The 144,179-nt window shown below is 45.9% G+C and overlaps 1 protein-coding gene and 1 long non-coding RNA gene across 2 annotated transcripts; both read right to left on the reverse strand.

The window, feature by feature from the left end:
* Positions 1–16,269: 16,269 nt before the first annotated feature.
* LOC144824907 (uncharacterized) lies at positions 16,270–17,782 on the reverse strand. The gene is made up of 4 exons (XR_013609171.1): positions 17,662–17,782; positions 17,303–17,385; positions 17,093–17,191; positions 16,270–16,391 (listed from the first exon to the last, which is right to left on the reverse strand). It is a non-coding gene; the product is annotated as an uncharacterized LOC144824907 (long non-coding RNA).
* Positions 17,783–38,579: 20,797 nt separating this feature from the next.
* On the reverse strand, positions 38,580–113,876 carry LOC144824225 (interleukin-18-like). Its single transcript, XM_078683373.1, has 4 exons — positions 113,849–113,876; positions 93,809–93,949; positions 92,273–92,406; positions 38,580–39,002 (listed from the first exon to the last, which is right to left on the reverse strand). Exons 1-4 carry the CDS (start codon positions 113,874–113,876, stop codon positions 38,784–38,786), a joined length of 522 nt encoding a protein of 173 aa, XP_078539499.1. The 3' UTR covers positions 38,580–38,783.
* Positions 113,877–144,179: the final 30,303 nt, after the last annotated feature.

A 144,179-nucleotide genomic window follows, 5' to 3' on the forward strand; every position in this document is an offset into this window, starting at 1 on the left:
GCTAAAAAGAAAGGCAGCAGTCAGTGTAGCAGCCACGGTGACTGTATGTACCCCACTCCAGTGTCAGATAAAAAGAAAGACTTTAGACTTAAGCATAAGTATGGCATTACTTTAAGTTGCTGTTACTGAAGCGCAAAGTAAGGAGAAGCAAGAACCAGCACTTGAAAATATTGATAAGCAGGGAGAAGCTCCTTTGAAAGTGGAACAGATGTGTGAGTAAAGTCGGACAGAGCCTTCGGGTTAAGAGAAAATGGACTGCGGATGGGGGGGAGCTTGCCTACGCACAAGATGGCCCTGACTTGATCGCGGTCCGGTAGCCATCTCAATGGGATTCTCGGGGGGAGCAGAGCGGCAAGCGGTCTCCTCCCGGGGATTTTCGCCCGATTGGTTCGGGCCAAAGGCGCAGATTGGGCGGCGGGGCGGCAGCGCATGGCGGGTGGTGACGTAGGCTGAAGGGTGAGCGCGAACACCATTTCAGAGCGGCGTTTAGAGAGGAGGCGAGGAAATTTCTGTGAGGCCCACCCACCCATCCCCCCCCAAAAAATATAATAACTAAAACATTTAAGTTAAAAAGGAATGCCACGATAAGACAGGCAAACTTTGTTAATCCATGATTTTGAGGCGGAAGAGGGGGAGGTCAATGTCTAGAGCGGACATTGATCGTCCTTCATGAGAGAGGGTGGGGGGAAGGATCAGGATGGGGAGAAAGAAAAGGAAAAAGAAAGAAAGTTGAAATCTTTTGAAATATGGGGTGATTTAATAAAATGAAATTCATTGAAGGTTTTGGGAAAAACAGTTACAAAGAAATATATTTGAAAAGAAATTATATGGTTTTGGTATAACGTTCAAATTTGTACGGTTTCGGAAAGACTAAGAAACATGTGATATAAGTTATGGATTCTACAGACTGTTTGGATAGTAGTGTTCCCGAAGGAAACGTCCGCACTAATCTTTAAAGTACATGTGTATATATTCAAATAGTACACGAAAAATATCCCAAAAACATTCAAAGCAATGAGTATCTTTTGGGTGCAAAGAAATTCAAGGCACCTACTACCCAAAGGTGCTATAGGCAGACATAGGATGTGCATGCCAATGAAACTTTGTAAGAGAAATTCTAATTACAGCACTCCAAACAAATGTATATATGACAGTTATAGGCGCTGGTGTCTGGCCCGTCAGCACCAAAAACAGTTTAAGACTGACTCTGAACAATAAACAAGTATCAAAGAACACGGATCACAGTGGATGAGAAGGGGTCCAAGTTTCTCAAAACACATTCAATTGAAGTCCGAGTCAATTATCTTCAATATATTCTTTATTCAAATTTCATAAAAAGTTCTCCCAGCACGTAAATAGCCAACACGTGTTTCGTCTCACACTGAGACTTCATCAAGGCATGGAAAATGTCAGAATGTCATATTGATGTGTTAGAGTTAAGAGGCACACTGCAGACATCAAGAGCCCGCTTTGTTTTACCCTTGAGTTACATCTTTGAATAAGGATTGATGTTGCTGTTCCTCGAAATTTCCTAAAAACAAGTATTTGTGTTACCACGCACTGCAGCTACAAGTTTCGCTGTTTTAACTAGATGGTGCTCCATCACTTGATGTCTGCAGTGTGCCTCTTAACTCTAACACATCAATATGACATTCTGACATTTTCCATGCCTTGATGAAGTCTCAGTGTGAGACGAAACACGTGTTGGCTATTTACGTGCTGGGAGAACTTTTTATGAAATTTGAATAAAGAATATATTGAAGATAATTGACTCGGACTTCAATTGAATGTGTTTTGAGAAACTTGGACCCCTTCTCATCCACTGTGATCCGTGTTCTTTGATACTTGTTTATTGTTCAGAGTCAGCCTTAAACTGTTTTTGGTGCTGACGGGCCAGACACCAGAGCCTATAACTGTCATATATACATTTGTTTGGAGTGCTGTAATTAGAATTTCTCTTACAAAATATAAGTTATGGATATTTGAATATATTTGCCTGATCTTATAAATAAAAGTGGCCTTATCTGCTACAGTGGTGTTGTTCTTCTCTTTGGTATGAATCATTTTGGGCGACAATCCTCATGGAATCCTGCAACCAGATCCAAATATATAAACCCCGGGGCCTGCGCTGTGAATGGGAGACAAAGATCTATTGAACGCTACCTTCCGTTATGCCGCCTGCCATCTGGAGGAGCTCTGAGGCGAGGGCGGGGTGGGCGGCCTGCTGATCCTAGGCACCACGACCTTCGCCATGGCTGGCAGGGCGGAGCGACTACTGGCGGTCCCCCGAGGCTGCAGGCGATCTGCTGCATTGCTGCTGGGGGAGACGTCCCCATATTAATTGCCTTTACCTGCCTGGGCCTCCGAAGGACATAAGCATGGATCTCCTGGCGTCGCCAGCAGATCTGTGAGGGACCGCCGTATGTGCCTCTCCTTCTCACTGGAAGCCGGGCGGCACTGACCGGACTCGCTCACTTTCCAGGTGAGCTTGAAGGTTGTAGGGTGCTCGTTGCTGCAAGGACATAACCGAGGGGGCCTGCAATTGCCACCACGCCTTCAGATGCTGCGGAGGCGCAACAGGGATTGGTACCTGTCTCCCTTTCCAGTTATGACGCAGCTTGGCCTCCGGCCTAGGTGTATTGCTGCGGAGACTTGCGAACTGCCGGGGGTGCTGTGCCGCTATCACGGGGGTTGGCCACTGGCCTGGAGTGCTCAAAGAGCGTGCTGATTGTGCCTGCTGCTCCCAGCGCCATTGATGGAGCTGGGCTGATTGCGCATAGCTGGCTGCAGCCTGATTGTACTCTAGAGCCCTGGATTGACTGGCACAACCGAGGAGTGGTGGGGTGGCACTGCACTCTCACATATACGCAGAGACAAATGCTCTATGGACTCCCGAAGGGTCATTCGTCTGATCCTATAACAGGATTGAGCACCTGGGCCAGGTCAAGTGCCTTTCTCAGGCCCGCTAAGTTCAGGTCCGCTTGGCCCAGCGGTATTCAGGGCTTACATTGGTTTGACTTGCCTGAGCTCCTTCGTGGTGGGGATAAATGGCAACCTTGAGAAATTGGTCCTTGTACATTTGACTATATTGACAGGGGGTCCCAACTTGCGCCCTTTGATCTCATACTAGAGGTCCTCCATGTGACACTCCTGGGACTGCTAATAGCAACTACATAACTTGTACAGCTCCAATTTTTGTGCTTCAGCTACATTGTGCAATGGGGGGGACCTGTACCAGCTGGGCGTTGGTAGATACGTGTTCTTTGGCATTGCGGGCACAGTACTGTACATCATTAGGTCCCCCCACCCCCTTGACGATCATGGGCAAGGCGGATAAGATCCAAACTAAGCTCCAGTTTGAGCAGCGCAAGTCCAGGAATAGAGAAATAGAGGAGGCATCATCACCGGACACCCAGGCCAATGAGACAGAGTAATCCCCTGCAGACATACGACACATCCTGTCTGTGATGCAGAAAAGTCTACCCACTATCGACGGTAAAATTGACTCTTTGGCTTATCGTATGGACCGTATGTCGGAGCAGCTTGATAAGCATGCAGAGCGCCTCAACATGGCGGAACGCCGCGTGACGGAGTTGGATGAGTCCCACATGGAGACCGATGCGGCACAGAAGAAGTTGGAGAAGATTGTCGTTGCCATACAAGACAGAGCCGAGGACCTGAGAGCGAGGTCCCGAAGGAGCAATATCCTCATTATAGGTCGACCGGAATCTACCTCTATTCGAAACATGGAATTTTTTGTAGAGAAATTGATGGGATGCCTTCTCCTCATTGGTATTGGCTTCTGTGCAGTTCATCGATCTCTGGGCCCTAGGCCGCCTCCGGGCCCCCCTTGCCCAATCATTGCAAAACTACTGAATTACAGAGACAGAGATGCTGCGCTGGGGAGGGCCAGGGAGAAGGGAGACCTGCAGTTTGAGGGCTCCATCATTTCTTTGTTCCTGGACTTTAACCAGAAAATGCAGGAACCAGGTGCCAGTTTGCCCGCTTGAAGCACAAACTCCGTGATTACAACCTGGAATATGCTATGTTATATCCAGCTAGGCCAAGGGTGAACCTGAGTGGTAAATCGAGAATTTTCCTGAATCCTAAATCCCTGCAGGCTACCCTCAAAGACTATGTTAAACCTGACAAAAGAAAGGGCGGGCCGATGTGCCTTCTAGGGCTGCTGGCGTGGTATGGACCAACAGAATTGAAGCATTGTGGCTGACGTAACTTCTAGAATAGGAGGTGTGGGGACGCCCTAGCTTACTGGCTGCCACTTGGATGGAAACTGTCTATGTTGCCTGGGAGTGTATTGAAACACTCCACTCTTCTCATCAAGTACTGCTTTTGATAGTTGCTGATTACCCCATTGAAATTCTATGACTGATAAGTATTCCATTGTCTTATGTATAAATCATTGTTGGTTGCACATAGATGATGTCGGGGAGGAGAGGTTCGGGTCTGATCCAAATTTCCATAGTGTACTTTACTTTCTGGGTGCTCATTTTTTTCCAGCTTTTAATATCTTTCCAACCTAGAGCATCTGGGCGACGCTAAGGCAATATCTGCCCCAGCGTGTTACTCACTTCATGGCATCTAGCCAGGTTGGTTCTTATTCTATGTTCTATGTGCAGGAGGGAGGGGGGTGTTTTTTTTCTGACTATGTTGTGTTGGGGTTTGCATGGGGTGGGTGGTGGTGGGGAACTTCTATGTGAGTGGTTTCATTGTATTGTTTGTTATGGTCACAGTATACGCAGGATGCACCTTTATCCTAGCAGGAGCTCCCAGGTGTAGGATGGAGCCCTGGATATTCACCTGGACTGTAATGGGAGAGGTATCACTTAGGATGTAAACTCTTATTTAGATCCTGGGGATAGGCTACGGCTACTGACCTGGAACGTTAGGGGTCTCAACCACTTTAGGAAAACCAGGAAAGTAATAGCATATCTCACTTGGCATAATGTTGATGTAGCTCTTTTGCAAGAGCCGCATCTACCCGCAGACAGCCAGATGCTAACTCGTGGACGCTTGCACGGACTATATCATGCCGCAGGTTTTTCCACTCACCCCGGGGGGTGACCACCTGGGTAAATCCTAGAGCTGGTATTTCATAGGAGGCTGTAGAGACAGACAAAGATGGCAGGTATGCCATCTCCCAGTGTAAGAGGAAGGGCATGGAATTTATTATTGTTAATGTTTACGGTCCAAATTATGATTGCCTGCAGTTTTACCAAGAGCTCCTAGGACCCTTGCGCCATTTTGCATCCATACCTCAGGTGTGGGGCGGTGATTTTAATTGTGTTCTTGATCCTGGGCTGGATCATTCAGGGGGCTTTGCCAGGTTTCTGTCAATAGCTGCCAGGACTATAGGGGATGCTGTTACAGATTTGGGCATGGTAGATGTCTGGCGCTCAAGACCCCCCCCGGGCGGGAGGTTTCACATATTATTCAGCTCCACACAACCTGCACACCAGGATCGATTATTGGTACACATCTGGATCCTTGAATGCAGTGATCTGTGGCTATGAGATACATCCACGCTCGTACTCAGATCACTCACCTATACAGCTTGATTTTGAGAGTTCACTGAAAAGACCTGCCCCTTTCACTTGGAGATTCCCGCCTGATGCACTCCTTGGCAACGTATTTAAATCCAAATTGGCAGAGGATATAGAAACCTTCTTTGCCATAAATATTGGCTCCAAAACCCAGTTTGCTACGGTATGGGAGACTTTTAAGGTCTACAGTAAAGCGATAGCCATGGCCAAGGGGTTTTACGTTCAAGTAGAGGGCAATTAGAATCGATTTAAAAACAATTGGCTGCTTTGGAGCATGAGGCTATGGAGGGTGGGAGTGATCGGGTTATGGAGGAGCCTAAAAAACTCTGGAGTAATATCATGATATCGTCGACAGAGATATCAAATTCTTAGGGAAATATTTAATAGCTAAAATGTATGGGGAGGGGGAGCGCCTGGGTGCTACATTAGCAGCTATGTTGAGAAAAAGACGGGAAGCAGCTAGCGTTGTGGAACTCCGTACCCCAGAGGGTGAGATACTATGAGATACTGACTCCATTGCGGACAGATTTAGTAATTATTATTCGGTTCTGTATCGCACTATGGTGGCAGGTGAGGAAGCTCCAATACTGGGTTACTTGGAACACATCAAGCTTCCATGGGTAGATGATGCACACAGAGAGTATCGTTTGAGGCCTTTGGAGCCATGGGAGGTGCATGATGCTTTGAAATCCATGCGCTCTGGGAGCTCCCCGGAACAGGACGGCTTAACCGTCGCCTTCTATAAGGAGTTCAGAGAGCTCATGGTACCTCACCTGATCACACTGTTTGAGGAGATGGGAGAGAGTAGTGTGATGCCTCCATCTTTGCGTTAGGCCCTGATAGTTACTCCCCTAAAGGCGGGCAAGTCTCATGATGTATGCTCTTCATATAGGCCGTTATAGTTATTGAATGTTGACACTGAAATATTTGCCAATATTTTGGCACATCGCCTGGCACCACTGTTACCATCACTGGTGAGCTCAGAGCAAGCATGGTTCGTCCCTGGTTGCACCCTTACGCACAATTTGCATACAGTATTTGGCGCCATTCAGACACAAAACTGGATATAAAGACGGCTGCAATATTTTTAGATGCTGAAAAAGGCTTTTGACTCTGTGGTGTGGAACTTCATGTTGATAGTTCTGAGACGAATGGGAATAGGTTTTGTACAATTCCCCCACGGCTAGAGTCAGGGTGGGGAATCTCATGACAGCTCCTCTTAAAATTTACAGGGGTACTCGGCAAGGATGCTCGCTGTCACCCCTTCTCTATGCTATAGTAGCTTAACCACTGGCCTGTGTTCTTAGGGAGTATAACAGCCATAGAGGAATTCACTTCCCTGGATACAACATAATAATCTCCACTTATGCTGATGACACACTGTTGTATGTTAGAGACCCTGAGGTTAATCTGTCTCCATTACTAAGGTAAGTGGTACGATATGGCGAATTTCCGGGCCTCAAAATGAATTGGACTAAATCTATTGTTTTCCCCCTCACCACGGCCATGGAGCCGATAGATAGTGTTCAGGGAGAATTATGGCAGGTAAATTGCCAAGCTAGAGGATGATGTCAACAGATGAGTGCGGCTGCCATTGTCCCTCTAGGCTGTATCTCGTTTATGAAGATGGTAGTCCTACCTAGATTTCTGTTTCTGTTTTTAAATATACCAATGGTTCTTTTTACCCACTTTTTTAAATGCATTAAGGCCTTATTGGTTAGATTGGCTTGGGCTGGTAATCAACCCCGATTCAAATGGGATATCCTGACATTATCTTACTCCATGGGCGGACTTGGGCACCGGATTTTGAACTCTACTACTGAGTAGCGCAATGTTCTCATGCGTTTCACTGGTTACACAAACTATCCTCTCACCTGCACGTATATATAGAAAGGGTTGCGGCTGCGCCCACCCCCTGGCTGATCTATTATCCATCGTCCAGGCGTACGGGCCTCATGGACTCCATAAACACCACTTCTAATGCATGGTAGAATTTAATGAAAAGACAAGCTGCCTTAATACTGTACTCTCCACTCACACCATTGGAGTGGTGTCAATGGCTGTCGGTGATTGTATAACCGAAAGGCAGACGCGCCCTGGTGTCCCTAGACATTTTCAAAACAGGAGACTTATTCAAAAATGGAATGGGATAAAGTTGGGAGGACATAATCCTGGGAAAGCAGGATATAACCCCTCTCACGATGTTCCATTTCTATAGGGTCAGACATGCGCTCCGCGATATGCTCGGAGAGGAGTTGATGGAGCCTCCAGAAGTGCCTCCCTTCTCCCTGATGTTGCGGGAGGAGTCCCCCTGTAAAATAGTCCCCAAAATGTATAGCATGGGGCAGGATTACCGGAAGAACTTTCTCACTAAAGCCAGGTTGCAATGGCAGACCGATTTAGAGGTTCCACTGGATGATGACAAATGGCACTATTGCTGCAAATCTCAAAAAGTGTCCCCCTGATTTGGGGAACATCCCCTGGTCATTGCAAAGTCCCCTACAGGGGTTGTAAAGTTTTCAAAATAATGTTAACACAAATCATGCTTCGTAAACATTCAATAGTGATTTATTTAATCTTTTTATATCAGAGTTGTGATTCACTCTTGATTCCAAATATTCAAATTCAAATTCATGTTATTGACACATCCAAAGTATTTTGGCTAAACAGTAGCCTTCATCAGGAAACATGATTTGAAAATAAATTTGTGCTTTCAATGCACGAGAACAATAATCATCAGCGTTAAAAAAGCTGTGTTCACAATACATTATATTGTAGTGGTGAGTAACAATATCCGTCTCCTAATGTGAATAAATGATACGTCATGGTCACCGAATCTAAAAAGTCAGTGACATTGCCTATGGTTCAATGATCAATGATGGTCCCGCAACGGGCACTATGAAGGCAAAAAGTGAAATACGGGGATGTTTAAGTGACACATCTTGGAGCATGTTCAGCGAGTCTGAAGGACCCGCCTACCTGTCCGTGGCGCTCGAAATTAAAACAGAGTGAGGGCATCGGTGAAAATAAATCCCAGTGAGGGCATTGGTGATTTGTGACTCTATATAACGCGGGTGTCAAAAACGAACATGCGTGAGAGTGCTCAAAGACACCTTGTCACAGGATGTAAAATGTTTAAATTAGACAGCGTGTAGCGCCCAAAAGTGTAATAAAAGCAACAGTGAAGTGTGCACAAGTCCTGTGCCTCGTACTTCAAAAATATCTGTGCGCCGCCACTTACTTGGGGTGTGTGCTAACAGGTCCTTCCCGATTCCTCAGAACTAGATGAAGCCACCAACATAGTCGATGGACTATATTCCGGTGGTGAGTATAAATGTGGGGGTCATCTTTAAGTGTAGGTAAACACGGTCAAAGGACTGAAATAAACAAAAGCTCAAAAGTGGGCAAAGAAATAGGACTAACTCGAAAATGCCTGTTGAAATGATAAATTCAACAGTGAATGCATCAACGTGCCCTGTAAACAAATACATAAACATGATTAATTACGTCACATTGCTTAATGAAAAATGACAAAAGATGCTATCTCATTAAATACAGTTATCCCAGGGAGATAATACAGGGGCTAAGTAGTCAAAACAGTATGCATGGACAGGGTTTATAAATAACAACTAAGTTCAACACTATCGTTCATCCCCGTAGGTTTCAGGATTTCCAGTCTATATATCCAATGGTTCTCTCTTTTCAGCAACTATTTGTTATTGTCCGTTCCTTCTCGTTTGTGGACAATTTCCAATATTGTGAATCTCAGTTGACTGATATTATGAGATGCTTCCAAAAATGACTTGCCACCATAGATTTTATCATTTTATTCCATATATTAGATTTATGCTCATTCAACCTGGTTTCATTTTCCGTTCAGTCTTCCCCACGTAACCTTGTCCGCAGGGGCATTTTAAAAGGTAAACCACATTCATAGTGTCGCAGACACTCTGAGCTTAATCTTGTAACCTTTACTTGGATGGATAATCGTAGTACCTTTTATAATGTTATTGTAATTGCTGCAATTGTAACATGGCATCGTTCCCCGGTATGTTTCCTCCGTTTTGGAATCTTTAGGCTTGAGTATCTCTCCTAAATTGTTTGCTCTTTGATAAGCAAAGATGGGTTCCTCCTTAAAAATGTTGTTAAATTCTTGTTCCTGTGCCAATATAGACCAGTGTCTTTTGATAATATGTTTGAAAACTTTACGTTTCGTTGAGTATTTGGAAACAATTACTACTCAAGTGTTCTCTTTTTTAGGAGTTCTTTCCAATAGGTCATGTCTCGTTTTTTGTACACATCTCCGTTTGGCCAGGTCTAATATATCCTGAGGGCACCCTCTTTCCTGAAATCTTTTTTCCATTTCAGCAATAAGATGGTTAGCCTTTTCTGGTGAAGATACAATCCTTTTTACCCAGAGCATTTGTGAATATGGTAAATGTTTCTTTAGGTTCTCCTGGTGAAAACTGTGGTAGTGAAGGAGGTTATTACGATCCGTAGGTTTACGGTATATATCTGTATCGAAACCTGTGTCATTTCTCGTGACCTCTACATCCAAAAAGGTGATCTTAGTAGAGTGAATTTCAGATGTGAATTGGATTTCTTCGTCCTTTTTATTCAACTCTTCGATGGCTTCCAGTAGGGTTGATTAAGTTCCCCTCCATATGATGAACACATCATCTATATATCTTAAGATGAGTTTGATGTTTGTTTTCCATGGTTCTTGTGACAGTATGTGTTCTTCCTCAAATCTTTCCATGTAGAGATTTACGTAAGCTGGTGCTTCCGAATTTCCCATGGAAGTTCCCGATTGTTGCAAAAAGTACTGTTCTTTCCATTTGAAGTAACTATGGAATAGGGTAAAACATAGGAGTTCCATTAAGAAAACTTTCATTTTTGTGTCTAGTTGTGTTTGTAATAGTGCATATTCTATTGCTTCAATCCCATCTTTGTGGGGTATGGAGGTATAAAGTGATTTAACATCCATAGTACAAAGGAAGATAGGTTCATCTGGTGTTAATTTGATATCCTCCAATTTGTTTATGAAGTTGTTAGTGTCCTTAATGTATGTTCTCATCCTCATCACGCTAGGTTGCAGATATTTATCTAATAGTTGACCAATAGGTTGGTGAATGCTTCCCCTTGTAGATACTATTGGCCGAAAAGGTGGTTTCAATAAGTCTTTATGAATCTTCGGGAGCATGTAAATCGTGGGGCTCTTAGGGTGAGTTGTTGTCAAGAATGTTTTGGTTCTATCGTTGATAATCCCTTTATCATATGCATCATTCACAAGCATTGTTAATTGTTTAGCAAACTGTTCAGTGGGATTCATGTCTAGCGGTTGGTAGACCGCTTCTTCTGATAAATGAAGTTCAAACCTCATGTTCATAATGTGTGGTGTTAAGGATCACTATAGTGCCCCCTTAATCAGAATTTTGGCATATAATCATAGGGTTCTTAGCAATTCAATGTAGAATACCTTTTTCTTTTTCTGTAAGGTTTTGCCGTCTCGTTCTTTTAGAGTAGTTCAATTTCGATAACTCAATCTTTATGAGGTTTTCATAGATGTCGAGTGTCTTGTGACTGGTTGGTGCCATGTACGTACTATGGGGTGTAAAGCCACATAGTTGATCTTCCATGGTAGATCCTGTTTCTGTTAATACATTATCAAAAAAATTGCTGAGACAAAGTTTCCTCATAAATTTGAATAAACTTATGTCTAGTTCCAATTGATCAGTATCCGTTGTTGGTACATATGTCATCCCTTTTCAACCTCCATCCTGTTCAATGTTTCATCAGAAATGTTTATCACCAGATTGTGGGAACTCAGTTCTTCTTGGTCTTGTCCTTTTTTAGACCTGATGTTGTGCTCCTCGTGTTGGGTTTTTCTTTTTCTTTTTCTCTGACCCCTCCTGAGTCTACCTTTTCTGATTGTCCTGACTCTAAAAAAAAGGCTCTGTTGTGTCCTGCTGTTGGGTATGACCTTGGGGTTGGCCTGAGGTTTGTGGCTGTTCTGATGATGTTGAATGTCTCTGTGTTTTGGGTTTATAATATTCTCTGGGCCGATTTGATGTATCATTGCCTGATGATAATGTCTCAGTTTGTTGACTATCTGGTCTATTCTGTCGGCGGTGGGCATACACCTCTGCCCAGGTGTAAACCTCCCAGAGTTTGTAATCTACTGTGTCACGGGGTAGTTTTCTGATTTTTCTATCATTAACTTCTTGTGAGTGTCTTGTGAGTTGTGAGTGGATGTCTTCCAATACCTTTGACCAATCTTCTGAAGACATAAAGTTGGTTAATTCATTGGTTACTGCGACAATCTCTTTAGACAGTTCTTCTAGGATGTTTGATAATTCTTCGATGATTAAAAGAATTAGGTCTAGTGAACATTTGTTAAGGATCGCATACCACTTATTTTTGAACTTTTGAGAATTCTTGCAAAGTGATGGTTTAAGTGCAATTCTTACACCCCTTGGGATATGTTGTGCACGATGATATTTCTCTAGTGTGCTTGCGTGCAGTCTCTGGTTAATCTCCCTTTTAGATAAATATAGTAGTGGCCTTATGTTTTGCTCTATGATTCTATGTGAAGTTGGTTCCGAAGCGTCCTGGTGAATTAAAGCATACATTCTTGATGCTTCCTCACTTGAAAAAGCGAATGTATCCGCTCTTTGATCAGTGCTGTTTGTGATGTCTTCCTATCGCATTTTGTTTTAGTGGTGCCAAGTGTATTTGTTCACTTATTGTTCACGGATAAGAAGTATACTATAAATGTTAATATAAAATCACACTCCAATTGTTATAGATTCGTAGTTGTTGCGTGCTCCTGGGTGTGCACTCCATTGTGCACGTTAATTAAATTTCAAATAGCGTGCCCATGGCTTGGGGAACATCCCCTGGTCACTGCAAAGTCCTCTACAGGGGTTGTAAAGTTTTCAAAATAATGTTAACACGAATCGTCCTTCGTAAACATTCAATAATGATTTATTTAATATTTTTATATCAGAGTTGTGATTCACTCTTGATTCCAAATGTTCAAATTCAAATGAATGTTATTGACACATCCAATGCATTTCGGCTAAACAGTAGCCTTCATCAGGGAACATGAATCTGAAAATAAATGTATGCTTTCAATGCACGAGGACAATAATCATCAGCGGTAAAAAAGCTGTGTTCACAACACATTATATTGTAGTGGTGAGTAACAATATCTGTCTCTTAATGTGACTAAATGATACGTCATGGTCACCGAATATAAATAGCCAGTGACATTGCCTTGAGATTTAATTGACATGCACAATGGAGTGCACACCCAGGAGCATGCAACAACTACGAATCTATAACAATTGGAGTGCGAGTGTATATTGACATTTATACTATTGCTGCAAAGCCACATGAGTCTCACTGAATGGACGACATTGTCTCATTCACTTTAAATTCCTCAACAGGGTATACTATACTCCCTCCGAATTATACAGATACGGCCTTCGAGATACTGCGAGATACAAGAGATTTGGTGCGGAACAAGCAGGATTCATGCATCTGGCTTGGTTGTGCCCCAATATCGCTAAATACTGGGTCCCAATAATTTTAAAAGTTGAGTGCTATTATAGAGGAGCCTCTGTCACCCGACCCATTATTAGCTGTTCTTGGCTACTCCGAACAGGTTTGGAAGAGATACGCAGATTGATGGATATAGGAATGCTGATAGCTAAGCACCGAGTTGCCATGCGCTGGGCCTGTGGGCCACCCCCTACTGTAGCACAATGGTCTAGAGATATGCTTTACTGTAACACGCAATCTGAATCATACAGTGAGCTGACCCCAAGCAGAGTGGAGTGGAGTGGAACTTCATGTCGATAGTTCTGAGAGGAATGGGAATAGGTTTTGTACAATTCCCCCACGGCTAGAGTCAGGGTGGGGAATCTCATTACAGCTCCTCTTTGAATTTACAGGGGTACTCGGCAAGGATGCCCGCTGTCACCCCTTCTCTATGCTATAGTAGCTTAACCACTGGCCTGTGTTCTTAGGGAGTATAACAGCCATAGAGGAAATCACGTCCCTGGATACAACATAATAATCCCCACTTATGCTGATGACACACTGTTGTATGTTAGAGACCCTGAGGTTAATCTGTCTCCATTACTAAGGGAAGTGGTACGATATGGCGAATTTCCGGGCCTCAAAATTAATTGGACTAAATCTATTGTTTTCCCCCTCACCACGGCCATGGAGCCGATAGATAGTGTTCAGGGAGAATTATGTCAGGTAAATTGCCAAGCTAGAGGATGATGTCAACAGATGAGTGCGGCTGCCATTGTCTCTCTAGGCTGTATCTCGTTAATGAAGATGGTAGTCCTACCTAGATTTCTGTTTCTGTTTTTAAATATACCAATGGTTCTTTCTACCCACTTTTTTAAATGCATTAAGGACTTATTGGTTAGATTACTTGGGCTGGTAATCAACCCCGATTCAAATGGGATATCCTGACATTACCTTACTCCATGAGCGGACTTGGGCACCTGATTTGGAACTCTACTACTGAGTAGCGCAATGTTCTCATGTGTTTCACTGGTTACACAAACTATCTTCTCACCTGCACGTATATATAGAAAGGGTTGTGGCTGCGCCCACCCCCTGGCTGCTCTAATGTCCATTGTACCGGCGTACGGGCCTCATGGACTCCATAAACACCACTTCTCATGCATGGTAGAATTTAATGAAAAGAGAAGCTGCCTCAATACTGTACTCTCCACTCACACCAGTGGAGTGGTGTCAATGGCTGTCGGTGATTGTATAACCGAATGTCAGACGCGCCCTGGTGTCCGTAGACATCTTCAAAATAGGAGACTTATTCGAAGATGGAATGGGATAAAGTTGGGAGGACATAATCCTGGGAAAGCAGGATTTAACCCCTCTCACGATGTTCCATATGTATAGGGTCAGACATGTGCTCCGCGATTTGCTCGGAGAGGAGTTGATGGAGCCTCCAGAAGTGCCTCCCTTCTCCCTGATGTTGCGGGAGGAGTCCCCCTGTAAAATAGTCCCCAAAATGTATAGTATGGCGCAGGATTACCGGAAGAACTTTCTCACTAAAGCCAGGTTGCAATGGCAGACCGCTTTAGAGGTTCCACTGGATGATAACAAATGGCACTATTGCTGCGAATCTCAAAAAGTGTCCCCCTGATTTGGGGAACATCCCCTGGTCATTGCAAAGTCCCCTACAAGGGTTGTAAAGTTTTCAAAATAATGTTAACACGCATCGTCCTTCGTAAACATTCAATAATGATTTATTTAATATTTTTATATCAGAGTTGTAATTCCCTCTTGATTCCAAATTTTCAAATTCAAATGAATGTTATTGACACATCCAATGCATTTCGGCTAAACAGTAGCCTTCATCAGGGAACATGAATCTGAAAATAAATGTATGCTTTCAATGCACCAGGACAATAATCATCAGCGGTAAAAAAAGCTGTGTTCACAATACATTATATTGTAGTGGTGAGTAACAATATCTGTCTCTTAATGTGAATAAATGATACGTCATGGTCACCGAATAGAAAGAGCCAGTGACATTGCCTTGAGATTTAATTGACGTGCACAATGGAATGCACACCCAGGAGCACGCAACAACTACGAATCTATAACAATTGGAGTGCGAGTGTATATTAACATTTATACTATTGCTGCAAAGCCACATGAGTCTCACTGAATGGACGACATTGTCTCATTCACTTTAAATTCCTTAACAGGGTATACTATACTCCCTCCGAATTATACAGATACGGCCTTCGAGATACTGCGAGATGCAAGAGATGTGGTGCGGAACAAGCAGGATTCATGCATCTGGCTTGGTTGTGCCCCAATATCGCTAAATACTGGGTCCCAATATTTTAAAAGTTGAGTGCTATTATAGAGGAGCCTCTGTCACCCGACCCATTATTAGCTCTTCTTGGCTACTACAAACAGGTTTGGAAAGGGATATGCAGATTGATGGATATAGGAATGCTGATAGCTAAGCACGGAGTTGCCATGCGCTGCGCCTGTGGGCCACCCCCTACTGTAGCACAATGGTCTAGAGATATGCTTTACTGTAACATGCAATCTGAATCATACAGTGAGCTGCTCCTTTCCCCGTAGCCACCCTACATACTTTTGGAGCCTGTATCAGGGCTACCTGGCCATTCATGGATAAACACTTGTTGAAATGCTATTTCCTTCTGACTGCAGGAGGAGCACTGCACAGGATATCTGGGTATTGCAGGCGTTAGACCTCAACTCTTGCACTGGGCCCTATCTAGGTCTGGAATACATGTTGACTTGAGAGTGCTGTTCCCGAGCTGTTCCCATTAGACAGCCGGGTGTTGGGAAGTCATGATAGCCTAGAACTGGGTGTATAACTATTCTGTAGTATATCAGGGACCCCCTGGTAAGGATAAAAATCCTGGGTCTGGGAAATAGTTCAGTACAAAGGTATATACCCAGGCCTAAAATTATAAAAACAACCAAGGCTATTCGACAAACAAAATATATATAAGTGAACACACAAAATAACGAACTTTGCTGATATTTAAGAATTTAATTCCATTGATAAAACAATCAATCAAGTACATATAGACATACAAAACTAATCTATTAGATACACATGATACAATAAAAAATGTTATCTTTTTTCTTGATCAATTTCTTAAAAACGACATTGGTTCTGATAAAAGTGCAGGATTATAGATATGATCATCCCAGATATTATTGGGAGGGCTGTTTATCAACGCGTTTCGACACGTAATTGTGTCTTCATCAGGAAAATATTATACAGCCAGATATCTAGAGAAAACAAAACATATTTTAGATTCTCAGAACATTCAAAACTGTGTGTTGAGAGGCAAAGCAAAATATAATTACATAGCCTGGTCGAAAGATAAAAGTTATATCATAATGCTGAAGTTTAGATTTTTCGCATCTTGACAATAGTTCAAGGAAAAACAATCTATATAGAACTTTATCCATAGTATCCGGTTTTGCAATATATGAGTCTTTCAGATATATTTGATATAGTTGATAAATACATTCAATTGCGTCTTATCATTATTTTATTTAGAAGCATCCTTATGTGAGAGAAGAAGAAAGAAAGGAGAAGAAGAAAAAAGGAGTTATAGAGTTTACAGGATCATGATTGCTCCAATTTATTGTGAAAGTAAAGTAGTTTCTACCTATTATCTTTTTTGGTGGAGTCGGAATGGTTTCATACGGAGACAATACGAGCAGCTATTTTTAACAAGGCATATTCATTTCAATGGGCATTTATCATTGTTTTAATATGTTAAATTATTATTTCTTTCTATTTTCTCCTATTTTCATGTTCTGATCATTTAATTTGAATAATCGAGTTGCGGTTTAAGTATACATATGCATCGATGTAGTCTCAATGTTAGCACTTCGAGCTTATGTAACCGGTTATATTCTACATTTACTGTGAAGGACCAGTTTGTTTCTCATCGTCTAACTATGAGTTTAAGACATCTTACCTAGAGTATCTTTTTCTGCTTTTTGAAAAGTTCAAAACGATGAAAGCGGAGAGTGAGGCACCTTTCTTTCCTTTTGCATTCAATCTTGGTATGTGAAACCTATAGAAAGAAACGGGTTCCTAGCTTTAAATTAATCATTAATGAGAAAGCCTTAATTTGCATAAACTCGTTCTCTGATCTCGCTCTGTATTTTGCATAGTAGCGTGTTACCTGTGGCTGGCGGTTTCACTGCATACATCCCACTCTTCGTTTCAGACGATTAAAACATGATATGTTCTTTAAAAACAAATATTCTGAAACAGAAGTGGAGATACAGGCTTAACTGAGTAACCTTTCTTTTATAATTAGAATCTTTGCTTTTTCTTCGAACGTGCTCTCTAATTTTTTAAGCCACTTCAGGTTAAAATTTCCGTCCTTTTAAAAAACATCTATTTGTTACTAGCTCTGTTGAAAAACGCTAGCTAGAGAGATCGAATAACATGCAGATTCTTTATATACAACTCAAAATGTCCCCAAAGCATGATACATTACTCCTGAGGGTCGTTCATATATAGGCGGCGTATTTTTACCTTATTGGATTATACTATCAGTGCCATATTTCCTTGGCTTCCCAAGCTTTTAGCGAACTGAATGCGCCAGCACGAGACGTCGCGTGTAGATTAAAATCGTCTCTCTAGATAACAATAATCCTGAAAAGACATAATCATTGTGATATTATTATTACGACATAGTGTTATTGTTCTTCTGGTCATTTTGTGAACAAAGCAAATTTGTACCTATGTCACTACGTGGGATAAAAAAATCCTGTTTGTTCGGCTCCACGGGCAAGTAAGAGAATGAAAAAGTATTTCCTTGCTCTATGGCCCCCAAGTTCTTCTTAGCTTCCTAATTGCAAAGCGTGTTCTTTTTAAAATGGAGGTTCCAAACTGCAAGACAAAAGAGTGCAGTCAGGCTGTTAACTGGTTTCCCTAGGGTCGATATTATTTAGCGCTAGAAAGGAAATGAACATTTAAGTTCTCCTATTTTCAAAGTCTTACCAGTAAGGTTAACGACAGACTCGTACTTCACGGCGCCTCGGCTGGTGCAGGAGAAATGAAGGGTTTGTAATTTGCTTTCTCATTGGTATTTATACCAAACAGCTTCAGTGTCATATCAGTAGACACACGCCCACATTTAAAGCAAAAGTGTTCACGGGCTGGATATGTTGTGGTCATGTTTTTCTTAACTTTATTTTGACTATAATTTGAAAGCTTATACGTTCATGTTAGTCATTATGGGCCAGATGTAGGTCGGTCGGTAACGGCCGAAAATCGGTATTTTCGGCCGTTACCGACCGGAAAATCAGAATTGGTATGTAGGGCCCAGAATTTTACAGATTTGGTAAATTTACCGATCGGTAAATTTACCGAATCTGTAAAATACCGAATCGGTATTTATACCTATTCGGTATTTTTGATATGTAGGTGGGACTCTTCTGAGTCCCACAACCCTTACCGATTCTGTATTTTACCATCAAATATATTTGATGGTAAAATACCGATTCAGGTGTGCATGCACATGTGTGCATGCACACCTGTGCCATATGACAGGCAGACCTGCCCTTAGGGCAGGTATGCCTCCCACATGGCCCCCGAATCTTTTTTGGGGGTGCTAGAGGGTGTCAAAGTGACACCCCCTGCACCCTTGTCAAAATCTGTATTTACCGATTCGGTAAATACCGACCGGTAATGCCCCATTAATTCCTATGGGCTTCAAAGCCCATAGGAATGAATGGGCCATTACCGGTCGGTATTTACCGAATCGGTAAATACAGATATTTACCGATTCGGTAGAAGGAACATCTGGATGTTCCTACATCTCAACCCCTTAGATTTACCGATTTTTAATTACCGAATCGGTATGATTCGGTAATTAAAAATCGGTAAATCTATTTTACCTACATCGGGCCCTAAATCCTTAAGAAGGTTCTAAAAGTATTCCAAATGGTAGATTATGGTAAACTCTACCTATAGTGAGCGATAATGCTTATTTTCTTTTTAGTGTACATTGAAGTACCTATGTCTTCGTAACTCTGTGTCTTTTATCATTCTCTACATAATTGCATTCTCCCAAGGTAACTCATGGTTAAGGCCATGATTGAATGTTCCAAGGGTAAAAATCCAATATACCTCTTTCTTTTTTCTTATTTTATCTCCACCCTTACTGTTGGGTATGTGGACTTTTCCAGAATCCGCCATTTTAATTCGTCATGCGAATGTTTGTACTCCGAGAAGTGGCTTACTAGGGGTGCTGTCAGTTTTCTGGTTTTTATTGCTGACCTGTGCTCTGTCAGTCTTGTCTTTACTGCTCGTGACGTCTCACCCACATAACCAAGATGGCAAGGGCATGTGATTAAATATATGACATTTTGGGTGTTGCATGTCCATAACTCTTTTGCTTGAATGTTGATATTATTAAACATTAAGTTTTCTCCCGTGATAATGCTGTTACATGACTTGCATGAGCCGCAGCGAGAGGTCCCCTTTGCTGTGCCATTATCTGTAATTAACCTCTGTATAAAAGGAGGGTTGTCTGTTCTTTGGATATGTCTAGAGTGTACGATTTGGTCCTTAAGATTTTTATTCCGCTTGTGGGCAAACAGAGGTTTAGCTATTTTCTGTTGATTGTCGTTCAGATTCAATAGGTGCCAATTGGAGTTTATTATTTGTCTGACTCTAGAGTCCAGGGTGGAATGTTTTGTGACACAGACCAACGTCGAGTTTGTTTTTTGTTTTTGTGAATGTAAGAGTGCATCTCGATCATAAAATCTGGCCCTCTTATAGGCCTCTCTAACTAAACGGCGAGGGTAACCTCTCTGGACAAATTTTTCCTTCATGCTTTCAGACTGATTGTCATAATCTCTAAGGTTAGTACAATTACGTCTTACCCTTAGAAATTGTGAAAAGGGGATACTATCTTTCTGACATCTGGGGTGATAGCTCTTAAAATGTAATAGTGTGTTCCTCGCTGTGGGTTTTGTATATAGATCTACTTCCAGTAGTCCTTCGTTGTTTTTTATATAGATATCCAGAAACTCTACCCTTGATGTACTGGTATGGGCAGTGAATCGGAGATTCTCATCTGCCAGATTCAGCCAAAGGAGGAATTCTCTTAGAGTCTGTTCCCCATCGGTCCATACAAAAAAGATGTCATCTATGTATCGGTACCAATGGGAAATAGACTCAAAGAAAGGGGCCACTTCGTTGAAGATGAATTGATCCTCAAATGCAGTCATATAGATGTTTGCTATTGAGGGGGCCATAGAAGCCCCCATACTGACTCCCTTAGTTTGCAGGAACAAATTTTCTCCAAATTCGAAGAAGTTTTCATGTAAAACAAGTGTTAAACAATCCTTAATGAAAGTTTTGGAACAGGGTATTTGATGTTTGTCGATAAACCACATTGTTGTTTCAATTGCTCCTGTTTGGGGAATGTTGCTATATAGCGACTCAATATCTAGGGTCACTAAGATATCTCTTTGTTCATTGAAGGGCAGTGTTTCTACTTTAGTAATGATCGCAGCCGTATCTTTTATATATGATGGAGACAAAGAAATGTAGGGACGAAGAATATTATCCAAATACTTAGAAACTGCTTCAAGGGGTGTCCCTATCGTATAACTATTCACCTGATCGGTAAAATGCTCCCCTGAATGTACATTGTGTTATGTTACGCTAGCTGATCCATTCGCATGTACACTGTGACTGTTTTTTTATTTTTCTATTTAGTTCCTTTTTTGTCTGGTTTGTATTGTCTTTTTCTCTGCAAAATCAATAAATAAAAAGAAGAAAACGGTCCGCGGATGGAGCCAACAACCAAAGTGGAGGCAGAGCCAGAGGGGAGAGAGAACTGAAGGGCAGGGGCAAGGCTGTGAAAGGCCGGGGAATGAAGTTGGCAATGTCAGGCCTAAGGGAGATATAACATTTCCAAGGGAGGCAGGGAAGATGGCCAAGGATAGAAGACAGTAGGACAGGATGGAAAATTTTGTTTCACCGGCTCAAAGTTTATAATCACCCTGAACAGCAGGAAATAATTTAAAATTAAAAAAATAGGACAAATGGCACATATAAAGTCGAAAATAAAAAATATAAGGTATTCAGAGGTCGAACAATGGTATATTTGAGGCACACACAAGCACAGGAAATGCAGATGACAGTTGCATAAGTGGTAACAGATACCCCACAGGTGAAGAATAAGAGCCAATTGATAGAAGTGATAGGGAACAGCTTATAGACAATGCAAGTAAATGAAGGACAGTACAATGAGTATGGGTGAAAGACACAGAACTAGATAGTATAGTAAAGCAGAGGGCTGCAGCAGTTTATGGGGTGACTGGTAGTAGTATAACTTCTGGTTGGAGCAGCCTGGGGGTTTCAGATCAGGCCTCGATTTGGGAGGAACCAGAAAAATCCCATTGATGCCAACAGAGCAGCAAGCGGCTCTATGGCTTTAGCACACATACCAAAGGACAGAGAACAAGCAAAAAGGGGCATATTTGATGTGGATGAGAAACAAAGACGATCTACCAAACTGCAAAAAGGTAGGTAATTTTGGTGGTCTGTTTGAGAAAGGCAAGATAAAGTAAATGCGATTGCAAAATGTACAATCGGGTGGGAGATGGGATTTTCGTAAGAGATTGTGGTGTGGGGACACACAAGAAGGATACAAATAAGACCGAACAGCACCATATAGAAGGGGAAAAATGAATATGTGATAAAGAAATGCAAAGTGAGAAAACTGAAAATTCAGACAAAAAAGATGACACAAGTGAGGATAAAGACAAAGACGAATCTATACGTTAAAGGTTACCATATATGGGCATTGCAATGCCTTTAAGGTTACATTTATCAGAACAAACAAATAATACAAATTGGAATCATGAGTTTGTAGATGTATTCACATTGCTCCCTAGGGATATTCAGGCAAAAGAATGGTCAAAAGAGGAGGAATGGAAATTGGCTAGAAGACTGAGGGCACCTACGGACATAGAAAACTGGACATCCCTTTTTTAATTTATCCAAATATTTATTTCTAAAAACATACTGACAGAGCAATTTAAATGATGAAATACCTGGATATTATAAGTAAGGGTCAAATGCATTTTGGGGGATAGGCTTGGTTGAGGTATGATAAGAGGTTCAGAGAATGGTCAGTTTAAATAAAGACAAGCCATGGGGTGATGTAGATTCTGAGCGACGGCTGGAGTGGATGTCTTCCACACAGCATCCAGCAAAACAATGTACAGCCATTTGTTTGCCAGTGACTTACCAGTCCTTTCAGTGTTGTCCCATCCAATACTGCAAGGAGCAGCCAACAACTACAGCAGCAGTATGTTGGTGTTTCAGTAAGGGATTTTGCCCAAGACAGTTCTGTCATTATGAAAAATAATGCTCGAAATGTGGGGAAGACATCCTCTCACTCAATGTTTCTCAGCAGCTAAATATAGGACACAAGGGAGAATTAAAAAAGGAAGAGGACAACACCTACAGCTTACACAGAAAAGCTCATACCTAAATTAAAATTGAAGTTTTCACAAAATGCCTGCAGTTCTATCCAAATAAAGAGGCACGTATAACATTTTTGGGGGGATTTGAGCAAAGTTTTTATTTGGTGCAACAAGGACCTAGATTACAATGGTAGACAGACAACTTGAAATCAGCGAAGGAGTTGCAAGATATAGTGCAAAACAAATTGAACAAAGACTACAGGCAGTAAGGATTGCAGGCCCCTTTATGCATTGGTCATTCAACAATTTAATAATTTCTCCTTTCGGTGTCATTTCCAAGAAAAATGCAGAAGAATATAGATTAATACATCAGTTGTCGTGGCCAGAGAGGCAGTGCATTAATGATTTAATTTCCCAAACAGATCCTAGTGTCACTTATTCATCTGTAGAGGATGCCATGAAATTGGTAGGGGCTGGTGGAGTTGTGACAGAGTTGGCAAAAAGTGACATACAATCAGCATTCAGGCTTCTACCAGTAAGTTCAGCTGATTTTGCTTTGTGGGGCATGCATTTTCAGGGAACTATATATGTGAATAAAGTTTTACTAATGGGATGCTCTATATCCTGTGCTTTATTTGAAACATTTAGCACCTTTTTGCAATGGCTCTCCACATAAAAGAGCTACCGCAAATTTGGATGCCATAATTGGGATGATTTCATGTTTGTGCGGGCAAAAGATACAGGGCAATGTTTAGAGGCATTAAGATATTTCCAAAGTGTAGCAGAAGAAGTGTGAGTTCCATTAGCCCCTGAAAAGACGAGGGTCCTGGCACTAGGCTTACGTTTCTAGGCACAGAAATAGATACTATTCATGTGGAAAGACATCCTGCAAGTCAAATACAAGAAATAAAACATTTTTACAGATGGTTATTGGAGAAAGAAAACTGGTATTGAAAAAAGTACAAAAATGATTGGGCTATCTAATCATTGCATGCAGAGAAGTGAGAGCTGGAAGGACGTTTTTGCAGACGATTGGTTATGGCAATGTCTGGAGCAACACTATCACATTACAGGTTACAGATTTCAGCATCAGTGAGGGCAGACCTATGTATTTGGTTAACCTTTTTGGAACGATTTATTAAAGTATCGCTGTTTTTTTATGGACGAAGACACTATTTGGAAGGTACAGATCTATTCGTATGCTGCAGGTGCAGAGGGTTTTGGCGTTTTTGGGGAGGATAGGTGGTGTGTTGAGAGTTGGCCACAACATTGGTTACAGCTGGGATGCAGTATAACCTTTTTAGAGCTCTTCCCTTTGGTTGTGGCATTGTATGTCTGGGGGAGAAACTGATAAATAGGATAGTTGTTCAACTTTGATTACATAGCAGTAATAGAGCTGGTGAATAAACAGAAAGTTAGATATTTGAGCATTCTGAGACTGTTACGGGCACTTATAATAATGTGTTTGCAGCCTAATATTTTCTTTACAACAAGATGTGCCAGGAGTGAGGAATAATATAGCAGGTGCTCTCGTTTTCAGTAGCAGACGTTTCGCCGTTTAGTCCCAGGTGTAGAAAGCAACGAGACAGAACTGCTGCAGAGTATTTGGGTATGAGAATAGTGGAGTTAGTAGAGAAATCTATAGCACCATCAACAGAAGTAGTTATCAGCAAACGTGGCACTAATGTTTAATTCACGTGAAACAGGGAACTGGAGAAATATGAAACTGTTGAAAACGAAAAACCAACTCTAAAGTTTGTGATGTTTTGATCAATAAAGGTTTGTCACACACCACTATGTCAGGAAAATTGGCAGGGATATGAGTTTATGGAAAACTACGGTGGGGATGTGACTCGGTAAAGGGTTACTTGGTGAGAAACTTTTTGAATCAATTGAGTAAAGAGCAAGGCAGAAGAGCATCTCTACAGGAGCCTGTAACAATCGTTTCATTGGAAATGTTGCTACAGTTAACATTTTGGTGTTATAATGAATTTGAAGTGCTTGTGTTCAGGTTATGTATGTTATGGATGTTATTGGGGCATTTAGATCTTTAGAACTTTTAGGCTTGAAGGGTCATAGTGGTATAAAGAGTAGCAAAATATGTTTAGAAAAGAATACATTAAGAATTTGATTGAGAGCATCAAAGACTGATCAAGCAGGTAGAGGAAAATTAGTCCGGCTGAACAAGAGTGGAGTATTAGATATATGTCGAGTGGAGGAATGGACAGGTTTTTCAAACAGATTTAGTCTGCTGAATAAGGAGATATTTGCCATAGGAATAGAGTACAAATTAGGATATCCAATTTATTGGGCGTATTAATAATGGCAGTGAAACAACTGGGCAAGCCACTTGAAAAATATGGAAAAAACTAATTTTGCATTGGGACAGCAACTGAAGCGGCAAGATTGGTGCAGGTCATGGCCAGACACAAAAAGGATGGGAAGATGGAAGTCAAAATGCTGCGAAAGATACGGGAGGAAATAAAAGTTTCTTCTCCTATATGCTGGCATATTTCTCTAACTTCAGCTTATTTTACTTTAGGTTGTGTGCAAGGTTCACATTTACTTAAGATGCTTAAATTTTTTTGTCAGTCAGCCAGTATCTTTATTTCGGTCAACTAGGACCATCAAAGTACATCATTACAAGCATCACAAACAACGGAAGAAAATTAAATAGCAAATGATCATTGATTGTGGGACATTCAATTGTAAGATGGGCAGCAACGTTTGCAGGCCAAAAGATATATCGTCGATCACTTGGACTTTCAAGTAGCAGATATGAGGTAGTATCAAAGGGTAAAAGCGGAATGTGTTGGAGCAATTTGCTTCCAGTGCTATCGGAACTTTTTTCTAGCAGAGCAAGACTGGATATGTTAGTGATCCTTTAAGGGGAAAATTATTCAGTGCAATAGTTTGGCCTAAACTTGATTAAACAAATGAGAGAGTACTGACCAGTAATAAAAAGCAAATGGGTTGGTATGTGCATAGTATGGAACAAATACATTCCCAGGATGCAATGGAGAGGGGCAAAAAAATCCTGCAGTCATAAATAAAGCCAGACGAAAGTTAAAAAGGGCCATTCAAGTTTTTTGTTTGAGTGTCAGAATTGAAGTCTTGTCTCATAAAAACATACAAGAAATGGATGATCACCTTATTAGGTCAGATGTAGTACACTTATCAAAATTTGGGCAAGCCTACTATATGCTTGAATTGAGTAAAATGTTTGAGCATTTGTGGAAAGAGAAATTGTGGTGTATGGAACAATCCCACTAAGTTGCTGCAGAGCAAAGTGGGCAGGATAGGGCAGGAAAACACCGTAGGGTTTTCCTGGGTTGTGGTATTTTTGGGAGGTGAAGTCTCTGAAGAGGGCATATCCATCCCTTGGGGGGGAAGGGGTAGCACAGGGGAGGTGAAGAGTAACACCTGGGGCTTTAAACCACACTAGGTAACTTCACTTGGGGATGCTTGCTGGGGTGTGATTGAGAAATCAGGGAATGCAAGGAAAAGGCAGTGAGTGGAGGAAGAAAGGAAAGAGGTGGAAGAGCATGGCGTTTTTTTCGTGACGCAATGTCATCGAGTTTGGAGTCTTAGCGGTGAGGGGGAATGATAGAAATTTAATGTATTAGTGAGACTGGGGTTTTTAACAATGCGTTATGTAAATTTATTTAATTGATGCTACAAATCTATCTTAATACCGTGACTTTTTTTGCTAGCTAACAGCATTGCAGTGTGGTGTCAATGCGCAATATGGGGACCAAGGGGGAGCAAGGCGACAGCCAGTCTCCCCCTGGGGGACTTTGCGCAAGTGGCACTGGCCAATTAACATTATAGGTGGAGGGAGGGGGCAGAGTTAAGGTAACTATTATATGAGTTAGGTTTAAGGCAGGAATGCACTTAGAGTACTAGCACCAAGGCAGTAGGCAGGGAAATGACAGACTCAGAAGAAAGTTTTGAAATATAAGCTCAATCTATTACAATTTTGATATTTGGAAAATAGAATACATTTCACCACAGTAACGCAAATTGTAGTTTTTCTATCCTATGTGATATTTTTGGGGGGTGGAGAGTCTGGAGAGGGCATATCTATTCATCGGGGGAGGGGAGAGCACAAGGGAGGGGAAGTGTGTAACGTCTGTAGCTTTGAACCCCACTAGGCTAGTTTTCTTGGGGATGCTGGCTGGGGTGTGATTGAGAGAGATTGGGGAAAAGTCGGTGAATGAAGTAAAAAAGGAAAGAGGTGGAAGGGCATGGGTTTTTTTCTTGTTCAAGCAATGTTCATCAAGTTGGGAATTTGTGGGGTGGCGGGAATGATAGAAATGTAAAGCTGGGATTTTTTACAATGTATTTTTAATGAATTGATGCTACAAACCTGTAGTGTGGTGTCATTGTGCAATGTCCTGTTGTCAAGGGCTTTCCACCCTCAAACACACTTCCCTCTTCAACATCCATTTGCTCCGATCATGGACAGGCTGAGACAAGAAACATGCTGGGGCACTAGCATTTGATTGACCCTCATTTAGGGACTGGGTAATAAAAAACACCAAGTGGTCCACATTTGTAATTAGAGCAACTCTTGATTTTAATACGTGCTGTTTGGGTGTTTTTTGAGGGATGGGGCGCAGCAGACATTTATGACTGCCGTGGCTAATGTCAGTGGTACAATTTGAGAAATTCAGCAGTGAAAGTGACAATGACCCTTCCCTCTCAAAAAGATAAAAACATTGGCAAAAACTTGCTCTTCTACCATAAAGTGCAAATTGTCTATCCACATTGCCTGCAGTGAGATAAGAGCATCAACATCCTGCACACCTATGCTTGCTGCTGCCACCTATTCTTGATTTATAGATGTTTACAACCTGTTTATACCACCCAAACACTGCCACAAAACCAGCCCAAGATACTACAAACCCATCCCGCATACACCCACAAAAGCATCCCACACACAGCCATAAACCTGCCCCTATGCTGACCTGTCAGACTGTCCCATCTGGCACTACCAGATTACCCGGTACGACAGTCCAACACAGGCTCTCATGCAAAGTTTAGGCACCTGCACTTGGTCCTATTTGCATGTTTGAGCCTTGACAGCACAAGCATGCCCCCCTCATTAAATTGTAGGGGACAAAAAAGAACCTCCACTGGGCAAATGTGATGTTAGCGGCTTCACTGCAAAGACACACTGTGCAGGTGCCCCCTATTGCACCCAGGCTGCCACCCAGTGGAGAGAGAGGCCATTACAGTTGACTCAATGACTGTGGGATTGCAAACCTGTGTTGATAGTTACCACTTGTGACCACTCCATCTTGGCCTTGGTCATTCCCCATCCTTTTCTGATGCTTTTGTGCTGTTTGAAAAGTAAGGCAGATTTACTAGGCATGTGGGAAACTTCCAAAATTACAAATAGAAGCAGGGCATTTCCAAATTCTGAAGGGAATTTTAAAATCTGTATTTTTTTATGGCAACAGTCTTTTGAAAAACTAAGAACGGGTGAACTGAGGTAAAAGAGAAACTCCCTACAAGAAGATTCAAAGGTAACATGTTTAAAACAGGAAGTTAGGGAAAAATGGTGAATTAAAATTTAAGTATATGTAGAATTTGTACAGTGAGAGAACAGGTGTCCTTTTCTGGTGAAAGGACCTAAAACAACATTCTTTGGTAGTGTTAGTATATGTAAAAGGAATAATCAGTATAGAGATTCCTCCTTCATGAAAGGAGGCCCAGCAGATATATAAACATTAATACCACTAACATTGCCCCCTCTTGGCATGTGTAGGCTTCCTATTGATGTTTTCCTCAAGGGGAATCTACCATCTCACAACTATCACAGATAACTAATTTCCTATAACGTTGCTTTACACTGCAGATTAAGTTTCACTGTATGGTCAAATCTTCACCGCAAGCCACTTATGGGCATAATTAGGGTGATTATTAACACCTTAGTCGTATACAAGGCTTTTGCCAACTGTCTTCCCTTCCCTGCACTCTGTTACTAACCTTAAATGGGACTCTGCACTCTCAGGGTCACAAAAGAGGCAGTCTCTGTCCCTCAATATCATTCTCATATTTGCGAGTAGGAGCCGCCTGCCAGCATCTCACTAGTCAAGCACTGTTTCATGATGGTATTCATAAAGATGTCTCCTACGCACCATTCTCCAAAGCCATGTCCAGGAGCAACAAGGTTTTGCTCTCTTCAAAGAAAAGTTCTTACTTGTAGGACTTTAACTTGGTGCCTTTAGTCAGTGAAGCCCCCTGTGATGGAACAGACAGATCGAATATTTCAATTAGACTTTCTTAAACACCTTTTCAGGTAGTGAAATGGTTGGAAAACCAGGGGCTCCTTGTTGGTTCAATTGGCAGCCAGTTTTCCGGCCAATTGGAAACAAAGAAGCACTGCTTACCTGCCTGATGCTTCACTCTGATTTTGTTCTCCTCCTGGCCCTTTTTTGAAACTAGAATTCCTCAAAAAGTACTAGATGGATATATGCCATGCCACAAAAAGCAAGTTTTCTGAGTAAAGTTTTACATTCATGCCATGTGTTTCGTAAATCCATTCAGCAGTTTTTTTCTGTAGTGGTAAGCAACTTTCGCTCTAGAAGCTAAAATAGAAACCGGTCTTTTCTGATACCCTCCCCCTTTAACCTTTTTTTACACTGCAAGGAACTGCACACAAATTGGCATGCCAGAACTTGACTGCCTATGCTTTGTACCGCAAATGTTGGGCCAGAGTTATACACAAATAAAAATGCCTTTCCATTGAAAAGTTGTCCTGAACCCTAACTACAAAGTGGTGACCATTTCAGGGGCGGCTGGTTACATTTGAGAGTGGTGGGCGTAAAATTACTGTCCTAATGCACCACAGCCGGAACAACCTATGAAGGGTTCGGGGGGGTTGCCCCCGAGAAAAAAATTAGAAAAAAGAGTTGACAAATGGTGCATTTTCAAGCAAATTTGAGAAAGCTGGGAGGTAAATAAAGCAATTGTGAAAGTGCAGTTATTACATTAATAAAGAGATGTCATATAACATAGGTAGCTGCTTATTCAGTATATTTGTCTTCGCTCTCCCTGTGCCCTTACATATCACTCATCAGTATCTTTGCTCCCCCTGTGCCCCCACATATCACTCCTGTGTGTCTTTCCTGTGTCCGTGTCCTTACATATCTCTCATCTGTGCCTTTACCTCTCCATGTGCCCTTACATATCCCTACTGTGTGTTTTTGCTCTCCCCGTGTCATTACATATCACTCCTCTGTTTGTTTTCCTCTTCTTGTGCCCTTGCATGTCACTCCTGTCTGTCTCCGCTCTCCCAGACCTCTTATATATCACTCCTCGGTGTCTTTGCTCTCCCTGTGCTCTTACATATCACTCTTCGGTGTCTTTGCTCTCCCTTTGCCCTTACACATCACACCTCTATGTCTTTGCCTCTCCACGTTCCCTTACAGATCACTCCTCTGTGCATTTTCTTTTCCCCGTGCCCATCCCTCCCAAGCCCCTTTGCCTTTATCCACCACTTCTTGATCCTTTGCTCTCCGTGCCTCTTCTGCATCAGTTGCTGTGTCTTTCCTTCTCCTATCTGTTTCACTTTTGCCTTTCACTTTACCTTGTATCCATCGCTCTGTCCCTTGCTCTACTTGGGACCTTATAATAATCTGTTCGTCTCCGTCCTCTCCCTGTACACTCATGCACCTCTCCAGAAAACTAAAATAAAACCATCATACTAAGGGGCTGCTAACCGTATCTACCTGCCAAAAATGCACCCATATCCCACAGCACTCTATCTTCAACCACCTCCTTCATCGCACTCTACGTCCTGCACTACGACGCGTCCTCAGGCCCCTCCAATCTGTCAAAAACGACAAAAAAAACCTCCCCCACACAAGATCCCAACAATACACCACTCTTTCCCAACTGTGCAGCATGCTACCCGCTATGTGTAGAAAACATGCGTCAGCTTCCAAGAGAGACTTCTCTGAGTGAGGGACGTGCAATACTTTTGCCAAGGGGTAATTTTAGGGTTCTGAGTGGGTATGGCTTTTAGGGTGCCAGGGGTAATTTTAGGGTTCAGGGTAGTAATGGGTTTTGGTGTGCCAGGGGGTAATTTTAGGGTTCAGGACCGGTATGGGTTTTGGGGGCCAGGAGGGTAATCTAGGGGTTCAGGGTGGGTGTGGGTTTTAGGGTGCCAGGGGTAATTTTAGGCTTCAGGGTGGGTATGGGTTTTGGGGAGCCAGGGGTAATTTTAGGGTACAGGGTGGGTATGGGTTTGGGGTGCCTGGGGTAATATTAGGGTTCTGCGTGGGTATGGGTTTTGGGGTGCCAGGGTTAATTTTAGGGTTCAGCGGGTAATTTTGGGGGTCAGCGCGGGTATGAGTTTTGAGGTTCCAGAGGTAATTTTAAGGTTCAGGGTGGGTATGGGTTTTGGGGGGCAAGGGTGTAATTTTAGGGATCAGTGCGGGTATGGGGTTTGGGGTTCTAGGGGGATGATTTCAGGATTCAGGGTGGTAATGGGTTTTGGGGTGTGAGGAGGTAATTTTAGGGTTCGGGTGGGTATGGGTTTTGGGGTGCCAGGGGTGTCATTTGGGGGTTCAGGGTGGTAATGGATTTTGGGGGGCAAGGGTGTAATTTTAGGGATCAGTGTATGTGTTTTGGGGTTCCAGGGTGGGTTATCTTAGGGATCGGGATGGGTTTTGGGGTGCCAGGGGTAATTTTAGGGTTCAGGGTGGGTATGGGTTTTGTGGTGCCAGGGAGGCAATTTTAGAGTTTGGGGTGGTAATGGGTTTTAGGGTGTCGGGGGTAATTTTAGGGTTCAGTGTGGGTATGGGTTTTGGGTTAATTTTAGGGGTTGCGATGTCACTGTTCTAGTCCCCGCTCATATGTTCTATCCTCCAACATTCGGCACCTGTCCCTTAAGCAGCGGCGTCGGTTGGCGTCGCTGCAGGATGCCGAGAACAGCAACAGGCTCTCTCCGCGGCCCAGGCTGAGCCGCAACAAATTACATCAAAAGAGTCGCTTATAGTGGACTATAATTGTGCGATGCATAGCAAGATTCCCCGCTGTACCCTGCAATAAAATTAATGGCGAAGACTTACCTGTCGTGTGGCTCTCTCCTCAGCAGGCGACTCTTTTGATGTAAAATATATATATATATATATATATATATATATATATATATATATATATATATATACTTAACAAAAAAAATAAGCCATTTACAGGTAAATATAAACCTATATATATTTATATGTATGTGTGTGTGTATAGATAGATGTTTGTGTGTGTCTATATATAAATATATATATATAGCATTTATACTTACCTGTAAAATTGTTATATTTTAAAACGACACCTTAACTCATGCTCACATTGACTTCTATCCCAACATATACTGCCTGCTAAAATAATTTGTCACTTTGCCAGTGATAACCACATCCCCAGAAAGGTGCTTCAGTTGTCTTCGCAGACTGAAAACCTATCTTCGGTCAACAATGGGGTAAGAACGACTCTCTGGACTTGCAATGATAAACATTTCACGAGCACATTGTCCTCCTATAGAGGCAATTGTTGACGAACTGGCGAAAAAGGGCTGTCGCCTTGAAATGGCAATGTGAAAATTGGTTATATTGTGTTCCTAAAGTGCTTTGTAGTAAAATATATTAAATTGGCCTTTTCATTCAGTACATTCTGTTCCTTTTTCATAAGACTATAGCATATAAATGCATCAAATTAACAGAAATGTGTGCGCTAATTGCTGTCCAGTTTCAAATGCAGAATTCACCACGTTTTCTCCGCTTGACCTGAGCATTAATCGATCCTGATTATCTGCCATTTTAGCCCCGCCCCATTGATTAACATTAGCCACGCCCCTTCATTTGCCATGTTAGCCCCCCCCGAAATTCAGACCTAGTTGCGCCCCTGGACGAGCCACACATCTCCCCTTGCTGTGATTTACCCGCTACGACAAATGCTCGTGACCCGGGATACAACAAATGGCCGGCGGTGCTCTTGGTATCTGTCAGTAAGCCTAGAACCTGTGTGCCAGTAGCTGGACTGAGCAAGAACAATTGTCACTGTTAAAATAAAATTTACACCAGGGAGTCTAAAATCGGAGCAGTAAATTTCATACATAAATGGTATTATTGTTGGTATTAATCTTTTACATCACACATAACAACAAATATTATTGTATCTCGGTGCTTTATCGTTGAACTTGATATACACAGTGGTCTAAAACGATGACGGCAGAGCCAGGGAACCAACGTTCAGCCTTCGCTTCCCCGGGTGACAAGAACTGTGTGATCTTGGACATGCCACTTCGTTTTGTGCCCTTTCTTCAAATTTCCTCCTCACCTGAAAGACTCGACCTTTAATTAGTAATAGCTTCGCCAGTGCTTTAATAACTTTATTAAAGCACAGGTTGTGACTAGAATTGTAAATGAGCAACAGTTGAAAGATCAGGCACTTGAGGGAAGGGCCTGGGACATGGTATCCCCTTTTCCCTAGGATTGGCATCTCCGACTGTAAACAAGACAGCGCTTGGAGGACTATGGCCACACTGTAGGCGCTCTAAATACGGCATGAACTCACAGAGAGTTCAAAACATCATCTATAGCAACTCAGCCAATTGTGTGGAATTACGCAAAACAAGGGTGGGCAAAAATCAGATGCACGAAATAACTCGTCACCCAACCCCCTCTGAAATGTGCTTTGCTTCTTTGCCTTGCTCCACCTCCCTCCCTTCCTGCACCTGCGCCTGCGAGTCAAATTACATATCTCTCATATCTCCTCCCTTGACTCATGCTCCCATAAGCCGAGGCACCAGCGTGTTTCCCAGACCTCTTGGTGACACTTCCTGGCTGTCGCCTTGAATTACACTGCGGAAGCCCCTGGTGATGCCTTCCAATGAGAGCAGCCAATGGCTACAGATGTCAGAGGAAGTTCATACAGCGTGTACGCGTTTTCTATGTTTGGTGAAATGCGGAGCTGCCTTCTTCCCGAAGCCGGCATCACCTGTTAGGGAAGTTGGCCGCAAGAACCGTAACTCGCTCCTTTCCGGTCTGTCCTTAGTGAAGCGTTCTTTGTGTTGTGTTTGTAAGGAACCTGCAGCATCCCTGGATCAGTGAGACAGGCGCCTTTTCAGTCACTTAGAGCCTGCGCCAATCAGGTCCCACCCAACCAACCCTTCAGAGGGGCCTCGTTCCACCCCTCTGTCAACCTCCCACCAGTGTCACCCACCGGGGAGTTTGTCGCTTTCTTCGCTTTCTTCTAAAACACATGGCTTGAGAAACACGCGCTACGTGAGAGGAACAGACGCGCAGTTAGTAAAAAACACATGCAGCGCCGCATTTCAACATTGCCTTATCTTTCAGGGGGGCTGAAGAGCATCATGGTGGGCGAGGAAAGAGGGGTTGAATTGCTTCATGCTCAGTCAAGAAGAGAAAAAGTCTGTTTAAGGTTGCACATACCTTGACACCAGACAACAACACAGAGGACAGAGATGAGAGCAGTTACTGCGGAGGGGCCTCTGGTGCAAGCCAAGCCCCCCATGAGTGTTAACTTAGTGAGACACACAGGTTCGACGTATGAGCAGTGGCGGCTCGCATGCATCGCAATACTGGGGGGGTTGTCGCGCGGGGGTGGGGGCCGGGGAATTAAATATAAAACAGAAAACTTACCTCACAGCTGGTCCTGCGCCTCCTCTGCTCCCCTTGGCGCCTTCACGAATGGCACTGGAGTGGACTGGCAACCCCTCTCAGCCAATCCTAGCGCTGCCAGCAGCGCCAGCATTGGCTTAGGGCACGGTTACAACTCGCCCGCCTGCCCATTAGGAGACCGAGGTTTGAGCCTTTGCTCAACCCTCGCTCTTCTAATGGGCATGCGCCAGCCAGAGCAGACACTAGTGCACATGACCGGGCACGGTGGAAAAATTTGCCGACCTTCCCCACTCATGCGCACTTGTGCTGCTGCCTGTTGCCCCTGGTCTGACAATGATGTCAGTCAACATGACGCCGGACAGCCCACACCCTTCAGACTCTGAAGGGGGTGGGCGGTCCGACGTCATGCTGACTGACATGATTGTCAGTTCTCCCTCTGCGTCTTTGAACTTAAGTAAACTGATTCAGTTTACTTAAGTTCAGGGACGCCGAGGGAGCTGCGGGCGGGGGGGGCAACGCCCCAACGGACGCACCGCGCCTATTCTGTGGAATATACACAGGAAGGTCACCACTTTAAAGTTTTGTTCAGGATTAAATCCAAACATGGAATAAATGTAGGGAAACTTTTTACAAATTCACAATTGTAGAAGAATTCCTGAACTTTAGAAGAATTCCTGAATTTTAGAATTTGAGTGTTGTGTAAAACATGCGTATTTTAAAACTACAAGAAGGAAGAGAATCAAGGCTATGGTTTGATAAAAGCCCGGGTAGGTTGCAGAGGTGGGTGGCTGCATTGCCTGCAGGGCCGGACTGGGAACAGCAACTAGCCCTGGCAGATTGCAGCTCGACACGCCTTAGCAGTGGGGGGGTTTGCTAGCAAGAAGCACCATTCAAGGATTCGTTACAGGGGGCAGATATTGGAGCACTGCTGCGAAACCGGCCCCAGTGACAAAACTGGCCCCCTGTTCACCGGGGGAAATGCCTGGTGCCTGCTATGGCCAGTCCAGCCCTGATTGTATGACTACAGACCAGCATAACCCAGCCTCGATGCATGGGCAAAGGCCTTGCGCCTTCAATGGAATGGGTACATGGCTGATGAATGCCGTACATAATTGAAAAACTGAAATTTACTGAAACAACACAGTTAAAGATTAGTTAGGGGTCAACAGGCATAAACCACAGAAACCTATGTGATTCTCCAGCTATGGTATGCAATGCACAACTCGACCTATACCTCATGACCACCCTCAGGTTTTTCAGTTTATAGCCATTTTTTTTAAACACGCCTTTGGCAAAGAGGTGCTTTGAGCATGGCGGGGGACACGAGTTATGGTGTGTGTTGTACTAAACAATGTGCCTTTTACAATTACTGATCACCTGAATATGCTAATCAGTAATATAATGCTACCACCAATATATTGCTAAATAATTATAATGCAAACTGTGTTACTGACATTGTGTCCAGTGTTTAAAATTAGAGGTGGACTTGTTGAACTCCATTTGCTTTTGGTACCTGTTGCTTGTTTTGTGTCCTTGTGGCCAGAGATAACAAAAGGCATGCCAGGCACAGCAAAGGGTTGCTTAGGGGTTCCAGCTGCTAGTCCTAGTTATCCCCAATTGACATTGATGGACATCGGCATTTCATTATCAATGCCCAGATACAATGCACACAATGTGGAAAGACAGGGTCACCTTTGTACCCACAATTATTGCTGCATCCAACACTTGTCTCCAGAACACAAGGCAGTCTACTGTGTACAGTAACAATGTCACTGTGCAGAGAGGACTGATTGTATTACCTGAAAAGAGTTGCCTGAACTGTAGGAGTCTCCTTCATACAGTGGCAATATCCCTCTTTAGTGGGATTATAGTGCAGAGTGAATCAGTCTCCTGAACCTGATGGAATCTCACAGATATGTTACCAATGCCCTTATAGTACAGAGTACTCGCGTCTTCCTGAACCACATGCAGTTTCCAAGATACATTATTAATTTACACCTTCACTCAAGTTAAGGAGAAGCAGGAAGTCCTGGTCTTCTCGAGCCCGAGGAAATCTCTCTAATATGTATACAATCTCTGTGTGCATTTGGGTCTACAGAACAAACGTCCCTGTCCCTGAGGGAGACTTGTGAATGAATACCTTTCAATCTGCTCTGTCATCCAGACCACAACACCGCATGGCAGTCCATTTTCAAGCCAGTGAGTCAGGGCAGATAATACTACTATACAGGTGTGCTATGAAGTTTAACATCAAAAGGAGTCTGAGCATGACTTTGGAATCCCTCTGTTACACCACATACTGTATACGTGGATATTTCTATCTGGGCCTCACTTGGGCTGGGGCATAGAGAACAGTAATTTCATCAAATCTCCACGAGTGGTATTTGTATTCACTGTAATGTCCCCAGACACAAGTCCGTTTCATCTTGCCAGGAACACAGCTTGACAATAAATCAACACGTATCGTCTGCACCCCTGAACTGAGTTGCACATATGGCTACGCAATGCACCTCAGTCCTGATATGCACACCTACCATAGTGCCAACCATGCTCAGCTATCCTGATCTGATTTGTGTTTGAGTCCCCAAAGGGAACACCTACACTCAAATATGCCAATGCCCCATAACACACATTTGAAGAACCCCGTTGGTCTCTGGTAATCAAATGCACACAGCACTGCCAATGCCCCTCAAGCACTTAGGAGCACACCCACACACAACTAAACTAGTGTACCTCAAATCTTTGTGATGGTGTCAAGGATTAGTACTGACATAAATAAGGCTTGTGATTGTGACAGGGATGGCGAATGTGGCAGAAAGAGTGTAATATGAACAGGACGATTACAGGGCTTTACAGTGTGACAGAGACTGGGAAAAAGGTATGAATGGGAGTATTTATGGGATGGGGCATTAGGCAAGTATTGAAAATGTGATGTGGATTGATACCTTGACAGAGAATGGGAATGTAACCGACATGGGAATTTGACAGCTACTGTTAAAGAGATGTGAATAGGGAGAGAGTACCGTCACTATCCTCTGCCCCATTTTTTATTCCTGCACTTGAAGAATGTCACTTCGATCTGGTCAATAAGCAGCCCCGGACACTGCAGGTAAGAGCGATAGGGCTGGCGGGAGGGGGCTTTCGAGAGAGGACCACAAGGGAAAATTAAATAAATAATTAATTTTCCCTCATGGTCGTCTCTCGAAATCCCCCCCAGCTGGCACCACCGCCCCACTGCTCTTACCTACAGGGCCGCGGCTGTCAATAAGAGGTTGCCCTCATTTTACCTCATTAAAATGCTACAAATTATGCAATGTAAAAGATTAGTTTTAGTGGGAAGATCTTATATACTATGAACTAAATATATTTTCTCTAATTCGCTTTTCCCTTCCTGGTTTGCCTCTCCTATTAGGCTACATTTCTCCTCCACTACCATTTTCCTTCTATATACCACAATACCAGTACTGGTCACTCGTCTGCACACTGCCCTTGCCTTTCCCATCACCCTCCTTTTTTTCTGTCGTTCTAAGCTCCCCATTCTCTGTCATTCTGACTTGATGTTCATGTGTCCTATTAGCACCATAGTCCCTTCGAGTCCCATCATTATCTGCTGGTACCCATTAAGAACATCACTGGGAACACAACGCTGGCTGCTCACACTGCAATAGAGATTTCAAGGGTTTCAAATCCCCTCCCACCAAGATGAATGCCCATAAACCGACTCCAAAGCAGGCCTCTTTGCCCTAATGTTTGGTCACAAGACTTCATCCCATTGACACAAAAGAGGACTTGCAATAGTGGGTCCACCATGCCATAACTAGAAGCACAATCAGGCGGCAGGGGATAGCAGAGAATTGGCACCTCAGTAGGAATCATGCTCAAGAAGGTACAAGTCCATTGTAGATTGGGTCCCACACATGCTGTGGTCAGTCAACAGGGTCAATGGATTAGAAAAAAGAGTGCGCAAGGACCGATCCGCATTCAGAAATGGAGATGCCAAATGGAATCATGGTGATTGACCACCATCACCCAAGAGACAGCTTCCTGCTGTAGTATTCTATATAAATGTACCTTATATAACCTAACAGAAGCTTACCAAGCTCCAGTCAATGCATTGAGGAGCATTTGTCCGAATCTCAACCCAGAAACCAGTGAGCATCCAATATTTAGCTTCCGTAAGTTCAAGTGAAAGAGTGTAATAATAATAATTCAAATACAAGGTCACCATCAACTCTACTATAAGGCAAAAATTAATGGGCATCTTTCAAAAACTGTCATTATTCACACATGCTTTACCATAGTCCTCTCACCAAACATGGGCCGATTGAAGGGTTCATGTCCATATTGAGTAGGACATATCTAGTAGTTGGGACAGTAAGTACTTGACAGTGAGAAACCTATCAAAAACAAGTCTGCCAATCAATGGCAAAGGATTTTGCTTAATCAAGGAGGACTACAGAGTGAAATGTTTTTTGCCACTTTACACCCTGCAGTCCACTCTGTAATTCTGCACCAGTCCAGGATAAATTGTTAAGACAATCCATTGAGCTTCGGCATCTCTTCATGGACATTCCACCACCTTTAACTTGCAAGCTTCATCCACTTCATCAGCGGCTTCCTTGAGGTACAGCCTGTTGCTGCCACGTTCACAAGCGAGATAGCACCCATTAAATAGCGACGACCTGAACCTGAAAATATCACACTTGCCCACAGCGAAGACTTGTTGGTAGAATATTATATCACTGGTGTTGCCAGGGATGGATTTCAGAGGCTCCCCTTCCTTAAGAGATATAAAAGAAATGTAGAAAATAAATTAATTTATTTAACTTAATATATCACATAATTTTTCAATCAGAGTGAATGTATTATTATAGCCTTATAGGGCACTTCTGAGGGCTATACTCGTTGTTAAAGATCCTGACCCCGAGTTATAGGCCCAAATCGTAATATAAATGTATGCAATACATTATATATACATACATATATATATATATATATATATATATATATATATATATATATATACAATTATATTAATACTATATTATATTATATGTATTTATATATTAGAATGTAATTATATTTTAAATTATAAGCCCAGATCCACTCCGTTGTCTTTAATGGAGCTCTCAACATTCCAATGATCTAATTTACCTTAACATTTGGGATGAATGAAAATTTGCCTATAATCCTGACTGCTGAACACATTTAAGTTTGAAAGGCCAACATGTGGGTTCTTGGTAGCAATAAATATCAAGTTTATTTCAAACATTTGCTAAACATTGAGTTGACACATTAAAACAAATATTTGTTTATTTTGACTCTGAATCTTCTAAACTGTTAGCTCGTAATAGAACAAAATAATATATAGAACAAAGAAAGAAACATCACATGCCCTGAAAATCAAACAAAATCATTACAAATAATGGGTAAAGGAAATAACCACTATTTTAGGGAGTATTTTAAAATTTAAAAAATATTACTGAAGGAGCATAACTCAGAGATTTGTTTGCAATTCTATGCACAACTATGGGCAGATAGGTACAGAATGTCCCTTGTGGCTGATAATCACAAATGGTCCATGAAGTAACTGTTGGAAAGGCGACCCCGGGGGAGACAGAAGGTGTCTGACTGTCCGCCCGAGACCCACCTCTCTGTATGGACTAGGCCGAGCGCCGTAGGGAGGCCTCCTTGGCGAGGCTCCTCTCCTACAATCGTAACAGCAGAGTAATCACACTACTTACAGATAGACACTACACAGGAAGGAGGTTCACAAGAATCTTTATATAAGTACTCGAAGCAAGTTCTTGGCAGGATAGCGGCAAGGATCGAGGGATCCGTAATGTCTTGATCTCGGGGGAAAGGGGGTAGCGGGACAGTCTTGGCACCCACTGGTGCGTGGATAGTTCAAGGGTTCAGGCCGCGACAGCGTCAGCAGGGCCTCGGAGATAGTTCAGCGGGGTCAGGCCGCGACAGCGTCAGCAGGGCCTCGAGGATAGTTCAGCTTGGTCAGGCCGCGACAGCGTCAGCAGGGCCTCGAAGGTGGTTTAACTTGGACAGGCCGCGACAGCGTCAGCAGGGCCTCGAAGGTAGTTCAGCTCGGTCAGGCCGCGACAGCGTCAGCAGGGCCTCGAAGGTGGTTTAGCTTGGACAGGCCGCGACAGCGTCAGCAGGGCCTCGAAGGTAGTTCCAGGTGCAAGAGTTCGGATCAGGATCAGCCGCGACGAGGTCAGCAGGGCTTCCACTCCAGATACAACTGCCGTCTTGATCCGGGGCTGGCACAGATATAGGACTGGAGGGCTTTGATGTCCGGACCCTCGCGCCTGGGGGTCAGAGGGGCCGGGATGAAGGTGTCCAGACACCCAGCAGGGGGGCGGAGCCAGCGCCCAGGGAGCCGGGAGAGCGATCGATACCAGGCGTCCGGGGGTGGGGGAAGGCCCCTCGAGACTCTCCTCCTCCGGGGTCTGGTTGAGTGGCCACTTTACCACCTGGGAGGATCCTGGTGCCTCAATGTCTGGGCTTCGCTGGGGCCTGGCCCGGGATGGCTGCGGCCACGTGTTCGGGGCGTGAGGGTCCCAAGATGGAGTCGGGCCGGAAAGGGTGGCCGGGTCAGGGTGCCAGGCTGGCAGCGTTGGCGAGCAGGTTCCGCCGGGGTCACCGGGAGGGGGAGAGCTGTAGGTGGCCGGGGAGGCTGCTCGTGCCGATGGTTCGTGAATGTGCGGGTCAGGGGGGTCGATAGTAGGTAAATGGAGGGCCGATGTCGTCCCGGGCCCGCCATGCGGACGGGGTCGGACCACGCCACGAGGCCGTGTCCAACACACGTCCCCTCCAGCTGAAGGCGGGGAGAAAGTCACCCATCGTCCTGGGGGCTCTCTTCGTCGAGGCGGAAAAACCGGGACAGGCCGTCAGCGTTGGCGTGGTCACTGCCAGGGCGATGCTCCACCGTGAAATCCATGTCTTGGAGGGAGATGGACCATCGCAGCAGTTTGGGATTTTCGCCACGCATGTGCATCAGCCACCTTAGGGGCCGGTGGTCAGTCTGCACCCGGAAGTGGGTGCCGAAGAGGTAGGGCCTGAGTTTCTTGAGGGCCCACACGACAGCGAAGGCTTCTCTCTCGATGGTGCTCCATCGCTGCTCTCGGGCCAGCAGCCGCCGGCTGATGAAGGCCACAGGATGGTCAGTTCCCGCGGAGTCCATTTGCGATAGGACCGCCCCGATGCCGTGTTCCGAGGCATCGGTCTGGACCACAAACTCTCGGCTGTAGTCGGGGGCCTGGAGCACAGGGGCGGTACACATGGCTGCTTTCAAGGTCTCGAAGGCCACCTGACACGCGGGTGTCCACTGCACTTTTTGGGGCCGGTTCTTCGAGGTCAGTTCCGTGAGGGGGCCCACAATGCTCCCATAGTTCTTGACAAAACGCCGATAGTACCCCGTGAGCCCCAGGAAGGCTCGGACGGCGGTTTGGTTGACCGGGGGTTCCCAGGCTAGGATGGCGTCGATCTTGGGTTGGAGGGGAGCCACTTGGCCGCTCCCCACCTGGTGTCCCAGATAGGTCACGGACCCTTGGCCTATCTGGCACTTGCTGGCCTTCACAGTTAGCCCGGCCCGGCGGAGGGCGGTCAGGACCTCCCAAAGGTGTTTCAGGTGCTCAGCCCAGTGGAGGCTGTAGACCGCAATGTCGTCTAGGTAGGCGGCACTGAACTCTTCTAGCCCCGCCAGTACTTTATTTACTAGTCTCTGGAAGGTGGCCGGGGCGTTTTTCATGCCGAAGGGCATCACCTTGAACTGGAAGTGGCCGTCGGGTATGGAGAAGGCTGAGCGCTCCTGGGCGCTAGGGGTGAGGCCGATCTGCCAATACCCGGCGGTGAGGTCGAAGGTACTGAGGTACTTGGCGGCCCCCAGGCGGTCGATCAGTTCATCGGCCCGGGGGATGGGATGTGCATCGGTTCTCGTAACAGCATTCAGCCCCCGGTAGTCGACGCAAAACCGGAGTTCTGGCGGGGCGCCAGGTGCGGCGGCCTTGGGGACCAGGACCACTGGGCTGGCCCAGGGACTGTCGGAGGGTTCGACTACCCCCAGGGCCAGCATCTTGGTGACTTCCGTCTGGATGCAGGCCCGAACTCGGTCGGGGACCCGGTAGGCCCGGTGTCGTACTGGCTGACTGTCCCCGGTGTCGACATCGTGGACACACCATTGGGTAACCCCGGGGGTGAGGGAGAACAGATCTGTGAATTGTCCCAACAGTTCCTGACAGTCTCGGCGCTGTGCGGGGGTCAGGTCGGGGGAGAGAGAGATCCCTTCGACGGAGCCGTCCTTCTCAGTGCACTTTAGGAGGTCAGGCAAGGGCTCGGAGTCGTCTTCGGTCCCATCGTCGGTAGCGAGTAGCAGGCTCAGTTCTGTGCGGGCAAAATGAGGTTTGAGCCGGTTGGCGTGCAGAACCCGGACGGGGTTCCGGGGAGACTCCATATCCACGAGGTTAGTGACGGGGCTCTTGCGCTCGATCACCTTGAAGGGCCCCGACCATTTGTCCTGGAGGGCACAGGGTGCGACCGGGGACATGACCCAGACCCGCTTGCCCGGCTCGAACTCGATGGAGGAGGAGTGCTGGTCGTACCAGCGTTTCATGTCCTCCTGACTGGCCTCCAGGTTGGCCTCTGCAAGGGCCCGGAACTTCCGAGTCTGGTTTCGGAGGGTCAGGAGGTATCGGTAGACATCCGGGGGTGCGTCTTTGACAGTAGTTTCCCAGCCCTCTTTGACCAGGCTGAGCGGACCTCGGACAGGGTGTCCGTACAAGAGTTCAAAGGGGCTGAACCCCAGGGATTTCTGTGGTACCTCCCGATAGGCAAACAGGAGGCAGGGCAGCAGGACGTCCCATCTGCGTCGTAGTGGCTCCTCTAGGCCCTGTATCATTCCCTTGAGTGTCCGGTTGAACCGCTCCACAAGTCCATTCCCTTGGGGATGATACGGGGTGGTGAACTTGTATGTGACCCCGCACTGTTGCCACAGGGACGCATATATTTAGATATAAAGTTCGTGCCCCGATCGCTCACGACTTCCCGGGGGAATCCTACTCGGGAGAAGATCCCCATCAAGGCTCGCCCCACCACGGGAGCGGTGATGGTTCTGAGGGGGATGGCCTCAGGATAGCGGGTGGCGTGGTCCACCAGGACAAGTATGAAGCGATGCCCTTGCGAGGTTTGAGGGTCCAGGGGCCCCACAATGTCTATTCCCACTCGCTCGAAGGGGGTGGTCACTACTGGAAAAGGTTGGAGCGGGGCCTTCACCTTCCCCCCGCTCTTTCCGCTGGCTTGGCATGTCGGGCAGGTGCGGCAGTGGTTATGTACATCAGTGCGCATTTTGGGCCAGTAGAAATGGGTCACCAGGCGGCTGTAAGTTTTGTCCTGCCCCAGGTGCCCTGCGAGGGGCACATCGTGCGCCAGGTTCAAAAGGAAGTCTCTGAATCGCAGGGGAACCACTAGCACTCGGCTGGCCCCCAGCTCGGCAATTTTCTGTTCACTATATAGGAGGTCGTGGTCCCAGTAGACCCAGTGGGACCCTGGCGTGTCCCCGGTAGCTTGGGCAGCGGCTTGTTGGCGGGTCCCCTCGAGGGAAGGGCAGGTCTTCTGTTCCTGCCGAAATTGTTCTCGGGTGGGACCACCCTCTTGGCGCCATTGGGCGAGTTCGGGGATGTCGCTGAGCTCGGGGTGGTTTCCGGGCTCCGAGGGCCTGGTCTCGGAGTCGCATTCTTCATGGATGGCCGAGGGTGGTGGCTCGGGCCACTCTGGCTCTTCGGTCGGGGCGGCCTCGGTCGCTGCCGGGGCTCGGGCCGCCATAGATCGTGTCGTCGCACAGACCCACTCTGGTAGTCCCATCATTCCTAGGTGCTCTCTCCGCTCGACTTGGGCCCAGGGAGAGCTCTCGAGGTCGTTCCCAAGGAGGCAGTCCACAGGGGCGTCGTCCCGGACGGTCACCTTGAGGGTGCCCGACACTCCCCCCATTCGAAGGGAATTCGGGCCACCTGGCATAGAGTCTCGGAGTTGTCGGCGGCCCTCACGGGGCAGCGTACGTTCGGGATGATCTGTTCGGGGGTCACCAAGTGGCAGCGGACGGCGGTCACACTGGCTCCCGTGTCTCGGAGGGCTTCGGTCCGCCGTCCATTGATGTGGACCCACTGACGGTATTTTCGAGTGTTGCTCGGTAGCGGGGCCTGGGGGACCATGTCTCTATTGCCCAGGCAGGCTAGGGCCATGGCGGCCGGTTCATACTCGATTTGTTCTTCCTCGTAGACCTCTACGTCTTCTTCTCCCTCTCCTCCCAGAGCTGCAGCAGCGAACTGGCGGGTCGGAGGCCCAGTGGTGCCGGGATGCTGGTTCAAGGGGCAGAGGGGGTCACTGGCATAGTGGCCGGTCCGCTGGCATCTGTGGCAAGTAACGTTCGGGTGGGGCCCCGGCCGTGCTGGGGGGTCCCTCTTCAGGGACGGCGAAGTGTTACTCGGGGGGAACCCGGGAGGGGGGCCCCGGCCCGGGGCTGGCGGGAAGCTTCGGCTCTGGTTCTGTCCTCCTCCGCCCCCCCGCTGGCGGGGGTGCCCCCGGCCGCCCTGACCGGGTTCTCCTATCGGTGTTCGGGGGACCCGGGTGCTCACCCATCGATCTGCCTCGACTGCGAGTTTCTGGGGCTCTGTTAGCTTGCTGTCGAGTAGATGCTGTCGGAGCTCGACAAAGCAGTTGTTGGAGAGGTGTTCCCAAACGATGAGGTTGAACAGCTGCTCGTAGGTGGACACTTTGCTGCCCTTTATCCATCCTTCCAGGGCCCTGCTATAAAAGTTCACGTACTCGACCCACGTGGTACCGGGGATTTTCTTGCAGTCTCTGAATCTCTGCCGGTACATCTCGGGGGTGAGGCCATACCGGACCAGCAGGGCGTCCTTCATGTGGTCATAGGAGGACATTACGTCGTCGGCCAGTTCTAGCAGGGTGTCTCTTCCTTCGCTGACGAATCTCCCCCATAAGCCGGCACCCCAGTCTGATCGCGGAATGCGGTGCGCGGTCATGGCAACTTCGTACGCCTTGAACCATTGCTGGATATCGTCATTCTTGTAGTACTCCTTTACGATATCCTTCGGGATGTGGACCTTTGGGTCGGCAGGCGGTGAGGGGTTCCGGGCTACCGTGGCGCCAGTTCCTTCGAGGTTGGCTTTGAGTTCGAGTTCTTTGAGGCCACGCTCGTGCTCGTATGCGAGTTTTTTTTCTTCCAATTCTCTTTGCCGCCGCCTCTCTTCCAGATCTCCCTCTAATCGCCGTTGTTCAAGGGCCATTTTTTTTCCTGCTAATTGGAGTTCTCCGTCCAGCCGGAGTCGGGCGAGCTCTAGTTCATGGAGCCGACTCCTCTCTCGCTCCCGGGCATCTTCGTGGGAGAGGCCCGGGTCCCTGTTGGCGGTTCTTTCTTCTATGGGGGCTATGGCGGTACTCACGGGTACTTCCCGGACAATGTCATCGTTCGTTTGGGGTGGGGTCTCTCTGGTCTCCACCCAGGTTTGCAGTGCTTCTTTGAAATCGTCTTTTGTACTTAGTCCAGTGGTAGCGATGCCCAAGTCTTTGCAAAATTGTTTAAGTTCTTTATGGGTATACTCCTCTAACAGGTCTTTCTGGAATTCTGCGGTCGTTCCGGCCTCCTTAGTAGTCATCGTGGCTGTGGATCTCTGTCAGTAGTGACGTGTTACTCGCTGTACGATTTGCGTGGGCTCGGATCCCGTCGCTTGCCACCAATGTTGGAAAGGCGACCCCGGGGGAGACAGAAGGTGTCTGACTGTCCGCCCCGAGACCCACCTCTCTGTATGGACTAGGCCGAGCGCCGTAGGGAGGCCTCCTTGGCGAGGCTCCTCTCCTACAATCGTAACAGCAGAGTAATCACACTACTTACAGATAGACACTACACAGGAAGGAGGTTCACAAGAATCTTTATATAAGTACTCGAAGCAAGTTCTTGGCAGGATAGCGGCAAGGATCGAGGGATCCGTAATGTCTTGATCTCGGGGGAAAAGGGGTAGCGGGACAGTCTTGGCACCCACTGGTGCGTGGATAGTTCAAGGGTTCAGGCCGCGACAGCGTCAGCAGGGCCTCGGAGATAGTTCAGCGGGGTCAGGCCGCGACAGCGTCAGCAGGGCCTCGAGGATAGTTCAGCTTGGTCAGGCCGCGACAGCGTCAGCAGGGCCTCGAAGGTGGTTTAACTTGGACAGGCCGCGACAGCGTCAGCAGGGCCTCGAAGGTAGTTCAGCTCGGTCAGGCCGCGACAGCGTCAGCAGGGCCTCGAAGGTGGTTTAGCTTGGACAGGCCGCGACAGCGTCAGCAGGGCCTCGAAGGTAGTTCCAGGTGCAAGAGTTCGGATCAGGATCAGCCGCGACGAGGTCAGCAGGGCTTCCACTCCAGATACAACTGCCGTCTTGATCCGGGGCTGGCCCAGATATAGGACTGGAGGGCTTTGATGTCCGGACCCTCGCGCCTGGGGGTCAGAGGGGCCGGGATGAAGGTGTCCAGACACCCAGCAGGGGGGCGGAGCCAGCACCCAGGGAGCCGGGAGAGCGATCGATACCAGGCGTCCGGGGGTGGGGGAAGGCCCCTCGAGACTCTCCTCCTCCGGGGTCTGGTCGAGTGGCCACTTTACCACCTGGGAGGATCCTGGTGCCTCAATGTCTGGGCTTCGCTGGGGCCTGGCCCGGGATGGCTGCGGCCACGTGTTCGGGGCGTGAGGGTCCCAAGATGGAGTCGGGCCGGAAAGGGTGGCCGGGTCAGGGTGCCAGGCTGGCAGCGTTGGCGAGCAGGTTCCGCCGGGGTCCCCGGGAGGGGGAGAGCTGTAGGTGGCCGGGGAGGCTGCTCGTGCCGATGGTTCGTAAATGTGCGGGTCAGGGGGGTCGATAGTAGGTAAATGGAGGGCCGATGTCGTCCCGGGCCCGCCATGCGGACGGGGTCGGACCACGCCACGAGGCCGTGTCCAACAGTAACACAAAAGCTATATATATTTTTTGTTTTGCTGTTATTAAAGTAGTCAATATTTGCATATTGATAAACAAAATTGAGTCTGAAAATGATTGCTGAACATGTCGTAATACATGTGTGAGGGAAGAGTACATGTATGACTATAATTTTGTAATAACATTTAATTGAAACCTAAATATAACTATGTGATTTGTTTGCACAGTGGATTGACTACTAACAGGTCAGAGTGAAATGTTTGTTTTGCAGTGATTGTTAAATTAATTGACTGTATCTATGACATGAACAATGGCATATGCTGGGTTCCAACTGAGTTGGCACGGTGGGCAAAAAATGCTGGACTGGGATACGGCCCTGAGCGATCGCCAGTGGCTGAGATTAATTCAAGCATTCCATTCATTACTTTGTTTTTCGATCCCCTAGATATGACGGGTATGCCCAGAAATGTGTTGCATGCTCACTGTGCTACTGGATTCAAGCTATACTTGACTGATTAGCCCATAAGAAGACAAACCCAGTTCTGGTTTGCTTGTGTTCTGGTTCAGGCAGGGACTAGCCGGGCAGTTTGGGCTGGACTGCTCCCATTGGAGGAGGGTTAAGGATAATTTGCATATGGCTGGGGCCAAACTGAGGTGGCATGGAGGCCAAACAACAATGGATTGTGATGGTGCTCTATGTAATTGTCAGTGGCTGTGATTAGTTCAAGCATTCCATCCATCACTTTGTTTTTGGATGTCCTAAGTGTGACCGGTATGTCCAGAGGTGGGTCCCGTGCTCACTGTGCCAATGGAATCAAGTTATACCTGGTTGATCAACCATGATAAGGATGAAACCGGTCCTAAGATGCTTGTGTTCCAGTTCAGGGAGGACCTGGCCTGGCAGTTCAGGCTGGACTAGTCCGATTGCAGCAGGGTCAAGGCTGATTTGCAGATGGCTGTGTCGAAGCTGAAGCGGCACGGTGGGTGAAAAATGATGCGCCCCGAGCAATTGCCAATAGCTGAGATTAATTTAAGGATTCCATCCATCACTTTGTTTTTTGATGCCCTAATGTGATTGATAAACCCAGATCTGGGTCCTGTGCTCACTGTGCCACTAGAATCAAGCTATACTTGGTTGATGGGCCCAAAATATGGGCGAAACCGGTCCTGGGTTGTGAATGTTCTGGTTTGGGGAGGATGTCGCCTGGTTGTTCGAGCTGGATTGTTACTAGTGAGCAGGGTCAAGGCTGAATTACATATGGCTGGGTCCAAATTGATGCAGCATGGTGGCAAAAAACTATGGATTGGGATGCGGCTCCAATCGTTCAGCTTTTGCTGAGATTCATTCAAGCATTCCATTCATCACATAGTTTTTTGATGCCCTAAGTGCGATGGACTTGTTCAGACTTGAGGCCTGTGCTCTCTGTGCCACTGAAATCAAACTATGCCTGGCTAATGAGCCCATAAGTTGGACGAAATTGATCCTGGATTGCCTGTGGCCTGGTTCATTGTGGAGCTGGCCTGGCAGTTTGACCTGGACTGATCCCATTAGAGCAGGGTCAAGGGTGATTTCCATATCGCTAGGTCCTTAGGTGTCATGATGGGGTGATCGATTGGGATGCAGCCTGGGTGATCGCCAGTGGCTTAGGTTAATTTAAGCAATCCATCACTTTTTTTTTTATGCCCTATATGTGACCGGTAAGCCCAGACATGGGCCCTGTGCTCACTGTGCCATTGGAATCAAGCTATACCTTGCTGATGAGCTTATAGTAAAGGCAAAACCAGTCCTCGGTTGCTTGTACTCCAGTTCAGGGTGGACCTAGTCTGGCAGTTTGGTCTGGACTGTGCCCATTGGAGCAGCGGCAAGGCTGATCTGCATATGGCTGGGTCCTAACTGAAATGGCCTGGTAGGTGAAAAATGATGTATAGGGATATGGCCCGAGCTATCACCAGTGGCTGAGGTGAATACAAGCATTCCATCCATCACTTTGTTTCGATGCTTTAAGTGTGATGGGTATACCCAGACGGGGGGGGGTTGAGGGACTACATTGGGGGCTTTCAGTGACCCGCTGGGCTCACTGTGCCATTGGCATCAAGATGTACCTTGCTCCTGATCCCATAATGGGTGTGAAACCAGTCCTGCATTGTTTGTGCTCCAGTTCAGGGAAACCCTGGCATGGGAGTTTGGGCGGGTCTTTTCTGATTGGATTAGGGTCAAGGCTGATTTGCATATGGCTGGTCCAAACTGAGTTAGCATGGTGGACGAAAAATGATGGATTGGAATGCAGCCGTGAGTGATTGCCAGTGGCTGAGATTGAATCAAGCATGCCATCCATTACTTTGTTTTTCATGCTTTATGACATGAGATCCCCGGGTGTAACGCAAACCCCTGTAGTGCAGGGGTGCCCCAACACTTCAGGAGGCTTGCAAAGGTTAAGGGGCTTCCCTTCAGCATACAGCGAATGAATATCTGTGAGATATGAGAGACCGAGTGGGCCTTCTTCTCATTATGCAAGAGACCCCATAATTTTGCGTTATATCACTGATGCAACCTAAGATATTGCAGTCATATTTTGTAAAAATGTGTTAGAGATCACTTTTCAAATAAAATCATCGAAGAAATTAGCATAAATTAAAAACGAATGTTTAAAACGTAGTAATTCTTAATGGCTGCACATATAATAAGTAATGCTTTCACATGGTAATTTGGAACAATACCCATGGCATCTAGATGAAATGGAATTGCTCCGTTGACACCCAGCAAGGCATTTATAGAAACTCCAAGCATTATCACGACACTGCAAAAACGCGCGCTAAACCTACTGGTCACGGGCTGGGGTCGAGGAGATGAAGAAGGAAGAGCGAGGGTGCACAGACCATTTCAATATTTTATAGAAATAAACACACTGACCCCTAATGACTCTCCTTCAATTTACTGTCTTGGTTCTCCACTACCTCCTTCCCCTCGCTGTATCTCCAGTGTAAATTAAAGACTGTCACCGACACACTGAATTGCAAAGCAACTCCGTAGCCAAATTGTATTATCGATGCAGTTAATTTGGAATTTGTTTTATGCTTTAACCCTTCTGCTTTCCAGACATGTCTGCGTGGTTTGACATTCTTACTGCACCGTAAGCATAATTCCGTGCAGCTCCTACTGCAGGAGAAGATGGACTCGAAGCTGACTTGCCTGAACAAAAAAACAGATGTGTAACATTGAACAAAACACAGAAAACCCTCTTCTTGTGCCTCAGTTTAGAAATAGGTGCAATATTCATATGCTAAAACCAACTGAACTGTGAGCTGAATCATAGCCAAGCCTATTACATCATGGCATCTGTAAAGCGGTCTCACGCTCACCTGAAGCTTTGCACGTCACATTATTTTACATACAGCAAATCACGTTTGATAAACTGCCTCTCTAAAACTCTGCTCCTTCCTCATTATAGCTTGACTGGTGTTGTATCAAATAAGTAAACCAAAGTTTATGATTTAAAAAAAATATTTTTTTAAGTTTTGATTGACAATACAGTATGATCAAATAATAGACCACAGATGTGTAGGTAGTTCCCATCTTTTGTATGCCCCAACAAAGTGTATTATTGTTTGGTAAGTTATTTATTTTCTTATGCCAGATCAAAATGATTTTGCCACTCACAAGGGAAGACTGCCAGTGTTATATGGTGGTGCTGATGTAATGGTTGCTGTAAGAGCCGGGCCCTAGGCCCCCATGCAATATAAACAACCACCCTGAACACAGTGGTTTACTATCAAGAACAGGCCCTGGTTACGTACGCATGGCCCCTTTTATTAACAGAGTCACATTACCTGTGACACTTGCAATGGATGGGTGTGGGGTGAGTGTGGAAATCAGCCCTCTAGGAGTGGCTGTTAGAAGCACATTTCTTGTAAACACTAGAACGTGACCAGCCTGTCACTTCATCCCTTGCAACCTTTATTAAAAATGAGACAAGTCCAACCTGTAGGAGAGAACAAAATGACAAAACAAAACTCCACTGAGTCCATTCAGGTTGCTGGCAGGACAGGATAAGTGGACAGGCACAGCTGGGAGCACCAGGTATCACATCATGCCTCCGTCGGTGTAACCAGGATACTCTAGGCACAAATGGCAGAGTAGATAAAGTTTGGGTTTCTCTCTCACCACTCCAAATTGTCACAGTCTACCTGGGCACTGTGGGTCCTGTCCCACCTGGTCTCACTGCATGGAAATCTATTTACAATGCTCACTGTGAGGGTGCATGTTGTAGCATCGCGCTACAAATAATCACAGACACAGCTTGTGGTTTGACTGGAGCTTTATTCCTTACATCCAGTGTCAACCCTGTCCCTACTCTAACTGCCCTCATCCTGTCCTGACTCCTCCTCTTCCCCTCAACCCGACTAGCTCCGCCCCCCCAACTACTAGACTGTCAATTCCATTACATCTCCCCTTTTCTTAATAAAACAAACAAACAGTGCTTCAATCCATCTCTTCAATGAGTCTCTTTGGTGGCTGGATATCACGACGTGGCCGCAAAGACATGGTCCCAGTGGACACACTCGGCAAGGGCCCATTCTGCTCACCTCTGCCTTCTGTATCACCATGGTCAGGTTCTTCAAGTGCAAGAGTGCCAGTCGGGCTCATCAAAGGTCCTTTCATGTCTCGAGGACACCTCTTGAAGTGGGAGACGTTCCTGGTGATTCGACGTTGGTCAGATTCCGCAGTTAGCATGGTGCCCTTCTGTTGGGTAACCAGCAGTGGCTCATCACGGAATCGGCAATCAGTCTTCCTCTGTTGATCCTGTTTGACGAGGACATGGTCTCCTTCATGCAAGGATGGGGACCTCGCTCTCCTTTTGGCATCGGCATATGATTTCATTCTGTCCTTGTTATGTTTGTCAGTCACAGCCATCTCTTGGTGATTGTGAATTGGCGACACCGCTTGCAAGGCCCCTTCCCATGTCGGGATGCGATTTCTCATTGGTCGCCCTAGCATGAGGGTCGCTGGGCATTGTCCGGTGGTTGAGTGGGGAGTTGTCCTGTAAGCTCTGAGGACTTCATTCAGGGCGGCCTGCAGCTCCCTCTTCTCAGCCGTGGCTTGCTAAAATGTCTTTTTGATCGTAGCCATAAATCTTTCAATGGTGCCATTTGCTTGTGGCCAGAGTGGTGTAACTTTTCAGTGCTTGAAGTCCATGTGTTTTGCGAATGCACTAAATTCGTGTCCATTGAATGGGGGCCCATTGTCCGTCTTAACCTCTTTGGGGACACCCCATGTTGCAAATACCTCATCTAGCACCTTAAGAGTGCAGGAGGCACTTGTAGACGATATTATTTGTGCGATGGGAAATCTTGAATATTCGTCGATTATGGCAACCACATATTTTCCAGACTGCAGCGGTCCGTAGAAGTCCATGGCAATTTCTTGCCACACTCCGCTGGGCAGGGTGGTCATTTGTAGTGGTGCCGGTGGATTGCTTTTGTTGGTCAAATGGCAGAGATGGCAATCCTTCAGGGTAGACTCTACCATCTGGTCAAGAAAAGGAAACCAGACGCGTTCCCGTAGAGCTCGCTTCATAGATACTACTCCTCTGTGACCTTCATGGGCCAAATTGACAACTCCCTGCCGTAGTTGACTAGGGATGACAAGTCGTTGACCTCGCAGGATGACTCCATCGGTGGTGACCGACAATTCATCGCAGACGTGCCGGAATGCTTGTATCTCTTTCCGGACTGTGGGGTCTGTGTCTTCTTCATCTTGTGGGTTATGTCTCCACCGATTAGTTTGAATCCGGCGGAGTACCATCTGCAGGACGGTGTCATGGGCGGTGACCTCCCGAATGACGTTCATGGGAATGGCAGGTGGCAGTGCTTGGTCAGCCACAAAGTGGATATACTCCTCAGCAATCAATGGTTTGGATTCTGATGATGGCTGAGGGTGGCGGGACATGTAGTCAGCCGGGTTCTCCGCCTTCCCCGGTTTATGAACAATGGTGAAAGTGTACTCCTGAAGTCTGAGACCCCATCTCTCAATTCTCGGAGTCATCTTGGATTTCGGGTTGCCGTAGATGGTGACCAGCGCCTGATGATCAGTGATCAAGGTAAAGTGCTTGCCATATACAAAAACATGAAAGTGTTCACATGCCCAGACCACCGCAAGACTTTCCTTCTCTGGCTGCGAGTACTTCTTCTCGGGATCAGACAGGCTGCGACTGGCATAGGCAACGATCCGCCTCTGGTCAGAGTCATTATCGTATTGAGCCAAGATGGCCCCCAATCCAACGGGGCTGGCGTCAACGGTGATCTCGGTCTTCCGTTGAGGGTTAAAGTATGAGAGGCTGTCGGCCGACTCTACAGCACGCTTGATGTCTTTGAACGCTCGTTCGCACTCAGGGGTCCAGTCGAACGGTTGACCAAGTTTGGTGAGGATCCGAAGGGGGCGACTGATGGTTGCATAGTCACGGATGTAGCGGGCACAGTAGCTGGCCATCCCCAAGAAAGATCTCAAGTCGTTGACGTCCTGCGGGCTCTTGGTATTGTTCAGGGTCGCAATCTTGTCCGGATCAGGCTTCATGCCCTCATCTGAGAAAATATGGCCAAAGAATTTTAAAGTGGCTTGGTGAAACTCACATTTCTCCTTGTTCAGTGTCAGATTCGCATCCAACAGGGCATGACAAACACGATCAAGAGCGATGTCGTGCTCACGAATATCAGACCCATAGACCAGGATGTCATCGCTGTAGTTCAAGGTGTTGGGGATGTGTTGAATGATTTGCCGGATCGCCTCCTGAAAGATTTCTGCGGCGGATGAGACACCAAAGCTCAGCCTTTTGTACCTAAAAAGTCCTAGGTGGGTTGCAAACGTGGTGATGTAGCGAGATTTGGTGTCTAATTCTAGCTGGTGATAGCCTTTGTTTAAATCCAGCTTCGAGAATACCCTTGCGCCAGTCAGTGCAGCGATCATGTCGCTCAGATGCGGTCCAGGGTGCCGCTCCCTTTCAATCGCAGTGTTGGGTAGGCGCATGTCAACGCACAGTCTCACCTTGTTGGGAGTCCCTTTCTTAGGTACGATGACCACCGGCGACACCCAAGGGGTCGGGCCATCCGTGCGCTCTATGATGTCCGCAGATAGGAGTTCTTGAAATTCGTCCTCGACGGCACTTTGAAGATGAAATGGAACACGTCGTGGGTGCTGCGCAACGGGTTTGATCTGTTCGTTAATGTGCAGATGGATTTGACACCCTTTCAGCTTACCCAGGCATTGAAATAGCTTGGGAAACTTGCTGACACAGTTCTGGTTGTCATTGACTTTGAATAAGATTTCCACCAGACGAAGACGCTCTGCGGTGGGGAGGCTGAGTAGGCAGTCGGCTTCAGGTCCTTTGATGACATGTATGACCGCTGGTATGGTGATGTTGTCATGGGTGAGTGTCGTGTGGAATTTGCCCAGACAAGGGAGTGGTTTTTTGGACATCCACGTGAAGACACGGACTGGTGCAAAAGTCAATGGGGGCTTCGGGATCATTTTCTCGTGTTCTGTAACTGGAATGTAGTTCAGCGAAGCTCCGCTGTCCATTACAAATTTGGTGTCATGATTCCCCACTTTAATGTCTAGGCGTGGATACCTTTTGAGTTGATCAGGATCTGCAATCATGTTCAAGTATTCCACGGTGTAAGCCGAGTCCCTGGATGATGATGATCTCGAGTCCCGAGACGGGGATCTGCGCTCCCATCGTGACCTGCGTGATTCTCGGCTGGAATGTGATGAGCCTGGGGACCGCATGGACTCTCCTTGAACAGCTCGTATGTGATGTTTTCTTGTGTCTGAGCGGGACGATCTCGTTGTTTCCCTTCGCCTTTCCTTGTGATAGTCCCCGCACATTGCTTCGAAGTGGTTCGATCGCCCACATTTCCTGCATCGCTGACCCATGGCTGGACAGGTGTCTACATGAGGATAGTCATATCCACATCGGTAACATCGTTTAGTCCTTTCTGGCTTTCGGTCCCTTCGCCCTGGTTCTCTCCTCCTGTACTCCGGGCGTCGTTGGCGAGATGACGGTCTTGGTCTCCATTGCTTCTCTTGCGAGTACTTTCGTCTGCTACTGGGTTGTTCTTGAACGCGGTGTGCTTGCTCATGACTTACACTGTGTCCTGTTTCAATGGTGGCGGCGTGTTCTTCCGCTTGGTCATATACACAAGTCATTTCTTCAATCTCCTCTAATTCATGGGGTTTTCTCAGCAGCCACCTCCTGAGTGTTTCTGAGTGACAGCCGGTTATGATTTGCGATTTGATGGCAGCGTCAGGCGAGAAGGTTTCAAACTCACAGTGTCTCGACAGCCGTCGTAACCGGGTGATGAATGCACTCATCGCTTCCTCTTTTCCTTGACGCGCTTGATGAAATGCATGGCGTTCATAGTCCACATTTCTTTTATGAAGAAACTTCTTGTTTAATGCCTCACGTACTTTGTCATAGGTTCCAGCATCTGCAGGCGGAAGGTCCTTGATTATTTTGCTTATTTCTCGGCCTGCTACGTTGCGGAGGGCAATTAACTTTTCTTTGTCTGCCGTCACTTTGGATCCCTCAATATAATCTTCGAAGTCTTCTAGCCATTCTTGCCACTTAGGGCCCATGCTCCCTCCCGTGGTCACTGTCAGGGGTTCTGGAGCTCGCAGGTGTGATCCTCCCGCGACGAGGGGCTTAGCTTCATTCCGCTGTGGTGAAGCGTTGGGGGTTACCATTGTGTCGCTGTTTCCCTCTCACTCTTTCCTTTGCCTGTGCTTGTTTTATCACCACACTGCTTGCGTTTGTCAATGTTCGTTCTTGTAGTTCACTCACGTTTGTTATTGTCAATGCTTGTTTGCTTCTTCTCGCCAATGCTTGTTTAGTTGCTCTTGTCAGTGCTTGTTTACTTATTCTCGCCAATGCTTGTTCATTTGCTCTTGTCAATGCTTGTTTACTTCTTCTCGCCAATGCTTGTTTATTTGCTCTTGTCAATGCTTGTTTATTCTTACTCGCCAATGCTTGTTGGTATTGCTGTATGCCTGACTTCAAAATGGCCGCTCTACAATGACCAAGGGGTCTGTCTTGAAAGTTGCCTGACTCCAAGATGGCCGCCGTCACTACATGCACACGAGGCTTTCTCTCATGGCTCACTCGGTCCCAGTTCACTCTGGACTCACCGGCAGGCGACTTCAGGAGGCAGCACACATCAGGATTCACTTCTCCCCAGCCACTGCTACCACCAGGTGAGGTTGGGGTGGGCTCCCGCCTTACTCTGCAGGTTCCCGCGATTCTTTGGCGACAGCATGCCAAGACTCACGCATCGGGCATGAGGTTTTTCTGACGTCGACGGGCACTCGAGCCCCGACTTCAACGCGCTCGGCGGCGCTTGCCAGCGGACCTTCGGGGACAACGTCCTCCACGCTGGGGGCACTTCTCCTTCGCTCTTGGGTGCGAGGCAGGGTCGGAGTGGGCTCCCGACTTCTGCGCTTCCAGCACTCACCCAAGCACACGCTTCCGGTGATAGGCGTCAATCCCAAGCCCCGCCCCCTTCGTACATTATGCTTATGAGTTAGCGGAATGTGTCTAACTAATTACTTGCATTTACGCATTTACGTTTATGTTCTAATCATGCAGTTATTCACTTATGCGTGTGATATCGTTTGCAGTGTTCTTAGCTTAGCATGTGTGCCACCATTTTGAATTATTTCTCTCTGCGTGCAAACTGTACTTGCTCATTCCCCCTCCCGTAGGAATAAGAATAATTCCTCGTGTCAGCATATATGCATTTCTTGGTTTACTGTAGCTGAAGCTCCTGCTAGCGAAACTCCTTATCAGGCCGTTCTCATGCGCTGGGGATGTAGCGGCCTGGCTCTGTGTCCTTGGGAGATGATAACAAGTGTTGCTATTGCAGGTGCAGATGCCTCCTGTATGAGGCCATTGTCCACACTCCTGGTGGACCAGTACTTTTCCATTATGGGCGTGTTTACTCTGCCTTCTCGTAATATAATGTATCACCATGATGATGTGAGTCAGTCCTTCTCGGCACACTCTTAGGGGTGAGGTCGATATAGGGCCCTCTCATATGGGAGTTTGTGGCCTAATAAACTTGCTTTGTTTATTCTTCTCCACTGTCCGGCTGACTTATTTTGGGTAACTGTAGGTGAGTGAGGTAAGTCACTCGGGTGGTATTTTAGCCACGCTTATCAGATGGCGCCCGAACAGGGACTCCGCGATTAGGACCTTTCTCACCCGTAAGTGGGTAGCAGAAGGCCGGAGACCCCCTGGTCGGCACGGTGGGCCTGGGTACCCACTTTGATGCCGAGCTTGGTTCTCGCAGCGCTGCCCCACCCTGCTGATCGGAGGAGGTCTCGGTCCAAGATCCTACGCCGGAGTCCGGAAGGCGGAACCTTGGAGCTGACCGTGTTGGTCCAGGCAGCCGGAAGTGGAGAACGATAGAGGTCGGTACCGCGCACGGAAGGTAAGTGGTCCGACCGGGGATTGAGGGGCCGGAGTGCTCCGTGAGACCGGTGTGTCTCTGGTGATTGGAGGAGCCGGTGTGCTTCTGGGGCTAGTGTGCTCCGGGAAACTCAGGGTGCAGATAGCGCTCTGACAGACTTGATGGAGATTGGGGAACGTTGGTTTGTGAAAATCCGACTGGATAGTACTGCGGGTTGGTGAGCGGCTTGCTACGTGAGGATTTTGGGCTCGCCCGAACACCTAATGTGGTGGTTTGTGGGAGAGTGCCGGGTCCCGCGCGGTGTGGTGCCTGCCGATTTGTAGTGCTGCCCGGGAAACGGATTGGTTTCCCAGTCTCGGAACAGCGGGTGCGTGCTGTTCAGTCTGCGGTAGGGTCCAGGTTTCCCAGGACTTGGTCGACGGGCCTTGTCCCATTTTGGTAACACGTGTTTTGGTGCGGATTCTATTTGATCGATATATGCATATTGAAACTGTGAATTTTTTTTGTGCTGTTGTGTGTTTGTAAGAGAACAAAATGCTGTGCTTTAGTAAATTGCGATGTTTCGGGTGTTGCGATGAGGTTTCAGATGTGAGATTGGCTAAGAGCCAACCTGCCCCGCAGGAAGGCTCTCCGAATTTCGACATGTACGTCAAGCATGGCTTGCCTCCTATTTTGTTTTCCTCTTTGTGGCATAAGTATACAATGGATAATGTGGATTTGCAGTGGCCTTTGCTGGGCTCTTTTGACGCAGCAAAATTAGACGATTTACAAGACAAATTGTTTGCTAGGCGCAGCCGTCAGAGTATGTTTGATTCTTTGCGAATGTGGCAGAAGGAGGCACGAGAACGGCAGATAAGGGAGGAGAAGGTAGCTCAGAAAAGATCGGCACAGACTATGGCGCAGAAGGCGAGGGAACACACTAAGAAAGAGAATGAGCTGCGGATTGAGCGCGCAGATAGGCGTTTTAGGTTATTGGAAAATAAGTGCTATGTGGTAAAGGAAGAGGATATAGACGAGATGGAAGATATTTTGAGCGCCCGACCCCCTCCCCCATATGCTCCACAGCCGCTGTACCCCGTGCTCGGAGATTCCGCCCCACAGGCGGTGGTTTCAATTCCCCAAGTCAGTGCCCCTCCCTTGTCCGGTACACCTGCTTCCTCTGCAGGGGGACCTACTTCCCCTTCTACCACGGCACCCTTGCTCCCTTTCTCGGCGGCGAGCCCTGCGTCTGCTGCGCTATCCCCGGTGTTCTCTGCTGGCCCCGCTATCCCCACTGTTTCTGCCAGCGCCACCCCTCAGAGCGCGTTGCGAACACCTGCTAGAGGAGCGGAGGGCGGACTACTTACTCAGGTACGAAAGTTACTCACACGTGCTACTGTACCCCTAGACGAGAAGACCATGGTAGCTAATCAAGCTTGTCAATGGGCCAGGAATAATATTTATTCACTAGAGGATATTTGGTCTACTATGAAGGATTATGAGCCTTTGATGCAACAGCATGCTTTGTGGCACATGTCAACGACCCTAATAGCGCTATGGGAGCAGGGATATGGTGGTGTGGCGCCAGCGATTCTTCGCGATATTAAGACTCATGCTTACAGGGCTAATACTGGAGCAGCGGAAGTGCTCCGTAGTTTGAGGTATTTGTTGGAGTACAGGAATCAGCTAACAGCAACAGGTGAGACCCACTTCCCGGGGATACATCCAATGCGTGAAGTACACCCCATATTTCACCCCGAGGTACCTGAAATAGTAGACCAGACAACTCAGGTAGTGACTAGACCACGTGTAGATGCTCATTTCCAAGAACAATGGGTGTATACGCCCTGGAAAAGGAGCGAGGTATTAGCTCTGAAGGCGCAGTTATCCGACTCAAGAAAAAATCCAACGGCTTATTATAAAGAATTAACAGAGGCAGCCTCCTCAACAGTAATGACGTTAGCAGATATTGAACTGTTTTTCAGATTATTGGTCCCCGTGGATGTGTGGAGACAGGTGAAGGGTTCGGAACATAGAGAGGAGTTAGGCGGAACTTGGGAAGAATTTACAGATTGGGATAAGGAACGAAAGCCAGGTGAAAAGCCGAAGCCTGAGATACTAGCATTACCCGGGCGTATAATTAAATATATGCATTCACTCATTCCTCCTAAGAAGGTAGATTGGGATAAGTTAACGGCTTGCAAACAGAAAAAGGATGAGGCAGTTTCAGATTTCTTCACTCGTTTTGAAGAAACATTTATGGATTTTAGCGGACAAGATATCTCTCAAGATGGAGGGCTCCGTCTTTTTGTCAACAGATTCGTTACGAATCTGCTGCCAGAAATATCGGCCCGACTGCAAGCGTCTGAGAGTACATGGACAACATCTACCCCCTCAGGAATTTTGAGCATGGCCCAGTATTATGAACATAGAGAGAATGAGAATAAGGAAAGGCAAGAAAAGAAAGCGAAAGATTTGAAGACAAAGGTTTTGTTGCAGCAAGTAGCGAAGGGCAGAGGACGGGGAGCCCCGCCCGTGTCAGGTGGTCGAGGAAGTAGCTTCGGAAGGGGAGAGAGAAGAGAGCGTTTGGGACCCAACCAGTGCGCTAACTGCAAACAGGAAGGGCACTGGTGGAAAGATTGTCCACTACTACGGTCCCAGGCTGGACCTGGTAGAGGACGAGGTCGGGGAGATGCGAATAGAGACACTAGACCGTCCGAGGAGGGCAGGAGACCGGGAGGAAATTATTTTGACGGAGGAAAGGATAGACAGCATTCTCAGAGGGAGGACGATGACGGCAGGGATAGACAGTTCTACAACGATACGTACGCCATGGATGATTTCACAGGATTTTCCTATAACTAGGACAGCGTAGGGCAGAGTGAGGGACCTGTTTCTGTGGATGTTGATCAACGTGGGCCTTATGTAACGGCAGACTTGTCGGGATCCCATCAGAAATTTTTATTGGATACAGGTGCTACGAAAAGTTCTGTAGCACGTTCTCAGGTTCCAGGGGCGGCTCTGTCTGGCAAGACTAATGTTTCAGTGGGGTTCTCTGGTACCCCGGTGGTTAGCCCCATCTCTAAGCCCTTGACACTTACGATTGGCCCCTTTACTGTTGACTCCTCCTTTCTCTTGACTTCGAATTGTGGTGAGAATTTATTGGGTTTGGATTTGTTAAAAAGGTTGCATGCTACGATTTACTGTTCCCCGGATGGTGTGTACCTTACGATGGGTCCTTCTGTCGCGCGTGCGCAGCAATGTTTTTCGAAGGATGAGCCCCTCCCAGTTGAGTTCAGGGATGTCCCCCCGAGTCTGTGGGCCAGTAGCGATACCGATGTGGGAAAAATGGACATTGCACCGGTGTCCATAAATGTTAAGGTGGGAGCGAAGCTGCCTCGCATACCTCAATAGAAGATCTCTAGAGATGGAGAGAGGGCTCTGTTGCAGATTATACAGGATTTGATTGGATCGGGGGTAGTCGAGGAAACGGACTCGAATATCTGTAATAGTCCGATACTTCCGATACTTAAAAGATCCTCAGGTGACGCTGGTGAGAATACACCTGATGTCTATCGTTTTGTGATTGATTTACGCCATGTTAACAAGGTTGTTGAGCCCCAGTACCCAGTGGTTTCTGACATGAGTCGCGCTTCGGCGCGATCGGCTTCCTTTCTTTCGAGCGGTTCAGCGCTCGTTCCTGCGGCCCCTCTTGGCTCCCTCACGGTCTCTCGAGGGGCAGGGTCACCTGCTGCTGGCCTCTTCTCCTCAGGCGGCAGCTCGGCTTCACTCGGCAGCGTTCTCCTCGACGCTGCCTGGGACAGGGTGTTCTCGTGGGGTTCTGTGAGCAGTGGGCTTAGTTATCCCACCCTCGTCGCCAGTTGTAGCATCGCGCTACAAATAATCACAGACACAGCTTGTGGTTTGACTGGAGCTTTATTCCTTACATCCAGTGTCAACCCTGTCCCTACTCTAACTGCCCTCATCCTGTCCTGACTCCTCCTCTTCCCCTCAACCCGACTAGCTCCGCCCCCCCCAACTACTAGACTGTCAACTCCATTACACATGTGGAGCAATAGTCTAGTCCTTTGCTGATACATCTTCAAAGGTGCCCTAGATCCATTGATAGCAAGCCTCCAAAGACTGATGACATCTGGGAGACTGTTGACGATTTCTTCCTAAGATGCCGCAGTGCTTCCATCTGCCCGATGGTGGAGCAACTTCCGACTTCCCTCTCTTATTAGGATTCCCCTCTCTTACCAGGATTCCCCTCTCACAGGAGTACCCTGAGGTCCTCTTCGCCGGGCTTTCATGGGACTGTGTGGACTGCGCAGTGTCTCTCCGATGCTATACTACAGGCCCAAGGAGAAATTGCCACCAGACCCACCTTCAAGTCTCTCGCTCCGCCTCAAGGGTAGTGCCGTTACAACGCGGTTTTTTTCAACGCAAGTCGTTACCACGACTTGCGTTGGAGGGGGTGCGGACGTAGGAATTTTTTAATTTACTATTCCAACACCAGCCTACGTACAGTAGGGAAGGTGTTGGATAGTAAATTAAAAAATTCCTTGTCCTGCAGCGCCCTCCAGCGCAAGTCCTGGTAACGACTTGCGTTGAAAAGACCGCGTTGTAACGGCACGGCAGTGTAACAGCCGCGTCGTAAAGGCTGTTCACCTCCTGACTCTGGTGCTCCGGCATCAGTTGGATAGTCTTTGGGGTAGCCAGACTCAGGCCAAGACCTTTATGCTTCCTGGTACTTGCTGAGGAGCTGTTGCAGACGCATCTCTCATGTCGAGATTCCTCTCTCACTGGTAATCCCTGAGGCCCTTGCCCCTGGATTGCAACAGGCCGGTGTGGATTGCTCAGATCCTCTTTTAGGCCCCACGACCGAGGTAACTCAGGATGTCCGAACAGGACCACAACCAAGTCTCACGTGCAACCCCAAGGTTTAAATGATCCAGTATGCTCTCTTCAGAATGCTTCCGGTTCACTTGATTTAACCAAAGATTTCTGGGTGGTCAGCCATTCCCAGTGCCAAAGTTGCCTCATTGACATCCGAGTGTTTCACTGGGGACAGGGCTCCACTCTAGATGTCTAGTGCTTCTTAGGGATGTATGCAATAACACTCAGTTCTCATTCTGTACTTTGTGGAGTGCCAGGTGTCTACTACACACCATTTTCTTCTTCTCCTTTTTCTTCACACTCTAGTGCTGTGGCCTCATGCCACACTTTTCTTCTCCTCTTCCATCTTCTTTTCTTCCCTTCTTCTCCTCTTCCTCCAGAACAAGCCTCTCCATGTGATGTGCACTTCACTTGGACCTTCCTGGTCACGTCCTAACCGCAGGGACTTATTCTCTTCTTCTTTCTTCCCTGACCAGGCCTCTTGCTGTGAACTTCCCTGGTCGCGTCCTGTCCTCTCTGTAGGACTAGACTCTTTCCTTGGACTTCTCACAGGTTTCCAGTTCAGTTTTTAACGTCTTTATTTCGAATTATTCTTCATAAAAGACATACATATGTACAAAAAATACATAAAATACAATTAGTTTAACAAAGTCATAAACATTTATAAACAGACTAAACAAAAGAATAACGAGAAATAGTTAAAAATCTCAATTAAACATACGTGTAAAGACGTCAAGGGGAAATTTAAAACATTAGAATATATATTTATATGAGAAAAAGCAGATCATTAATACTGGTCAGACCATAATGTAATGGGCTAACATACTATTTAGGTTATTCTGGTCGAGGAGCTACGTACTGACTTAACCCTTATTAACCAGGCCCACCCAAGGAATTTGGCCATTCCGATGGATAGCCATTCAGCAGTATTAGTTCTCAAAATATACAATGCTTCACTACTCACTCGGGTGTTTAGTCTAGTACATATAGGTTTTAGCCATTTGTATTGTGGTTCACGGTAAGCAGTACATACAAATAGAAAATGACCTAATGTTTCTTTACAATCGGTACAACAGGGACAAAGGGATGACTCTGACTTCTGCCAGCCACTAGTAAAAGCCCTTAGTGGCAGTGTACTTACACGGAACTGGTGGTATAGTTTCCTATCTAATGTTTTAAGGATAACATCCCAATAGGTCTCTGTGTGGGGGACTGCTTTGTGGAGCAAGAACTGGCCTGTCAAATTCGGTTTCACCGAAAGAGCAACGTGTTCTTCTTTTACCGTGGACCAAAAGAGAAGTTTAAATTCTTTCTTTGTGGGAAAGGTATGAGATCCCGGCTCAGACCAAAGCAAGGGAAGACCCATTTCAATCAGAGTGTTCCTAATTAGCTTAAACCATGGTATATCACCTGCCCCCTGTTGCATTCTCACATCTTGTAGTTCTTTAGCAAACATGGCAAGTTCCGGGGTGGACCATATGCGTCTCCATAACGCCACCATCCTATAGAGGGCTTGATGTTTGATGGAGTAAAAGCCCATATCCATCAAGAGTGGAAGAACTGGTGTTGAGGGAGGGAGACTGACTAGATTTCGAAAGAATTTATTCTGAATCCTGTCTAGGACAGCCAAGTCCACACAACCCCAAATATCAGCCCCGTATAATACGGCTGAGCTAATTTTAGCACTATAAATTTTGAGAGCGGGCAATACTCTTTTGGTCAAAGAACACCGCTGCTCTTTCACTAGGCAACCGGACAGACGAGCGAATTTCAAACTAAGCGCCGCGATTTGCTCTTTCCATCTTAACCTATAGTCTATTGTGACACCAAGATATGTCATGACTTCAACCTGCTCCAGACTAGACCGATTCATTAAAACACAGCCCCTCAGTGGTTTATTTTTTGTCAGGACCATGAACTTAGTTTTATTGATGTTAATTTCTAGGTCGTTCTCATTACAGAAGTCTACGAATTTGTTTATAGCTACCTGTAAGCCCTTCTGTGTTTTGGCCAGTATAAGAGTATCATCTGCGAATATTAAAAGGGGAAATTTAGTCCCACCCAGTGAAGGAGCATCAGTGGGGGTATCTGAGAGGAACTTCACCACTTGGTTAATGAAGAGTATGAATAGGGTGGGGGCCAGGACACAGCCCTGTCTCACTCCACGGGTCACGTGGAAGGAATCTGTGACCTGGCCCTGACGACCCCATCTGACTCTAGCAAAATTCCCCTCGTGCATCCTAATGGTAAGTTCTAGGAGTGCGGTTGGAACGCCCATCCTCCTCAGAGCTGCCCACATCTTCCCTCTGGGGACCAAATCGAACGCCGATTTGAGATCCACAAATGCAGCGAATATCGTGCCACCTCTCAGGAACACAGTTTTCCAATAGATCATGACGAATCTTAGTGTCTGGTCAATTGTGCTTATATATGCCCTAAAACCCGCCTGCAGTGGAGACAGAATATCAGCTTCTGTCATCCATGAGTGGATTTTCCCTAGCAACATTCTGGCTATTACCTTTTGAATGGCATCAATAAGACTGATGGGTCGGTAATTTCCCACATCAGTTCTGTCCCCTTTTTTGTACACGGGCAAAATCTCGGCCCCTTTCCATGAGTTGGGGATCCTGGTCCCTCTGGCTATCGCATTTGCTAAAATTGTTATATACGGGACCCAGTGCGCTTGGTCATACTTAAAAAGGTCCGCAGGGATACAGTCCATACCTGGGGCTTTACCATTCTGCACTTGTTTAAGAGCGGAGATAGCTTCCGTTTCAGTAAAGACAACGTGATCAAGTGAGGACACCGCAGTCTGTACACTGGCATCTTCCCTAATAATATGGGAGATCCGTTCCGTGTCACTGAACTGCGGCTCATAGTGCTTGACCCATTGCTCGGCTGGGACATAGTTAACCGGGACCTGCAAATCACCTGACCCTCCCCATTTTACAACCTCCCAGAATTTTTGTTGGTTAGATGAGGTGCTTGCCTGATATAAGTCTAACCAACGCTGTTCATCCCATTTAGTTTTTGCCTCTGTTAATACTTTCCTGTAATTAACCCTTGCTAACCTTCTTTCCACAGTTGATTTGGATTTAATAGCAGTTAGCAGGGAACTATGGGCAATGCGACAAGTTTTATCATACCATTTGGTCCTAGTTAGTGCTTGGCCATTTTTCCTTCCTTTTGCGGGTTCAATAAAAAAAGATTTAATTTTATTAAAAAGAGACTCATGAATCGTCCCAATTTGATCGAATGAGATTCCTTCATCAAATATGGGTACCATCATGTTTGTAACAGCTAAGACCTCAGTAGCAACCTTGTTAATAATGGTGGGGTTATCTAAGAACCTAGCCCATCTTACCCTTCTGCAATCATTCGTAAGGCCAGCATCTGCTGTAACGATATTGGTTGCAGAATTCAAAAGAAAACCCTCGTGCATTAAGAGTTTTATTACCAGAGGATTATGATCACTTTCTGGTCTTGTGACTACTTCCATGTCCTCCAATATTTTCCAATACTCTAATCTTATCAGAAAGTAGTCAATGCGGCTCGAGTGCTGGGAATTGTCAAATGTGGCCTTTCCCATCGAATCTGATTTGGTTCTACCGTTCGCTGCACGCAAATCCCATTCAAGGCAAAGACCTAACCATTTCATAACAGCCTCAGTGACTTTTTTAACTGGAGGGATAGATAAGTGGGGAATATTCCATATCTGATCAATTTCCCCATAACCCCCATTGTCAAGGTTGGGAAACGGTTCAAAAGAACAATTAAAATCTCCTGCCACCATAACACATTTGTCTCTGCTAATGTTGTTCAGTAAAGAATCTAATTCATCTGCCGCTCTCGCGGGCTTCCCACCTGGTTGCCCTCTTGCATAAATATTAATCAGGAAAAAGTCCTGATTATTTTTGCCAGATAGTTTCAGGGCTAGAATGTCATTACTTAAGGTGGGAAGGTCTGTTATTGTGAAAGCTAAGGATTGTCTTATCCAAATAACCAGACCCCCCGAAGGACGTCCTTTCGGACCTTTACAGGCTGGTTTGTAGTGATTAAGATAGCCAACCCGATAGATAGCGTTAGTTGACCAGGTTTCCTGTAAAATAATTACATCATGCAAATCCATAAAGGAACCCCAATCATCCTCTGACATTTTCCCCTTTAATCCCGCTATATTCCACGACAAGACTGTGAGGGTGTGAGTTAATTTCTCTTCCATATTGACAGTTAAATTCACAGTCGCTTCAGGGATCAAAGATCTAGGTGTACAATTTAAATGTGTTTCCCCTACTATCACCCCGTGAGTTGTTTCATTAGACCGTGAAACTGTCCCTTCCCTAGGGGCTCTCAAGTTGTTTGGGGAGTAGTTCACTACTGCTCCAGGCAGCCCAGTGGCTAAGGGTTCTTTGTCAAGTCAATCCACACCTTCCAGGCCGGATAGCGGGGCAAACCGGTTCGCAAGGTGGGGATAAAACATTGGGTAGATCGGGGTATCAAAATGAAATCTTCCTCTAGTCCTGTCCCTTCTAGAATGAAGAAGCGGGGTTTGGGGTCTATGTGCATATAAAGTTGGATAGAAGTAATGCAACAATAGCGTTTGCACGTCCCCAACTCTTCCGAATCTTGGTTCCCTACTAATAAGTTCAGCCACCCATGGCTCTCTAAAGCTAATTACCACGCAATCCCCCTCAAGATCTTTCTTACCAAACCCTACCCAGTCCACCCTCCTTACATTAAGGATTTCAGGATTTAGATTAGGAGGGAGCGGGCGATTTTTGTTAAGCCAAAATATAACCTTATTATAAAGATCCTTGTGTGTTTCCCTCTTACCATCGCTAAGGGGAGCCACGCCAGTTAAAATAATGGTGTAAGGCGCTGACTCCGGAGGGAGGTTCACACATTGTTTCTTTGGGATAGGTTTGGTATTGGGCTGGTAACTAAGATCATGGCCCTTAGTGGAGATGGGGTTTTTCTGTGCCTGGGGATTTTTTATGGGCTTAAGCCTTGAGGAACTCTCCGTGATAGTTGCTTTCTTGGGAACATTTATAGTTCTTTGCTGCGGGATCTTTGAAATAGGGGGTCCCGCTTTAGAGTTATTATCCCCTGCCTTGTTAACCAAGGTAGTAGGCTTCGGAATGGTTGGGACAGAGGGGGTCAGTCTTTTGGGTGCTAAGCTGGCAAGGATTCTATTGGAGGTCGCTATATTGTCTTTCACCAGCTTATCTAAGGAATCCATTTTAGTATTTAATAATCTTGTCCTTTCGAATAGCGGTAAAAGTAAAGATTTGATTAGCAACTCTATCTTAGCCAAGAATATTCCTTCTGAAGTGCTGATTGTGACGTTCTGTTCCTCTAATTGAACATCCGCATTAGTGTTAAGTAGCTGTGAGGGGGATAAAATAGAGTTTCCCAGACCCTCGGTTTGTTCCTCTGTGTCCGGTGAGGCTATCCTTTTGCGTTTCCCAGGATTATGAGTAGGTGTGTGTTGTGAATGGGAAAGGGAATCCATTTGCTCAGTGCTAATATTGAGATTTGGCGAGACTGAAAGACCAGATTTCTCGCTAGACTGATCTAGATGAATAATCCCACCATTTGGCAAGTTGTCGTGCACAAAATTATATGCACTTTCTTGATTTGACCCCATTAACTCCGCAGTGTAAATCTCGGGAGCAGTTGCCAGCACTGACTCCGCATTAACATCATGGCTATCTGTGGTCAACAAGGAGAGTGGGACAGGGGAGACAGCCTCATTAATTTTGCCAAGGGAAGAACGCTTGCCTGTAATAATGTCTAGCAGCGAAAGGCGTTTTTCAACTAAGGCGATCTCCTTCTCCAGTATAGCAGTTGAACGTTTAAAAAATTGATCAATAGTCCCAGTAAAAGTACCATTGGAGGTGGAGACCTGAACTTGCCTCTCTTTGCCTGACCTTAATGTCATTTTTAAAAGTACAAGAAACGGGATTGTCACCAACCTCAATGTTCAATCAACAAATGTGCAAAATTTGTTATTCCAAACATAAGAACTCAACCGTAACTTTGGTCTTTGGTTTGTTAACAGACTTAAAAGTAACAAATAATTAGTCCCAAGTAAAAAAGCTTACAAGTAGGAAGAAAACGTTAGAAAGGTGGCGCAGCCCGGCCTCCTGCGGCCCCGGACGGCCACAGACGGTCCCGCCCTTGTCCCGGGCTTCTCCCGGGACGCTCCCGCACGCTCCCGCTAGCGGGTACTGGCCTCCCCTTATGTAAAAAGACCGTTGGTTTGCAGGTGGGGCGTGGTGGGCAGGGAGAGCGGCCAGGTGTTGGTGGGCGGGCGCGGTGTGCAGAGGCTTCTGGTCCTAGAAGTCCTGCTCCGCGCGCTCGCAGCCCTGGTCCGGTCCACGCCTTCTCAGTCCTGCTCCCTGGTGACACTGGAGCGCAGCGGGACCCGCGGAGCGGGTTCCGCAAGTTGTGTGATGAAGATAGGGGTCTAGAAATGCCCTTAGACCTCGGCAGCAAACAGTCTTCGGAAATAAGCGTCCCCAGGTTTCCTCTTTGTGGACCTCTCACAGGTCTCCTCTTGTGGACCTCTCACAAGTAACCTTTTCGTGGACCTCTCACAAGTCACTTCTTCACTTGAGGAGACACTGCTTATGTCTCAAGAGTATGCAGTCGTAGCGTTCGTTCCTGCCTCCAGTCAAGCAGGTATCTTGGGGCCTGTCACACCCTGTGACAACATTGGTCCTCTTTCTTGTACGGCTCTCCCGTGCTGCTGCCCTAACTATCCAATCACTTTCTTTCTCCTCTTGGGCACTCTCCACTGGCGCCTTGCACACCCATGCTTCAAACTTGAGTTAGAGCGTGTTCACCACTAGAGCCTGTCTCTTTTTACTGGGGAATTTCCCTGCCAATGTGTGGCCTCTGCACTCTAGCCACATTGCAGTCTCTGGGGACAAATACCCATCTCTGGCTGCATTTTACAGTAGTTACCACTCTCCTCTGCTGCCTTTGGTATCTCTCCCTTTTGCTGTCACCTTGCTCTTGGCAGATTGTCTGGTGTGGGCTTCATGAGCATTTACCACTATTGGGGTGCCCAGTCTGCCCAGTCTGCCCACTCTCCCTCTGCAGCCAACCATGGTCATGCTGCCCTCTTAGTAGCCTCTTGTCTTGGCACTCGCTGCCAGTAGACCCTGCCATCACTGCCATAGCAGCCTTCTTAGTGCTGCAGGTGCTTTTCTCTCCCCACAGGTGTCCTTAACTGCTGCAGTGACCACCCATGGCCACTGGGTATCACTGCAGCCCTCCTCATAGGCCCTGGCAGCCCTTCTCCTCGATGCTCCCATCAGCACTCACTCCCTGAGAGAGGATGTATGCCTTCAAACAAAGCAGGGTGACAGGGTCCCTGCGGGGTGGTCACGTACCCAAGGCAGCTTTTGCCATTCACCTCACTGTTTTTTTTCTTCTACACTCTTATCGCCGAGTAAGGCACTCCAGTCACTTCAGGGACAGGCTGCCACAGCACGGATACTGCGGGGCCTCTTTGCTATCCGTGCACAATAGCTTCAAACAGCCTCTAGGTAACGCTGCCACCACTTCTTCCATGCTGTCTGTTCCTTTCCCACACATCTCATCTGTCCCTGGCTGGTGCGCCACTCTGACCTTCACAGGGTAAAAGTACTTCCAACGCTGGATTAGGGATTCCTTAATGCTGTGAGAGGCCTCGCCCACATGGGCGAGGCCTCTCACAGCGCCTCTCTCCAGAGTAAGTGCTTTCCTTTATTAACAATGGCTGCCGAATCTGCCTCACAGATACGGGGCCGGAGTGACCTGATTTATTTCCCACTCTCTTGCAGCTGGGATGCAGACAGAATTCGTTCTCTCCCCCGCGGCAGCTGCTCCCTCTCCTGGTAAGTGCACGCATTCCTTGGCCATTCCATACTTTGAGGGGGTATGGGGCACATATTCTTGTCACGCCACCCCGGCTCTTACTTTCTGGACGTCCACACTCTTCTCATTGGGGCCTTTCGCTTTACTGTTGCTGTCCTTCTGTCTACTCACATGGTCACTCCAGGAATGAGGGAGGCCTCTCGCCTCTTGCAGGAGGGTTGGCAGCACGGTACACGGGACAAGTCAATGCCGTCTCCTCGTCGTGCTTCAACATCCTACGCATGCTACGTAAGATCTTCCGGTGGATCCCCACCGAGACCAGGAAGACGGTCACCCAGGCCCTCGTCACCAGCCGACTGGACTACAGCAACACCCTCTACGCCGGAACCACCGCTAAACTACAGAAGAGACTCCAACGGATCCAGAATGCATCAGCAAGACTCATCCTCGACATCCCCCGACACAGCCACATCTCCGGACACCTGAGAGACCTGCACTGGCTCCCGGTCAACAAAAGAATCACCTTCCGGTTCCTCACCCACGCACACAAAGCCCTGCACAACCAAGGCCCAAGATACCTCAACAGCAGCCTCAACTTCTACACTCCCACACGCCAGCTTCGATCGACCAGCCACGCCCTCGCCGCCGTCCCCCGCATCCGAAGAGCCACCACAGGAGGAAGGTCCTTCTCCTACCTGGCCACCAAGACTTGGAACTCCCTCCCGACCCATCTCCGCCTGACCCAAGACCACCTCGCATTCAGGAAGCAGCTCAAGACTTGGCTGTTCGAGCAGTAGCGGACCCCCCCACTCCTCAAGCGCCTTGAGACCCTCCGGGTGAGTAGTGCGCTATACAAATGCAATGATTGATTGATTGATTGTACATGCTGCACCACTTCCCCATGTCATCCATTTCAATAAGTTCACCCTGTAGGGCTGCCTAACATTGCAGCTGATGGGGCTTCAGAATGTAGGAAGCTACAAGAGACAACACTGGACAACACCAGAGGCTTCTCTGTGTAGCCTTCTTCTTGCTTTGCACTGCCTCAGTTTCCATCTTGCTGGCAGCATGCACAGCTTTATGTGCAGGCTACACACCCCTCCCCATGACAAACTGAGACTGGCGACAGCTCACACATGGGGATTGATCCGCTCATCGCCAATGTAAGGGTCGGTCCTTAGGCCCCCATGCAATATAAATGACCACACAGACGCAGTGGTTCACCATCCAGAAATGGCCCAGGGCAGGTGCGTCCGGCACCTTTTATTAGAAAGGGTCACATGGCCTGTGACACTGTGATGGATGGGTGTGAAATGAGTGTAGAAACCAGCCCTGTAGAAGTGACTGGTGGAAGCACAATACTTATAAACACTAGAACGTGACCAGCCGGCCACAACAGTTGCTATTCCAGTGGGGTTATTGGAAATTTCAAATAGGTGCTCAATTGGTAGTGACTGGAGAGAGCAAGAGTGGAAAGATACATTCAATTAGATTTAAAGAAGAGAGGTAATTGAACTATTTTAAGTGGTTCTTGATTAGAAACAAGGATGCTTGTGTCAAACCTACTTTTCATGGAGGAGGTTTGAACAAAAAACATGGTCAAACAGTGGTCATTCAGGATGGGGCCTGGCCTAACCATGATGGAGTAGGACGTACCACGAGTGAGCTTCCCAGCTGCCTTGGGACATCCTGTATCATCCTGCCATCTGGATCTAGCTGCCGGGCCACAGGATGAGGGGAGGTCAAGGGACAACATTGGTGGCTTTCAATGACCCCCTGGGCTGGTGCTGCTGCTAGGACAGGCATGCAAAGTTGGTAGTCCTTCAACGTGAGCTTCAGGTATTTTATGTTCTCACTGCTGGGTTAGGCTACTGATAGAGGCAATCTGCAGCTCGGGCAGAGGGAGGTGGGGCATGAGGACAGGGGTTACTCCGAATGGCCAGTGCATTTGCTACTAAGGGCTGCTTGAAACTACTGACATGGAATGTGAGGAGCCTTCATTCCCCTAGTAAAAGATACAACATACAATCCTTTATTAAGAGATAGGGTGTGCACTTTGCACTGTTAGAGGAAACTGTCGTGGTTGGCAGCAGCATAGAGGTTAAAGATATCGCTTTGGTAAATGTGTATGCACTTAATGTGGATCAGATGGAGTGTCCATATGGCTTGGCCCTCAGCTTACTGATCTATCACACTACCATAGAGAGTGACTTTAATTGTGTTATGGATGAGAGGCTTGATTAGCCACACCCCTCCCTGAGTTGTCAAAAAGCAGGAGCGCCAAGGCACCCGCTGCCTGAATAGCATGGTTTGGATTGATTAATACATGGAGGGAGCTTAACCCTTCTCCTGGGGACCATGACCTACATGTGCGTTTAGATTTAGGTTTTTGTGCTGCTCCCTGCCCCACACAAGGGTGGCTGGCAATGAGTACGTGGCTAAGTCATTTCCTGATTATAAGCCACTTGTGCTCACACTCGCAGGGTCCAGCCTCCCCCATGGCTATACCCACCTGGAAACCCAATGTTGCTGGAGGACATAGTGTTTAGATCAGACCTGGTGGATGTCATTAATACCTACTTCACTGAAAATGTGGCCACAGCCTCAACCCCACTTGTCGAGCCAGCTGATGCGTGAATATTAGTGTGTTTGTTTGGACTTTGGTCTGACCTGTTATCTCAACAGCATTAAGGGACACATATATTGGTCCTCAGATTTCTGGATTGGTGGCCATCTGTAGGCCGGGCTGTATGGTCTTTTTTCTTGCCCCGACGTGTTCCTTCTTTCATTGGTCCTGAAGAGACCTAAAGTTTAAGGCCCAGACGCGTCGACATCCTCCTTAAGAAGACTCTCGAAGTGTAACATCTGTGTATTGAGTACTATGTACACATTATCAACATCAAAAACTAGAAGTAACCAGATTTCTTGTATTTAAGCAGGCACATGAGACTATCTGTTATTGTGGTTGTGCGTAAAATCTATAGCACAGCCTATATTTTACACTCATTGAAAGAAAAGGAGTTTTTTATGTCAACTTAAAGTGACCTTTTATGATTTGTTGTATTGTCTTTGTCTATTGTTTGATTTGAATGTTTTAATATGTAACACCATACAGCAGCATATTTTTATATGGAAGAGTCAATAAATACAATTTGATATGTTAAAATAAAAAAATTTATGAAATATGTATTTCAATGAGTGATTAATTGAGGTAATCATTTCGATGGAATAGCAGTGCATATATCTATTCCCGCATTTCAGTTTGTGTTGTATTTTTGCCTTTGTTAGCCCTTGGGATGCAGGGTGATTAGGGCTGACCCCAATCTATTTTTCGTAGGGTATTATAAACAAGGCACACATCTTGGTATATTGACAAAAACAAATAAACAACACCTGTGCAGCATACTGTGACATGCTGTATTCTTTGAGGTAGAATGATGAGACTTCAGGAATATTCAAGTATGTTAGTGCAGCGATCTTCACTAGACTATCCCGTGATGATATGGAGGGCCTTGGCTTAGAGATTGTAGTACAGAAAGGATGCAGCTGTTAAGAAGCTGGCCAGGGGGAAGGTGCCCAGATCTGATGGGTGGCCCATTGAGTTTTAAGTAACCTTTTTGAATGTGCTAGCACCCGAATTTGCAACATTGTTTAATGAAGCTCCCTGACTAGTCAGTCTACACCTCACTATGAGAGAGACGATTATTGTCTCCCTTTCAGAAAAAGACACAGGTCCAGCATTGGCCTTCTCTTATAGGCCCCTGTCGATGCGCAATGTTGATTACAAATATTGAGCAAGATCCTTGCAAATGTGCTCTTAACCAAGATAAGTGGTCTGATTCATCTGGACTAGACTGAATTTATTCCTAAGCGCAGCACAATGCCTAAAATTCAGAGGTTACTTCAAGTGTTGTATCAAGAGCTTCCACACTACCCTATGTATGACGCTGGTGGTCAACATTAATATTGAAAAATATATTGGCTTTCTTCAGTGGGTGTCGCTTTACATGTTAATGAGGGAAATGGGCCTGGGCTATAGATTCCTCAAACGGACTAAATTACTCTTTCTGCCCACTGGCCCAAATTCGGACTGGGGCCTCATATTGAATGTTTGTGCCATTGAGAGGGGCCCAAGGCAGGGGTACCAGCCTTTTCCCAGTCCTATTTTCCATTGCAATGAAACCACTTGCTTGTACTAGTCAGCAACACAGGGGATGACACATTAAATGTCTCACTGTATTCAAATCATATGCTCCTGTACAGTAGTATGACGGAACCACCCATGATTTTACCACGCATGCCTTTACAACGAAGGCAATACAACAAATGCATCGTCACCACGCTTTTGTTTACCACGCAAGTTGTTACAACGACTTGCCTTAGGAAAGCGCTAGACTTTCGAATAGTATAATTTACAATTCCAACACCAGTCTGTGCAATAGTAGGGAATGTGTTGGACTTAAAATCCAACACCAGTCTAACAACGTGTGCCCTAAAGCAAGTCGTTGAAATGACTTGCGTGGTAAAAAAACACATGTGGCAATGACATGTTCATTGTAGTGTTGTGTTGTAAAGGCATTGCGTGGTTCTGGCTGCGTGGTAAAGGCTGTTTCCCCTCTGTACATGTGGGGGGAGGGGGGGAGAAAGAGGGAGAAATGTATACCCTGGACGCCTTTGGGAGATTGTTCACTTTAAATGTGCATTGGATCACATTTAGCGGATATCTAGTGAATGTGCCCCTTGTAGGTGATAGACCCCAAGAACTGGGAGATAGGTTGCAATGGGAACCTACCTATCACCTTCAAATACTTGTAATATCAGATATAGCGCACTGAACAACTCCTCTTGAAGTGTAACATATGAACCGCGCTGACTTCCCTCAGGCATGACATTGGGTTCTGGACGACCCTTCGCCTATTGGTTATGGGCTGTGTAGCGGTCTTTAAAATTGGTATGCTCTTCAGGCTGGTATATGTCTTCTATGTACTGCTTAGTCAAATACCCATAAATAATTACAAAAAGGGGGTGGTGATGGACAGAGTATCTGAGTTAATCAGAACACTCCTACCCAGTCAACAGATCAAGTCTTGATCCATCACCGTTTTTTAGCTCACTGCACCATCCCAGTTCAGAACCTGGCTATATGCAAATTAGTCTGTCCCTGGCCCAGTGCATCATGGGAACAGGGCAGACCAAACTACCAAGCCAATTCTTCACTGGAAAGGAAACAAGCTTCCGGGGACCGGTTTCTGGCATTACAGCCGTCTTCGGCCCGGCTTGCTTGAATCCTGATGGTGCAATGAGCAAGGGACTCATGTCTGAGCATACCCTTCCACACTCATGGTGGCCAAAAATAATTACAAAAAGGGGGTGGTGATGGACAGAGTATCTGAGTTAATCAGAACACTCCTACCCAGTCAACAGATCAAGGCTTGATCCATCACCGTTTTTTAGCTCACTGCACCATCCCAGTTCAGAACCTGGCTATATGCAAATTAGTCTGTCCCTGGCCCAGTGCATCATGGGAACAGGGCAGACCAAACTACCAAGCCAATTCTTCACTGGAAAGGAAACAAGCTTCCGGGGACCGGTTTCTGGCATTACAGCCGTCTTCGGCCCGGCTTGCTTGAATCCTGATGGTGCAATGAGCAAGGGACTCATGTCTGAGCATACCCTTCCACACTCATGGTGGCCAAAAATAATTACAAAAAGGGGGTGGTGATGGACAGAGTATCTGAGTTAATCAGAACACTCCTACCCAGTCAACAGATCAAGGCTTGATCCATCACCGTTTTTTAGCTCACTGCACCATCCCAGTTCAGAACCTGGCTATATGCAAATTAGTCTGTCCCTGGCCCAGTGCATCATGGGAACAGGGCAGACCAAACTACCAAGCCAATTCTTCACTGGAAAGGAAACAAGCTTCCGGGGACCGGTTTCTGGCATTACAGCCGTCTTCGGCCCGGCTTGCTTGAATCCTGATGGTGCAATGAGCAAGGGACTCATGTCTGAGCATACACTTCCACACTCATGGTGGCCAAAAATAATTACAAAAAGGGGGTGGTGATGGACAGAGTATCTGAGTTAATCAGAACACTCCTACCCAGTCAACAGATCAAGGCTTGATCCATCACCGTTTTTTAGCTCACTGCACCATCCCAGTTCAGAACCTGGCTATATGCAAATTAGTCTGTCCCTGGCCCAGTGCATCATGGGAACAGGGCAGACCAAACTACCAAGCCAATTCTTCACTGGAAAGGAAACAAGCTTCCGGGGACCGGTTTCTGGCATTACAGCCGTCTTCGGCCCGGCTTGCTTGAATCCTGATGGTGCAATGAGCAAGGGACTCATGTCTGAGCATACCCTTCCACACTCATGGTGGCCAAAAATAATTACAAAAAGGGGGTGGTGATGGACAGAGTATCTGAGTTAATCAGAACACTCCTACCCAGTCAACAGATCAAGGCTTGATCCATCACCGTTTTTTAGCTCACTGCACCATCCCAGTTCAGAACCTGGCTATATGCAAATTAGTCTGTCCCTGGCCCAGTGCATCATGGGAACAGGGCAGACCAAACTACCAAGCCAATTCTTCACTGGAAAGGAAACAAGCTTCCGGGGACCGGTTTCTGGCATTACAGCCGTCTTCGGCCCGGCTTGCTTGAATCCTGATGGTGCAATGAGCAAGGGACTCATGTCTGAGCATACCCTTCCACACTCATGGTGGCCAAAAATAATTACAAAAAGGGGGTGGTGATGGACAGAGTATCTGAGTTAATCAGAACACTCCTACCCAGTCAACAGATCAAGGCTTGATCCATCACCGTTTTTTAGCTCACTGCACCATCCCAGTTCAGAACCTGGCTATATGCAAATTAGTCTGTCCCTGGCCCAGTGCATCATGGGAACAGGGCAGACCAAACTACCAAGCCAATTCTTCACTGGAAAGGAAACAAGCTTCCGGGGACCGGTTTCTGGCATTACAGCCGTCTTCGGCCCGGCTTGCTTGAATCCTGATGGTGCAATGAGCAAGGGACTCATGTCTGAGCATACCCTTCCACACTCATGGTGGCCAAAAATAATTACAAAAAGGGGGTGGTGATGGACAGAGTATCTGAGTTAATCAGAACACTCCTACCCAGTCAACAGATCAAGGCTTGATCCATCACCGTTTTTTAGCTCACTGCACCATCCCAGTTCAGAACCTGGCTATATGCAAATTAGTCTGTCCCTGGCCCAGTGCATCATGGGAACAGGGCAGACCAAACTACCAAGCCAATTCTTCACTGGAAAGGAAACAAGCTTCCGGGGACCGGTTTCTGGCATTACAGCCGTCTTCGGCCCGGCTTGCTTGAATCCTGATGGTGCAATGAGCCAGGGACTCATGTCTGAGCATACCCTTCCACACTCATGGTGGCCAAAAATAATTACAAAAAGGGGGTGGTGATGGACAGAGTATCTGAGTTAATCAGAACACTCCTACCCAGTCAACAGATCAAGGCTTGATCCATCACCGTTTTTTAGCTCACTGCACCATCCCAGTTCAGAACCTGGCTATATGCAAATTAGTCTGTCCCTGGCCCAGTGCATCATGGGAACAGGGCAGACCAAACTACCAAGCCAATTCTTCACTGGAAAGGAAACAAGCTTCCGGGGACCGGTTTCTGGCATTACAGCCGTCTTCGGCCCGGCTTGCTTGAATCCTGATGGTGCAATGAGCCAGGGACTCATGTCTGAGCATACCCTTCCACACTCATGGTGGCCAAAAATAATTACAAAAAGGGGGTGGTGATGGACAGAGTATCTGAGTTAATCAGAACACTCCTACCCAGTCAACAGATCAAGGCTTGATCCATCACCGTTTTTTAGCTCACTGCACCATCCCAGTTCAGAACCTGGCTATATGCAAATTAGTCTGTCCCTGGCCCAGTGCATCATGGGAACAGGGCAGACCAAACTACCAAGCCAATTCTTCACTGGAAAGGAAACAAGCTTCCGGGGACCGGTTTCTGGCATTACAGCCGTCTTCGGCCCGGCTTGCTTGAATCCTGATGGTGCAATGAGCAAGGGACTCATGTCTGAGCATACCCTTCCACACTCATGGTGGCCAAAAATAATTACAAAAAGGGGGTGGTGATGGACAGAGTATCTGAGTTAATCAGAACACTCCTACCCAGTCAACAGATCAAGGCTTGATCCATCACCGTTTTTTAGCTCACTGCACCATCCCAGTTCAGAACCTGGCTATATGCAAATTAGTCTGTCCCTGGCCCAGTGCATCATGGGAACAGGGCAGACCAAACTACCAAGCCAATTCTTCACTGGAAAGGAAACAAGCTTCCGGGGACCGGTTTCTGGCATTACAGCCGTCTTCGGCCCGGCTTGCTTGAATCCTGATGGTGCAATGAGCAAGGGACTCATGTCTGAGCATACCCTTCCACACTCATGGTGGCCAAAAATAATTACAAAAAGGGGGTGGTGATGGACAGAGTATCTGAGTTAATCAGAACACTCCTACCCAGTCAACAGATCAAGGCTTGATCCATCACCGTTTTTTAGCTCACTGCACCATCCCAGTTCAGAACCTGGCTATATGCAAATTAGTCTGTCCCTGGCCCAGTGCATCATGGGAACAGGGCAGACCAAACTACCAAGCCAATTCTTCACTGGAAAGGAAACAAGCTTCCGGGGACCGGTTTCTGGCATTACAGCCGTCTTCGGCCCGGCTTGCTTGAATCCTGATGGTGCAATGAGCAAGGGACTCATGTCTGAGCATACCCTTCCACACTCATGGTGGCCAAAAATAATTACAAAAAGGGGGTGGTGATGGACAGAGTATCTGAGTTAATCAGAACACTCCTACCCAGTCAACAGATCAAGGCTTGATCCATCACCGTTTTTTAGCTCACTGCACCATCCCAGTTCAGAACCTGGCTATATGCAAATTAGTCTGTCCCTGGCCCAGTGCATCATGGGAACAGGGCAGACCAAACTACCAAGCCAATTCTTCACTGGAAAGGAAACAAGCTTCCGGGGACCGGTTTCTGGCATTACAGCCGTCTTCGGCCCGGCTTGCTTGAATCCTGATGGTGCAATGAGCAAGGGACTCATGTCTGAGCATACCCTTCCACACTCATGGTGGCCAAAAATAATTACAAAAAGGGGGTGGTGATGGACAGAGTATCTGAGTTAATCAGAACACTCCTACCCAGTCAACAGATCAAGGCTTGATCCATCACCGTTTTTTAGCTCACTGCACCATCCCAGTTCAGAACCTGGCTATATGCAAATTAGTCTGTCCCTGGCCCAGTGCATCATGGGAACAGGGCAGACCAAACTACCAAGCCAATTCTTCACTGGAAAGGAAACAAGCTTCCGGGGACCGGTTTCTGGCATTACAGCCGTCTTCGGCCCGGCTTGCTTGAATCCTGATGGTGCAGTGAGCAAGGGACTCACATCTGAGCATCCCTTGCTCATTGCACCATCAGGATTCAAGCAAGCCGGGCCGAAGACGCCTGAAATGGCAGAAACCGGTCCCCGGAAGCTTGTTTCCTTCCCAGTGTAAGAATTGGCTTTTGTAGTCTGGTCTGCACTGTTCCCATGATGCACTGGGCCAGGGACAGACTAATTTGCATACAGCCAGGTTCTGAAACTGGGATGGTGCAATGAGCTAAAAAACGGTGTTGGATCTAGCCCTGATCTCTTGACTGGGTGAGAGTACTCTGCTTAATTCAGAGACTCTGTCCATCACCACCCCTTGTTGTAAATTATTTTGTCCACCCTAAGCGTGGAAGGGTATACTCAGATGTGAGTCCCTTGCTCATTGCACCATCAGGATTCAAGCAAGCCGGGCCGAAGACGCCTGAAATGGCAGAAACCGGTCCCCGGAAGCTTGTTTCCTTCCCAGTGTAAGAATTGGCTTTTGTAGTCTGGTCTGCACTGTTCCCATGATGCACTGGGCCAGGGACAGACTAATTTGCATACAGCCAGGTTCTGAAACTGGGATGGTGCAATGAGCTAAAAAACGGTGTTGGATCTAGCCCTGATCTCTTGACTGGGTGAGAGTACTCTGCTTAATTCAGAGACTCTGTCCATCACCACCCCTTGTTGTAAATTATTTTGTCCACCCTAAGCGTGGAAGGGTATACTCAGATGTGAGTCCCTTGCTCATTGCACCATCAGGATTCAAGCAAGCCGGGCCGAAGACGCCTGAAATGGCAGAAACCGGTCCCCGGAAGCTTGTTTCCTTCCCAGTGTAAGAATTGGCTTTTGTAGTCTGGTCTGCACTGTTCCCATGATGCACTGGGCCAGGGACAGACTAATTTGCATACAGCCAGGTTCTGAAACTGGGATGGTGCAATGAGCTAAAAAACGGTGTTGGATCTAGCCCTGATCTCTTGACTGGGTGAGAGTACTCTGCTTAATTCAGAGACTCTGTCCATCACCACCCCTTGTTGTAAATTATTTTGTCCACCCTAAGCGTGGAAGGGTATACTCAGATGTGAGTCCCTTGCTCATTGCACCATCAGGATTCAAGCAAGCCGGGCCGAAGACGCCTGAAATGGCAGAAACCGGTCCCCGGAAGCTTGTTTCCTTCCCAGTGTAAGAATTGGCTTTTGTAGTCTGGTCTGCACTGTTCCCATGATGCACTGGGCCAGGGACAGACTAATTTGCATACAGCCAGGTTCTGAAACTGGGATGGTGCAATGAGCTAAAAAACGGTGTTGGATCTAGCCCTGATCTCTTGACTGGGTGAGAGTACTCTGCTTAATTCAGAGACTCTGTCCATCACCACCCCTTGTTGTAAATTATTTTGTCCACCCTAAGCGTGGAAGGGTATACTCAGATGTGAGTCCCTTGCTCATTGCACCATCAGGATTCAAGCAAGCCGGGCCGAAGACGCCTGAAATGGCAGAAACCGGTCCCCGGAAGCTTGTTTCCTTCCCAGTGTAAGAATTGGCTTTTGTAGTCTGGTCTGCACTGTTCCCATGATGCACTGGGCCAGGGACAGACTAATTTGCATACAGCCAGGTTCTGAAACTGGGATGGTGCAATGAGCTAAAAAACGGTGTTGGATCTAGCCCTGATCTCTTGACTGGGTGAGAGTACTCTGCTTAATTCAGAGACTCTGTCCATCACCACCCCTTGTTGTAAATTATTTTGTCCACCCTAAGCGTGGAAGGGTATACTCAGATGTGAGTCCCTTGCTCATTGCACCATCAGGATTCAAGCAAGCCGGGCCGAAGACGCCTGAAATGGCAGAAACCGGTCCCCGGAAGCTTGTTTCCTTCCCAGTGTAAGAATTGGCTTTTGTAGTCTGGTCTGCACTGTTCCCATGATGCACTGGGCCAGGGACAGACTAATTTGCATACAGCCAGGTTCTGAAACTGGGATGGTGCAATGAGCTAAAAAACGGTGTTGGATCTAGCCCTGATCTCTTGACTGGGTGAGAGTACTCTGCTTAATTCAGAGACTCTGTCCATCACCACCCCTTGTTGTAAATTATTTTGTCCACCCTAAGCGTGGAAGGGTATACTCAGATGTGAGTCCCTTGCTCATTGCACCATCAGGATTCAAGCAAGCCGGGCCGAAGACGCCTGAAATGGCAGAAACCGGTCCCCGGAAGCTTGTTTCCTTCCCAGTGTAAGAATTGGCTTTTGTAGTCTGGTCTGCACTGTTCCCATGATGCACTGGGCCAGGGACAGACTAATTTGCATACAGCCAGGTTCTGAAACTGGGATGGTGCAATGAGCTAAAAAACGGTGTTGGATCTAGCCCTGATCTCTTGACTGGGTGAGAGTACTCTGCTTAATTCAGAGACTCTGTCCATCACCACCCCTTGTTGTAAATTATTTTGTCCACCCTAAGCGTGGAAGGGTATACTCAGATGTGAGTCCCTTGCTCATTGCACCATCAGGATTCAAGCAAGCCGGGCCGAAGACGCCTGAAATGGCAGAAACCGGTCCCCGGAAGCTTGTTTCCTTCCCAGTGTAAGAATTGGCTTTTGTAGTCTGGTCTGCACTGTTCCCATGATGCACTGGGCCAGGGACAGACTAATTTGCATACAGCCAGGTTCTGAAACTGGGATGGTGCAATGAGCTAAAAAACGGTGTTGGATCTAGCCCTGATCTCTTGACTGGGTGAGAGTACTCTGCTTAATTCAGAGACTCTGTCCATCACCACCCCTTGTTGTAAATTATTTTGTCCACCCTAAGCGTGGAAGGGTATACTCAGATGTGAGTCCCTTGCTCATTGCACCATCAGGATTCAAGCAAGCCGGGCCGAAGACGCCTGAAATGGCAGAAACCGGTCCCCGGAAGCTTGTTTCCTTCCCAGTGTAAGAATTGGCTTTTGTAGTCTGGTCTGCACCGTTCCCATGATGCACTGGGCCAGGGACAGACTAATTTGCATACAGCCAGGTTCTGAAACTGGGATGGTGCAATGAGCTAAAAAACGGTGTTGGATCTAGCCCTGATCTCTTGACTGGGTGAGAGTACTCTGCTTAATTCAGAGACTCTGTCCATCACCACCCCTTGTTGTAAATTATTTTGTCCACCCTAAGCGTGGAAGGGTATACTCAGATGTGAGTCCCTTGCTCATTGCACCATCAGGATTCAAGCAAGCCGGGCCGAAGACGCCTGAAATGGCAGAAACCGGTCCCCGGAAGCTTGTTTCCTTCCCAGTGTAAGAATTGGCTTTTGTAGTCTGGTCTGCACTGTTCCCATGATGCACTGGGCCAGGGACAGACTAATTTGCATACAGCCAGGTTCTGAAACTGGGATGGTGCAATGAGCTAAAAAACGGTGTTGGATCTAGCCCTGATCTCTTGACTGGGTGAGAGTACTCTGCTTAATTCAGAGACTCTGTCCATCACCACCCCTTGTTGTAAATTATTTTGTCCACCCTAAGCGTGGAAGGGTATACTCAGATGTGAGTCCCTTGCTCATTGCACCATCAGGATTCAAGCAAGCCGGGCCGAAGACGCCTGAAATGGCAGAAACCGGTCCCCGGAAGCTTGTTTCCTTCCCAGTGTAAGAATTGGCTTTTGTAGTCTGGTCTGCACTGTTCCCATGATGCACTGGGCCAGGGACAGACTAATTTGCATACAGCCAGGTTCTGAAACTGGGATGGTGCAATGAGCTAAAAAACGGTGTTGGATCTAGCCCTGATCTCTTGACTGGGTGAGAGTACTCTGCTTAATTCAGAGACTCTGTCCATCACCACCCCTTGTTGTAAATTATTTTGTCCACCCTAAGCGTGGAAGGGTATACTCAGATGTGAGTCCCTTGCTCATTGCACCATCAGGATTCAAGCAAGCCGGGCCGAAGACGCCTGAAATGGCAGAAACCGGTCCCCGGAAGCTTGTTTCCTTCCCAGTGTAAGAATTGGCTTTTGTAGTCTGGTCTGCACTGTTCCCATGATGCACTGGGCCAGGGACAGACTAATTTGCATACAGCCAGGTTCTGAAACTGGGATGGTGCAATGAGCTAAAAAACGGTGTTGGATCTAGCCCTGAACTCTTCACTGGGTGAGAGTACTCTGCTTAATTCAGAGACTCTGTCCATCACCACCCCTTGTTGTAAATTATTTTGTCCACCCTAAGCGTGGAAGGGTATACTCAGATGTGAGTCCCTTGCTCATTGCACCATCAGGATTCAAGCAAGCCGGGCCGAAGACGCCTGAAATGGCAGAAACCGGTCCCCGGAAGCTTGTTTCCTTCCCAGTGTAAGAATTGGCTTTTGTAGTCTGGTCTGCACTGTTCCCATGATGCACTGGGCCAGGGACAGACTAATTTGCATACAGCCAGGTTCTGAAACTGGGATGGTGCAATGAGCTAAAAAACGGTGTTGGATCTAGCCCTGATCTCTTGACTGGGTGAGAGTACTCTGCTTAATTCAGAGACTCTGTCCATCACCACCCCTTGTTGTAAATTATTTTGTCCACCCTAAGCGTGGAAGGGTATACTCAGATGTGAGTCCCTTGCTCATTGCACCATCAGGATTCAAGCAAGCCGGGCCGAAGACGCCTGAAATGGCAGAAACCGGTCCCCGGAAGCTTGTTTCCTTCCCAGTGTAAGAATTGGCTTTTGTAGTCTGGTCTGCACTGTTCCCATGATGCACTGGGCCAGGGACAGACTAATTTGCATACAGCCAGGTTCTGAAACTGGGATGGTGCAATGAGCTAAAAAACGGTGTTGGATCTAGCCCTGATCTCTTGACTGGGTGAGAGTACTCTGCTTAATTCAGAGACTCTGTCCATCACCACCCCTTGTTGTAAATTAGTCAAATACCCAGGCTGATATTCCGTGAACTAGACGGGATGCTCAAAGGAGTTATCTGGGGTGGTACATGATGAAGACTTGCTACTGAAACTGTGATTTCCAGAGGGTGAGGGGGGACTTGCCATTCCAGATTTCAAACTATACTGCCTGGCTGCACAATTGCAGTGAATGGCTAGGTGGAGGGCAGAGCTCTTAAGCGCAGTTATCACTGGGGGTCCGAGGCCACCCCTCAGGGTGTTCTTCACTAGGGCATTGCTAAATTCTGCTCTACGAAAATGAGAACACAGGGTGACTGAAGTTTCTCCAGCACTTGAGGCAAGTTTTGTTTTGAACTTTTATGCATTTATTTAATCGATGTGCACTCAGCTTAAAATTGCAGTTTGCACACACAGATTTTTACAAAGTGTTTGGTAACACAGTCATGACCTTCAGAACTCCTTCGATCAACTGCGTTTAAACAAGCCCTGTCTTTACTGATTGACTCTGATTTTCATATTGTTTAAACCTCATGGCTTCAGGCAATACAACAGTGCGCTTTAAGTTGAGCACATAACTACAACGCTGCTGCCTCTCTAGAGCATACCTTTCCATAACCTTGCATTTAAATCATTTACTTAATTCACAAATGTCCCTCATTCCTTGTTTCAGAACCGATTACATTAAATGCCGAAGAATCGCTAGCAAGATAAAAAGCCTTAACACTGGACCAGCCAATCGGGTTCCAGCACTAATTACTTATGGTAAGGGTAGAACCCGCCCAAACAAATGTTTTTTGGGCCAAAGGAATAGTTTTGCACAAAGAATTAGAACATTGTTTTATGTTATAATTTTTTTGTAGTGTTTGACCAAGTCTTGGTCCTGAGGAGAACCTGAAAAGATTTCAAGGGTTTCAAAACGCGTGACCCAGCTAGTTGGATAAGACATTAAGTTGAATAGACTACAAGCAGCTAACAAGCATGGCAATCAGCCTGTTGTTCCATTTGCTCCCAACTAGCTGGTAATGGCAGGATTCACATTTTGACTAGTGTATACATCTGTTGACCGCCATTCTTTTGAACTAGAAATGAAGGATGTCTGCCTATCAATTGTTATGTTTGTATATGCACATGTTTTTAATTTTGTATTCATTCTTGTGAATATATATGTTGTATATATGTCTTGAACCGGTGTTATTTCATGTACAACATGTTTGAAATGTCCATTACTCTTTTTTTCAAAGAAGCAAAGTAAAACTTGAAGGTGAATTAAATCACTAAGACCACTAAATCCAATACGGGGGTCCTGTTTTTTGTAGTTTTCAAATGAACTGTAGCACCCATACACCGTATAGTTCTGTTATATTTAAATTCTGCTCTACAGCATCAAACATATCCTAAGGTATACTGGCAGGCACAACACATTACATGTGGGTGAGGGATCTACAAAGAAACCGAACCAGAATCCCATATTCCAGGGCGCTACATCTTCAGGCTTTAAAACTGATACTGGGGGGGGGGGGGGGGGGGGGCGGAGCTTGCTCGCGACTAAGATGGCTGCTTGAGCGGGAAGCTTCGGACGTCCAGCTATAAATCTGACATTTATCCGACATCTGGAGTCACTATTTGACGTTCCCTGAGCCGACTTCCCTGCTGATAGATCTGCGGCAGGGAATACATCAACTTTGGGGTCTTGGATTGCCCGGACGGAGTGGTGAGCACTATTGGCAGCCAAGAGAAGGGCGGGCCTGGATCCCCGCACTACAAAGTTTAGCGGGCCGGCCTGGAGCATTGACGCGTGGCAGAGCTCTATGTAGAGTGTCCAGCGGCGAGGGTTAGCCTGTTCTGGGCGGGCCGCGAGTCTGGAGGGGCGCCCGACGTGCCTGCCAGGGTTGTCCGAATTATTTTTCCACTTCAGGCTGGCTGTGTAGTGAGGCGCAGGAACTGGTGGTGGAGCCCCATGCGGTCATCATTACAGCTGCCACTGACACAGACTGCTGGCTGGGGGGCCTAATGCCGGGGAAGCAAGGTGAGCCCCGCAGCGGACCTTGATACCCGAGCCGCCATTTGGTGCAGTTTCTACATGCTGCAATCTCCTTTTGTGGCTGAGGTGGCGGTGAGGCATGCCCGCCATTTCTTACTGTGGGGGCCCTGAATGTTCCTGTTGTTTTGTCACCTCCTGCAATGTGCCACGTGCTGCAGCCTTACTGTGTGTGGTGGGTCCCTGGAGCGCTAGATTTGGACCAAAGGCTGAGGAGCTGGTTGCCTTTGCTTGGGTGAACTCGGCAGAGGGAGGCGTAACTGTTTGCATAGGAACCTTTGATGGTATTGGGGCAAACCATATTGAGGCATTCCTCTCCGCTACGATGTACTCCCCTAGGGGTACTCCCGCTTAGGTCATTCAATTCCCCTGCAACCTTAACATGGTGGTGTTGCGTGTGACAGGACTTTGAGGCTGCCAGTGAGGAGGGGAGTGACCCTGGTGTGGAACATAGTTGGCAGAATCCTAGGCCTGGTCCTATAGTAGAACTTTTGTACAATTGGCAAGGTGGACCGAAAGCAACCTAAGCTCACATTCGATCACAAGAAATCTAAGGGGTGCAACACTACAGCAGATGATGGCGAAAATACCCCAGAACCGCCTCTAGATGCTGTAGAGGCAGACATACGCACTATGCTGACGGCGATGGAAAAGGGCCTACAAAGTAGTCTTTCAGTTCTTGGCTCTAAGATGGACTCTCTTTCCTATCGCAATGGCAGAATATCAGAAAGGTTTGACAAGCACGCACATCGGCTGGATATGACGGAACGCCATGACACAGAAGTCGAGTAAGTACAGACATCGCTGGACGCTGGCCACAAACAATTGGGAAGAGTGCTGCAGGTTCTGCAGGATTAAATGGAGGACTTGGAAGCGCAGTCTTGTCGCTGCAACCTTAGAATTACGGGCCTTCCGGAGTCGACCCCAACTGGCAATATGGAACCATTTGTTAAAAAATTACTTGTCACGCTACTAGATAGCAAGACTTTCTCATCCATGTTTGTTGTAGAGAGTGCGCACCGCTCCCTTGGTCCGCGTCCGGCACCTGGCGCACCACCACGACCCATCATAGCGAAGCTGCTTAACTATCGCAACAGGGACTCAGCACTGAGGGTCGCGAGAGACAGGCAACCACTGCAATATGAAGGCTCTACTATATCGCTGTTCCCCGATTTTACAATGAAAGTCCAGGAGGCACGCCAGCAATTTGCCCCTTTGAAAAAACAGCTCAGGGAGAATAATATTGACTATGCCATGCTATACCCAGCCAGACTCCGGGTTAATCGTCAAGGACAGTCACGCATCTTCACCGACCCGAAAGTCTTGCGGAAGGCTTTGAAAGAATGGTCTAAAGACAAGCATCGCAGCCCGGATAGTGCCTCATCGGAGGGTGCGGTGGGTGGCAGCCTGGATGAACAGGACTGATACTGGTGCTGCCCTATGTTCAGATAAGACTTTCACTCAAGGGTTTACTGCTAAGGGTTTGATTTGACTTATGTGGGGTCAGTATTCACTGAAATGCCTTTGTATATCCCCCCCTTTTTTCTTAACATCTCTACTATTAATGGAGGGAATCTCTGCAGGGGTATAAGGAGGTGGGAGGTGATTCTTTTAGCCTTTGTTCATTATTGCCATGACACATAAATCTAGGGTGATTATTGGTGTTTATATTTTTCTTCAGATGTTTCATATTCTTTTGCTGGCTTGCGGAGCAGAGGCCGGATCTGGACTTTTCCAGGTTTCTAAGTGAATAGCGTGCTACCTCTGCCTGCGAGTGTTACGCACATTGGGAGTATTGAGTATTGGTGGGAGGGGGAACAGGACCTCTATTGGCTTAGTAGAATTGTATACTACTACAGTTGATTCATCTTCAGAATGGTTCGCGAGGTCCGACTACTAGGTATCCATCTAGGCTCAGTTGGGGTCGGCCTGGCGTGGGAGGGGGAGGGTTGGGTGGTGTTTTTGTATTGCAAAATATTGTTTATGGACACTACTCACTATTTCCTTTAACAGCATATCTGGTAGGTTCTTAGGGCTAACAATGACAGGTTAACTCCACAAGCTGATATCACAGTTGGTAGTTCTCCCCACAGAGAGACAGCACATAGCAGCATACGAGCTCTCACATGGAATGTGAGGGGGCTAAATGACCACAGAAAGCTGAAAAAGGTACTTGCATACTTGACGAGACACAAAATCGACATTGCCTTATTGCTAGAAATGCATCTACCAATTGCTAGCCCCATGCTCCAACGTAGAGGGGATAAGGGTTTCGTGCATGCATCAGGCACTTATGGGGAGGGAGAACGTCCAGGTAGAGTGTTGGCTCAGTTATTAAAGAAGCAGCATGGTTACGCTGCTGTGACAGAACTTAAGTCAGCGGAAGGCGATACACTTTCTGATGACAAGTCCATGGCTGAGAGATTTAGGGAGTTCTATTCGAGCCTATATGCTACACATAGTTAGGGCACGGAGGAGGAAATTTTGGAATATTTAATATATATATCAAGCTGCCCTGGCAGACTAACACAGATCATGAATTCTGATGCACCCGTTGGAGAAAGAGGAGATACTCCTGGCTTTATCAAATATGTAGTCTGGTAGTGCCTCGGGGATAGATGGCCTGACTGTAGCCTTTTACAAGACATTCTTGTAATTGTTGTTGCCACACTTGATTACCCTATTTGACTACATGTGTGTGTCAGGCACGATGTAACCCACAATGAGAGAGGCAATAATAGTAGCTATACTCAAGCTGGGTAAACCCCCTGAGAAGGGTTCATCATACCGGCCACTTTCTTTACTCAATGTCAACACTAAAATTTCTGCCAAGATCCTGGCGAACAGGTTGGTCCCTCTGGTACCACTGCTGGTTGCCCTGAACAGGCAGGATTTGTACTGGGTTGCAACCTTACTTATAATCTGCGCACCTCCAACATACTAACCCAGACATCTCTGCTGTAGAGGTGTTTCTTGATATGGAGAAGGCCTTCGACTCTGTCGAATGGCCCTTAATGAGACAGGTTTTACTTCGGATGGGGCTGGGAGAGGTCTTCTTGCAGTTACTGGGGGTACTGTACAGTTCACCTATGCCAGGATAAAAATCGGTGACCTGGTCACGGACCCTATCAGTATTACAAGAGGTATGCGGCAGGGCTGCCCACTCTCTCCGATTTTTTATGCCCTGGTGGCTGAACCTTTGGCCTTCACACTCCGTGAATACCATAGACATAAAGGTACACGTATACCGGGATATGAACTTATAGTGTCGACATACGCTGACGACACGCTCCTCTATATTCGGGATCCCAAACGGCACCTTTCCTCGGTTTTGCAAGAGGTAGTCCGCTTCGGGGGACTTTCTGGTCTGTGCGTTAACTGGTCTAAGTCTATAATTTTCCCTCTGACCCCGTCCACTACTCAATATGACCCTGATTATCCTCTGCAGTGGACAACTGACCCGGTGCGGTATCTCGGTGTCCAGGTACATTCTGATTCGGAGGTCGTTTTTAAGGAAAATTACGGCGTGCTGATAAGCAAACTTGAAGATGAAATGGACAATTGGATTTGTTTGCCGTTGTCCCTCCTTGGTAGAATCTCTATTAAAAAAATGGTAATACTCCCTAGTTTTCTGTTTCTTTAAAAAAATATTCCAATGTTACTCCCTGGGGTGTTTTTTTAAGCGACTAACCACTATTCTGGTAAGACTGTTAGCAAGTGCGGAACATGTACTGTCATGAAAGTGGGAAAGTGTCCTTTGTTACTGGGTTTTCTTGACATGCTAGTTTGAAACGCAAAATAAAGAAATAAAAAAAATACTGATACTGTATTATGGTAACTAGACTGGCTTGCAGGAGTGGGAGGAGAATGGATTTGTTGCCGTCTTGAATATGTATGATGGTGGCAACATTGCTGATTTCTCAAAACTGAGAGATGCCTATGGAATCACATCTACCCATGGGGTGGATGTGACCACTATCAGTAAAACGGTGCATACCAGATCGTTAGAACCCATTCAACATAACTATCAAGATAGCCTACACTCCATAGATGTCAGGAATAGAGCAATAGTGGTATTACAGCAGTCCCTGATTTCACAATACAAAACAGCTCTGGATAGACTACAACACAGTTGGGGGAAGATATGGAATTGCTGTTAGGTGATGATGACGGGCTGAGGGCGTTGCATCTAACTCCTAAAATATCCAGCAACCTGCATTTTAAGCTCATACTGTAATACTATTTGCAAACAATGTATATAACCCCCAAGAGGATCAACTGCATATACCCACAGGCACAGGCAGACTGTGCTAGATGTCGAACAATTGAGACCAACAATTTTCACTTAGTGTGGAGTTGCCTACTGCTGATTGCATATGAGAGAACAGTGCTGCATTTTTATAACGGCAACCAGAGATAGGACTATTTTGAAATATTTCAGATGTGTTTAATAGGCCTCTATCCAAATACCAAGGGCAACCAAGTGACCAGTAGATTTGTTGACTTAGCGCGTACCCTGGCCAAACAACAGATATCAATTCGCTGGAATAGTGCAGTGGGTCCTAGCAAATATAAACAGTATATTGAACTGAAAAAGTGGGCAGAATGTGAGGACAGTGCATTGTGGAGAGAGGTCAGGATGAGTATTAAACAGCCGGATGTGGCAACAGGCTGGCCCAGCATCGTTGAGACCATGCCTAAAATTGATGGAGCTGGTAGGGTAATTGTTTCTGTAGAGGATGATTTGGGGGCCTGAAAACTTCTGTGTGTTTTCCTTAGGATCACAAATCATTACAATGGCGGAGGACCACACAGCGAAGGGTATGCTGTGAGTGTGGCCAATACAGTATGCCCACAAAACTTTGATACTCCAGGAGTGTGGCTGAAGTGCGTCCAAAGCTTTTCAACGTGGCGCACGTTGTACTCTTCCTGGTTCCACATTTGGTGGTCTCTTTCCCAGAAAATCTCTTGAGTTCTCGTTGTAGTTATTATTGGTTCTTTCCTTACATATGCAGATCCATCCATAATATGAGCACTTTACTATTATGCTGCATCGGCCCACTGTGGGTACAATGTAATAAAGTCTGGGATATGATAATACAGACTATAATGAACATTGATACTGAATGTAATATAGATACTTAAATGTACGATTGTTGCATCTTTGCTAATAATTGCTCCTTGTGGAACTGACATGCATATATTCTGCTAATAATATGTCGTAAAACACATTGGTCATTCAGGTGGATCAAACATAAACCATTGATAATTATGATTTGTCAATTACAATAAAAAAAGGGACAATAGATGTTATGTACCACAATTGAGTTCCACCACTTCACTGAAGAGAAGACCTTCAAACGGGTTCTTCATGAATCTGAATGGTAGAAGAACTAAACAAAGATCTAGGTTCACTTTTTTGTGCAATCATAACATTGGTATTGCTCTTTTCATGAGTACAGCCAGGCTTTATCTACTTTTGGTGAAGGAGTTACACTGAAGAGTTTATGCAGAACAAGCACAACTGGGTAAATGTTCTGAATGGTAGAAGTCAGGAAAAACAGTTGACAGCTGTGGTCTTACCCTGAATTCAACAGATTTATCTTTTGTGCAGTACATATGATAAATCTTGCTTCCCACTTGCACAGTGAAAGATACAGCAATCCCGCTTGCATAGTTTGTGTCTTTATACAGATGCAGTTTGAACTTGCAACGATCTGTTGAGATAATTCAACATTTTTAAAGTTCAATATATCATGCTTTTTTGGTGATAAAAAATAGCATCCCTTTGTACAAGTTTAACAAATTAGTCAAGTTGTTCAAAACTAAACTAAGCTACATTTCATGACCTTTTGAAGATTCCTGTAATGGTTAATATTGAGGTGGAAGGAGTCTTCCAAGTCCCCATGATACCTTGCCTTGTAAATCCATGCAACAAGTTAGCTATATATTTTATTCAACTTCTGAAGAAAATAGAGATGAACTCCCAAAGACACAGAGGTGTTGTAGTTGGAATAAATTTATACGAGCCATATCAATATTTTACAACATTTTTGCCATTCTGTTTCACTACATTATTACATTCTTTGCAGTCCTTCTCCATGAATTTTTCTTTAGCTTTAATAGTGGCTATCTTCATTCAGTTAAACCAAAATTTCCTTAGGGACTGTGTATGTTTGTCTATCTGTCCAAAAAATGAAGTAAATGTGGAAATGAAGCATTTGGTTCCTCCTATGGTTCACCCGCTTATCTTCTTCGCTGTGCTCTGTGCATTTGAAGTTAAAGTCAGTCTAATTACCAAGACAGATTCTAATTGTGCAGTTCCCAGAAACTGGGAATACAAATTGGTAATGTTTTTAACATTTATATTACTGTAGGAAATCTGCCTTTTCTGCATGGTCATCCCAGATGTTTCCCTTTTTGCTGAACCCTGTATTTATGCTAGCTATAGAACTCTGTAAGACAACAGTGGTCCCCTACAAAAAGGAAAAATAGAACCAATAAATATAGACTCAGTCGTTTCTATATTGATTTGACATGCCCAGCCGGACAGAGGTCGGATATTTACTCATAAGTAATAAAAGGAATATTTCAACAACAGTATACAAGGTGGGGCACAAGCCTGTGCCCTACTTAACACATGTACAACATATACAAAAGGGAACAGAACAGGAAACAAAGGGCTTTTAGGCAAAAGCTTAGAGTTTGTTGCACAATGTCAAACGTACAACAGAACATTACTTACACCTTTCACTTATAGGTTTTTACAAATGTATAAGGTGTATAAAGTTGTTGACGGCGTTTCGATCCGTTTAAAACAATATGCGGATCATCATCATGACATAGAATTAATGCCTAACATTAGAGAGCCTAATTTGCCGATTTGGGGACCCAGGTGGAGCGTCAATCGAGCCGGGCGTGCATGGGCATTGATGCACAAGGCGGTTATCGATCGCTCGTCAGAGTTGCGTTGGCATGATAGCCGGGATGGAGTATGGTCCGGACTGCTCAATCGCGGGCTCTGTGCACTTTACCACTGCTAATCAGTGATAAAGGGCCAGATCTACGAAGAATAGTATTAGCGATTATCAAATATTAAAAGAAAATAGTGTTGTTTACCTTGTTGAGATTTTTTTGCTGTCAGATCCTGAAACTGTGCAGAGCGATTCTCAGGTGAGGCCTCGAGTGTGTGATTGAAATAGTTCAGAATTATACATGGGATACTTTTGTTACTACATCTCCAGGCATCTGAGTCCAGACCTTTCAATGAAATAAAAAGATCAGAAAATGTATTTTCCTGCTTAGCTCTTTGTTAAAAAGACAATGTTTTATTTTTTATAATTTTTTAAGAGAATGACTAAACTTTACCTTCTTTTTTTTCTGTTTATTAATGAGGAGTGCAATCCAAAAGAAGAAAGAAAACATTGTTAAACATTGTTATGTTACAATGCAGCACAAAATTAAAAGTCGTACAATTTCAGGTGTACACTTAAACATGCAATTAGTTTATCAATAATCAACACAGGAAAACATAATTCTAATTTTAAGCATCATACTCTACGCCGAAAGTGAAAACGGAAAGATACTTACATAGAAATGTGTCATTACGGGCCCTAGCGCTGTTGTTTTTTTAGTTCTATAAATAATTTTACCCCTGCACTTCTGCTGCAACGTTAAACCATGCATTAGCCAACTCTCAGCTGAGAACATCTTTATGTTAGTTCAGAACTAGTACCATGCTCTCACCTTTACCCCCCCCCCTCCATTCCCTTATGTGGGAGCACAGCTTATACACAAAGCCATTTACGACGATACATTTATTTTTATGCCTCACAGCTATCCACAAAAGACACCTGTCGGGGATAAATGGGTTCACTATTGAGTAAGTCTCTGCCACACGGGCAATGAATAATGCAGTAGTAAAGCCCACACATGGGTTTACTACCACGACGAACAAGGCCTGGCTTACCTTGTAAGTTTGTAAAAACCCACAAACTCACGGGGTGGTGGGTATTAGCAATCTACTATTCAAAACTCTCCCATCCTGGGTGCAGTTGATGGTTTTAACAAGCAAAAGGCTAGAGTAACTTTCCTTCCATGATAGGAGGAGGGGTGACTCCTCCCTCAAATGTGGTGGGGCCTAGATAATTAAAAATGTGCATTTGCAATTTAAGCTGCCTTTTAACAGTGGGTAATTGAACATAATAGAATTACTATACATTTACAGATATGCACTGTGCAATTACACATAGTAACAAATGCATGTGCTTTAACACCTTTTTATTGCAAACACAACAGTGATGGACAGAATGTGGATCAATGTCACACATTCACCCCAGTCCAAAGATCTGGGCCCAAATCCATCGTTTTTCCACTCCACACCACCCTGGGTTAGACAATGGCGATATGCAAATCAGCGCTGACCCTGTGCCCCATGGGAACAGTCCAGTCCGAACTACAAAAGCCATGTCCTTCCCAGAACGGAAACAAGCATCCGAGGACCGGCCCGGTTTCGAGGTAACACCTCTCATCAGCCCGGCTAGCTTGATTCCAGTGGTGTGGAGTGCCTGGGACTCACGTCTGAGCATCCCCAGTACACTTAGAGCGGTAATTGCAAACACAACAGTGATGGACAGAATGTGGATCAATGTCACACATTCACCCCAGTCCAAAGATCTGGGCCCAAATCCATAGTTTTTCCACTCCACACCACCCTGGGTTAGACAATGGCGATATGCAAATCAGCGCTGACCCTGTGCCCCATGGGAACAGTCCAGTCCGAACTACAAAAGCCATGTCCTTCCCAGAACGGAAACAAGCATCCGAGGACCGGCCCGATTTCGAGGTAACACCTCTCATCAGCCCGGCTAGCTTGATTCCAGTGGTCTGGAGTGCCTGGGACTCACGTCTGAGCATCCCCAGTACACTTAGAGCGGTAATTGCAAACACAACAGTGATGGACAGAATGTGGATCAATGTCACACATTCACCCCAGTCCAAAGATCTGGGCCCAAATCCATCGTTTTTCCACTCCACACCACCCTGGGTTAGACAATGGCGATATGCAAATCAGCGCTGACCCTGTGCCCCATGGGAACAGTCCAGTCCAAACTACAAAAGCCATGTCCTTCCCAGAACGGAAACAAGCATCCGAGGACCGGCCCGGTTTCGAGGTAACACCTCTCATCAGCCCGGCTAGCTTGATTCCAGTGGTGTGGAGTGCCTGGGACTCACGTCTGAGCATCCCCAGTACACTTAGAGCGGTAATTGCAAACACAACAGTGACGGACAGAATGTGGATCAATGTCACACATTCACCCCAGTCCAAAGATCTGGGCCCAAATCCATCGTTTTTCCACTCCACACCACCCTGGGTTAGACAATGGCGATATGCAAATCAGCGCTGACCCTGTGCCCCATGGGAACAGTCCAGTCCGAACTACAAAAGCCATGTCCTTCCCAGAACGGAAACAAGCATCTGAGGACCGGCCCGGTTTCGAGGTAACACCTCTCATCAGCCCGGCTAGCTTGATTCCAGTGGTGTGGAGTGCCTGGGACTCACGTCTGAGCATCCCCAGTACACTTAGAGCGGTAATTGCAAACACAACAGTGATGGACAGAATGTGGATCAATGTCACACATTCACCCCAGTCCAAAGATCTGGGCCCAAATCCATCGTTTTTCCACACCACCCTGGGTTAGACAATGGCGATATGCAAATCAGCGCTGACCCTGTGCCCCATGGGAACAGTCCAGTCCGAACTACAAAAGCCATGTCCTTCCCAGAACGGAAACAAGCATCCGAGGACCGGCCCGGTTTCGAGGTAACACCTCTCATCAGCCCGGCTAGCTTGATTCCAGTGGTGTGGAGTGCCTGGGACTCACGTCTGAGCATCCCCAGTACACTTAGAGCGGTAATTGCAAACACAACAGTGATGGACAGAATGTGGATCAATGTCACACATTCACCCCAGTCCAAAGATCTGGGCCCAAATCCATCGTTTTTCCACTCCACACCACCCTGGGTTAGACAATGGCGATATGCAAATCAGCGCTGACCCTGTGCCCCATGGGAACAGTCCAGTCCGAACTACAAAAGCCATGTCCTTCCCAGAACGGAAACAAGCATCCGAGGACCGGCCCGGTTTCGAGGTAACACCTCTCATCAGCCCGGCTAGCTTGATTCCAGTGGTGTGGAGTGCCTGGGACTCACGTCTGAGCATCCCCAGTACACTTAGAGCGGTAATTGCAAACACAACAGTGATGGACAGAATGTGGATCAATGTCACACATTCACCCCAGTCCAAAGATCTGGGCCCAAATCCATCGTTTTTCCACTCCACACCACCCTGGGTTAGACAATGGCGATATGCAAATCAGCGCTGACCCTGTGCCCCATGGGAACAGTCCAGTCCGAACTACAAAAGCCATGTCCTTCCCAGAACGGAAACAAGCATCCGAGGACCGGCCCGGTTTCGAGGTAACACCTCTCATCAGCCCGGCTAGCTTGATTCCAGTGGTGTGGAGTGCCTGGGACTCACGTCTGAGCATCCCCAGTACACTTAGAGCGGTAATTGCAAACACAACAGTGATGGACAGAATGTGGATCAATGTCACACATTCACCCCAGTCCAAAGATCTGGGCCCAAATCCATCGTTTTTCCACTCCACACCACCCTGGGTTAGACAATGGCGATATGCAAATCAGCGCTGACCCTGTGCCCCATGGGAACAGTCCAGTCCGAACTACAAAAGCCATGTCCTTCCCAGAACGGAAACAAGCATCCGAGGACCGGCCCGGTTTCGAGGTAACACCTCTCATCAGCCCGGCTAGCTTGATTCCAGTGGTGTGGAGTGCCTGGGACTCACGTCTGAGCATCCCCAGTACACTTAGAGCGGTAATTGCAAACACAACAGTGATGGACAGAATGTGGATCAATGTCACACATTCACCCCAGTCCAAAGATCTGGGCCCAAATCCATCGTTTTTCCACTCCACACCACCCTGGGTTAGACAATGGCGATATGCAAATCAGCGCTGACCCTGTGCCCCATGGGAACAGTCCAGTCCGAACTACAAAAGCCATGTCCTTCCCAGAACGGAAACAAGCATCCGAGGACCGGCCCGGTTTCGAGGTAACACCTCTCATCAGCCCGGCTAGCTTGATTCCAGTGGTGTGGAGTGCCTGGGACTCACGTCTGAGCATCCCCAGTACACTTAGAGCGGTAATTGCAAACACAACAGTGATGGACAGAATGTGGATCAATGTCACACATTCATCCCAGTCCAAAGACCCTGCGCTGACCCTGTGCCCCATGGGAACAGTCCAGTCCGAACTACAAAAGCCATGTCCTTCCCAGAACGGAATAAAGCATCCGAGGACCGGCCCGGTTTCGAGGTAACACCTCTCATCAGCCCGGCTAGCTTGACTCCAGTGGTGTGGAGTGCCTGGGACTCACGTCTGAGCATCCCCAGTACACTTAGAGCGGTAATTGCAAACACAATGGACAGAATGTGGATCAATGTCACACATTCACCCCAGTCCAAAGATCTGGGCCCAAATCCATCGTTTTTCCACTCCACACCACCCTGGGTTAGACAATGGCGATATGCAAATCAGCGCTGACCCTGTGCCCTGTGGAGTGGAAAAACGATGGATTTGGGCCCAGATCTTTGGGGCTGATGAGAGGTGTTACCTCGAAACCGGGCCGGTCCTCGGATGCTTTATTCCGTTCTGGGAAGGACATGGCTTTTGTAGTTCGGACTGGACTGTTCCCATGGGGCACAGGGTCAGCGCTGATTTGCATATCGCCATTGTCTAACCCAGGGTGGTGTGGAGTGGAAAAACAATGGATTTGGGCCCAGATCTTTGGACTGGGGTGAATGTGTGACATTGATCCACATTCTGTCCATCATTGTTGTGTTTGCAATTACCGCTTAACACCTTTTTATGTCAATTGCTTATGCTTTCTTTCTGCCAATGAAACTTTGGGGATTTTATTCATCATGACCTAAGAGTTTTGGTAAACAGTTGATATGTTTACTGCAGTGCCCGCCAAGACACCATGACAGCTATTCTGTCAAGGGTTGGAACATGTCCCTAATTTTGGGAGCAATGTGCTATCAACACCCTAATATTAAATAAAGTTTATAAGCAGGATCGCTTCGACAACAAGGTATTATTCATCTGAATGGCATAAGAGCATAAGAGCGCCTGGAATTCCAGCAAATGTCTGACAAAACCAGTGGCCGCTGGGCACAGGTAATGCTGTGGGGCCGTGAGGCGGGCGTGGGTGGGGGTAATGGAGTTCAACATACGATGGGAAAGATAAAAATAAAAACCACTTACCTTGCGCTCGCTGTATGTCGAACTTTATGAACCCCCCCCATTTGTTCCGGCCCTGCCTCACTGCCCACAGCGTTACCTGTGCAAGCCGCCACTGACAAAAACTCTAGACACAGATAGATATACCCACCTTCAAAAATGGAAATTACCCAGTGGTTCAGTTCTCAGACAAGACAAAAAGTTTGGCATTCATTATACGGATAACAAATGCTTCCTGGTACACTTAATAACACAGGCATTCTTTCTATTGCAGGTGCAACTTTGAACAAAACTTGCAAATTCCAGAAGGAGAAGATAATATCTTCTTTACCAGTCTTCTCATGCATCCAAAGCTGAGCTCTGCCAATATCCTTAATTATTAGTCACTGAATTTAAAGCATGTATTAAGAGAGCTGAGTTAATTTGTTCACATGACATAAGGAAGACTGAGCCGGTTTAGGTTTGTTTTTGCAATTGCGGCCCAAGCGTACACATTTTCCTCATTTTGGCACTGATTGCACATGAGAGAGCGCAAATCCGAAAAATGTATAAGTCCACCATATTTACAAGCATGTAGTATTAGTCTAAATATAGATTGCACAAGAGTGTTATACTCATAGAGTGGAAATACTTAAGAGTGTTTAACTAGAATAGGGATACATATATAAGTGTGAAAACTAGTGTAGAGATGTTAGGATGATGTGAAACCTCACGTTATGTGACTGTGTGAAAAAGAAATGTAACTCTGCAAACCATGGAAATGTGTAGGCCACATGGCATTTCACAAGAAACGAAAGATGCTGCTACACTTTTAAGTAACTTGGATACTAATGTCATTTTTCGGCAAAGTATTATTAATCATAGAATTGAAATATATGTTTATATAGATGTGTTGCATTATAGTAATGTGTGTTAGTTAGAATACTGTTTAAACAAAGAAATTAAATGTGCAGAGTGCAGAGGCCTGTTTCATGTAATTTAGTAGGCCTGAATAGATAAAGTCGTTTCTTTGATCTGCATGTGCTCGTTAAGGAGAGGTCGTACAGAGCACAAACGAAGACATAGTTTACGACTTAAAGATATGGTGGAGGCCGGAATTTGAGGCCCACAGTAGAAATGTCTATTTGCAGGTGCGAGGAGCCCTAATCAGTTTGGTGATGAATGGGCTTTGTTCAGAGACGCCTGGCACAGGCCTGGAGGAGGCTTCAGGAATTTCCTGGGGGGTACCGACCAGCGGAGAAGAAGCCTGGGAAGCAAGGTCAACTTTAACGAAGGGTCCAGAGGAGCACCAGCATGGAATTTACCGCCAGAACCGATACCACGTGAGGGGCGTCTCTAGGGGCGTTCCTATTAGAAATGTGATTTTGTATTAGGGACAGCACCCCGGGGAGGAGGTAGAGCAGATGATCTGGGGAGCCTAAGAGAGTGGATGGGTAGGCAGATAGTTTTACTGCAAGAGAGTGATTCATCAAGAAGACTAAGAGAAGTGCGTGACCTTCTTTGGAAGTCACCACTGCTGACACCTTTTTAGGTAAAGATTTTGTTAAGTAGGGATGCCACTTAGTCTAGTGTAGGGACAGACTAATCTGAACTTTTCCTTTCTGTAAATTACTCTTAAGTTGCAACTCATAGCGATTCTTACAACACTCATGGTATTTGAGATATTTTTGATAATTTCCTTTTGCCGACTAAGAGCATTCAGAGAATTTCTTTTTATATTGATACCTGTATATCTTTTGAATCTTATTCTGAGATGTTTGTATCTTCAGATACTTTTGGCTTTATAATAAATCTTTAAACTTATTTGTAGTCAGTGGTTCTTTAGAGTGGTTTAAGTTCTTAATTGATTAACCTAGTAGTGGATTGCCTTTTACTCAAGACAGATACCAACAATTCATTCGACTTGATTTGGGATCTGCATTTATAACCATAGACCAGAAATCCCGCGTTAACAGTTGGTAGCAGGTAGGATGGTTATCTTCTTGAGGAAGGTAATCTAGACTAGGTTAGCTTACCCCAAGGCCCCTAGACATCGAGAGATGAGCAGCGGAAGAATCGAGTACCGAAGAAGGTGCTGACGGTGCGAGAGAAGCAGCAGTGTCGGAGGAGAGTGAGTATAACAAGGGTCATGCGTGAACAGATTGCGGTGTTTTGTGTTGTATCTGTATTGTAATGTCTTGCGGAGTTGAATGCCTGTAGTGTGATTGAGAGAGGGTTGTGAGCGCGCGCAACCTGGTACTGGTAAACCTGGTAAACGGGTGAACTGGTGGAAAATCTTAAGTTCAGGGTAGAGCTTAAGTGGTTTTGGGTGTATCGAACATCCAGAGTAGTTGTCGACCAGAGTAAGGAGGTCATGAGGTACCATTGACCGCCGCAGGACCGAGATAGGGGGAGTGTAAGAGTGAGTGTGTAACGGACGCTGGTCGAAAGTTACTGTGTGTAAGTAACCTATCAGAGAAGGTGTTTGTCTGGACGTAAATAGAAAGTCATTTCGTTGGTTAAGGTGACAATTACAGGTAGACTGTGGGCGTACAGTCAAGAAACGTGATCGCTTGGACGGAAGTAATCATTTTTCAGAGTATGAGTGGGACGCATGCATGACCGCGGAGACGAGCTGAGAAAGGAGGGGAACTGCTGCAAAGGGGGACGAGAGACGTCAGCGAGAGCCGCGCTCTGATTGGGCGGTTGGTGTGACGTCGGCTAGAGCCGCGCTCTGATTGAGCGGTTGGTGTGACGTCGGCGAGAAGCCGCGCTCTGATAGGCCAGTTAGCGAGAACAGCGCTGAGATTGGTGGAGTGTCATCAGGAAGTAAACAAACGCGAAGAAAAATAGGAATCATGAAGTGCTTTAAATGTTTGAAAGGGATTTTTAAGAGAAAAAGAAGTGACTCTTTTACGGGGAAGAGGCACCGCCAGAGGGTACACCAGCTTACTATATGGCAACAAATGTTGGGTTGCATACTATTCTGTGGATTAGTGATTGGAGCAAGATTTCGGAAGGGAATGAGGAACTGACGTTTCCTAGGTATGGAACGTTCAGGTTAGAGGCGTTACATCGGCTGAAAGCAATTATGTCCTCATTGAATCCTTCGCCTAGGCCAACACAGTTTGAGGCCCTTAACGCGTGGATTAGGGCGGCACACGATAGAAATCTGAACAGGCGCCAAGAAAGGTTGAAGAGATCAGTAAGGGCAGTGCGGGATGCCCAATGGGATGCGGACGCCAAAAGATGGAGGGTACAGGCTATTGAGGTGGATAAGTTGTACACAGTGAGAGAGGTGGCAGGAGAAAAGAGCCTCATGGAAGAGGATGAGGAGAGCGAGTCAGAGGACAATTTGATAAATAGATTGCTGATAGATAGACCGCCTCCGAGAGTTGGGGGGATTGAAAGTAGAGGACTCGCAAGGGAAAGGGGGGCTGACATAGAGGGGTATGTACCACTTCCTATATCAGAATTGACACCTACCAAAGGCGAGGAGACACCTCAACATAGTACAGCACAGAGTGTAGTCGGAAGGTTTGTGGTACAGAAGACACCAACTACTGAGAAGGTTGAGTCTTATGGATTGCCAGACGCTCTACAAGTACCCGTCACCATAGGCCCTATAGTATCGATTTACAACCCCGAGAGAGAGAGAGAGGAAGAACAGATACGGTTAGACAGAGAAAGGGTTGAGATGGAAAGGAGGAACAACACGACAAATGCCTGGAGGCAATTGCCAGGATCGGTAACGTGGAACACCCCATTCGATCAGCAGTGGGTCCCACAACAGGACAGGAGGGTCAAAGAGGACCGATGGACCTAAGGGGACCACGGCCGAAATCCTTTAAAGAGTTAAGAGCTGACTTGAGAGAATGGGATGGGTCCACGGAAGCACCGAGCAACAGGTCAAGAGCAGAAGCTGAATGGGGAAGTCGAGGCAACGGGACGGTATCTCACTACGGGGCTAGCGAAAGCAGTCAGGAGCGTGAGGGTCAAGGTCAGGAGAACAGAGGAGTTATACGTCCTATGGATGATAGGGACCAGCAGGAGCGAAATGGTAGAAGCACAGAGTGTGAAGAGATGTCTCATCTCTTTGAAAAGGGTGGAGACCAAATGGTACTAGCATACAGAGATAGGTTTAGGTGCGCTCATCACGCACTTGGAGAGGATGTACAGCACTGGAGTAGAGGGAACAGTGAAAGATCTCGCCATACATCGAGTAGTCAGAGATCACAGGCAAACTGTGGGGAAAGGGGGAGTAATGGAATGTCTAGCCATGCACCCAGAGAAACCAGGCAGGATGGGGAATGTAGGACCATGAGGCCCAATGGAGTGTTTCATCATCCACCCAGAGAGGACGGAACTGCATGGGACCTGGAGGGGTGGGAGCATGGGAGGACTCCCCGTAACTCGCCTGAGCCCAGACGTAGGACTCGGAGCTGGGAGGGGAGAGATGTGAATGGACCCCCTTGAGCTAGCATATTGAAAGCTGCAGTGAAGGCCAAAAGACTCGATGTTACCAGCTTAAAATCAGATGTGGATGAGATCATAGATGGTACGTTGGCCTTAGAAAGGATTGATTTGTACGAACAAGATGAGTTGTTGTTTATAGCAAAAGATATTACCCGAAAGGCGAGAGCAATTCATGAGAAACTGTCTGAACTGGCAGACAAGTATACGGTAGATTTGTCCAGAACAAAGACGCTACAGAGTAACCATAGGTTACAATATTCAGATCAGGATTTAGATGAAAAAAGGACAACTGGATTGAAAACACATATAAGAGAGCTGATATCAGGAATAAGAGTGTGGAGAGATCTGGACAAATGGGAAGAGAGGTGGGCAAAAAGGGGCACTGTCAGGCGGAGCACGAGTGTGATGTCTCCGGAAGGAAGGGTAATGCAGATGGAGGCATTTCCTTTGAGAGAAATATCGAATGGGAATTACGTACATGTGCCCTAGAGTAGAGGAGATTTAGCTGCATTTACCAACTCATTTCCGTAGTTGAGGGACAATCTTGTTGAGTGGTACAAGCAGGTAGAAAGGTTTGTGAAAATCTCAAAGGTATTGTGGATTGATTTGAACACCTTGTTTGACATTGTGGTCCCAGGAGATTTGTGGACAGCATGCAAGACTAGTGTCGAGTGGCCAACGGTAGAACCAGAAAGGAATGCTGCTACAAATGGACCGTCTGAAATTGTAATGCAAAAGTATGAAAGGGTAATAACTTGGCTGAAAGATAAGGTGCCACCACAAGACATAGATTGGGTAAAAATAGACCGAACAAGACAGGAACCCAAGGAGACAGTTCATGAGTTTTATGAGAGATTGCTGAAAACTTTCAAACAATACAGTGGACTCAATGTAATGGACCCCAAAGAGATAGGACAGTTTGTATCAAATTTCGTTTTGGGGTTGAGACCTGATATTTGTTTAATGATTCAGCAACATTTAATTTGCTGGCAGAACAGACCACTGGATGAGATTTTGAGGTATGCGAGGTACTGTAGTGATGAAATAGATTATAAGTCAAAGAAGCTAAAGCAAAAACTAATGGTAGTGCAGATGCAGTCAGCTGGAAAGGGCGGACAGCAGCAACAGGGGACAATGGGACGGAAATCGAGTAATCAGAATAAGGACAGTGAGGATAACTCGAGACCTAGAATAGACTTTGCCACATTGAAGAAGACGACAAAGTGCCATCAGTGTCACCAGGTGGGACATTGGAGACGCAAGTGTCCCTATAACCCTGAAAACGGAGAATTAGAGGTAGAGGAGGAAGCTCAAGAGGTTCCAGTTCAAGGGGTGACAGTGCCAAAGAACAAGGTGGCCAAAGGGGGGACTTCGGCTCCACGAGCTCAGTTTCCGCAGCCACCAAAGATTGCGACAGGGGGAAAGGTCTTTAGACAAATGCCTCTTTTCATAGATGAAGAAAGATGTTACTACATTGACCCTTTGACGGGACAACGTGTAAGCAAAGAAGAGGACTGTACCCTCGGGGCAGTTCTAGAAGTGGATCAGAGAGGGCCATTTGTTGAGGCAGAGGTAGCAGGGTGTCCCACAACATTCTTGGTGGATACTGGAGCTACTCGATCAACTCTGAGATCTGCAGTGGTTCCTGATCTACCAATGTCGGGGGAAACAATTCAGGTGGTTGGAGTCGCAAACAAAAGAATGACTAGCCCTTTGACAGAACCAGTGTCAGTGAGAATCGGAAACTACATGAATGAACATCAGTTTGTAGTATGTGATTCTAGTCCTGTGTGTCTGTTAGGAAGGGACTTATTGTGCAAATTGAATTGCACCATATACTGCACGCCTCAGGGAGTGGAGGTGCAGACTACAGACGATGATGCGACTTTTAAAGTTGTTAATTCAAGAACATGCATAGAACTGTATCCTACTCTGACCTTGGAGGAACTTCCTTGGGACTTCCGCGAGGCAGTATCATCAGAAGTATGGGATTTTACAGGAGAAGAAATAGGATTGGTCAAAGGGGTAGAGCCAGTGAAGATCATGGTGAAACCAAATGTCGATTATCCAAGAACGCCTCAATACAAACTGTCCCAAGAGACGATTGCATGAATAAAACCTGTGATCGATTCTATGGTCCAACAGGGTATTCTGAAGGAAATCGTGGGTAGTCCATGCAACTCCCCGATTATGGGTTTGCAGAAACCTAGTGGGAAGTTCAGAATAGTTCAAGATCTTCGAAAAATCAATGAGATAGTTGTTTCATGTTGTCCAGTGGTACCGAATCCATCAGTGATACTGTTTCAGATACCATTCCAAGCTGAGTGGTTCACAGTGATAGATCTTTGTCAGGCCTTCTTTTCAATCCCATTAGATGAAGAAAGCCAGTACCTTTTCGCCTTTAAAATGGAAGATCGCGTCTTAACATGGTGTAGAATCCCACAGGGGTTCACAGATAGCCCTTCAATCTTCAACCAGCTGTTGAAGAAGAATCTTGAAAGTCTAGTACTGCCACAGAACTCGGTTCTGGTCCAGTACATAGACGACCTACTTGTTGCGTCAGAAACAGAGGAAGCGTGTAAGACAGATTCCATCGCCCTACTGAATCATTTAGCTGAAAATGGACATAAGATATCTCTGAGCAAGTTGCAGTACTGTCTGACAGAAGTACAGTACTTGGGTCACAGGTTGGAAAAAGGAAAGCGCAAGGTGTCACCAGACAGAATAGAGGCGATAATGAAAATAAGTGCGCCTACGACGCAGAGAGAAGTCAGGATGTTTCTAGGAATGGTTGGTTATTGCCGACAGTGGATAGCTAACTTTTCACTGAAAGCAAAACCCTTACAGAAACTGACGCGCAAGGAAGTGAGTGATCCGGTACCATGGGACAATGAGTGCTTGATGGCGTTCCTACAGTTGAGAGATGACTTATGTCGTGCTCCGGCTCTAGGGATGCCAGAATATGAAAAATCATTTTCACTTTACTGCTGTGAGAGAGAGGGATGTGCTTTGTCAGTTCTGGTGCAAGTTCATGGAAATGGCCGTAGACCAGTTGCATATTTTTCGGCTACATTAGATCCGGTAGCCGCAGCGTTGCCCGGATGTCTCAAATCCGTTGCTGCAACAGGTGTCAGCATTGAGCGTTGTGAAAGCATAGTGATGGGACACCAGTTAGTGGTGTATGTACCTCATTCTGTGGAATTGTTAATGACCAAGAAACAGCACTTGACCAATAGTAGGCTCACGCGCTATGAGCAAGTTATTCTTGCTGCTGAGAACGTGACCCTTAAGAGGTGCTCTGTCTTGAATCCTGCTACGGTGATGCCACTTCCCAATGATATAGAAGGCGAAGAATGTGAAGATCACGATTGCCTTGATGTGACTGAACTATGCACGAAGCCCAGACCAGATATTGTGGATGAGCCATTGATCGACCCTGATGAAATTTACTTTGTTGATGGCTCATGCTTAAGAGACGATACTGGTCGGTTGGGAGCAGCTTATGCTGTTTGCACCATTACTGGAGTTGTGGAAGCCGCTTGCCTGGAAGGAGTACACTCCGCACAGGTAGCAGAAATCATTGCATTAACCCGAGCCTGTATAGCAGGTAATAAAAATAGAGTCACCATATATACTGATAGCCAATATGGTTTCGGTGTTGTTCATGATTTCGGGCAGTTGTGGTCTCAGAGAGGTTATATGACCTCCTCTGGTTCGCCAATTCGAAATGGAGAATTTGTGCGGCTGTTGTTGGAAGCATTACAGGGTCCAGCCGAAATTGCCATTGTAAAGTGTGCAGCACATACAAAAAACACAGATTTTGTGTCACAAGGAAATAGATATGCAGATGAAGTTGCCCGTTACTGTGCTGAGCATGGATATTCTTTCACGGAGGTGGAAATAGATGGGGCTCAGGAGAAGACAGAACTGAATATGATGTTAGAAACAGTAGACACTTGGGAGGATTTAAGAGTAATGCAAGAAAATGCACCTGAATCAGAGAAACGGGCATGGGAAACAGCAGGTTGTGTGAGAAGCGAAATGGATTTTTGGGTTTCAGCAGATGGAAGGGCAGTGCTACCTGAGGAGTTGGCGAGTCCAATGGCACGACAGATACATGGTCCAGTACATTTGGGAAGGGATGCCATGCTGAGGGTATTCAGGCAAACTTGGTATTGCCCTAAGTTTAGGATTGCAGCAGAAGCAGTGTGTAAACGATGCGTTACTTGTCAGCAGTTGAACATAGGGAAAAGAACACCAGTTACACTGAGTCACATTGGGAGGTCTGGGGGGCCTTTCAACAGAATGCAATTGGATTTTATTGAGATGCCAAAAGTCAACCGCCTTAGGTATGTTCTGGTGATTGTTTGCATATTTTCCAGATGGGTTGAAGCATACCCTACACGCAGGTGCGATACACTCACAGTAGCAAAGTTGTTGCTTAGAGAGTTGATACCGCGCTTCGGGGTGCCTGCCTCTCTGGAATCGGACAGAGGAACTCATTTTAACAGCGAAATTGTGAAGATGCTTTGCTCTGCATTGAACATTGATCAGAAATTGCATTGTAGCTATCGACCAGAGGCCTCAGGTATCGTGGAGCAGATAAACGGGACACTGAAATGTCGATTAGCTAAAGTATGCTCATCAACTTCCTTGAGTTGGCCTGATGCTCTTCCTTTAGTCCTTATGAGTATGCGCAGCACACCCGACAGGAGGACAGGTCACTCTCCACACGAGGTGTTGATGGGGAGGGCAATGAGACTTCCTTCTGTCCCAACTGCGGCATTGTTGAACATTACAGATGACCTGATCCTGGATTATTGCAAAGGGTTGTCTGACGCCATTCATTCTGTGTCTCTTCAGGTACAGGCTGCAGAAGTTCCGTCTTCAAGAAATTTATGCCACGACCTGTGCCCAGGAGATTGGGTCCTGGTGAAGAAGCACGTCCGGAAGAATTGTTTAGACGTGCGCTGGAAGGGACCCTATCAAGTAATCTTAGTAACGAACACTGCCGTGAAGTGCGGAGGACTGCCTAATTGGATCCACGCATCCCATACTCGAAAAGTTCCAGCACCCCTGGAAGAAACGGCTCCTCTCACAGACGAAAATCCAATTGTGGAAGAAGAATCACAAGAGGGGATCAGTCAAGCTGTGGGGGTGTCTGAAGAAGTTGGGAGTGCAACAGATCGAGAAGAAGAAAGGCAGGACGGCAGTGAAACTGAAGTTGCCACTGAAGGAGAAAGTTGTTGTGACTACGACTCAGACACAGACCAGTACCAGAGTGATCAAGAACTGAGTGTGAGGACAAGAAGTAGGAGAACAAGACGTGGAGAAGTTAGTTGGCCCGAAAGAAAACAAAGGCCGAACTTAAAGCTGACTTCAGAAAGAACTCTTGCTCCTATATCCGAAGATTCAGATCCAGAAGAAAGTGCACAAGAGCAGGAACAGGAAGGTCCGAGAAGATCAAGGAGGGTGCGAGTGCCTTGCAGAAGATACGCTACTCCTGAGTGGACCTACCTCGCTGCAGATGTCCGAGGGACGCAGAACTGGGAGGGTGAGGGAAGTGACCCTGACCAGAATTGACCCAATCATCACAGTGGAAGTAAAGTTCCTGGTACCAGGAGTGGAGGTCGAAAGACTGCTGACACTCAACATCGTCTATCCTCCTCTCTTGAGCGGAATAAGAAAATTGATCTTAGAGACAGTTGAATTTCCGTGTTGCTGTTTAAGGTGTCCAATACTCGAGGGAATCCTTCTTCGTATGGAAATATTTGAGCGAGTGGTGGAAATTCTTGGAACACGCATAATCTCGGACTATTAAAGACTTTGTAAAGAACTTTGTAAATACCGATTGAAAGATAACCTAGCGCCGAGTGGAAAAAGAAAGAAATTAGGGACTTCCATTTTAGTGGATGGAGAAGGGCTAGGGCTGTCTATTGCTACAGAACTCAAAGACTGTTCTTGCGGAGGGAATTATCAGCTTCCAGGTGTGGACTCAAAGAGAGACATTGTGCAAAGAAACGAGACATTGGAGTCCAGTAAGAGACTTTGGCTGAGAACGAAAACCAGAGCTACACTGTTTTGAGATCATGGAGGCTGGCAACCCGAACCGCAGGGCAAAATGCATAGTAGGCACACTTTTAGTGGTAGTGATTTTTCTTATAGTTTTAGTAGTTACTATATCATATGTAGTGGGACATGAAAACGAAGCAAAAGCAAGAGAAGAAGCTAAAAGAGTATCGACACAGAGGCCTACTACTGCTGTACAAAGTAGAGTTAACACAGAGAAGGAGAAGGCTTTGTTAGATGCTGAGGTTAAGAGATTACACACAGATGAATCCCAGGGGAATTTTAAGTCAAATGCTTATGCTAAATTGCTATATGAATACGTTGATGTCATGGAGGCGAAGAATTGCTACGTCTGTATGCAATTACCAGCCTCTGTAGATGAGGGCATCAGGTACCATCATCTTCCATTGACTTATGGAATCACATGTAGTTTGTTGCTGAGCATATTTTATGAACGGGATGGGTTCGAGTATTACTTCTCGAACTTCGATTCTGTGTTGCCAGAGGTGCCAAATTATAAACATCTCAATAAGTGGGATTATTACAAGAGTGAAGACAGATTACAGAAATGTTTCCTACCATGGAGAACATTAGACACTTCACATGCCCGAAGGAATCATTTGACTTGTTCCGTGTCAGAAATTGAGAAAAAGTTTATAGGGCAGGTGGATAGTCGATACAGGAGACAAAAGACTCTAAAGGCTTCAGGTCAATGGAAAACAGATTGGACTGAAGAAGAAAGAGCACACAAAAGCAAGGGTAGCAGTGGTCCAATAGCATTAGATCGAGAAAAGAAAGGGACACATAGGGGTCAAACCTATTACGAGAATGTGTTCGTGGGAGAAGTCAGTTGTGAACATGCTTTCCAGTTGGAGTATTACTCCAAAGACTTCTTGAAAGAGATGCAGGTGATCCCCAATGTATATTTTGTTTGTGGAAGAAATGCATATGTGAAACTACCAGATAATTGGTATGGATCATGTTATTTGGCGATTGTCTTCCCGAAAATATATCATGCTGAAGAATTAGAGTCCAAAAAGGGAGGAGCTCAAGCAAGAGGAAGGAGAGATGCAAGCTCTGAAGTAATTGGAGACATATTTGGAGCTGCATTTCCTCTTTTAGGGTTAATACTGAATGACATCAAAATTAGAAGATTGGCGACAGTCGTAGATAGATTATCTGCCAGTACTGCTAGATCTTTAATGCTGGTAGAGGGAGAGATGCAATCGATAAGGGCAATGGTTCTTCAGAATCGACTTGCTCTAGACGTTCTGTTAGCCAAAGAGGGCGGAGTCTGTAAGGCTTTGAAGGTCCAGGAATGTTGCACTTACATTCCAGACAATTCAAAGTCTCTAGAGAAGTACATACAAAACATTACTTCAATTCATCGTGAGGTTGAGGATTTGGCGCAGGTAAATGTGTGGGGAAAAGTAGGACAAGGAATGGGAAAGGTTGGAGGTTGGTTTGCCAACCTGGGAAAGGGTTTCGTTTGATACATACTGAAACCTATCATCATAATAGTGATTTGTGTAATCACTTTGTGGGGATTGGTGCGACTGTACCAATGGTATAGGGCAAACAGGTTGCAGAAATCCATGCGAGAACAGGGGAGAAGATTAGCTGCGATGCAGGAGAATCAATACAGGAGTCTGAGGGCTCTAGAAGAGATGAAACGAGGGAATATTGCAACGACTTCAGTTTGACAATCTATACCTAAATGAGGGTGTTGCGATGATGATGACTACTGGAAGTCATCAAAGGGGGGATTGAGAGAGCGCAAATCCGAAAAATGTATAAGTGCACCATATTTACAAGCACGTAGTATTAGTCTAAATATAGATTGCACAAGAGTGTTATACTCATAGAGTGGAAATACTTAAGAGTATTTAACTAGAATAGGGATACATATATAAGTGTGAAAACTAGTGTAGAGATGTTAGGATGATGTGAAACCTCACGTTATGTGACTGTGTGAAAAAGAAATGTAACTCTGCAAACCATGGAAATGTGTAGGCCACATGGCATTTCACAAGAAACGAAAGATGCTGCTACACTTTTAAGTAACTTGGATACTAATGTCATTTTTCTGCAAAGTATTATTAATCATAGAATTGAAATATATGTTTATATAGATGTGTTGCATTATAGTAATGTGTGTTAGTTAGAATACTGTTTAAACAAAGAAATTAAATGTGCAGAGTGCAGAGGCCTGTTTCATGTAATTTAGTAGGCCTGAATAGATAAAGTCGTTTCTTTGATCTGCATGTGCTCGTTAAGGAGAGGTCGTACAGAGCACAAACGAAGACATAGTTTACGACTTAAAGATATGGTGGAGGCCGGAATTTGGGGCCCACAGTAGAAATGTCTATTTGCAGGTGCGAGGAGCCCTAATCAGTTTGGTGATGAATGGGCTTTCTTCAGAGACGCCTGGCACAGGCCTGGAGGAGGCTTCAGGAATTTCCTGGGGGGTACCGACCAGCGGAGAAGAAGCCTGGGAAGCAAGGTCAACTTTAACGAAGGGTCCAGAGGAGCACCAGCATGGAATTTACCGCCAGAACCGATACCACGCGAGGGGCGTCTCTAGGGGCGTTCCTATTAGAAATGTGATTTTGTATTAGGGACAGCACCCCGGGGAGGAGGTAGAGCAGATGATCTGGGGAGCCTAAGAGAGTGGATGGGTAGGCAGATAGTTTTACTGCAAGAGAGTGATTCATCAAGAAGACTAAGAGAAGTGCGTGACCTTCTTTGGAAGTCACCACTGCTGACACCTTTTTAGGTAAAGATCTTGTTAAGTAGGGATGCCACTTAGTCTAGTGTAGGGACAGACTAATCTGAACTTTTCCTTTCTGTAAATTACTCTTAAGTTGCAACTCATAGCGATTCTTGCAACACTCATGGTATTTGAGATATTTTTGATAATTTCCTTTTGCCGACTAAGAGCATTCAGAGAATTTCTTTTTATATTGATACCTGTATATCTTTTGAATCTTATTCTGAGATGTTTGTATCTTCAGATACTTTTGGCTTTACAATAAATCTTTAAACTTATTTGTAGTCAGTGGTTCTTTAGAGTGGTTTAAGTTCTTAATTGATTAACCTAGTAGTGGATTGCCTTTTACTCAATGACAGATACCAACGATTCATTCGACTTGATTTGGGATCTGGATTTATAACCATAGACCAGAAATCCCGCGTTAACACACATCCTCTTATCACTGGCTATCATTCAAACATCTAACCTCCTTCTCAAATTCATATTCCTCCTCTGTATCCGAGCTCCTTATCGCATAATTATTGCTTGTAGCATTTGAAACAGCTACGTGTCTTTCCCAAACTCGGATACACTGAACAAAAACTAGGTCCCATGCAAATTACTAACAAGCATTGACAAAGTCAATAGGTCTTACCTATGCAAAAGCGTTTGGATTTCCATTGTCTATTAGCCATATTGTTGAGCAGTGTGGCTGCTGCTTCCCATAGCTACAGGTTAGTGGCATGGCATCAAGTAGAGTGGCATAAAGTGGAGTGTGTAGAGCGGGTTGGCCTAGATTGGCACAAAGTAGAATGGCATAGAGTTGAGTGGCATAGAGTAGTGTTGTGGAGTGGTGCAGAGCGGACTGTTGATGAGGACAGTGGAGTAGAGTGGTGCAGACTACAGTGGCATAAAGGAGTGGTGTAGCGGGGCTTAGAGTACAGTAGAGTGCAGCAGAGTAGAGTGGAGTGGAGTGGCATAGAGTGGAGTGCCATAGAGTAAAGTGGTGTGGAGTGGAGTGGCGTGGAGTAGAGTGGCATAGAGTGGCATGGCATAGAGTGACGTGGAGTGTCACAAAGTACCTTGGCACAGAATAGAATGACATAGCGCAGAGTGGAGTACAGTAGAGTGGAGGGCTGTAGAGTATTGTGACTGGCATGGAGTGGAGTAGAGTGGCACACTCTATGTACATTGGTACACTGTACCGCAGCTTCAGTACTATGAGCATCAGTTTGCCACCGTCGTAGGGTCAGACATGCACGCTACATAGGCAGCCACGAATCTTGAAAAACATCCAGAACACTGTCAGCACATTATCTGTATCCTCCTCAAGGTGGCATCTCTATGAAATCAATCTGAAAACTCAAAAATGGGCCATAAACTAAAGGGACTTGATTCATCTTGACCACAGTTATTTTTTCCATGTTGCTTCTCTGACAAACCAAACACTGTGAGCTATAGTCTTAGGCACATTTTCGAAAAGGCTTGTTGCACCATATTCGTCGAAAACTAGTCATTGCATCTCTCCCTGTTTGTGTGGCTCATATATTGACTCACCTTCTGTTGGACCTGGCATCCTCTGCATGGTCACATCCAATTATTTTGCCTTCACCCTGCCTGTTTTTTAATTAGTTATTGTTGGCACAAAGACTTTGTCTAACATTATGGTAAAATTGGCCTGTATCTGATTGGCACATTGAATTTCCTTGTAAGTCCCTAGTATATGGAACTGCATGTACCTATGCCTGTTAATTAAATGCTACTTGTGGGCCTGCAGCATTCCTTGTGCCACCCATTAAAGTAGCCCTTTAAACATGTCTCAGGCCTGCCACTGCAGCCTGTAGTGCAGTTTTGAAATTTTAAACTGCCAATTCGACCTGGCAAAATACACCTTTAGCCAGTCCTGAACCTTCCTTTTAATAGATATCAGTCACTCCTAAGGTAGGCTTTAAACTGCCCATGGTACATTGTAATTAAAAAGTCAAACCTGTGTTTTTAAGTGTTACATGTCTTCGTATCGAAAAGCTCATAAATTCGTTTTTTACTACTATAACGCCTATCTCTCCAATTGGATTTGGAACAGACAGGGGTGTCAAGTGTGGTTTCAAAGGAATTGTAATTTAAAACTGTCTGGTATGGTAAAGTTTGATTTTAAGTAACGGTTCTGAAAATGCCACTTTTGGAAGGTTGTCATTTTCATATCCTAACCATTTGTTGCCAGTGTTCTAGGTCACATAACTGTAGTCTACGTAGCTGTTAGACTTTGTTTATTCTCCTAGACTGTTAGACAAAAGGGGACTAGGTGTTGGCAGAATGGACCCTCGTATAAGGATGGCTGGGGAAAGAGCTGTTCCCTGCCCACTTATACTTCAAAGGGCTGCCTCCAGCACACACACAAAGGAACCTGACTCTAGGCTTTTTCACCCCAGACTTCTTGCAGCAGTGGCAAGAGAAGGAAGGAACTTTCCAGAATGAGATGGGAGGGGGTAGCATAGGAAACGTCCCCCATGCAAAGACTGGCAGCAGGTATAAATAGTGGACATTCAGTACACTTCTGGGCAGTCGCGCCTGGCATGGCTCACTGATGGGCAGGGGAAGGGGGGCGCGGGGAGGGGGGGAGTTAAATAATTACAAATATATATATAAAAACTTACCTTTCCCACGTCCCGACTCCCGCGTCTTCACTGCTGGGTCTGCTCCTGCTTTCCTGACTCCGCAGGAACAGGAAGCAGGAAGCCTCCCTCCCCTCCCCTAAGCCAATCATAATACTGCAATGGCAGCGTGGTGATTGGTTGGGACGCTGACCACACAGGCATCTATCGGGAGACCATTTTCTCCATGTAGGCTGCATGTTGCCTACATGGAGAAAAGGGGGAGTGTGCATGACTGGTTTGGTCCGCCCCAGAGGGCCGACCAAACATTCAGGCACACAGCAATGGGCAAGTAACTCCTCCCCTACCCTCGAGCACACCTGTCCGCCCCCAACCAAACCCTTCTGCTTTCTCATAGTGCGAGAAGAAGAAACATAAAATAGTGGGGCCCACATGGAGTAGCCACCGCTGCTTCCGGCCCTGCGGACATTACAGAGGAAGGACTTCCTTGTTTTTCAGAGGACTGCCCTGCTGCTTGAGGCTTGCCTTGTTTCCCAGAAGACTGCCTTGCTGCTTGAGGCCTACCCACTCTCTGTGAAGAAAGACTGTACCTGCTCACTTCATCCCAGGCTACCTCAGTGACTCCATGGGTCAGTTAGCTCACCTCCTGTTTTGAGCTACAGTGTCCCAACAGCTCCTGAGGCCTGCCTGCAATTGCCTAGCTAACCTACTGCAACTGAACCTTTCCATACATGCAACTGGACCTGCCTGAGCCCTGCTGGCCTCTGCTAGAGTGAGTCCCTGTTCCCTAAGAGGTGCCTACCTGGGTCCTGGACACTTGGCTGCCTTCAGAGTTCACTCCTCTACAAGAAAAGAGATATCCTGAAGTTTTGGCTCTTCTCGACTGCAAACTGACCTGTTTGTGCCAGGACTGTGGCACCTGCAATGACCTCCCACACTAAGCTGCAGTGAACCCGACTGTTCACACTACCGCAACTACCTGCAATTCAAGGTCTGCACTTCGCACCACAGAAACAACAGCCTTTGGTGACCGCCAACGCAAAGCTCCAAAAACAATTGTCTGTGACGCCAGACCAGATCTTCAAACTACAGCGACCTGCAACACCAGGGTTGCTCCTCTTGCTACAGGGATGACTATGCCTGCCGCATCCCTGCTCCTCAGAGCCTCTACCACCGTGAACTGGACAGTTTGCGCCAGACTTTGAGAAGGGACATTTTTCAGTGAAACAACCTGGTCCATGTATACGGCCTGAGCTCCATCGTGATTGGCCTGAACTTGTGACTTTCCCATGGTCTAGAACTACCAGATGACCACAAGAGGCATTTTGGCTTTTAGGCGCTTTACTGACCTAAAACTTTGAAATTGCATATCTCGGGTTCTACTGATCGAATTTTTGCCATTTTAGTCTCATTGTATTTATTTATTTACTAAAATGTACTCTATTTTACAAATTGATTAGGGATTTCTCTTGTGTTGTATTTTCCTTTAATCAGTATTTGTGTGCTGCATAAATACTCTACACAGTGCCTCTAAGTTGAGTCTGACTGCTTTTGTGCCAAGCTACCAGAGGGTTAAGCACAGGTTAATTTAGTGAATATTGTGGTTCATGCTGACAAGGATTATGGTTGATGCTTGAGTATGGTTTCCACCCCATTCATCCAATAATGTAATGTCTTAGACTTTCTTCATTTTCCCTGCAACCCTTTTGGTACTATTCCTGTTTCTCCTTCTGAACTGAATGTTCCTGACCTCTTCCATTGTATGTAATGGCACTTTGTTGACTGCTACTGCTATGAATATAGGAGCACAGTCTGCAGGTGCATTCTGTGCATAAAATCTGGCTACTGTAGCCATAAAATGGTTTCCTCTCCACTCTTTGTGTGACCCTCCTCAATGTGCTGCACATTTCACAACAGCATCTAAGATAGCATTTGCAGAGCTCGCTACATATCAAACACCCAGTGGCCGGTGTGTATTAGCAGATATCCTTTACCTGTCCATTCGTGAAAGGGCTGGGTTATGAGGGAAATATTCAGAATCCACTGCCTTTAATAACCCACGATACCAAAGAATCCACTCAACTCTCTCCGCATACAGGTTGCGGCCATCTGTAACACAGCTGTCATTCTCTCCTGGGACACCTTCTTGGTGGCTTTCTCTAATTTCTTCCCTAAATTAATTACTTTTTGGCTACTCCAACCAGTAGCTTTTGAACTACTGGTAGCTCTCCAGCTGGAAACAGTATTTACAATACAGTCTAAACCACAATGTACCTTTACAACGTAGTCTTAACTATGCTTTTGTCTTTACCACAAAGTGGTTTTTAAAACCACTATATCTTTACCCCTAGTGTAATTAACACACAAGTTTACAAATATTTTGGACCTAGGTATTTAGCACGCATGTGTCATCACTACTAATTTTTTTACCACTAGTGTCATTACTACTTAAGTGTTTTTCAACTAGTGTCATTACCATGCATTTTCTTACTACTGGTTTTATTATGGCTTATGTGTTTTACAACTAGTGTCATTACCAAGCATTTTGGGGCCTATTACGATGGCGCACCGCATCGGAGAACGGACCGACCGCCGATGTTGCGGCGGTCCCGCCATTCAAATTAGGTCGCATCCCGCATATTTTACATTGCGGCGGGCGGTGCTGTAAGCAGCACCCGCCGCAATGTAAAATATGCATGTTGTGCATTTGCATGCACAACGTGACAGGCACCACGCGTTGCCTGCCACCTTGGGCATGCAAATATAGGGGGGTACCATAGGTACCCCCCCATGTGCACCCCCCACCACCCCAACAGCAAGAACCGCCTGTCTTTCCATGGCGGCAACACCGCCATGGGAAGCAACTCTCCGCCTGCATCATAATATGGATGGCGGTGTCTTGCAGACACTGCCACCATATTATGTGCCTTTTCCGCACGGTCGACGAGTTGACTGGCGGAAAAGCAGCGGACGGTCTTTCCGTCCGCCGCGGACCCCCCACCCATACTAATATGGCAGAGGGTCATTCAGGTATGGATGGCGATCCGCCTGCCATCCTAATGGGCCCCTTTTTTACTACTAGTATAATTTGTACTTACGTGTTTTATCGCTAGTGTCATTACCACGAATATGTAAGTATATGGGTAAGTATATAAGTCAGTATATATCATAGGTATTAGGTAAATATTAATTTTATAATTGTTTTTCATATATATTTTTCAATGATAATTTTTAGAGACGGGATGTAAGGCATATGTGGTATTGGAATGTGAAGTGTATTAATACTTTGATATTAGTTTATTTATGTTTTTTTAAATATAATACATTTTAGGGGTTGGATGTAAGGAATATAGGGGTATTGGTAGGAAAGTGTATTAATACTCGGGTAATAAGAGAATAGATTTAAATTATAATAGGTATTAAGGGATGGGATGTGAGGGCTACATGGGTATTGGGTGGGGAATTATGCTAATACTGAGGTATTCATTTTAATACTTTAGTACTAATAGTTAAGAATTGTTATTGTTTTAAATTAATGTTCATTTACATTTTTTAAATATTCGTTTAAATTGGAAAATTAGTATTTAGGGATAGAATGTAACAGATATAGTGTTATTGGGTGGGGTAGTAATTATACTGTTTTAGTATTATTATTTATGAATTGTAATTGATATAAATTATTTTAACTTGAAAAATATTTATAAAATTGTAAATGTATTATTTAGAGACGGGATGCAATGTATATAAAGGTTTTGGGTGTGGAAGTGTATTAATACTCAGGTTTTAATTTTAATACTTGTATTAATATGAAATTGTTAGGATTTTGTAAAAATAATATTACGATTAAAATTAAAAAACACTGAACAGTGTAACATTAGTATTTAGGGATGGGATGTAAGGGATATAGGTGTTTTTGTTGAGGAGGTGTGTTTATACTCAAGTATTCACTGTAGAAGTTGAATATTATTAATTAAGAGTAATTTATTTGAGTACAAAAAGTTGATGTCACTTTTTTACATATAAAACTTATATATTATTGATTTCTGAAATCTTATCTATTAATTTAAAACATTTATTTGTCACACTTACATTATTAGCATATTATTTTAAAAGGTGTAAATGTAATACAAACGTTCAACATTAATATTTATTTAAACATCATATACAACTATTACACACATTTTAAATAATATTACATATATCAGAAAAATATAAAGAGATTTATTGTAATACGTAACATATTTTTGAAACATTTCATAATTTTTTTTTCATGGTTTACCATTAAATTTAATGGCGAATATTGTGCCGTTTCTGTTTTTACTTTTGTGCTCTACGGTCGCGGTTGTAAGTATGTTTCTACAGTCAGTGGGGCGTCGTGGTCAAGATCAGAAGCAAGTAAGAGCTGTGGTCAGGTAAGAAAAATTTACTTTACATTAATAAGTGAATAGGTGGCTAAGTTTTTTGTAAGGTACAGGTGGAATCTAGTTAGATGGTTCGATGTTAGATGGAAATATCTGGTATTTTTTTATTGTATTTTTATCGTTTTTCCATTCCCATGCAGGTTGTGTTCATATGCTCACTCCGGGACGTTTTTTTTTTCAAAGCTAGTTTAGGAAAGTTATAAGATAAGCTTGTAAAACTTTTTTACACTTCTTTGAAATATAAGCAACATTTTTCCATTTTTGCCTATGTGTTTTTAGGTCGAGCGACCTATCTCAATGCGCATGCGCATTGAGCGGGAGCGAGATATATAGGGGCTTAAATAAGCTTTACCTAGACTGGCGATTGACTGGCGATTTGATGCTGTGCCCGTGCGCTTTTAGGTCAATGCGCAAGCGCATTGACTTAAAATGCGCGTGCACATCATCAAATCGCCAGTCAATCACCAGCAGCACTCCTCCCACACCTTTGAAGTGAAGCTTAGCTTCACTTCAAAGGCCCCTGCTGCTTCACACCCTCATGCCGCTCTCCCCGCTCCGCCCCCTCCCGCCGTGTCTCATTTCTACTCCCCCCCTCCCCACAGCAATGCCCTCCGTCTTGTTTCATCTGCCAACACTGGATCACTCTGCCCCTCGCCGCTGGATCTCACCCCTCTTGCTCCTCAGCCCTCGCTACCGATCCCCCTCCCTGGACGCACTCTCCATTCTCTGCCCACAACCAGCTGTAACGTTGAACCCGACTCCGCCGTCGATCTTGCTCCCGCCTATCTCTCACCCTCCCCGGCACCGACTTCAATCTCCCTTTCCCTTTCACCACTGACCCCCTCCCCACCCCCCTTGAGCACGGGTTCAGACTGGAGCCTTTCCTTTCTCCGGTAATGGTATTTTCTCCTCTCAATTTTTTTGCACTTACTTTGATTTTTTTTCTCTCGCCCTGTTCTTCGATTACTTCCCCCCATCCTCCAGCACCGCTCCCCTCCCACGCCCGTCATCCAGGAGTAGCTTGCTGTTTTTTCTCTCTTCCACATCTCCAACACCTCTATTCCCCCTCCTGCCACTCTCTCCAGCAACACACTCTCCATCCTCTGCCCACAACCAGCTGTAACGTTGAACCCGACTCCGCCGTCGACCTTGCTCCCGCCTATCTCTCACCCTCCCCGGCACTGACTTCAATCTCCCTTTCCCCTTCACCACTGACCCCTTCCCCACCCCCCTTGAGCACGGGTTCAGACTGTAGCCTTTCCTTTCTCCAGTAATGGTATTTTCTCCTCTCAATTTTTTTGCACTTACTTTGATTTTTTTTCTCTCGCCCTGTTCTTCGATTACCTCCCCCCCATCCTCCAGCACCGCCCCCTCCCACGCCCGTCATACAGGAGTAGCTTGCTGTTTTTCTCTCTTCCACATCTCCAACACCTCTATTCCCCCTCCTGCCACTCTCTCCAGCACTAGCTCGCGCTCCTTCACCCACCCTTTCCCCTCTGTCACCACATCTCCAGCCCCCCTCACCCCGACCAGCACCTTGAGCACTGAGTCTCTCTCCAGCACGTATACTCTGCGCACCCTGCACTGCTCTAGCTTACCCTTTCTTCTCTTTTGAACAAATTGGCCTCATGCCGCCCCCGTCTCCCCTCAATCACTGTCAGTTGTTTTCGTCCAGATCCCGGTACTGAACGATGTCATTGATGACCCGCAGGGTGGGGAGGAGACTGACAAAATGCTGCAACTCCGGGCCGAATTATCCGACAGCGCTATTATGTGGCTTTGAAAAGCAAATTATATGGTACATTGTGAATGAAACAAATTATGTGCCACCTTTTCACATTATTGTGTAGTTATTTAGAAACTTTTATACATTGATGCAAAATAGACCTCAATGATCCACCACATCCACCACCACCACATCCACCACCACCACATCCACCACCACCACCACATCCACCACCACCTCCACCTCCACCTCCACATCCACCACCACATCCACCACCATATCCACCTCCACATCCACCACCACATCCACCACCACATCCACCACCACATCCACCACCACATCCACCACCACATCCACCACCACATCCACCATCACATCCACCGCCACATCCACCGCCACATCCACCGCCACATCCACCGCCACAACCACCGCCACAACCACCACCACATCCACCACCACATCCACCACCACATCCACCACCACATCCACCACCACATCCACCACCACATCCACCATCACATCCACCATCACATCCACCGCCACATCCACCGCCACATCCACCGCCACATCCACCACCACACCCACCACCACCACATCCACCACACCCACCACCACTACATCCACCACCCCATCCACCACCACCACCACCCCATCCACCACCACCACCGCATCCACCATCACCACATCCATTGCATCCACCACCACCACATTCACCGCATGCACCACCACATCCACCGCATCCACCACCACATCCACCGCATCCACCACCACATCCACCACCACATCCACCATCACCTCCACATCCACAATGACATCCACCGCCACATCCACCACCACATCCACTGCCACATCCACCGCAACATCCACCACCACATCCACCACCACAACCGCATCCACCACCACCACATCCACCGCATCCACCACCACATCCACCACATCCACCACCACATCTACCACCACATCCAACACATCCACCACCAATTCCACCACCACCGCATCCACCACCATCACCACATCCACCACCACATCCACCACCACATCCACATCCACCACCACATCCACCACATCCACCACCACCACATCCACCACATGCACCACCACCACATCCACCACCACATCCACCACCACATCCACCACACCCATTACCACCACATCCACCACCACATCCACCACCACATCCACCACACCCATTACCACCACATCCACCACCACCACATCCACCACCACCTCCACCTCCACATCCACCACCACATCCACCACCACATCCACCACCACATCCACCACCACATCCACCACCACATCCACCATCACATCCACCGTCACATCCACCGCCACATCCACCGCCACATCCACCGCCACATCCACCACCACACCCACCACCACCACATCCACCACACCCACCACCACTACATCCACCACCCCATCCACCACCACCACCACCCCATCCACCACCACCGCCGCATCCACCATCACCACATCCATCGCATCCACCACCACCACATCCACCGCATGCACCACCACATCCACCACCACATCCACCGCATCCACCACCACATCCACCGCATCCACCACCACATCCACCGCCACATCCACCATCACCTCCACATCCACCATGACATCCACCGCCACATCCACCACCACATCCACCGCCACATTCACCGCAACATCCACCACCACATCCACCACCACAACCGCATCCACCACCACCACATCCACCGCATCCACCACCACATCCACCACATCCACCACCACTTCTACCACCACATCCAACACATCCACCACCACTTCCACCACCACCGCATCCACCACCACCACCGCATCCACCACCACCACCGCATCCACCGCATCCACCACCACCACATCCACCACCACATCCACCACCACATCTACCACCACATCCACCACCACATTCACCACCACATCCACCACATCCACCACCACCACATCCACCACATGCACCACCACCACATCCACCACCACATCCACCACCACATCCACCACACCCATTACCACCACATCCACCACCACATCCACCACCACATCCACCACCACATCCACCACACCCATTACCACCACATCCACCACCACATCCACCACCACATCCAACACATCCACCACCACTCCCACCACTACCGCATGCACCACCACCACCGCATCCACCACCACCACATCCACCACCACATCCACCACCTCATCCACCACACCCACCACCATCACTACCACCATCACTACCACCACCACATCCACCACCACATCCACCACCACTTTCACCACATCCACCACCACCACATCCACCACCTCCACCACATCCACCACCACCACCACATCCACCACCACCACATCCACCCCCACATCCACCACCATCACCACCACCACCACATCCACCATCACCACCACCACCACATCCACCACCACCATATCCCCCAGATCCACCACCACCACATCTATATGTGTGTGTGTGTGGCTCTGTGTGTGTGTGTAGGTGCAAATGCAATTTTCTTGGATTTTCGTCACAATAAAATACACTGAACATAATCTTCACAAAATTTATTTACAAAAGTTTAAGCTATTGCCATTATAAATTATAATTTTTTTTTATTTAAGTATTAATTATTTACAAAATTGAAAGCCATTGTTATTTGTAATATCAATACATGTAAGTCACGTAAATACAACACACATTGCATTACAAATGCTATAGGTGTCACATTTGCGAAAGTTAAAACTATTGACATTGTAACTGACAAAGCTATTAAATTTGCTATTTTCAAAACCAACACATAAATAAAAAAAAGTGTAATTTACAATACCAATCGTTTAAACTTTCCTAATGCGAGACCTATTGCATTTCCAATGCTTGTTTATACTGTTTGTACTTCTCTTGGAACGAAGATCACGTAGCTTCAGGATGAAGATGAATGTTTTGAATACAATATTACAGCATTTTTTTAGGGATATTACAATTTGGAAACAGGGTTCTATTTTATTAACAGAGTTTCCGATATGGATGTCCTTTTTTTTAAATTGCTGAGATTGACAGTTTTGTATTACTACTGTTTTTTCAGGAAATCATTTTGCTTTTGGAGAATAGATTTTCTTCTAGCTATTGTAACAGAAAATAAGTTATAACATGTTTTCCATTATTATAGTGCATTTTGTTGGACTCATAATTCATATATCTGTAATAATTGAGTTGAAGGTGATGGTTTTCCTTTTAGAACCATGATTTTTCGAGATGCCATTTTGTTTTCTGTGGATGTTAATTTATACATATATCCATTATTGGATTAGTGTTGACTCTTGGTGAAACATTGTTAAAAAAGTCACCAGGAGTTGAAGAAAGAAGACAGCTACAGATAGGAATAAAACATGATTATAATTTGGTAAAAACTATTTGAAAAATGGCAACTGAATTGTACAGAATTGTTAAAGCAGGCAAGTAATTTAGGGAAATATTAGTTAGTATTAGTAATGTAATATATATGCAATACTGTTCAGGTACTCTGAAGAAACCATCAACAAAAATTGTTGAATTTGACCCAATAGTCTCTCAGACATGTTGTTACTCTTTTTGGATGTATGTGGGTTCAGGCTACCTGACAGTGATTATGCAAGTCTCATTTCATGGAAACTTTGTTCCTTCTTTAAAATTTCCCAAAAATTATATAGGTTTGGTTGAAGTTTGTCAATTGATTTGCTGAAGGAATACTGCGATCCTTCAATGGCACTGTTAGTGTTTGCACCTCCCTCTAAGCAGGTCGGTGTAAGAGTTCCACCATCAGCAGCAGCCAGCTCAGGTAAACACAGTGGGCGGGCCAGGGTGTGGCCGGGGGGGAAGCCGACGGACGACGGAATAGGTATTATTTATTTATTTGATTATACATAGTCCGTTGTCTGTCGGCTTAACCCCTGCGGCACCCTGCCCCACCACGCTTACATGAGCTGGAAGCCGCTGTCCACCATTCAAAAAGAAACATTGGTCTCCTCCCGTGACCTGACCTGCTCAGCTGGCCAATCCATGTATCTTCAAAGTAATTTAGTAGTGGTGCCAATGTATCTTCATTTTGGGTAAAATATTGTGATTCAGAAATTGCTGAGTAGTACTCCTCTTCCTTCTACACTGCCAGGAGGTATGAAGCATAAGGCAGGTCGTTTTTGTAATTCAAAATGAAGTGTACTGTTTAATAAGCAATCCTCAACTAAGGATGATGTTTGAATTTTACACCAATATGCCTGAAAAAACTGAAAATAAATCCTTGAATTTGGACAGTAGGATTTATTTTTGTAATTGTATTAATTATTAATAACTCAAAGTCAATTATTACTTTTCTAGGACTTTTATTTATTGGTTTGAATTTCATAACTGTTGATTATTCAGTGTATGTTGAAGATTGCTTATCAGGGAGTAAACTATATATTAATGGGAGAGTTGTGTTATTTATATTAGCAGAAATATTGTAAATATAGACTAATGGATGTGGTGTTGATTTAAAAGTATCACCCATCATCCAAATTTCACTATATTTAAGTGTTGAAAGGTTATGGTTTGTGCTAACTATTAGTATTCTTTTTGAGGGTTTTCGTTGTCATGCAGTAGAAAGGGTTCTTCAGAGAAAGTGATTGTTGATTTGAGGGGAATGTCTTAAAATTCAATCAATCAATCAATCAATCAGAATACTTGTATAGCGCGCTACTCACCCGGAAGGGTCTCAAGGCGCTTGGGGGAGGGGGGCCGCTACTGCTCGAACAGCCAGGTCTTGAGTTGTCTCCTGAAGGCAAGGTGGTCCTGGGTCAGCCGAAGGTGGATGGCGAGGGAGTTCCATGTCTTGGCCGCCAGGTAGGAGAAGGATCTGCCTCCGGCGGTGGCTCTTCGGATGCGTGGTACTGCGGCGAGGGCGAGGCTGGCGGACCGTAGCTGGCGGGTGGGCGTGTGGAAGGTCAGGCGGTCGTTGAGGTACTTGGGGCCCAGGTTGTGGAGAGACTTGTGTGCGTGGGTGAGGAGCCTGAACGTGATCCTCTTGTTGACGGGGAGCCAGTGTAGGTTCCTCAGGTGGCCGGAGATGTGGCTGCGTCGAGGGATGTCCAGGATGAGTCGGGCGGAGGCGTTATGGATGCGCTGTAGTCTTTTCTGTAGCTTGGCTGTGGTTCCGGCATAGAGGGTGTTTCCGTAGTCCAGCCGGCTGGTGACGAGGGCCTGGGTGACCGTCTTCCTCGTTTCGATCGGGATCCATCGGAAGATCTTGCGGAGCATGCGGAGGGTGTGAAAGCATGAAGAGGAGACGGCGTTGACTTGTCTGGTCATCGAGAGGGAGGAGTCCAGGATGAAGCCCAGGTTGCGTGCGTGGTCTGTCGGCTTGGGGGCGGTGCCCAGGGCTGGGGGCCACCAGGAGTCGTCCCAGCCGGAGGGTGATGGTCCAAGGATGAGGACTTCCATCTTGTCTGAGTTCAGTTTCAAGCGGCTGTTCTTCATCCACTCGGCGACGTCTTTCATCCCTTCGTGGAGGCTGGTTCTGGCGGTTTCGGGGTCTCTGGTGAGGGAGAGGATCAGCTGGGTGTCGTCGGCGTATGAGATGATGTTGAGGTTGTGTTGGCGTGCGATGGCTGCGAGGGGTCTCATGTAGATGTTGAAGAGGGTGGGGCTGAGTGATGATCTTTGCGGGACGCCTCAGATGACTTCGGTGGCCTCGGAACGAAACGGGGGGAGGCGGACTCTCTGTGTTCTTCCCTCGAGGAACGAGATGATCCACTTCAGTGCCTTCTCTTGGATGCCGGTGATGCTGAGGCGTTGGACTAGGCTGTGGTGGCAGACAGTGTCGAACGCTGCGGAGAGGTCCAGGAGGATGAGTGCCGCTGTTTCCCCGTTGTCGAGAAGGGCTCGGATGTCGTCGGTGGCTGCGATGAGGGCGGTCTCGGTGCTGTGGTTGGCTCTGAAACCGGACTGTGAGGGGTCGAGGGATCCATTTGTCTCGAGGAAGGCGGCAAGCTGTCTGTTGGCGATCTTCTCGATGACTTTGGCAGGAAAAGGGAGGAGCGAGATGGGGCGGAAGTTTTTGAGGTCGGTGGGGTCCGCTGTTGGTTTGTTCAGTAGGGCGCTGAGCTCGGCATGCTTCCAACTCTCCGGGAAGGTGGCGATGTCGAAGGAGGTGTTGATGACGTCTCGGAGTTGGGGTGCGATGGTGGAGTCGGCCTTGTTGAAGATGTGGTGGGGGCAGGGGTCAGTCGGAGATCCGGAGTGGATGGTGTTCATCGTGTGGGCTGTGTCTTCGGTGGTCACTGCGGTCCAGGTGCGGAGGGTCGTGGTGGGGTGCATTGGTTCGGCGATTGGGTGCGAGGATGGTGTGCCGAAGCTGTTGTGGATGTCGGCAATCTTGCGGTGGATGAACAAGGCGAGGGAGTCAGAGATCTTGTGAGGGGGTGATGTCGTTGTTGCCGGTGCTTGAGCCGCAGGGCACGCTCATTGGAGACAGATGCAAGGTCTTTAATTGTTTTTAATGTTTTCACATGCCTCTATCATAATTGCAGAGACAAGGTGGTTATGCTCAGTTGCCCTAACTACGGTGTCTTCTAGAGTAACCACCCTGCCTCTACAATGGGATGAGAAGTACTGCACACACCTCAAATGACACGTGGGCTCACTGAACTTGTCCTTACAATAAAGATAGCCCGCATACTTTAGCAGTCTGTTGCCACTCCGGTATTTAACGTAGTTAACTTCATTAGCTGGGGATGCCATTGATATTGGTTCTGTTAAAAAAAAGAAATAGAAAAAAGTGTATGTTCATGTTTTGCTATTGTATTATTTTTTACTTTTGTTTGTTTGCCTGTTATACAATTGAAAAAAGTTTAGTTAATTTTGTGCATTTTTCTGTAGAGAGAAAAATAAGGTTATAGTCTCTGTTGAAAATAAAATATTCATAGTAAGGTGCTATTACCTGTAAGAAAAATATTTTTTTTTTTTTAAATTGTTATTTGCTTACCTTGAAATTGGTTAGTTGCCTATTTTTGAGGGATGTTATTGGTAGTTGTTGTATTTAATTTTTCATTGACTTTTGTGTTTATGGTGTTTTCTTATCATTTTCTATTGATATTTACAATACTAATGTGAATTTTTGTTGCTTAGGATATGTCCTGTAGTTGGGTTTATTTTTAGTTGTTTAGGTAGAAGGCGTATCTCTGTTTTATAAAGCAACAAAATACATGTTATTCGTTTTTTGAAAGATATGAATTTTATGAATATGAGCATTTTGTTTTAGTTAAATATTTGATGTTTTTAAACTATTAAATTTGTACTCTCACCACTGTCCAGCAGCAGTTCTGAGATAAGTACTTGATGAAGTTTTATTAGTAGTTTTGCCCTCTAGTCACTGTCCAGCACCTAGCATGAGGAAAGTATTTAGTGGAGTTACAATAGCAATTTTGGTACTTAGTCACTGTCCAGCACCTGCCCTGAGTTAAGTGCTTGGTGGAGTTCAAATAGTAATATTTCCCTAGTCAGTGTCTAGCACTTACCCTCAGGCAATTACCCGGTGGAGTTAGAATAGTAAATGTAGCCCTTAGTCACTGTCCAGCACCTGCCCTGAGGTAAGTTCTTGGAGGAGTCAGAATAGTAATTTTACCCCTAGTTAGAGTCGATCACCTGCCCTAAGGTAATTACTCGGTGGAGTTAGAATAGTAATGTTGCCCCTTAGTCATTGCCCACACCTGCCCTGAGGTAACTACTTGGTGGAGTTAAAATAGTTATGTTCTCTAGTCAGTGTCAAGCACCTGCCCTGGGGTAATTACCAAGTGGAGTTAGAATAGTAATCTTGGCCTTAAGTCACTGTCCAGCATCTGCCCTGAGGTAAGTACATTGTAGAGGTAGAATAGTAATTGTTTGCTAATCAGTGGCTAGTACCTGCCTTGAGGTAATTACCCCGTATGCAGTGAACTTACAAAAACAATATTTTATCAAGCTTGTAGGAAAATAGTATCTGCTTCTTATAGTTACCCCCACTTTTTGCTGATGTAACACTGTTTTGGCCTAGTCTGACTGGGATCCTGGTATTCAGGACCCCAGTCTATCTGCTTTCTCCCTTAAATTGCAATGCATGTACTTTAGGTACACTCCAGATTGGATTCTATGGTACCCTTATCAGTCCCTAGTATATGGTACACCATGTACCCAGGGCATAGGTACCCCAGAGGCCTCCCATGGGTTGAAGCATGTAATATGCCACCCCTGAGAGGCCATCCAAATTGACATGACAAGCCTGCTACAACAGACTGTAAGCTTGTGCTTGCACCACTTACTTAAGACATAGGTTCACTATATCTATCTAAATCACTGCACTTAATAACTATCAGTCACTCCTATGGCAGTACTTAACAGTCCTGAAGGCACGGTGCTGGGTTTTGCGTGAGAGGGTGCCACTGCATGACCAGAGCCCCTCTGCAGCCTTCAGAGGACATTCTCTGGGGTTGTCTGTGATGCAGCCATACATATATGTTTAAGTGCATTATAACTTCGCGGTAAATGCTAACTTTAAAACGGCTGCTTAGAAACATGTTGTGTTTGGTGCCAAACACCTTGGAATCATACCTCCACACCAGTAATTGGTATGGGAGGTATGATTCCACCCTTCCAAAGGGTCAAATGTGGGTCACTTTTCTACTCGGTACCAGCTTTCTCGACCTGGGCAGCACAAAATGGACGCAGCCAGCCACAGACACGATTCTGCTCTCCTGCTGCTGAGCCAAGCTCGAGCAGAAGAAGGCATGACAATAGGCATCCTGTCACAGGGAGGTGTGATCACCTCCCAGACAGGGTTTACTGTATTGGGACTGGGTGGGTGTACTCTGAGAGTGCCAGAAAGTCTGCACTGGAGGCACATTTGGTGTCCCTGTGCATAGTTCAGCTCAAACCAGTTCTGGGATCCATTTGCTCCTGCTCTGGCATGAAACTGGACACAGGACATGGGTGTAGCCACCCCTCTGTCCTGCCCATACCCTAAGAGGGTCCACAGAATCTTTCCAACCCCTTCCCATGGGTATAAAGTGGGTAACCTGGCTACAGGACCTCAGATTTTACCTAGACAAGAATCTGCTAAGAAGAAACCAAGCACTTCGACTGCCTGCACGACGCTGGATGACTGAAGAATCTCCCTTGGAGTAAAGGAGTTACTCCCCTGCAAAAGCAGGCACCTAAAAGCATGTGACTGGTTTGTTTCTCCTGAGCTCCTGAGGACTCCAAAGATTTAAGCAACACAGGAGGTGGGTTGCCGAAGGTCCCTGAGGACAATCTGCCCTCTCAGCAATTCTAAGACCAGTATCCCTCGTGGGGACCGTGCAACCCGAACCCCTGTGCACGCGTACATTTGCAGTTGCATATGCTTAATGACAATTCCCCAGCTTGTGCATTGGACTCCGTGTAGTCCTGACCCTGAGCAGTATTTGCACCGAAGATTTCCAGCCTCCACTCCTCGAGTGTCCTCTGGGCTGATACTTTGCAAACTTGCTTGAGGTCTCCTCGCGATCCCTGGTCAGTTGGCCAGTGGGTCTTGGCGAGGGTCACATTGTTTGTTCTTGACTTACCTGGTTGCTCCAGATGTGCCCTGACTCTCCATTGCTTGGAAAGTCCACACCGTAACCTCTTTCCTTTGACCACGTAGGTTGCATTAGCCAAGGCTTGTTGGTGTTTCCGCCGGACATCGACCCCTCAGCACTCGACATCCTTTGTGAGACAGCTCACCTCTGGACTTTGGTTGTCCTCGACGTCTCCTGGTCCCCGTGGCCGCAAAGTCTAGCAACCCTTCTTCACTCCTGAAGCATTCGACATCGGTGGGTATTCGTCTACCGAGCCCCTGGTCACCTGAAGTGACCCAAACTCTGTCCCCTCTGCTTTCAGATTCTTCTCACCTCGAATCCAGGCTTGGATTCCACCGGACATTTTTCGCCCTCCTGGCAGAAGGATTTCTTTGCAGCTCTCCATTGAAAATGACGAAGGTTTCCGACACCACTTGACCCTTATGCACCCGGCTCCTCTGGCATAGGTAACACGGGTACTTCGGTACTCACTTGTGGGTTGGCCTTAGAACCCCTAGGAATTTTGATTCCTTGCAAAACGCAGACGCTTCTCTTCGCTGCACCTCACCCGTGGTTCCGTTTACCCCTGCTAGAACTTTGTCCTGTCACCGGGAAAGCTTGTTTGCCCCTTGACACATGCTCTTTTCATCCCACAGTTAGGCCAACTTCTGCCTTCCCGTCGTGTGTTCTAGCGGCGCTATGCATCCCCCCTCCCCCTTAACCCCCTTCCTTTCCCTGTCCCCTCCCTGAATTCTTCCTTTTTCCTCCCCTATACAGCACCCCAAACTGGCAACCCGGTCTGAAGATGAGCATGAATAAATAGGATCGAAACGACGTTGACCAATTAATCAACGCAATTCGCGACGCACACTTAACTATGGTTCATATAAATGTCTAAACTATGACCAATCACTGTAAATAACAACTCTTGCTGAACCATATTCTTGTACATATTTGTTATCACCTTGCGCCTTTCGCTGTTCTCTCACTTGTCACTTGCGCCGTCACTTTTTATATGTCACGAGCACAACGTACACCAAGTTCTCTTGGGTTGCCTTTGCAATTCATGCCCACAGTGTTTATATAACTGTCTTGTACAAATTGTTATTTCAAATACATGATGCCATGAGCACTTTCGAAAAAACTTACCACGAGTCTCCCTTTTTCCTTCTTGTAATGTCGTGTACATACATGTTTATTTGTCTTACCCATGAAGAGGCATTTTCTTTACAATACTACTGATGCACTAGGTACTGGTACTCTTGCACAATGTGTCCACTAATGTTATCTTGTCTGATTTGTTCACTAATACAACAATGATAATATTTGTTAGTACTATTCTGTAGGGACTAGTAACACAAACTCATTCCCACCTGTGAGAAAGAACATCAATGCACTGGTCCTGCCAGCATTTAAAAATATGTTTTGGGCTTGTTGAAAGTCATGCTCATAGAAAAGTGAAGGCCATTGCTCCTGTTCATTTCACACGATTAGAAGTGATATTTCTCCTATATGTTCCTACTGCTCAACCTCCCTCTAACATTTGACATTGTTATTCACTCCACCCTACTGTCCACTCTATCCAATCTTGGCATCATAGACTAGCCATTAAACTGAATTTCATGCTACCTCTCTGACTGCTCTTTTTTCCTCCTTCTTACTCAACACAGCCATAACAGCCTGATTGCAAAGTCTGCACACTTGAAAAATCTGTTCATATATTTTCTTCCACACAGTTGAAATACTGATATCTTCATTTGTCGTTATCAAACCTGACTATCGTAAGAGTACTGTTGTGGGTCTCCTATTGCACTCTTTCATCCCATCAGACAAGGCAATAAACTTTGCCCCAAGGAGCCTCTATAATCTTCTCAAACTCCCCAAACTCCTTCTACCATCACCAAGGCAGCGGGCTTTCGAGTAACAATTGAGCACCTTAAAAGTTATAGGGCCAGATGTAGGTAATTTTCATTTACCGACCTCTTAAATACCGAGTCATACCGACTCGGTATTTAAGAGGTCGGAAAATAAAAATACCGAGATGTAGGTAATTGCAGATGTGCAATTACCGAATCGGAAACAGTCGGTAATTTCCGATGTGGTAAATACCGACCAGTTAATGCCCATGCATTCCTATGGGATTTGAAGCCCATAGGATTGATTGGGCATATACCGGTCGGTATTTACCACATCGGAAAATACCGACTGTCACAAGGGTGCGGGGGGTGTCACTTTGACACCCTCTGGCACCCCCAAAAGAGGCTCGGGTGCCATGTGGCAGGCATACCTGCCCTAAGGGCAGGGGTGCCTGTCATATGGCATAGGTGTGCATGCACACATGTGCATGCACACCAGAAACGGTATTTTACCATCAAGTAGTATTTGATGGTAAAATACCGATGTTGTACTGCTTGTGGGACTCAGAAGAGTCCCACCTACATACCAATTGTCCGGAATCAGTAATGATACCGACTCGGTATTTTACATACTCGGTAAATTTACCTATCGGTAAATTTACCGAGTCTGTAAATTACAGGGACCTACATGTCAAATTGCTTTTACCGGGTGGTAACGGCCGAATTCGGCCGTTACCACCCGGTAAAAGCCTACCTACATCTGGCCCATAATGTCTAGTCTTCAAGACATAAGCAGCTACTCACCTAACTATCTCTCCTCCTTCTGCAACTTCATCCAAACTCAACCTACATTCATTCAGCCAAAATCTCCAGATTCCAGTCCTTTAATTTACTGTGTCCCCCGCACTGAAGTACTCTCCCAGTTCCAACAAGCTCCATCTCTTTTCTAACCTCCTTGAGGACAGCTCTCAAAGGTCCCATCTTGTTAGGCGAATCCTCATTAGTAACCACAAACTCACTTTCTCACCAACTCTTCCATGATAAATATGAGCATAAGCCACTTCTATGAATTGTGTAACCTTTGTTAAAAATACTCACCCAACAATGCTTAAACCTCCTCTGTAGGACCGGATGCCAAATGATTAACCAATTATGTAGTATAAACTCAGAAAATGCAGGACGATTATTCTCGAAAGCTTTTGCTGCAGCTCATAAATGTTCCAAATAAAAAAATATGAGGTAGTCAGTGTTGGCATATGTTGGGATGGCTTTTATGTAGAGCTAAGTGATCTCCTGACACCTGTGTTGATTCAAGGATCTCAGTTATGTTTTCTCCACTGGCACAATAGGGATGTGAGTGACAGACGTACTAAAGTTTGTGTCCGATATGTGTCTCCTGGTTTCGAAGATTCTGGTAGGTTGCAATGGCCATGCTTTGAGTGGCTCAATAAATCATGGTGTAGGCCAGGGCTCCTGAAAACATAAATAGTAAGGGCCTCATTTATGAAAAGTGACGCATCGCTGCGTGAAAACAGCGATCCGTCACTTTTCATTGCGCCCTCCTTGCGACACCAATGATGCATCATATTTACAGTATGACGCATCATTGCACAAGGAGTTACAGATACGTCAGTATTTCTGACGTATCTCCAGGCGCAAAAGTGACGCATTGCTGGAGTGTGTCACAAAAGTGACGCAACTCTAGCAATGTGTCCTTTGCCTGCGTCAGTGTTACGCCTGCTGTGAGGCAGGCTTAAGAAATTGACGCATTTACGTCCTAGAAGTGGCGCAGTGAAATCTTATAGATTTCACTGCATCACTTCTACGACCCTTTCTTACGTCAGAACGACCCCCTGCATACATTATACCTGGCGCAGGTATAATGTGGCGCAGGGGTTTACAAAGTGGCGCATCTAACTTTGTAAATATGGCGCAACAGGGCGCATTTTTTACGCCACTGGTGCATCACAAGAAGTGACGCACCAGCAGCATAAAAGTGACACACAGCCACATAAATGAGGCCCTAAATCTTTTGGTTTCTGCCCCACTCCATAGTCCAAGTTACCTCTATAGTTTCACCACTGAAGCAGTGCAACCCCTTCCTCAAATTTTCCCCGATCCAATCTAACATTTTTTTAGCTGCATAATAGGGGAGGAGTCATGGTATGGCTTTTCAAAACCCTTTCCATGCCAGGGTTTCTGTGCATTTGCGTACATCTTCCCCAAGCAAGTTCCTGACTATGTCACTGGGATGCTTGTATGGAGTGTACAGGTTCACCTAGACTGAACGTCATGGGGCCAAGGAGTTCAGCACAGTGTTACTGGACCAAGATAGCACAAAATCCCAAATCCGCAAAAATTAACATAATGTTGGGATTTCAGAGAATTGTCCCACCATTGGTAGGCATCCCTGAACACTTGATACCATATCTTTGCAACTCTATGGAGTGAAATGCAACCAAGGAGTATAAGGTAAATAGGCTGCCCGAAAAAGTTCTACAATAGATGTTAAGTGCAACGCTGAAAGTTTAATTAGGACACACCATAAACTAAATTGGCTGGTGCACAGTAGATAGTATTGACACTCAATCTAATTCCAAGAACTCACCATCTTTTCTCATAATTGTTCATGTATTTGTATGGTATTGTCACTTTTCTTTTTTTTTAACCAGAATGGTAGAACCGCTCCCCCACCCACATTAAATATGTTCAAGGGCCAATTCCAACTGGCATGCCAGAATCACACCAATGCTTAGAATTTTATTTCAAATTGTTTTCTTCGTAAAGCTCTTCTAACCAACAATTGGTCACAGCCTAAGACTTCTTAACATGATATTATGTGTATAAATTGCTGTTATTTTGTATTAATGCTGTGTGTAAACTCATCTCTTGCCACAACCTTCGAGTGTATTTCTGAGAGCAGCTATATTACAGATAGAAGGGAAGCATATGTATACATGTTAATAGAAATAAACCCCTACAACTACAGAACATCATATATCTATAAGGGAATGTATTAGCTGTTTGGTACCGAAGTCAGCCTTTCCATTCTGTGCACCCTCTACTGCACAAATGACCAAAGCTGGCTTTGTTAGTGGCAAATTAAAATGAAATGCAAGCCATCAAGAGAAGAGACACTCTTTGAAGGGGGCAAGCAATACCAGCTATCTGTGGGACCGCTGGAGACCTGAACCGAGATTTTGCATTACTCATGAACCAGACATATTGATAGATCGGGGGGATCCTAATTAAAACCTCATAAATTCCTTGTCCCTGTCCCTACATCATCAAATGAGTGCATTGCCTAGAGACAAGCACTTCTTTCCTCCCAAGAAAAAAAACCTCCTACCCCTCCTTTGGAAGTCAGGTGCCAGGTGCCTCCAGTTTTCGGATGAGTTGGCACTTACCTTGAAGATTTTCTGTGGGATTTGTGTGCTGCTGTGGATTGTTTTCATGTTTTGTTTGGCTTCCTTAGCCCTGGCATGGGTTGCCAGCTCAGTGTCTACCCAGACCTCCGTGGTAGGCTTTTTTTGGACTATGTGGCGCTGGTTCCTTTGTAAGCATCTAGAAACAATGGTTCCCTTGGAAGAAGAGTTTCTCTGCCTTAGCTTCTATTGCAAAAAACACTTTTAAATCTCAGTATAGTCACACAGGTTTATTAGTTACTGCATGAACACGTATTCATTTAAATTATTAATATTAATGCAGCTCCAAAGACGGCACAGTGAAAGTGATAAGTGCCAAAAAGTGCAAACGTGTGCTAGTATTTCTTAAAAAGAAACAATCTCATGATGTTGTTGACTGAGCAGTGCAATAATTCATTACAGAAGGCTTGGAGTTCAAGTTCAGTTTTATGACACTACAATAAATTTATAGTCAACAAGTATAATTGTCAATGTTTTAACCCAATGATTAAAAAAGGGGTCTTCTTCAAGACAAGGGGACAGCCTATTGAATAACTCATCAAGAAAAACACTCTGATACCTGCCAGGATAGAAACAAGCATTTGCAATGCATAAGGTCTCGCATTAGGAAAGTTTGAGCTATTGGTATTGTAAATGACACATTTTTTATATATGTGTTGGTTTTGAAAATAGCAAAAATAGCTTTGTCATTTACAATGCCAATAGTTATAACTTGTGACACCTATAGCATTTGTAATGCAATATGTGTTGTATTCACGTGACTTAGATGTATTGATATTACAAATAACAATGGCTTTGAATTTTTTTAATAATTAATACTTAAATAAAAGTTATTGTAATTTAGAATAGCAATAGCTTAAACTTTTGTAAATAACTTTTGTGAAGAATATGTTCAGTGTATTTTATTGTGACGAAAATCCAAGAACAGAAGTGAAATACTAACCTCTTTTTGTGACATTTGTAATAAAGCTTGAAACATTGAGAGATCATATTTGACCCAGTTGTTGTTGAATGGTTGCACAGATTGATGCTGTGGTGGCGCTGAGTGATGTTGTGGTGGCGACTAGTGATGCTGTGGCATTCAATGATCCTGTGGTAGCGCATAGTGATGTTGTTGTGCCCCTTAGTGATGCTGTGGTGGTGCTGAGTGATGCTGTGGTGATGCGATAGATAGAGTGAGTGGGATAGATAGATAGAGTGAGGGCGATAGATAGATAGAGGGAGGGCGATAGATAGGAGTGAGGGCAATAGATAGCTAGATAGATAGAGTGATGGCGATCAGTATCTAAATAAATAGATAGAATGAGGGCGATAGATAGATAGATAGATAGATAGATAGATAGATAGATAGATAGATACAGTGAGGGCGATAGGTAGATAGATAGATAGAGTGAGGGCGATAGATAGCGTGAGGGCGATAGATAGCGTGAGGGCGATAGATAGAGTGAGGGCAATAGATAGAGTGAGGGTGTTAGATAGAGTGAGGGTGTTAGATAGAGTGAGGGTGTTAGATAGAGTGAGGGTGTTAGATAGATCGATAGATAGATAGATAGATAGATAGATCGATAGAGGGAGATGGATAGAGTGAGGGCAATAGCAAGATAGATAGAGTGAGGGCAATAGCAAGATAGAGTGAGGGCGATAGATAGAGTGAGGGCGATAGATAGAGTGAGGGCGATAGATAGAGTGAGGGCGATAGATAGAGTGAGGGCGATAGATAGAGTGAGGGCGATAGATAGAGTGAGGGCGATAGATAGAGTGAGGGCGATAGATAGAGTGAGGCCGATAGATAGAGTGAGGGCGATAGATAGAGTGAGGGTGTTAGATAGAGTGAGGGTGTTAGATAGATAGATAGATAGATAGATAGATAGATAGATAGATAGATAGAGGGAGATGGATAGAGTGAGGGCAATAGCAAGATAGATAGAGTGAGGGCAATAGCAAGATAGATAGAGTGAGGGCAATAGATAGAGTGAGGGCGATAGATAGAGTGAGGGCGATAGATAGAGTGAGGGCGATAGATAGAGTGAGGGCAATAGATAGAGTGAGGGCGATAGATAGAGTGAGGGCGATAGATAGAGTGAGGGCGATAGATAGAGTGAGGGCCATAGATAGAGTGAGGGCGATAGATAGAGTGAGGGCGATAGATAGAGTGAGGGCGATTAGATAGATAGAGTGAGGGCGATAGATAGATAGAGTGAGGGCGATAGATAGATAGAGTGAGGGCGATAGATAGAGTGAGGGCGATAGAGTGAGGGCGATAGATAGAGTGAGGGCGATAAGAGTGAAAGCGATTAGATAGATAGAGTGAGGCCGATAGATAGAGTGAGGGCGATAGATAGACAGATAGAGTGAGGGCGATAGATAGATAGACAGATAGAGTGAGGGCGATAGATAGATAGATAGTTGTGTGTGGTTGTGTGTGCGTGGTTGTGTGTGTGTGGTGTGTGTTATGCTTTGTTTTGCTATGTTTTGTTATGCTATGCTATGTTTTGTTGTGTTTGGTATGCTATGCTATGTTTTGCTAGGCTATGCTATGTTTTGTTTTGTTTTGTTATGCTGTGTTTTGTTAAGCTATGCTATGTTTTGTTATGTTATGTTATGTTTTGTTGTGTTTTGTTAAGCTATGCTATGCTTGGTTAGGCTATGCTATGCTATGCTTGGTTAGGCTATGCTATGCTTGGTTAGGCTATGCTATGCTTGGTTAGGCTATGCTATGCTTGGTTAGGCTATGCTATGCTTGGTTAGGCTATGCTCTATGCTTGGTTAGGCTATGCTCTATGCTTGGTTAGGCTATGCTCTATGCTTGGTTAGGTTATGCTCTATGCTTGGTTAGGTTATGCTCTATGCTTGGTTAGGTTATGCTCTATGCTTGGTTAGGTTATGCTCCATGCTTGGTTAGGTTAGGTTATGCTCCATGCTTGGTTAGGTTAGGTTATGCTCCATGCTTGGTTAGGTTAGGTGCTATGCTTGGTTAGGTTAGGTGCTATGCTTGGTTAGGTTAGGTTATGCGCTATGCTTGGTTAGGTTAGGTTATGCGCTATGCGCTATGCGCTATGGATGCGCTATGTTATGCGCTATGTTATGCGCTATGTTATGCGCTATGCGCTATGTTATGCGCTATGTTATGCGCATAACTGCGCTATGTTATGCGCTATGTTATGCGCTATGCGCTATTTGTTATGCGCTATGCGCTATGTTATGCGCTATGTTATGCGCTATGCGCTATGTTATGCGCTATGTTATGCGCTATGCGCTATGTTATGCGCTATGTTATGCGCTATGCGCTATGTTGTGCGATATGTTATGCGCTATGCGCTATGTTGTGCGCTATGTTATGCGCTATGCTATGCGCTATGTTATGTGCTATGTTATGCGCTATGCGCTATGTTATGCGTTATGTGCTATGTTATGCGCTATGCGCTATGTTATGCGATATGTTATGCGTTATGCGCTATGTTATGCGTTATGCGCTATGTTATGCGCTATGCGCTATGTTATGCGCTATGCGCTGTTATGCGCTGTTATGCGCTATGCGCTGTTATGCGCTATGCGTTGTTATGCGCTATGTTATGCGCCATGTTATGCGCTATGCGTTATGTTATGCGCCATGTTATGCGCTATGCGCTATGTTATGCGCTATGTTATGCGCTATGCGCTATGTTATGCGCTATGTTATGCGCTATGCGCTATGTGTTGCGCTATGTTATGCGCTATGTGTTGCGCTATGCGCTATGTTATGCGCTATGTTGCGCTATGTTATGCGCTATGTTATGCGCTATGTTATGTGCTAGGCGCTATGTTATGCGCTATGTTATGCGCTATGCTATGCGCTATGCTATGCGCTATGCTATGCGCTATGTTATGCGCTGTTATGCACTGTTATGCGCTATGTTATGCGCTATGCGCTATGTTATGCGCTATGCTATGCGCTATGATATGCGCTATGTTATGCGCTATGCGCTGCGCTATGTTATGCGCTATGTTATGTGCTATGTTATGCGCTATGTAATGCGCTATGTTATGCGCTATGCTATGCGCTATGCTAAGCGCTATGCTATGCGCTATGTTATGCGCTATGTGCTGCGCTATGTTATGCGCTATGTTATGCGCTATGTTATGCGCTATGCGTTATGTTATGCGCCATGTTATGCGCTATGCGTTATGTTATGCGCTATGTTATGTGCTATGCGTTATGTTATGCGCTATGTTATGCGCTATGTTATGCGCTATTTTATGCGCTATGTTATGCGCTATGCGCTATGTTATGCGCTATGTTATGCGCTATGTTATGCGCTATGCGCTATGTTATGCGCTATGTTGCGCTATGTGCTATGCGCTATGTTATGCGCTATGTTATGCGCTATGTTATGCGCTATGTTATGCGCTATGTTATGCGCTATGCGCTATGTTATGCGCTATGTTGCGCTATGTGCTATGCGCTATGTTATGCGCTATGTTATGCGCTATGTTATGCGCTATGCTATGCGCTATGCTATGCGCTATGCTATGCGCTATGTTATGCGCTATGTTATGCGCTGTTATGCGCTGTTATGTGCTATGTTATGCGCTATGTTATGCGCTATGCGCTGCGCTATGTTATGCGCTATGTAATGCGCTATGTTATGCGCTATGTTATGCACTATGCTATGCGATATGTTATGCGCTATTTTATGCGCTATGTTATGCGCTATGCGCTATGTTATGCGCTATGCGCTATGTTATGCGCTATGTTATGCGCTATGTTATGCGCTATGCGCTATGTTATGCGCTATGTTGTGCTATGTTATGCGCTATGCTATGTTATGCGCTATGTTATGCGCTATGTTATACGCTATGTTATGCGCTATGCTATGCGCTATGCTATGCGCTATGTTATGCGCTATGCGCTATGTTATGCGCTATGTTATGCGCTATGTTATGCGCTATGCGCTATGCGCTATGTTATGCGCTATGCGCTATGTTATGCGCTATGCTATGCGCTATGTTATGCGCTATGTTATGCGCTAGGTTATGCGCTAGGTTATGCGCTATGTTATGCGCTATGTTATGCGCTATGCTATGCGCTATGTTATGCGCTATGTTATGCGCTAGGTTATGCGCTAGGTTATGCGCTATGTTATGCGCTATGTTATGCGCTATGTTATGCGCTATGTTATGCGCTATGCGCTATGTTATGCGCTATGCTATGCGCTATGTTATGCGCTATGCGCTATGTTATGCGCTATGTGCTGCGCTATGTTATGCGCTATGTTATGCGCTATGTTATGCGCTATGCGCTATGTTATGGGCTATGTTATGCGCTATAGTATGCGCTATGCTATGCGCTATGTTATGCGCTATGCGCTATGTTATGCGCTATGCTATGCGCTATGTTATGCGCTATGTTATGCGATATGCGCTATGTTATGCACTATGCGCTATGTTATGCGCTATGTTATGCGCTGGGTTATGCGCTAGGTAATGCGCTAGGTTATGCGCTATGTTATGCGCTATGTTATGCGCTATGTTATGCGCTAGGTTATGCACTAGGTTATGCGCTATGTTATGCGCTATGCGCTGCGCTATGTTATGCGCTATGCTATGCGCTATTTTATGCGCTATGTGCTGCGCTATGTTATGCGCTATGTTATGCGCTATGTTATGCGCTATGCGCTATGTTATGCGCTATGTTATGCGCTATGTTATGCGCTATGCTATGCGCTATGTTATGCGCTATGCGCTATGTTATGCGCTATGCTATGCGCTATGTTATGCGCTATGTTATGCGCTATGCTATGCGCTATGTTATGCGCTATGCGCTATGTTAGGCGCTATGCGCTATGTTATGCGCTATGTTATGCACTATGCGCTATGTTATGCACTATGTTATGCGCTATGTTATGCGCTATGTTATGCGCTAGGTTATGCGCTATGTTATGCGCTATGCACTATGTTATGCGCTATGTTATGCGCTATGCGCTATGTTATGCGCTATGTTATGCGCTAGGTTATGCGCTATGCGCTGCGCTATGTTATGCGCTAGGTTATGCGCTATGCGCTGCGCTATGTTATGCGCTATGTTATGCGCTATGTTATGCGCTATGTTATGCGCTATGTTATGCGCTATGCGCTATGTTATGCGCTATGCTATGCGCTATGTTATGCGCTATGTTATGCGCTATGCGCTATGTTATGCGCTATGCGCTATGCTATGCGCTATGTTATGCGCTATGCGCTATGCGCTATGCTATGCGCTATGCTATGCGCTATGTTATGCGCTATGTTATGCGCTATGTTATGCGCTATGCTATGCGCTATGCTATGCGCTATGTTATGCGCTATGCGCTATGTTATGCGCTATGCTATGCGCTATGTTATGCGCTATGTTATGCGCTAGGTTATGCGCTATGCTATGCGCTATGCTATGCGCTATGTTATGCGCTATGCGCTATGTTATGCGCTATGTTATGCGCTATGTTATGCGCTATGTTATGCGCTATGTTATGCGCTATGCGCTATGTTATGCGCTATGCTATGCGCTATGCTATGCGCTATGTTATGCGCTATGCGCTATGTTATGCGCTATGCTATGCGCTATTTTATGCGCTATGCGCTATGTTATGCGCTATTTTATGCGCTATGTTATGCGCTATGCTATGCGCTATGTTATGTGCTATGTTATGCGCTATGCGCTATGTTATGCGCTATGCGCTATGTTATGCGCTATGTTATGCGCTATGTTATGCGCTGGGTTATGCGCTAGGTAATGCGCTAGGTTATGCGCTATGTTCTGCGCTATGTGCTATGTTATGCGCTATGGTCTGCACTATGCGCTATGTTATGCGCTATGTTATGCGCTATGCGCTATGTGTTGCGCTATGTTATGCGCTATGTTATGCGCTATGTTATGTGCTATGTTATGCGCTATGTTGTGCTATGTTATGCTGTGTTTTGCTATCCTATGCTTTGCTGTGTTTTGCTATCCTATGCTTTGCTGTGTTTTGCTATCCTATGCTTTGCTGTGTTTTGCTATCCTATGCTTTGCTGTGTTTTGCTATCCTATGCTTTGCTGTGTTATGCTTTGCTGTGTTTTGTTATGCTATGTTTTGTTGTTTTACTATGATATGCTATGTTTTGCTATGCTATGTTTTGTTTTGCTATCCTATGCTTTGTTTTGCTATGTTTTGTTATGTTCTTCTGTTTTGTTCTGCTGTTTTGTTGTGTTATGCTATGCTATGTTTTGTTTTGTTATGCTATTCTATGTTTTGCTATGCTATACTATTCTATGTTTTGCTATGCTATGTTTTGTTTTAAGTTATGTTATGCTATGTTTTGCTATGCTATCCTATGCTTTGTTTTGCTATGTTTTGTTATGTTATGCTGTTTTGTTCTGCTGTTTTGTTGCGTTATGTTATGCTATGCTATGGTTTGTTTTGTTTTACTATGCTATGTTTTGTTTTGCTATTCTTTGTTATGTTATGCTATGTTTTGTTTTGTTATGCTATTCTATGTTATGCTATGGTTTGTTTTGTTATGCTATTCTATGTTTTGCTGTGTTATGCTATGTTTTGTTATGTTCTGCTGTTTTGTTATGCTATGTTTTGTTATGCTATGTTTTGTTATGCTATGTTTTGTTATGCTATGTTTTGTTATGCTATGTTTTGTTATGCTATGTTTTGTTCTGCTATGGTTTGTTCTGCTATGGTTTGTTGTGTTATGTTATGCTATGTTTTGTTGTTTTACTATGACATGCTATGTTTTGCTATGCTATGTTTTGTTTTGGTATCCTATGCTTTGTTTTGCTATGTTTTGTTATGTTCTGCTGTTTTGTTCTGCTGTTTTGTTGTGTTATGTTATGCTATGTTTTGTTTTGTTTTACTATGCTAGGTTTTGTTTTGCTATTCTTTGTTATGTTATGCTATGTTTTGTTTTGCTATTCTTTGTTATGTTATGCTATGGTTTGTTTTGTTATGCTATTCTATGTTTTGCTGTGTTATGCTATGTTTTGTTATGCTATATTTTGTTATGCTATGTTTTGTTATGCTATGATTTGTTATGCTATGTTTTGTTATGCTATGTTATGTTCTGCTATGTTTTGTTCTGCTATGTTTTGTTGTGTTATGTTATGCTATGTTTTGTTGTTTTACTATGATATGCTTTGTTTTGCTATGCTTTGTTTTGTTATGCTATGGTGTTTTGTTGTGTTTTGTTATGCTATGTTTTGTTGTGTTTTGCTATCCTATGCTTTGTTTTGTTATGCTGTGTTTTTGCTATCCTATGCTTTTGTTTGTTATGCTATGCTATG

This window comes from Lissotriton helveticus, chromosome 3_1 (genome assembly GCF_964261635.1).
Source record: "Lissotriton helveticus chromosome 3_1, aLisHel1.1, whole genome shotgun sequence".
In the NCBI taxonomy this organism is placed as follows: Eukaryota; Metazoa; Chordata; class Amphibia; order Caudata; family Salamandridae; genus Lissotriton; species Lissotriton helveticus.

What these genes read in the sequence shown, in the direction of transcription:
- LOC144824225 (XM_078683373.1), bottom strand. Translation starts at nt 113,876, where the DNA reads ATGCAGAGGATGCCAGGTCCAACAGAAG. An exon ending in AGCAAAAAAATCTCAACAAG is followed by an intron (nt 92,407 to 93,808) that starts GTAAACAACACT and finishes TTATCTCAACAG; the next exon opens with ATCGTTGCAAGTTCAAACTG. An exon ending in ATAAATCTGTTGAATTCAGG is followed by an intron (nt 39,003 to 92,272) that starts GTAAGACCACAG and finishes ATATCTCTTAAG; the next exon opens with GAAGGGGAGCCTCTGAAATC.